Source organism: Hoplias malabaricus, chromosome 15 (genome assembly GCF_029633855.1).
Source record: "Hoplias malabaricus isolate fHopMal1 chromosome 15, fHopMal1.hap1, whole genome shotgun sequence".
Classification (NCBI taxonomy): Eukaryota; Metazoa; Chordata; class Actinopteri; order Characiformes; family Erythrinidae; genus Hoplias; species Hoplias malabaricus.
Genome location: NC_089814.1, coordinates 2444411 through 2579830, shown reverse-complemented (window position 1 = coordinate 2579830; position 135420 = coordinate 2444411). Strand labels below are relative to the sequence as shown.

Below are 135420 nucleotides of genomic sequence, written 5' to 3'. Positions count from 1 at the left end.
TCAGCCTCAGCTCCTCACTACAGTCTCACTAACCCCTCACTACAGTATCACTAACACCTAACTACAGTATCACTAACACCCCACTACAGTATCACTAACCCCTCACTACAGTATCACTAACACCCCACTACAGTATCACTAACACCCCACTACAGTATCACTAAAACCTCACCACAGTATCACTAACCCCTCACTACAGTATCACTAACACCTCACTACAGTATCACTAACACCTCACTACAGTATCACTAAGACCCCACTACAGTATCACTAACACCTAACTACAGTATCACTAACACCCCACTACAGTATCACTAACCCTCTCACTACAGTATCACTAACACCTCACTACAGTATCACTAACACCTCACTACAGTATCACTAAGACCCCACTACAGTATCACTAACACCTAACTACAGTATCACTAACACCCCACTACAGTATCACTAACCCCTCACTACAGTATCACTAACACCTCACTACAGTATCACTAACACCTCACTACAGTATCACTAAGACCCCACTACAGTATCACTAACACCTAACTACAGTATCACTAACACCCCACTACAGTATCACTAACCCCTCACTACAGTATCACTAACACCTCACTACAGTATCACTAACACCCCACTACAGTATCACTGACAACCCACTACAGTATCACTAACACCCCACTACAGTATCACTAACACCCCACTACAGTATCACTAACACCTCACTACAGTATCACTAACAGCTCACTACAGTATCACTGACAACCCACTACAGTATTACTGACACCTCACTACAGTATCACTAACACCCCATTACAGTATCACTAACACCCCACTACAGTATCACTAAAACCTCACCACAGTATCACTAACACCTCACTACAGTATCACTAAAACCTCACCACAGTATCACTAACACCTCACTACAGTATCACTAATACACCACTACAGTATCACTAACCCCTCACTACAGTATCACTAACACCCCACTACAGTATCACTAACCCCTCACTACAGTATCACTAACCCCTCACTACAGTATCACTAAAACCTCACCACAGTATCACTAACCCCTCACTACAGTATCACTAATACACCACTACAGTATCACTAACACACCACTACAGTATCACTAACACCTCACTACAGTATCACTAACACCTCACTACAGTATCACTAACAAGACTTGATGTATATATATATATATATATATATATATATATATATATATATATATATATATATATATATATATACCCAAATTATAAAGCATATAAACAATGTAAAAATAAGTATAAAATATATGATGGATAATACACTGTATTGTACCTGTATATAGAGAATTTAACATAATAAATTGTGTATCTATGTAATCAATACTGAATACAGAATACTGAATACAAAGTACTGTAAATAATGTATTTTATCAGTGAGAATAACTGGTTTATGTATTTGTCTGAATGAATTAAAATTAATATGTGATATTAATTTTATTTATTATTTTTCTTATGTTTAATGTGTCTGATTTCTTATTAAAAGAAATTACAATTTTAAATCAGAACAAACTCTACTGGCCACTGGGAGACTACACTTTCACTGAAGATAAACCACTTAAACGTGGTGTGAATAAAAATGTGTAAAAATAACCTGAATTCTTCTGACGACGAGTTTTGTCCACTTTTCTTTCTCGGTGTGTGACAGGGGCAGGTTTCAGGAACGCTGTTCCTTTTACAGTATTCCCACTGGGATCTTGGAGAGAGGGATTCACTGGAGCGCGGTGGTCAGTGTCCGGCCCGAGTGCTGCAGTGCTGCAGTTTGATGGGGGGAGGGGGAGGACTGTCTTGGGCCTGTTGCTAGGAAACACTTGTGGCTTCTCTTCCTCTCTTTTCTCCACACTTCCTGCGCTCTCCCTTTATTTTTCTATCATTTCTCTCTCTCTCTCTTTCTCTGCCACTCCGTTTCTCTCAGCACTCTCTGCATCTGTATGTACTCTGTCTCCTTCACACATCTATATTCTCTCTCTCTCTCTCTCTCTCTCTCTCTCTCTCTCTCTCTCTCTCTGTGCGCATGCGCGAGCGTGAGCGTTGGAGTGAGCGGAGCGTTGTGATTGAGAGCGGTTGGCGTTTTTTTGCCAATTTTTTTGTGCGTGTGCGTTTATTTCAGATTTTTCTGAAGTTTGTGTGAGTGTGAGTGTGTGAGGTGTGTTTGGTAGTGTGTTTGTGGAGCTAGGGCCTGTGGGGGAGTCTGCTGTCGGCATTTGGCGGAAGCATGGCGTCCTCCCACACCCTGTTGTGTGAGAGTCTGACCCGCCGGCACGCGGTGAAGGTGGAGTGCCGGGCGAGTATGGAAGAGTGTGGTACGGCGGCGGTAGATGTCGTCGGCCACGAGAACATGGTTTCCATCTCGAAAATGAGCAACGCGTTTGTTTTGTTTTTGGTTAATGAGCATTTCGCGGCTGTTTTGGTGGAAAAAGGGTTAATTATTAATGACCAGTTCACGCCTGTGCTGCCCCTGAGTACCCCGTCCAAAAGGATTATTTTGTCCATCGTCCCTCCCTTCATTAAAGATGAACACATCGCTCAGGAGCTTTCCCGCTTTGGGAAGCTCGTCTCCCCGATCAAGAAGATCCTCATAACTTGTAAGTCGCCCTTACTTAAACACTTGGTGTCTTTCAGAAGATCTGTTTTCATGGTGTTGAATGGAGGAGCTGAAAGTTTGGACTTAGTCCTGAAGTTTAAAGTTGATGGTTATGTTTATACAGTGTTTGCTTCGACTGAAAATAGTATGAAGTGTTTTGGGTGTAAACAGGTCGGACATCTTATTCGTGACTGCCCTGGACGAGTTAATACAGGTACTGAGGGGACAGGGGGTACTGAGCGGTCGGGGCCTGTAGTGGCTGTGCCTGCGGTGGTCGTCCCCCCTGCGACTGCTGCTTGGCCGGCTGCACGGACCCCGAACAGTAAAATGTCACCACCGGGGGGGTCCGCTGTTGGGGTGGCTGCCGGGGACGTGCTGGCCACGGTGGAGCCTTTTTCAGGGGGGCCCTCTGTTGGGGTGGCTGCCGGGGCCGCGTTGGCCGCAGCGAAGCGCTCTTCGGCGGGGACCTCTGTTAGGGGGGCTGCCGGGGCTGCGTTGGCCGTGGTGGAGCCCTCTTCGGTGGGGTCCGCTGTTGTGGTGGAGCACTCATCAGCGGGGCCTGCTGTTGGGGGGGCTGCCGGGGCCCCGTTGGCCGTGGTGGAGACCTCTTCCGTAGGGTCCGACGTTGCTGGGGTGGCTGCTGGGGCCGCGCTGGCGGTGGTGGAGCCCTCTTCAGTAGGGCCCTCTGTTGGGGTGGCTGCCGGGGCCGTGGTGGAGCCATCTTTGGCGGAGCCCTCTGTGGGGGTGGCTGCCGGGGTCGGGTCGGCCGTGGTGGGGCCCTCTTCGGCGGAGCCTGCTGTTGGGGTGGAAGCTGGGGCCGCGTCGGCCGTGGTGGAGCCCTCTTCGGCGGGGCCTGCTGATGGGGTGTCTCCCGGGGCCGCGGTGGCCGCGGTGGAGACCTCTTCGGCGGGGCCTGCGGTTGGGGTGACTGCCGGGGCCGCGTCGGACGCGGTGGAGCCCTCTTCGGCGGGGCCTGCTGCTGGGGTGGCTGCTGGGGCCGCGTCGGCTGTGGTAGGGTCATCTTCGGTGGGGCCTGCTGTTAGGGTGGCTGCCGAGGCCGTGTCGGCCGAGGTGGGGCCCTCTTCGGCGGGGCCTTGTGGGGGGGGCTCTGGTGGTGTTTACGTGGAGGAGAGGGACGGAGGGGTGCAGCACAGCTGTTCTGAACTGGCTCCAGCCCGAGAAGCAGAACAAGAGGCTGGAGGAGTAAACCTGATGGAGGTTGAGTCCGTTTTTAAAATTCCTCATAAGAGGAAGAAGAGGGGCCAGGGAAAGGGAAAAAAACAGGCCAAACAAGATGTGACGGCAGTGGACGACAGAGACTCGGACAGTGAGGGCTCTCTCTCTGACTCGGGATGGTCTGTGTGCTCTCAGGAAGAGAACAGGCCTCAACTGTACACTGTTGAAGAAATTAGAAAGTTTTTACGGGTTACTAAAGGACAGAAGGGTGTGAGGGTGGAGGAACACTTCCCAGACAGTGTACAGTTTATACGGGACGTCAAACACTTGCGGAGGGAGGGGGTTTTTACGGAGCAGGAGACGTTTAGACTAAAAAAGTTACTGACCAAACTGAACAAAGTGCAGTGTGAAGACGACTCCTGAACGGACTTTTATCTCTGATTGTTTTTTGTCCCCTCTTTTTTTTTTACCTTTTTTAATGGAAGGTTTTCAAATCGCCACCTTAAATATTAATGGGGCAAGGGACTGTGAGAAAAGGGCAAAGTTTTATGAGCTGGTTAAGCACAAACGTATTGATGTTGTCTTTGTGCAGGAAACCCACAGTGATGTGGAAAATGATGCTGAGTGGGCGAAGGAGTGGAGTGGACTCGCTGTTCTAAGCCACAACTCATCCCTTAGCGGTGGGGTGGCACTCCTTTTCTCACAGTCTTTTATTCCGGTCTCTTATACAGTGGAGGAAGTTTTAAAGGGACGACTTTTAAAAGTGAGGGCTGTCTTTGAAGAAGACACTTTTGTTTTTATCTGCGTCTATGCTCCAACACTAGGAGCTGAGAGGTTACTGTTTTTAGACGCACTGAGCTCTCTTTTAAAAAGTTGTGACTCCACAGAGTTTTTAGTCTTGGGTGGAGATTTTAACTGTACAGCACACAGAACAGACCGGAATCATGGCGAACCTCACGCGGCTTCACGGAAGCGTCTTTGCGAGATGCTGGAGGCCCATGAGTTATGTGATGTCTGGAGAAGTTTCCATGATGAACAAAGACAGTACACATGGGCCCACAGTAAAGATAACATGCTCTCGCTGGCCAGACTGGACCGCTTTTATTGTTTTAGACACCAACGATCTCTTTTTACACAGTGTTTTATTGCCCCGGTAGGAATCTCTGACCACTCTATGGTCCAGGGAACTATCTTAAAAACAAAGGTGAAGCCGCGGAGTGCGTACTGGCATTTTAATACCACGCTTTTAGAAGATGCCAATTTTAAAGAGTCTTTTACCTTTTTCTGGGGTGTTTTTAGAGCAAAGAGAAATGATTTTACCTCTGTTCAGCAATGGTGGGACGTAGCCAAAGCTAATGTTAAATTATTCTGTCAACAGTACACTCTCAATGTCACGAGGGACATTACTAGGTCACTTAAAGCTCTGGAGATTGGAATAGTGGGGCTCCAGGGTCTTGCGGAGACCACAGGAGATTTAGGGCATATTAGAGCTCTCAACAAAAAGAAGGCTGCTCTGGCTGATTTACTGGGTATAACAGCACAGGGGGCGCTGGTCCGCTCACGCTTTCAGTGCGTGAATGAACTGGATGCTCCTTCTAAGTTCTTCTTTAGTCTTGAGCGTAGAAATGGACAGAAGCGGTACATGCACGCTGTGCGATCAGAATCAGGGGATCTCCTTAATGATCCTGCTGACATTCGCAAGCGAACAGTCAGCTTTTTCTCAAAGCTGTATGAGAGCGAGCGCACGGCGACGCAGGAGGTGGAGGACAGGTTCCTCAGGAATATGACCAGACTGTCGCAATCGGCAGCGGTGCAGCTGGATGCTGAACTCTCATTGGAAGAGCTGCATGAGGCCCTCAATGGTATGGAGAATGGTCGCGCTCCTGGCATTGATGGCCTACCAGTAGAGTTCTACAAGACTTTCTGGTCGGTCATCGGCCAGGATGTGCTGGAGGTCCTCGGGTGCAGCATACGTGATGGAAAGCTTCCTTTGAGTTGCAGGAGGGCGGTGCTGACGCTGCTGCCAAAAAAGGGGGACCTGTCCGAACTGAAGAACTGGCGCCCCGTGTCTCTGCTGTGCGCCGATTGTAAACTGCTCTCGAAAGCATTGGCCTCGAGACTGGCGAAGGTGATGGAGCAGGTGGTTCACTTTGACCAGTCGTACTGTGTACCCGGTAGGTCTGTCTTTGACAACGTTTTTTTAATTCGTGATGTTTTGGACGTCTCCAGGCTATTGGGGTTAAAGACTGGTCTCATATTTCTAGACCAGGAAAAGGCTTTTGACCGGGTTGAACACGGGTATCTCTGGAAGGTTCTGGAGAGCTTTGGGTTCAACCCTGGTTTTATTGCCATGATCAAGGTTCTGTACGGTGACATTGAGAGTGTGCTGAAAGTTAACGGTGGTTTATGTGCTCCTTTTAAAGTTTTTAGAGGGATCCGACAGGGCTGTTCACTGTCGGGTATGTTGTACTCACTCTCCATTGAGCCCCTGCTCTGTAAGCTGAGGGAGGGACTGGAGGGTTTTTATGTTCCAGATTGTACTGCCCCATTACATGTCTCTGCTTATGCAGACGACCTTGTTGTTCTTATCAGTGCTCAAGATGATGTAAATGTTTTAGTTGATGTTTTACATGATTTTAACATTTTATCCTCTGCAAAGGTAAACTGGGCAAAGAGCGAAGCAGTTTTACTCGGGGACTGGGAAGGTGAAGAACCCAGACTCCCTGATGGACTGGCCTGGGGGACGGGCGGGTTTAAATACCTCGGTGTGCATTTGGGGGACAGTGTTATTGAAGAAAGGAACTGGGATGGTGTGCTGGAAAAGGTGAAGGGGAGGCTCAACAGATGGATGTGGCTGGTCCCTCAAATGTCATACCGAGGTAGAGTTCTCATTATCAACAACCTGGCTGCGTCCTCCCTATGGCACAAACTGGCGTGTGTCGATCCCCCACCAGGCCTGCTGGCCAATCTTCAAGCTATGCTGGTGGATTTTTTTTGGGATCGACTTCACTGGGTTCCTCAGGGAGTTCTTCATCTTCCCAAGGATGAGGGAGGGCAGGGGCTCATTCATTTAGCCAGCAGGGTGGCTGCCTTCCGCCTCCAGTTTGCACAAAGACTGTTTACTGGCCCTAAGGAACTGGTTTGGAGGGAGGTAGCCTGCAGGATCCTGCACACAGTGGGAGGCCTGGGGATGGACAGGACCCTGTTTTTAATGAACCCAAAGTTACTGGACACTGCTGGTTTACCTGCATTTTATCGTGGGCTTTTTAAAATATGGAGTTTTTTTAAAGTCAAAGGACCAGAGAGTACAACGCTGCACTGGCTGCTGGAGGAACCTCTGCTTCACGGCGCCCGGATGGACATTTCAGGCCTGTCGACTCCTGCACTGACCAGAGTCTTGGTTTCTTCGGGGGTCACCACACTGCGTCAACTGGTGGACACTGCGGGACCTGATCTTTCCGGTACAGAGAGACTGACTGCACGGTTAGGCCTGAGGTCTCTGCGCGTGGTATCTCGGTCTCTGTGCAAGTGGAGGACAGCGTTGACCCCTGAGGAACTTAGGATGTTGATAGACTACGGTGCAGGGGTGACTAGGCCTGCAGAGGACGACCCCTTTCCTGCTCTCATCCTGGCCCCTGACCTGGAGGACTGCGAGGGGCCCCTGCTGGAGTGTAAGGGGGAGTCCTGTATGAAGTTGGACAGTGCATCCGGGAAGCTGCTGTACAGAGCATGCGTGAAAGCGCTAAACAAAAAGAGACTGAATGGGAGGGTGGACACGCCGTGGAGGGAGGTTCTATCTCTGGGTGATAATGTAAAGCCTGAGTGGAGAGCGTTGTACAAGCCACCGTTAACAAAAAGAGCTGCTGACCTCCAGTGGAGGGTTTTACATGGGATTTTACCTGTCAACTCTTTTATCTCTGTTTTAAACCCTGAGGTTGCACCAGTTTGCCCTTTTTGCACACAGAGGGAAACTGTCTTTCACGCTTTTATGAGATGTTTTAGGCTACGTCCCCTTTTTGATTTTTTACAGACAGTTTTTATGGCTTTTAATGTGATTTTTACCGTGCACACTTTTATCCTGGGTTTTAAATACAACAAGAAGGAGAGGGCCAAGTGCCAATTGTTGAATTTTATCCTTGGTCAAGCGAAACTGGCCATTTACATCAGTCGAAAAAACAAGGTGGAACAGGACACTGACAGTGAGGTCATAAGGGTTTTTATCAGACTGGTGAGATCAAGGATTTTTATTGATTTTAATTTTTATAAGTGCATGAAAACTCTGGAGGTGTTTGAGGAGGTGTGGTGCTGTGGGGGAGGGGTGTGTTCTGTATGTGATGGTGAACTAATTTTTAATCCAGTTTTCATTTAAATGCACTTTTTTATATATACCCAGGTTTTATAGTGTGAGTGTTGTTTACAAGTAGTTTTTATGTTTCAAAATTGAACTTGGACGAATATTGAGTCCAACTGTTGATAATAAAGGACCCTAAAAGTCAAAAAAAGTCTCTCTCTCTCTCTCTCTCTCTCTCTCTCTCTCTCTCTCTCTCTCTCTCGCTCTCTCTCTTTCACACATCTATATCTCTCTCTCTCTCTCTCTCTCTCTCTCTCTCTCTCTCTCTCTCTCTCTCTCTCTCTCATTCTCTTTCACACATCTGGAGGTGGTGGATTCTCCCTGTGTCTGCGTGGGTTTCCTCCGGGTGACTGTCTGTGAGGAGTGTGGTGTGTTCTCCCTGTGTCTGCGTGGGTTTCCTCCGGGTGACTGTCTGTGAGGAGTGTGGTGTGTTCTCCCTGTGTCTGCGTGGGTTTCCTCCGGGTGACTGTCTGTGAAGAGTGTGGTGTGTTCTCCCTGTGTCTGCGTGGGTTTCCTCCAGGTGACTGTCTGTGAAGAGTGTGGTGTGTTCTCTTTGTGTCTCCGTGGGTTTCCTCCGCGTGACTGTCTGTGAGGAGTGTGGTGTGTTCTCCCTGTGTCTGAGTGGGTTTCCTCCGGGTGACTGTCTGTGAGGAGTGTGGTGTGTTCTCTCTGTGTCTGCGTGGGTTTCCTTCGGGTGACTGTCTGTGAGGAGTGTGGTGTGTTCTCTCTGTGTCTGCGTGGGTTTCCTCCGGGTGACTGTCTGTGAGGAATGTGGTGTGTTCTCCCTGTGTCTGCGTGGGTTTCCTCCGGGTGACTGTCTGTGAGGAGTGTGGTGTGTTCTCTTTGTGTCTCCGTGGGTTTCCTCCGGGTGACTGTCTGTGAGGAGTGTGGTGTGTTCTCTCTGTGTCTGCGTGGGTTTCCTCTGGGTGACTGTCTGTGAGGAGTGTGGTGTGTTCTCTCTGTGTCTGCGTGGGTTTCCTCCGGGTGACTGTCTGTGAAGAGTGTGGTGTGTTCTCTTTGTGTTTCCGTGGGTTTCCTCTGGGTGCTCAGGTTTCCTCCCACAGTCCAAAAACACACATTGGTAGGAGGTTTGGCGACTCAAAAGTATCCGTAGGTGTGAGTGTGTGTCTGTGTTGCCCTGTGAAGGACTGGCGCCCCCTCCAGGGTGTATTCCCGTCTTGCGCCCAATGATTCCAGGTAGGCTCTGGACCCACCGCAACCCTGAACTGGATAAGGGTTACAGATAATGAATGAATGAATATGAAATATGTTATTGAATATTAATGTTGTTGTAGTTGATTTTTCTTGCTACTAATATTTACATATTAATTAATATTCCCACATTGTTTTTTTTTTTTACATGAGTAAAATATTACAGTATAATACTGTATACATGTCTCTGCTTTGTCAGGATTAATGCCTTGGTGTTAGATTTTATTTATTGTTCTATTATTATTTACTGCTGTGTTCTCTACCTGTGGTGCCCCCTGGTGGCCATTCCACCAAAATATTGTTAGCCTATTATTTCCCATTAGCTGTAATCACGACAAGGTCACGGTGGGGACTGGGTTGAGTTGCTAGAGAGCAATGAGGGGGTAAATATAACATATGTAGAGACTTTAAAGAAGAGAGGGAGAAAGAGAGAGAGAGACATTAATTCCTGTTATTGATCAGCTGTCTGCTGCCTCTGAAGCTAATGACCTCATAAAGAGACGCCAGGCTAACGCTTTAGTGCAGCGAAGCAGGAAAAATCATTTTTATTTTTGAGAGGAGAGAGAGAGAGAGAGAGAGAGAGAGGTAAAAAATAAAGGAGGGATATAAATCAAATGTTTTTGTGTCAGTGTGTTTCAAGCTAATTCTAGTCTTCCTTCTCTCTCTCTCTCTCTCTCTCTCTCTCTCTCTCTCTCTCTCTCTCTCTCTCTCTTTCTCTCTCTCTCCTTTAAGTCCAGGGGGACTCCTCTGTGTCCCCACCCCCAGTCGTCATGGTAGACTGTATTACTATATTTTACTGCTGTTAGCATTTGCTAATTAATGCTAATCATTTGACAAACACTAGCATTTTTCTGTGTTTCTACAGAAACAGCTGTAATCCAGCACTGAAAACGGCTCAAACATGTCTCAGACACGTCTAAACTGTGCTGCATTTGAAATTTGAGCTTATGTTCACAGGCTAAAGTTGTTACTGTGCGTTTTTTACTGTGTGTTTTTTTTATTTTTATTTCTGAAACCCAGGAAACTGTCACCTGGAGGAAACGCACACAGACACAGAGAACACACCACACTCTCACAGACAGTCACCCGGAGGAAACCCACGCAGACACAGGGAGAACACACCACACTCCTCACAGACAGTCACCCGGAGGAAACCCATGCAGACACAGGGAGAACACACCACACTCCTCACAGACAGTCACTCTTCGAGTCGAGTAGGGACTAAACCGTGGTGTGTAAACCTTGCAGAGCGCTGATTGTCCAGAGAGAGTTATCACTCTACGCCACGCAACGCAGACGACCAGCACCAACTCTCCATCTGTAAAATCTCCAGCTGCAGCAGAGATCACGTTTGTTTTTATCCGACTCACGACGGCAGCTCGTAAAATGACGCCGTGGTCTTTTGAAGAGGTTCAAACGCTCCTTGGATCGGTGGCCGACGAAAGAATCCAGCGAGAGCTGGACGCTGCAACAAGGAAGGAACAAACTCTACTGATCTGTCTGAACTGATGACGGAGCTGTGTTCAGTCCCAAACAACAACAACACGCCAATACACCATGAGTAAACACCGCTTAACGTTACCGCCGCCGTTGTTGTGGTTTCCAAAGACCACTGTTCCCCTTAGAGACGGGGTTAGAGACGACACCAGATACATTTCAGGGGGGAGCTGTGGGAAACCAACAAGGGACCAATCAGAAAGTAGAATGGGTACCATGCTGTAGAAAATTGGTACAACATTGAAGCATGCATAAGAGTAGTGTGGGTGTGAGAGTTAAGACACAGTCTCTGTCTCTTTCACTGTCTCACAGCCTTCCACTGTCTCTCACTGTCCCCCACTGTCTGAACAAAACGGTCTTAAACGGTCTCCTGTGTGTCTCTGTCCCAGGGGACTGCACTAAGGGGGATGTGGTGGTGCTCTGATGTATTTTTCTTTTTCTTTGTCTCAGTTTTGTCTTCTGTGTCTCACAGGATGGTCTCTGGACCGTAACCCTGTCTGCGTTTGTGCAGAGGAGAGCACTACTGTAAGCCGCTCTGGATAAAAGCTGCTGCTAAATACAGTAAATGTAAATGTAAAACCCTAAGTGTTTTTTTGCCACAGCTCAAATAAGTCTTAGATTATTATGAATTGCTGAATATTTATGAAGAGGAAGAGGAAGAAGTGTTTTTGGAGAGAAACTCATAATGACCCCAGCAGAGCACTTTCATGTGAGTGGCTGTAATTCAGTCCGGAAAAATAACTAATTTTAAAAAAGAAAAAACCTCTCAGTGTCTTTGTGTCGGCAGCGAGACTTACCTCGGGGTTCACAGGGAGAGAGAGGAACAATCTCCTGGAAATAACTGCGAAGAGGAGACACATCTAAAGCTTTACTTCAAGAGCTTTTTATACTTTAAATTCTATTTTAAAATATTATTTAAAATAAAAGCATGTGCATGTTTGGGTGTATTCTGAAATGTATCACTGAAGAAACTTTAAAACGAACCTTAATTACACCACCGTTATCACAGCCTTGGTTCCCATCAGAGCTGGTGTAAACATGGCCTGCTCTGGAGAGAACCAAGGCTCAAAATCTTGAACAAAACCAGTTCAAGATCCAGAGTTCATCAAAAAATTCAATAAAGGAATGTGTGAACGGAACTATTTTACCTCGTGGAAGGCTGATAAATCTTTTTTTCCTGTCGTCTTTATCTTAAAACCTAAAGAGAAATGGTGATAAGGAACTGTGGTGTAAACGCAGTGACACACTGGAGGCTGCTGAGGTGCCGCTGCTGGGGGATGATCTTCGAGACTCTGCCTGTGGCCTACGACCCCACAGTGTATTATTGCTTAAATAATCAAGCTGGACTTTTATTATGATATTCCAAGTGGTGGCTTAGCTCTTAGGATACTACCTGGTTATGAGTGTGTGAAACTGTCTACAAGTGTATGTGTGTGTATGTGTGACTGGGTGATTGTGTGAATGAGTGAGTGTGTGAAATTATCTACAGGTGCGTGTGTGTGTGTGTGACTGGGTGAGTGTGTGAACAAGTGAGTGCGTGAAAATGGCTACAGGTGTGTGCGAGTGAATGGGTGTGTGAGTGACTGTGTGAATGTGTGAGTGTATGAATGAGTGAGTGTGTGAAACTGGCTACAGGTGTGTCTGTGAGTGTGTGAATGAGTGAGTGTGTGAAACTGTCTACAGGTGTGTGTGTGTGTGTGACTGGTTGAGTGTGTGAATGAGTGAGTGTATAAAAATGTCTACAGGTGTGTGTGAGTGACTGGGTGAGTGTGTGAATGAGAGAATGTGTGAAACTGTCTACAGGTGTTTATGTGTGAGAGTGTGAATGAGTGTGTGAAACTGTCTACAGGTGTGTGTGTGTGTGTGTGTGTGTGTGTGTGTGTGTGACTGGGTGAGTGTGTGAACAAGTGAGTGTGTGAAAATGGCTACAGGTGTGTGTGAGTGAATGGGTGAGTTTGTGAATGGGTGTGTGAGTGACTGGGTGAATATGTGAGTGTGAAACTGGCTACAGGTGTGTGTGACTGGGTGAGTGTGTGAATGAGTGAGTGTGTGAAACTGCCTACAGGTGTGTGTGTGTGTGTGACTGGGTGAGTGTGTGAATGAGTGAGTGTATAAAACTGTCTACAGGTGTGTGTGTGAGTGACTGGGTGAGTGTGTGAATGAGTGAGTGTGTGAAATTGTCTACAGGTGTGTGTGTGACTGGGTGAGTATGTGAATGAGTGAATGTGAATGTGAATCCTTTTTTTGATGAAGTGATGAATGAGTGAATGTTCAATAATCCATGTAGAGTACAAATGTTAAAAATGTTTTTTACTTCTTCGTTTTGGAGATAAAAGGTTTTGTTCTGACAATAAAGCTCTGCACAAGAAGGTTCTGAAAAACAGCTGATGATTTTCTCTGTTTTGCAGCTGAGCAACAATCTTAGCCAACGTTAGCATTAAAGCCTCATTAGCGAAGTAGCGAGGGATGACTGTGGAGGATTATGGGAAGAAAAGGAGAAGAGAACGGGAGCCAAGTGAACTGCATTTTGCCTTTGACTCGGAGGAACCTCTGATCTTTCAGAAATCTCATTAAATGCAGAGCATGCTAATTACCGCTGTGTAATGGCAGCTATTAAAAGCAGGCGCTAGCTTCTTTATTAGCATCAACAAGAGGGAAGTAGCAAAGCGCCGTTAGCTTGGTCGACAGATTTTCAATAAACTCGTCGTGACCTGGGATCTGTTCCAGAGAAAATGAAGATGTTGAAATGAATTCCCTTTATTGGTGAACTTAGCTCGTTAGCAACATTAGCGTGTCGTTAAGAGCTGCCCTGTCTCCGCTAACGCTCTGAGATTAGCTCAAAAAGAGATTTCATCTTTTCATCTCGCATCTGTTTGATGTTACATCTCACTGAAGTGTTTTGTTAGCCGTAAAAAATTAACTAGAATTACCCCTTAAAGCATTTAACCTCGACCTGGCCGAGACCACCACAGTAACTGTGTGTGTGTGTGTGTGTGTGTGAGTGAGAGAGAGAGATCACAGTGAAAGGAGGAAAGGGGAAGAGAGAGAGAGAGAGAGAGAGAGAGAGAGAGAGAGAGAGAGAGAGAGATGTAAGTGAACGGAAAAAAGAGGGAGAGCAGACAAGACACAGAAATGACTGAACAGGAAGAGAAAAGAATCAATCGAGAATCAATCATTCATTAATTAATTGTGGGTCCGGAGTCTGAGTTTAAATCACTTCTCAAAACTCATCTTTTCAGATCTGCTTTTAATATATGAGCTGAGTTCACGGGGTTTATTTCCAAACACTGTCTTTTCAGTTCTGCTGTGGTTCATGAGTCTGTTTTATTTGAGTTTAATTCCTTATCTGAACTGCAGCTTATTGCCTTTTAATGTTCCAGTGGACTTTGTTCCTCTGTTTTTTTATTGATGTAAAGTGAGTGTTTCTGAAAAGTGCTCTCTGTGTAAAATGTATTGTTATTATTATCATCATGAGACTGGAAATGTACACAGAGGAAGGCAGCCAGTCTTTGGTAAAAAACACTAATGTTAATTTACTCCTAACGTTACAGACCTGGCTCTGAACTGCCCCCATCTCGCAGACAGGAGCTGAATCAGGTGTTTATCATTCATTCATTCTTTTTCTGTAGCCCTTGTCCAGCTCAGGGCAGAGGTGGGTCCGGAGTCTACCCAGAATCACTGAGCGCAAGGCAGGAACACACCCTGGAGGGAGCGCCAGTCCTTAAAAGGGTGACACACACACTCACCTACAGACACTTTCGGAGCATGGGAGAAAACCGGAGCACCTGGAGGAAACCCACACAGACACAAGGAGAACACACCACACTTCTCACAGACAGTCAACCGGAGGAAACCCACGCAGACACAGAGAGAACACACCACACTCCTCACAGACAGTCACCCGGAGGAAACCCACGCAGACACAGAGAGAACACACCACACTCCTCACAGACAGTCACCCGGAGGAAACCCACACAGACACAAGGAGAACACACCACACTTCTCACAGACAGTCAACCGGAGGAAACCCACGCAGACACAGAGAGAACACACCACACTCTTCACAGACAGTCACCCGGAGGAAACCCACACAGACACAGGGAGAACACACCACACTCCTCACAGACAGTCACCCGGAGGAAACCCACGCAGACACAGGGAGAACACACCACACTTCTCACAGACAGTCAACCGGAGGAAACCCACGCAGACACAGAGAGAACACACCACACTCCTCACAGATAGTCAACCGGAGGAAGCCCACGCAGAAACAGAGAGAACACACCACACGCCTCACAGACAGTCACCCGGAGGAAACCCACGCAGACACAGAGAGAACACACCACACTCCTCACAGACAGTCACCCGGAGGAAACTCACGCAGACACAGAGAGAACACACCACACTCCTCACAGACAGTCACCTGGAGTGGGACTAGAACCCATAACCTCCAGGACCCTGGAGCTGTGACAGAGACACTACCTGCTGCTACACTGTGAGGCCCCAATCAAGAATGAATGAATGAATGATCAAATGAATGAATGCATGAAAAGAGATCAGCAGAGAGGGAGATAAAACCGAAAAAGGCTGGTGAGAGAACGATAATCGATTACAGAAAATTAATGAGGATAAATAATGAGAGAGAGAGAGAGAGAGAGAGAGAGAGAGAGAGAGAGAGAGAGAGAGGTGGGTTCTTAAAGCAGATTTTTTTATGTGTACTACTCAATTTAGGCCACAGGGCGGCAGCACGAACCACTATAATGCAGAACGCAGAGAGAGAGAGAGAGAGAGAGAGAGAGAGAGAGAGAGAGAGAGAGAGAGAGAGAGAGAGATGTTGAATCTGCTGCGAAATGCTGTGATTATATGTAGTGGTCACACGGGGGCAGCATTAACCCACATCATTATCACTCCATATAGCGCCAAGGAGACGGTGGGGGTCTCTGGTGGTTAACTTTGTTAATGATTTCATCCCTAACTATTTTACTTCCATTCATTCATCCTCATGTTAATGAGTCTGTTTCACACACTCACCCAGTCACTCACACACACTCACCCAGTCACTCACACCTGTGTTTATGTCTCACAAGTTAGATTATGGGAACTATACTTGAAAGCTTAGTGGGATACCTCTCTGTTTCCTCCCGGGTGTGTGTGTGTGTGTTTTCTTCTTGTCTTTTATTTCCTCAGGTCAGGTGTTCAGTTACAGAAAGAATGTGCCACCTCTCAGAGAGGAGGAGCTCCCTCAAACACACACAAACACACAGTCTCATTTCCTGAAGTGTTCACTGTCAGTAGCTCACACAGACTCCTCTGTCTCAGAGCGAGGGATCTGCACTTGTCTTCAGAATGGTAAGATCTAAGAAATGCTTGAGTATGTCTCTGCTTCTCTTTCTTTCTTTATCTCTCTCTCTCTCTCTCTCTCTCTCTCTCTCTCTCTCTCTCTCAGGTTTGCTTTAGGACTTGGACTTTTACCCTGAGGTGTGTGGGTGTGTATGTGTTACCTGTGTGAAACTCTGGCGATTTACACACACACACACACACACACACACACACACACACACACACTATAAAATTGGCTTATTCCAGACTTTGGGCTTAAGTTATCTGGTTAAGTTTGCTTAAGGCTGATTTATAAGGGTTTTGAGTTGGACCTGTGTGTGTGTGTGTGTCTGTCTGTGTGTGTGTGTGTGTGTCTGTCTGTGTGTGTGTGTGTGTGTGTGTGTGTGTGTGTGTGTCTTTCTGTGTCTGTCTGTGTGTGTGTGTGTGTCTGTGTCTGTCTGTCTGTGTGTGTGTGTGTGTGTGTGTGTCTGTGTCTGTCTGTGTCTGTCTGTGTGTGTGTGTGTGTGTGTGTGTGTGTGTGTGTGGATTTGCATAAACTGCCACTGGATTTGTTTTGATTTGGTTTGGCTCTTAATCCCAGATTCATTTGGATATTTCTTTAAATTTGTGTTTATTTTATCTGCTTTTTCACAAATTATGATTATCTGGGATTTTAATTCACCAGCTCAGTTAAAGGCACTGTACACGATTCTGGAGAACTTTGGGTTTCACAACAACACAAACTCCCCCCTCCAGTTTGGGTCCATTCAGAAGCTCTGTATCTTTTAAGGTGGAGCGGTGTGTGTGAGTAAGAAGCTCTGTATCTTTTAAGGTGGAGCGGTGTGTGTGAGTAAGAAGCGACTGTATCTTTTAAGGTGGAGCGGTGCGTGTGAGTAAGAAGCGACTGTATCTTTTAACGTGGAGCAGTGTGTGTGAGTAAGAAGCGACTGTATCTTTTAAGGTGGAGCGGTGCGTGTGAGTAAGAAGCGACTGTATCTTTTAATGTGGAGCGGTGTGTGTGAGTAAGAAGCGACTGTATCTTTTAACGTGGAGCAGTGTGTGTGAGTAAGAAGCGACTGTATCTTTTAACGTGGAGCAGTGTGTGTGAGTAAGAAGCGACTGTATCTTTTAAGGTGGAGCGGTGCGTGTGAGTAAGAAGCGACTGTATCTTTTAATGTGGAGCGGTGTGTGTGAGTAAGAAGCGACTGTATCTTTTAAGGTGGAGCAGTGTGTGTGAGTAAGAAGCGACTGTATCTTTTAAGGTGGAGCGGTGTGTGTGAGTAAGAAGCGACTGTATCTTTTAAGGTGGAGCGGTGCGTGTGAGTAAGAAGCGACTGTATCTTTTAAGGTGGAGCGGTGTGTGTGAGTAAGTAGTGACTGTATCTTGTTGGTGTCTGAAGTGTAAATTATCTGTAAGTGTTTATTCACTGTTTGAATTCCCACAGAAACTCATGTGTAACTCGAGCTGTTTAGTTTTGTAGCACTTTCACTCTGTGTTTACTTTCATGCAGTTAGCGCTCTCCTGAATTTAGAGTCAGTTCCACCTTAAGTAATGTAACTGTAACAGCAAAAATAAGTCAGTGTGACCCCCTATGGAGCAGGAATAGAGCAACATCCTCATCTCGGTTGGTGCTTTTCAGCATTCTGAGATTAAAGAGGGAACTCTTGGGCAGATTAAGATTTTCTGGACTTTCTCAGTTAGCCAGATAACTTAATCCCAGACTCATGCTTGTCCAATCAGACGAGGAGCTGAGGGACAGTGGAGATCTGCTGTACACTCTTAAAAATAATTGTTCTACAAGGGTTCTTTAGTAAAGGAATGTTTCTATATAGAGCCCTGAACACTTGAAGAACCTTGTGTCTGATTAAAGGGTTCTGCATCGTGAAGGGGTTCTTCAGACGCATGGAGACTGTGCTGTAGATGGTTCTATAAGGCACAATTTCCTTTAATATAAAACCCTTATAGAACCATCATTTTCCACTCTGCACTGTGTGTGTGTGTGTGTGTGTGTGTGTGTGTGTGTGTGTTTGGGGAATGCGGGGGCAGCTTCCTGCCACAGGTCTTTTCTTTTTCTTACTTTCTCTTTCTCTCTTCGTTTGTCTCTCTTCTTTCTCCACCTTCTTTCTCTTCTTTATTTCTCTTGTCTGTCACTCTTGCTTTTCTTTGTCTCTAACCCTTTTCTCCATTACCTTTTTCTCTTTCTCTTTTATTTCTGTCTCAGTTTGTTTTATTTCCTTTTCTCATCCTTTCCTATTTCTTGTTTCTCTTTTCATTCTCATTCTTTTTCTCTTATTTTCTCTCTTTTCCTTCTGTAGCTCTTAATTCTCTCTCCTTTCACTCTCTCTGTGCGCATGGTCGAGTGTTAGCAGTTGAGTGAATGGAGCATGGTGAGCATGAGTGCGAGCAGTTGGCATTTTGCATTTGGCAGTGTGTGTGTGTGAAGTGTGTTTGTTGGTGTGTGTGAGATGTTTGGTGGTGTGTGTGTGGGGCTGGGGCCCGTGGGGGAGTCTGCCCCCCCCGTCTCCCCGATCAAGAAGATCCCTTTACCCTGTAAGTCGCCTCTGATTAAACACTTGGTGTCCTTTAGGAGTGTGGTTTACATGGTGCTGAATGGAGGAGCTGAAATGTTAAACTTGGTGTTGCAGTTTAGAGTTGATTGTTTGTGTACTCAGTGTTTGTGTCTACTGACAGTAATTTGAGGTGTGTTGGGTGTGGACAGGTCGGACATCATGTTCGTGCCTGCCCTGACCGAGTTAATACGGGCACTGAGGGGACGGGGAGTGCTGAGCGGTCGGGGCCTGTAGCGGCAGTGCCTGCTGCAGTCGTTCCCCCTGCGACTACTGGTCGGCCGGCTGCACGGACCCCGAACAACACAATGTCACCATCAGCGGGGCCCTCTGCCGAGGCCGCGTCGGTGGGGCCCTCTTTGGCGGGACCCTCTGTTGGGGTGTCTGCCGGGGCTGTGGTGGATCTTTCTTCCGCAGGGCCCTCTTTTGGGCCCTCTGTTGGCTGTTGGGGTGGCTGCCGGCACCGCGTTGTCTGCGGTGGAGGCTTCTTCAACCGGGCTTTCTGTTAGGGTGTCTGCTGGGGATGTGGTGGAGCCCTCTTCAGCCAGGCTCTCTGTTGGGGTGGCTGCCGGGGCCATGGTGGAGCCCTCTTCAGCAGGGCCCTATGTTAGGATGGCTGCTGGGGCCGTGGTGAAGCCTTCTTTGGCCGGGCCCTCTGTTGGTGTGGCTGCTGGGGCCGTGGTGGATCTTTCTTCAGCAGGGCCCTCTTTTGGGGTGTCTGCCTGGGCTGTGGTGGAGCTCTCTTCAGAGGGGCCCTCTGTTGGGGTGTCTGCCGGGGCTGTGGTGGATCTTTATTCAGCAGGGCCTTCTTTTGGGGTGTCTGCCGGGGCTGTGGTGGAGCCCTCTTCAGCAGGGCCCTCTTTTGGGGTAGAAGCCCTCCAGGGAATGGAGAATGGCCGCATTCCTGACATTGATGGCCTACCAGTGGAGTCTTATTATACTTTCTGGTCAGTCCTGGGTCAGGATGTGCTGGAGGTCCTTCAGTGCAGTGTACAGGATGGTAAGCTTCCACTCAGTTGCAGGAGGGCCTTGCTGACCCTGTTTTTAATGAACTCGAAGTTACTGGACACTGTAGGTTTACCTTCATTTTATTGTGGGCTTTTTAAAAGAGGAGTCTTTTTAATGTTGAAGGACCAGAGACTACAACGCTGCACTGGCTGCTGGAGGAGCTTCTGCTTCACGGCACTTGGCTGGACGTATCAGGCGTGTCGACTCCTGCACTGAACAGAGTCCTGGTTTCTTCAGGGGTCACTACACTGCGTCCCCTGGTGGACATTGCGGGACCTGACCTTGTCTGTGCAGAGAGCCTGTCTGCTGATGTGGAGGGAGGCGCTGTCTCTCGGCGATGATGTGGAGGGAGGCGCTGTCTCTCGGCGATGATGTGGAGGGAGGCGCTGTCTCTCGGCGATGATGTGGAGGGAGGCGCTGTCTCTCGGCGATGATGTGGAGGGAGGCGCTGTCTCTCGGCGATGATGTGGAGGGAGGCGCTGTCTCTCGGCGATGATGTGGAGGGAGGCGCTGTCTCTCGGCGATGATGTGGAGGGAGGCGCTGTCTCTCGGCGATGATGTGGAGGGAGGCGCTGTCTCTCGGCGATGATGTGGAGGGAGGTTCTGTCTCTCAGTGATGATGTGAAGCCAGAGTGGAGAGCGTTGTACAAACCACTGTTTCTTCTTCCTCCCTCTCTCTCTCTCTCTCTCTCTCTGTCAATTCAATTCATTTCAGATGTGCTTTATTGGCATGACAATTATTGACACTTGTTTTGCCAAAGCTATGTTCAATGTCAGTGGAACACAAAAGAACATTTAAAGTAAATACACTGTAAATGTAACAGGTACGAACCAGATACTAATAACAACAGACACATTAATACACACAGTAATAACAGTACTGAATAAACAGGTGTGTGGGGTCAGGGCGGGGGTCACTCACTGTCCCTCAGACCATGGCAGGCATGGACGTACTGCGCTGCCAGGGTGCAGCACTCTTTATTCTCCGAGTCGGGGAGGTGTGTAAAGGCTGGGATTCTGAGGGAGATTTTGGTGAAGAACTCTGCTCTGATCTGGTGGTATTTAGTGCACTCAGTGAGGAAGTGCAGCTCTGTCTTGGATCGGTTCAGAGGGCAGTGCTGACACACTCTCCGCTCTCTGGGCAGCCAGGTCTTCTTGTGTCTGCCCGTCTCTATGGCCAGGCCGTGGGCACTGAGTCTGTATGTGGTCAGGGTGGATCTCAGTTTGGGGTCAGTCAGCGTGGTCAGGTGATCTGCCACTTTGTACTGACGGGTCAGGGCCGAATAGCACTGCCGTTTACTCTGGGATCTGCACTGAGTCTCCCAGTAGAGAATGTAGTTCTGCTGAAGCTGCTTTTTACTGCTTTTTACTGGCCCTAAGCATGTGGGGTGTTAGTGTGTGTTAGGGGGTGTTAGTGTTACTGTCTCTCTCTCTCTGGGCTGACTCTGTTTGATAATGAGTGTGTCACTTGGCAGAAAGCACTTTGCTTAATCAAACACAGCTGCTCGGTCACTCGGCCCAAGGGTGTGCTGTGGAGCTGTGTTCCTGTGTTCTTTAGAGAGATGGAGCTTCAGCCAGTTGTTCAACCCCAGCCCCTGACCCTCTGAAGATTCTGAGGCTGAACACCATCAGATCCTCACAGCAATGTTCCAGAATCTAAACCCTTCTCAGGAGAGTAGGGACTCCTTTTTACGGCGGTTCAGTACTGAACCAGGAGACGTCAACCAATAGCATCACTGAGAAAAATGCCCCTAACACCACCCCCAAACTGACAAGCCCCTCCCCCTTCAGAAGTCGAGTGCGGAGAGAGCGGCATTTGAGAATGAAACAAGAGGAAACGCGAGATGTTGCGCCGCTGAAACACCCGTCCCTCAATCTGCGTCTTTCCCGCTTAAAGTGAGGCTGTCTATATGGTAAACACATGGGTCCCTAGGTGATGCTATGGTGAAGGAGTTGACTGCTAAGCTGTTGGTAGTGGGATGTTAAGAGAGCACTCTCCCACAGCAGTTTACATTGGACTCTATGGAGCTCTGTAGGCTGTGGATGAAAAACGATACATTTAGAATTCCACCTTTAAAAACAATTCCACCTTAAGAAACCCAGAATGGTATTGAGATGTCCACGTTTAAAAATCACCACTGTAAATAAAGGTAAAAATGTTGAAAACAGCCAGTATGTTTTGAACAAGGTATTTTTTTAAAAAAATCCACCTTAAGAAACCCTGGATAATCAAGACGTTCACCTTAAAAATGACCTTAAAAGTCTTAGAGACTGCCTATGTATTTCTGTGTCCTTCACACCTCTCCCTCTCCATCTCTCCCTCTGCCCCCTTCCCCTCCCCCTCACCACTCTCCCTCTCACACACACACACACTCACAGAACACAACTGACAGACTCACGATTCAATGAACTTTGACCAGGGGGGGGACCCTCCAAAAAATCACCCGTAGATCGAAAACTTTTCCAGGTCCAAAAATGAATTAAACATACCATAGCGACAATGAAAGTCTGGCGCTCGAGATGGTGTAAAATTTTTGCACTTTGAGCAAGAATTGATGGTGTAATTGTGAGTTAAATACAGACAACATTTTGAAAATCTGCGTGCCGACCCGCTCTTAAAATACATTGAGCTCTATCGGAGCTGAAACCCTCACAAGTGTCGAACAAAAATTCATAACTCAAAAACAATATTCTCAAACAGTCTGAAAGGGGAAATTTCTCTACCACTTGAAATTTAAATGAAGTCTGTAGGTGAAAGTATAAGGAAGTTATCATTGATAAAAATTTATTTCAATGCATTCCTATGGGAGCATACCCACCCTCCGAACAAATGCTTATAGCTCGGAAAGATTTTCCCAAATCACTTAACTGTATATACCGTTGCGGCAAGGAGACTCTGGGGATCGATCTGGTATAAAAAATCTGCAAATTGAGTGTGAATTGAGCATGTTATGAAGAGTTAAATACAGGAGAAAAATTTAGAAACTGCACTCTTAGCCGCTCTAAAAATACATTGAACTCTATGGGAGCTGAAACCCTCCCTAGTGCCGAAAAAAAATTCATAACTCACAAACCGTATTTTCAATGATGTTCAAATTTACAGGTGCTAGAAAGGACAAGTTCCCCTGCCATTTTAAATGAAGTTTCTAGGTGAAACTATAAGGAAGTTATGGTGAATTGTTCAGCTGAAAAGTGACAAAACGGTTTTCGGGCAGAGAAGCTAGAGTGTGGTGACATCACCCACTCTAACTGCCACCCATTGAAATGAATGGAGAGATTTTGAAGGAGGGATAGAAAGGGAAGGATGAGAGCAAGAAGTCCAAAAACGGATGTGACGGGTCCTGGTGCGCCCGGGTCCGACCATCTGAAATCTCGTGTCCGTAGCTTGAAAATTGACTGAGTTGGAGCACTTTGAAAATTAATTCCATAGAAATGACTGAGGAAAAGTGGAGTGAAAAACGAGTGTAGCGGGCAAACGAGTGCAGGTATCGGAAAGCTGTATACAAGCCCACATTGTCTCTATAAGACGCACAATTTCCAGGTGGAACGGAGTTGATAGCTTGAAAACTGCAGGACGAGTTAAGTGGACAAGGAAACGCGGAATAATAAGAATACTGAAAAATAGAAGAACAATATATTGCGCCGCTGCTTAAAGCAGCAGGCACAACATAATAAAGACAGTGAGAGAGAGAGAGAGAGAGAGAGAGAGAGAGAGAGAGCTCGTCAACACGCTTGGCGGAGAGCAGTAAACTCCTAATCCTGTGTGTAAGGGGACAGAGGGGACAGTGAAGACGTGCTGGACACCGACTGAGGGGTGGCTGTGGCAGCTTCTCCTTAAGAAATGGTCAGCAGTAAAATATTTACAGTTTAATTAAACTAAAAGAGCACCTGTAAAGTGGAGAGAGAGAGAGAGAGAGAGAGAGAGAGAGAGAGAGAGAGAGAGTGTGTGTGTGTGGGAGGGAAGACAGGAAATGTGGTGTGTGTGGTTAGGCCGGGGAAACCAGTCCTCCCATGACTTTACCTCAAACAGAAACTGAGCTCTTTCTAAACAGAAACTGAACTGAGATCACTCTCTGAACTTTATCTTCTGCTCCTCTCTTGATTTGGTTGATCTTCTTTTATTTGATGCTTTATCTTTTGTTTCACTAGGTTTTGTTTGTAAAGAGCTTCTGATTTAGTTGTTGTTTAGAAATAAACATTAATTATGTACTTCACTGTGCCCCTCCCCTCACTGTGTTCACCGCTTGAACAGGCCCTGTTTGCTGTGTAATGTTGTGTATTGGTCTTTGATGTTGTTTTGGTTGTGTTTCATTTGTTTACATGTGACATTCACAACACAGAACAATGACTATGGCCCAGAATGACCTTTACATTCATTCATTCATTATCTGTAACCACTTCATCCTGATCAGGGTTGTGGTACATGCAGAGACTGCCCAGAAAACAGGAACACACCCCAAAGAGGGCATTACACACTCACCCAGTCACTTTCACACAATCACCCAGTCACTCTCACACACTCACCCAGTCACTTTCACACAATCACCCAGTCTCTCACACCCTCACCCAATCACTCACACCCTCACCCAGTCACGCTTACACACTCACCCAGTCACCCACACACTCACCCAGTCACTCTCACACATTCAGCCAGTCCCTCACATACTAACCCAGTCCCTCACACACTCAGCCAGTCACTCTCACACACTCACCCAGTCACTCTCATCCTAACACAGTCACTCTCACCCTTACCCAGTCAATCTCACCCTCACCCAGTCACTCACACCCTCACCCAGTCACTCTCACCCAGTCACTCTCACACACTCACCCAGTCACTCTCACACACTCACCCAGTCACTCTCACACCCTCACCCAGTCACTCTCACACACTCACCCAGTCACTCTCACACACACACCCAGTCACCCTCACACTCACCCAGTCTCTCATCCACACACTCTTCTTTTCTTTCTGTGTCTCTGCAGACTCGCTGGGTGCCCCTGCGCTGGTGTGTGTTAGCCATGATGCTGTTCCTGTTCACATTACACAGAGGTAAGGCCTTATAGAGCTATGTGTTCTTTAAATAAATATATGTGGGAGCTGATAAAGCACAGTGGAGCAGCAGGTAATGCCTCTGTCACAGCTGTGGAGGTTGTGGGTTCGAGTCCCGCTCCGAGTGACTGTCTGTGAGGAGTGTGGTGTGTTCTCTCTGTGTCTGCGTGGGTTTCCTCCGGGTGACTGTCTGTGAAGAGTGTGGTGTGTTTTCCCTGTGTCTGCGTGGGTTTCCTCCGGGTGACTGTCTGTGACGAGTGTGGTGTGTTCTCTCTGTGTCTGCATGGGTTTCCTCCGGTTGACTGTCTGTGAGAAGTGTGGTGTGTTCTCCTTGTGTCTGTGTGGGTTTCCCCAAGGTGCTCTGGTTTCCTCCCATGCTCCGAAAGTGTCTGTAGGTGAGTGTGTGTGTGTCACCCTTTTAAGGACTGGCGCTCCCTCCAGGGTGTGTTCCTGCCTTGCGCTCAGTGATTCTGGGTAGACTCCGGACCCACCTCTGCCCTGAGCTGGACAAGGGCTAGAGAAAATGAATGAATGAATGATAAATACCTGATTCAGCTCCTGTCTGAGAGATGGGGGCAGTTCAGAGCCAGGTCTGTAACGTTAGGAGTAAATTAACATTAGTGTTTTTTACCAAAGACTGGCTGCCTTCCTCTGTGTACATTTCCAGTCTCATGATGATAATAATAACAATACATTTTACACAGAGAGCACTTTTCAGAAACACTCAGAGTCACTTTACATCAATAAAAAAACAGAGGAACAAAGTCCACTGGAACATTAAAAGGCAATAAGCTGCAGTTCAGATAAGGAATTAAACTCAAATAAAACAGACTCATGAACCACAGCAGAACTGAAAAGACAGTGTTTGGAAATAAACCCGTGAACTCAGCTCATATATTAAAAGCAGATCTGAAAAGATGAGTTTTGAGAAGTGATTTAAACTCAGACAGTTGGCACAGACTCTGTGTCTCTGGGGAGAGAGAGAGAGAGAGAAAGGGAGAGGAGGTCTTTGTGAGTGAAGAGAAGAATTTTTAATAGAATCTGGTGTGACATAGTCATGGGTTGCAGTGCGGTGTGTGTGTGTTGGGGGGGTGGTATATTGGGGAGCGATTGACGGATAAATTAATAATTTAAAGTTTAATAAAGCAGTTTATATCGGTCTACACCTTCTGCAGTGCACAGTGTCAGTCATAAAATCTGTTTGTGTAAACACTTGGTGTGGAATGTGTGTCTAATTACTATCTGGGTGCAGTATTATTAGTTTATTATCTGTGATGTGCACTATGTAGGGAGTATGGAGTTATTTGGGACATGGCCTGAGCTCCTCTACTGACTGACACAGATGAACAGAGCTCTGTTTACAAACGTGATGTGGATAAATGAGTCAGGGATCCACACTTATATTTCTGTCATTTTAACGTCTACATGAGACTAAAAGTGTCAATAGAAACAATAAAACTATTTAAATATCACAGTTTTATTTGAGTAATGAGGTGGCTACTGTGTACTGTGACGAAAGCTGAGGAGACAGTATAGAGATATTAATGAGAAAGTGTAGATATATTAAAGAGAAACTACAGAAATATTAAGGAGACACTACAGAGATATTAATGAGAAAGTGTAGATATATTAAGGAGACACTACAGAGATTTTAATGAGAAACTAGGTTTATTAAGAAGACAGAGCAGAGAAAGAAATGAGAAACTACACAGATATTAAGGACACAGAGGACTGTAGTGAAAGTGTGAGACAGGGAGAGATGGGAGACTTACTTATAAGAGAAACTTACTGTAAACCTTAGGACAAAAGTGTGATGTCACAACCACAGAACCAGAAATTGTGATTTTCTGGAAGCACACACCCGCTGGAGAAACACTGGAAAAGCGTTTCTCATCATTTACTTAGGATGAGAAATGAGTGGGTGATTCATCTGCACTGGAAACACTTTGTGTCCAACATTACCTCATTTACACACCACCTTACACAGCAATGACTGCATTTACACCCATCAGCCAAAATATTACAACCACCTCCTTGTTTCTGCACTCATTGTCCACTATTGTCTCTCTGTAGCTCTACACTTACACACTGTAGTAAATATGTTGCTCTTCATACCCTACTGTCCCCCACTTTTCCCCTGTTCCTCAGCGCTCAGGAAAGAAAGAATCCAGTGAGAGCTGGACGCTGCAACAAGGAAGGAACAAACTCTACTGATCTGTCTGAACTGATGACGGAGCTGTGTTCAGTCCCAAACAACAACAACACGCCAATACACCATGAGTAAACAACACTTAACGTTACCGCCACCGTTGTTGTGGTTTGCCCTTAGAGATGGGGTTAGAGACGACACCAGATACATTCCAGGGAGGAGATGTGGGAAACCAACCAGGGACTAATCAGAGAGTAGAGTCCAGTAGAGATCAGTAGAGTCCAGTAGTTGGTACCATGCAGCAGAAAAGAACATTTAATTTGTGCTGTGCCAGTGGATCAGACATATACACCATAGGTAGCTGCTTTGTGGTGGTCCCTTTGGGGTTCTGAACCTGTTATACACCCACACACACACACCCACACATTTATATGGGTGTTTCCAATAAAGTGGCCAGTGAGTGAAAGCTCTCAGTAAATATTATACTTATTTAAGTAAAATTCTCTCTCTCTCTCTCTCTCTCTCTCTCTCTCTCTCTCTCTCTCTCTCTCTCTCTCTGTAGTTCAGGCCTGTGAGAAGATCACAGATCTGAATGTGAAACACTCTCTGGCTGGTCCAGCTCTGAAAGTGCGCCTCCTGCTGTTCACTCGCGCTAGCAGCAGTTGTGGAGAGCTCCTGGACCTGGAGAATCCCTTTGATAATGTCCGTCTCAACGCCTCCCGTCCCACCACCTTCCTCATCCATGGATACCGGCCCACCGGCTCGCCCCCCAAGTGGATGGAGGACCTAACTGAGGCCATGCTCAAGAGGGATGACCTCAACATCATCGTTGTGGACTGGAACCGAGGAGCCACCAACATCAACTACTGGAAGGTGGTGGATAACACGAGGCCAACAGCCACAGTCATCACAAACTTCATCACTAAACTACAGGTAGAACATTCACCCTCTCACTCACACACTCACCCTCTCACGCCCAAGCTCAGCCAGACACTCACGCACTCACCCTCTCACACACAAGCTCAGCCTTTCACTCACACACTCACCCTCTCACACACAAGCTCAGCCAGTCACTCACACACTCACCCTCTCACACACAAGCTCAACCAGTCACTCACACACTCACCCTCTCACACACAAGCTCAACCAGTCACTCACACACTCACCCTCTCACACACAAGCTCAGCCAGTCACTCACACACTCACCCTCTCACACACAAGCTCAGCCTGTCACTCAAACACTCACCCTCTCACACACAAGCTCAACCTGTCACTCACCCTCTCACACACAAGCTCAACCTGTCACTCACACACTCACCCTGTCACACACAAGCTCAGCCTGTCACTCACACACTCACCCTCTCACACACAAGCTCACTCAGACACTCACAGACTCACCCTCTCACTCACACACTCACCCTCTCACACACGAGCTCAGCCAGTCATTCACACACTCACCCTCTCACACACAAGCTCAGTCAAACACTCACAGACTCACCCTCTCACTCACACACTCACCCTCTCACACACAAGTTCAGCCAGACACTCACAAACTCACCCACTCACTCACACACCCACCCTGTCAAACACAAGCTCAGCCAGACACTCAAACACTCACACTCTCATGCACAAGCTCAGCCAGTCACTCAAACACTCACCCTCTCACACATAAGCTCAGCCAGACACTCACACACTCACCCTCTCACACACAAACTCAGCCTTTCACTCTCACACTCACCCTCTCACACACAAGCTCAGCCAGTCACTCACACACTCACCCTCTCACACACAAGCTCAACCAGTCACTCACACATTCACCCTCTCACACACAAGCTCAGCCAGTCACTCACACATTCACCCTCTCACACACAAGCTCAGCCAGTCACTCACACATTCACCCTCTCACACACAAGCTCAGCCAGTCACTCACACATTCACCCTCTCACACACAAGCTCAGCCAGCCACTCACACACTCACCCTCTCACACACAAGCTCAGCCAGCCACTCACACACTCACCCTCTCACACACAAGCTCAGCCAGCCACTCACACACTCACCCTCTCACACACAAGCTCAGCCAGCCACTCACACACTCACCCTCTCACACACAATCTCAGCCAGTCACGCACACACTCACCCTCTCACACACAAGCTCAGCCTGTCACTCACACACCCACCCTCTCACACACAAGCTCAACCTGTCACTCACACACTCAACCTCTCACACACAAGCTCAGCCAGTCACTCACACACCCACACTATCACACACAAGCTCAGCCTGTCACTCACACACTCACCCTCTCACACACAAGCTCAGCCTGTCACTCACACACTCACCCTGTCACACACAAGCTCAGTCAGACACTCACAGACTCAGCTTGTCACTCACACACTCACCCTGTCACTAACACACTCACCCTGTCACACATAAGCTCAGCCAGACGCTCACAAACTCACCCTCTCATGCCCAAGCTCAGCCAGATACTCACAAACTCACCCACTCACCCTCTCACACACAAGCTCAGCCAGACACTCACAAACTCACCCACTCACTCACACACCCACCCTGTCACACACAAGCTCAGTCAGACACTCTCAGACTCACCCACTCACTCACACACCCACCCTGTCACACACAAACTCACCCACTCACCCTCTCACACACAAGCTCAGCCAGACACTCACAAACTCACCCACTCACTCACACACCCACCCTGTCACACACAAACTCAGCCTTTCACTCACACACTCACCCTCTCACACACAAGCTCAGCCAGTCACTCACACACTCACCCTCTCACACACAAGCTCAGCCAGATGCTCACAAACTCACCCTCTCATGCCCAAGCTCAGTCAGATACTCACAAACTCACTCACTCACACTCACCCTCTCACACACAAGCTCAGCCAGACACTCACAAACTCACCCACTCACTCACCCTCTCACACCCAAGCTCAGCCATCACTCACACACTCAATCTCTCACACCCTGTCACACACAAGCTCAGCCAGACGCTCACACACTCACCCTCTCACACACAAGCTCAGCCAGACACTCACACACTCACCCTCTCACACCCAAGCTCAGCCATCACTCACACACTCACCCATTCACTCACACACTCAATCTCTCACACACAAGTTCAGCCAGTCACTCACACACCCACCCTGTCACACACAAGCTCAGCCAGTCACTCACACACTCACCCTCTCATGCACAAACTCAGCCAGTCACTCACACACATACCCTCTCACTCACACACTCAGCCAGAGAGAGGAGCCTCTCCAGACGGCGAGTGTCTCTGAGTGTGGGAATCGCCGCACTGTAGAAACCGAAACACACAGGAGTCGCCAGACATTGGGCGGCGAAGGCACATACCTCAGCTGAAGTTCCCCTCGTGGTTTTGTGGTTTTCTCCGGTTCTCTCTGGAGAGAAGATGGAAAATACCCTCATATTTTTAGACTTCACACACTGCAGATTATTCTTAGATCCTTAAACAGAACTCAGAACCAGAACTCAGCCACCATTTCAGGGTCTCAGGGTCCTGGGGAACTCCTCTCCTTGGGTGACTGTCTGTGAGGAGTGTGGTGTGTTCTCTCTGTGTCTGTGTGGGTTTCCTCCGGGTGACTGTCTGTGAGGAGTGTGGTGTGTTCTCCCTGTGTCTGTGGGGGATTCCTCCAGGTGCTCTGAAGGTGTGTGTGTGTGTGTGTGTGTGTGTGTGAGAGAGAGAGAGAGAGAGAGAGAGAGAGAGAGGCTGCTTTTAAAAGAAAGAGTGAAAAAGACCTTGTATTCCACTCTCCACTTACCACTGCTGTGTCTGATCCACTCGCACCAGCACAACACACATTAACACACGAGTGGAACTGTGTTCTCTGGAGTGATGGGGTTCCTCTGGTGTGTGGAACAGTGGAACTGTGTTCTCTGGAGTGATGGGGTTCCTCTGGTGTGTGGAACAGTGGAACTGTGTTCTCTGGAGTGACGGGGGTTCCTCTGGTGTGTGGAACAGTGGAACTGTGTTCTCTGGAGTGATGGAGTTCCTCTGGTGTGTGGAACAGTGGAACTGTGTTCTCTGGAGTGATGGAGTTCCTCTGGTGTGTGGAACAGTGGAACTGTGTTCTCTGGAGTGATGGAGTTCCTCTGGTGTGTGGAACAGTGGAACTGTGTTCTCTAGAGTGATGGAGTGTGTTATAATGCCAGAATAAATTACTTAACGTAAGTACCTTCATTATTGTTCTCAAGGCGTCCATCAAGTCCTCACAGCAATGTGGTGGTATCTATTGTATAGATGTAATAGAAGAATAGAGACCGTTAATGTTAATCAGGAAAACCCTCCTGATTAATGCCTTACATTACACAAGAGATTCTGCACAAGAAGAATTCCAGTAAAGTACATGCACTAACTGAAATGTGTGTGTTTGTGTGTGTGTGTGTGTTTGTGTGTGTGTGTGTGTGTGTGTGTGTGTGTGTGTGTGTGTGTGTGTGTGTATGTTTCAGGACCAAGGTGCGACCCTCAGCTCCATCCATATGATCGGTGTTAGTCTGGGGGCTCATATCTCAGGATTCACAGGAGCCAACTTTCAAGGACAGATCGGCCGAATCACAGGTAAAACACACACCAGAACTTTAATGTGACTTAAAGGTCACAGGCTGAGGTTAAAGTGTTTATCTGGAGCCCACCAACCCACACACTGTGAAACAAGACCCCAGTCAGTTTACTGTGCGCTGCCTGAGTCTGAAAACACAGGATAAAACGAGTCCTACTGATTCTGCTCCGCTTCTGACGTCAAGTGCAGAGACTTTAGAATGGCCCCGCCCCCTCAGCTGTAGTTCAGCTGTGGCTCTGCATACTTTGTTACCCCCTTTCCCCCTGTTCCTCAGCCCTCAGGACCCCCACAGAGCAGGTGTGATGTGGTGGTGGATCATTCTCAGCGCTGCAGTGACACTGACGTGGTGGTGGTGTGTTAGTGTGTGTTGTGCTGGTGTAGAGTGGATCAGACACAGCAGTGCTGCTGGAGTTTTTAAACCCCTCAGTGTCTGGACTGAGAACAGTCCACCGACCAAAAACATCCAGTTGCAGAAATTGCCTCAGGCGCCACCTGGTGGACAACCTCACTCAAAAACAGACTTGTTTAGTTGCAGCTCTAATAATAATAATAATAATAATAATAATAATAATAATAATAATACATTTAGAATGATTACAGAGTAGAATACAAAAAGCAACATAAAAAAAGCTTTAAATGAGATTGACAGCATTTTTATAAGGGTTTGTAACAGAGTTTATCTCTTTATTTTGATATTTGTTTGTTATTGTCCTCAGCTCTGGACCCAGCTGGTCCTATGTTTAGGGGGAAATCTCCAGAAGACCGTCTGGATCCATTAGATGCTCAGTTTGTGGACGCCCTGCACACAGACATGGACGGTGAGTTATTCACAGGGAAATTACTTTATCATTCATTCATTATCTGTAACCCTTATCTAGTTCAGGGCAGTAGTGTGTCCTACCCGGAATCACTGGGCGTAAGGTGGGAACACACCCTGGAGGGGGCGCCAGTCCTTTACAGGGCGACACACACTCACACATTCACTCACACACTCACACCTACGGACACTTTTGAGTCTCCAATCCACCTACCGACGTGTGTTTTTGGAGCGTGGGAGGAGTTGTTCTCTAACTTGGTCTGTCTCTCTGTTTGTTTTTTCAGCGTTTGGTTACCGGGACACCCTCGGACACATTGATTTCTACGCCAACGGAGGAGCGGATCAGCCGGGGTGTCCCAAGAGCATCTTCTCAGGTCTGTTACTAATCGATATTGATCAATAATCAATACATCGTTATCGGTTCCTCTTGATCCTTCTCTGCGCCATGGCTCGACTCAGTGAATCGTATCCTGCTCTTTCCATTGGTCTGAAAACGATCTTCATCCTAGCGCTCGGGCCCAGATCGGGTCGATCCTCCCGGTCCCCGTGAACGTGATAGATCACTGTCTATTTACTAATCTTCAGTTTCTAACTTAACCCCATATTGTCTCCGACTCAGAAACTAGTTTTTAAATGTGTTCAGGACGAGTTCTGTTGGGTGTCACCTGCTCTGACTGAGGGTAGTTTCCTTTAGAGCTGTAATGTGAATTATGGTGAGGGTGTTATTGTCATAAGCGACTGAAACCTAATCACATCCCTCTGAGCGATCCGTGAGCTGAATCAGTGATGTATTCAAATCTGAATATGTCCCCACCTCAAAAGTGCCATTCAAATATAATTCAAATACTCAACATTCAGATTCATACTGACCACTACCTGTCTGCTGCATGGCTGACTTTCATTTACACTTTTACTCATGTCCATTACTAAAATAAAAATAAAAGCTCTGACTGAGAGCATTAGCTGCTCTAGTGTCTGGAAAGACACTGGTGCATTATGGGAAATGTAGTGTCTGTAGTGAATGTGTGGCTGTCTGTAGTTCTGCAGCACTCCAGGACTTTTTATTGCCGTGATTTTAGCATTTTTTACTGAGATACGTTCCAATAAATTGGGTCTAATGTTGCTTCCTGGTGCCAGAGCCCCCACCCTCCAGTCAGAGTCAGAGCCCCCGCCCCACAGTCAGAGCCCCCACCCTCCAGTCAGAGCCCCCGCCCTCCAGTCAGAGCCCCCGCCCTCCAGTCAGAGTCAGAGCCCCCGCCCCACAGTCAGAGCCCCCGCCCTCCAGTCAGAGTCAGAGCCCCCACCCTCCAGTCAGAGCCCCCGCCCTCCAGTCAGAGTCGGAGCCCCCGCCCTCCAGTCAGAGTCAGAGCCCCCGCCCCACAGTCAGAGCCCCCGCCCTCCAGTCAGAGTCAGAGCCCCCACCCCCCAGTCAGAGTCAGAGCCCCCACCCCCCAGTCAGAGTCAGAGCCCCCACCCTCCAGTCAGAGTCGGAGCCCCCGCCCTCCAGTCAGAGTCAGAGCCCCCGCCCCACAGTCAGAGCCCCCGCCCTCCAGTCAGAGTCAGAGCCCCCGCCCCACAGTCAGAGCCCCCGCCCTCCAGTCAGAGTCAGAGCCCCCACCCTCGAGTCAGAGCCCCCACCCCCCAGTCAGAGTCAGAGCCCCCACCCCCCAGTCAGAGTCAGAGCCCCCACCCTCCAGTCAGAGTTAGAGCCCCCACCCTCCAGTCAGAGTCAGAGCCCCCACCCTCCAGTCAGAGTCAGAGCCCCCACCCTCCAGTCAGAGTCAGAGCCCCCGCCCTCCAGTCAGTGCCCTTGCCCCAAGTCTGAGCCCACACCCTATATTCAATGGGTACTGCACATCAGCTCAACTCTTATTTAATAAACAACTTTTGCTAAAGAGATGAAAAAGTACTGAGATATTGTCTCTCTCTCCCCAGGTTCTCAGTATTTTAAATGTGACCACCAGAGGTCAGTGTACTTGTATCTCAGCTCTCTGAACAAATCGTGTCCGATCACCACTTATCCGTGCTCCAGTTATTCCGACTATTTGGACGGAAGGTGTGTGGACTGTTCCCGGTTCGGAGAGGCCGGGTGTCCGGTCTTAGGTGAGTCTCAGCTGTTTCCTGTAGTTCTACTGTGTACAGGTTTATAGCATCCTTCAGTGTAAGACCAGGGTTGAGCTTTAGTAGATACTCCAAGGTGTGAACATGTCCACCTTAAAATTCTAGTGTTCCAAACACAGACTCAGACAAACAGGGTTTCTGACCTCACACACCTCAGAACCAATCCCCATTCATTTACTTTTTAATTGATTCATTTATTTGATTTACTTGATTTGTTAATTTAGTTCTTTATTTTGATTAATTTCATTCATTATTTCTCATATTTAAATTGTATTGATTTGATTGATAATCTTTCAATGTTCACAGGTCACGATGTGATTCGTTGGAAGGAGACTCTTTTGAACCTGAATCAGACCACGACCTACTTCACAACGGGGAAAGCCTCTCCATTCTGCAGTGAGTCACACACTCTCTCTCTCTCTCTCTCTCACACACACACACACACACCTGAACCAGCAGCATTCAGACTGTAAGGATTTGATGGGACTCAGCCTTCACAGGAGCATTACTGGGGTCAGGAGCTGGTGTTGATGATTAATCCTGGCACTAGAGCTTTCAAATTTCTTTTCAAATTTAAAATTTCTCTAAAGTTTGATAATATAATAATCTGTGTTTGTGCAGAGTTTGGTTACAGTGTGGATATTGTAACCTGGAACACAGACGAAATGTGGGGCTACATCACTATCACCTTACGGGACCAAGACCAGGAAACAACGGCTAAAATAAACCAGTGAGTCTCTCTTAAACTCACAGTAAAGGTGCTTAAAGCAGACACCACAGCAACCACACGGGATACCATAGCAACCACCGGGATACCATAGCAACCATGCGGGATACCATAGCATCCACCCGGGATACCATAGCAACCACCCGGGATACCATAGCAACCACCCGGGATACCATAGCATCGACCCGGGATATCATAGCATCCACCCGGGATACCATAGCATCCACCCGGGATACCATAGCAGCCAACACAGATACCATAGCAACGGTGTAACAACACACTCGCAACCACCTGGGATACAACTGCCATTGTCTAGCAGCCAGACAGCTATTAAACCAGTTAGCAACATACATGCAACCACCTGGGATTACATAGCAATAGCCTAGCAGTCACATAAATGCCATAGCAACTGCCTAGCAATGCATAGCAGTCTCCTGTTCTCTTTGGGAAATGCTTTTCTCCAGTTTTCCTCTTTCTCTCTGTTGCAGTAAGTCGATTAAGTTCGAGAAGTTCACCGAGCGCCGGCTCCTGGCTCAGTTCGATCGAGATATTTATCCTGAATCCATCACCATCAAATACAGCACAGGGAATGTGTTAAAACCTCGGTACAAGCTCCGCCTCCTCAGGATACGCCTCACACCCCTCCCCATGGAGCGCAAACTCAGGTACGAAGACACTGCCTTTACTGGTTATTAGTGTGCCATCCACAGGAGGAAGTGATGGCTCTTATTTGTGTTTCTGTGTGATTCATGTTCACGGTGTTAGCTCTAGACCAGAGCTAAGAGCAGTGAGAGTTCTCAAAATACCACACTGACAGAAACACTCAACCACATCCTCGTTCAGAGGGAGGAGGACATGAAGAAGTGGTCAGACATAACACACACACACACACACACACACACACACACACACACACAAACAGCAGTTTAAGTCTTTAGTGTCGTCTCTGTGAGTGAGGGACACCACTGTCCAGCTCCTAGAGCAGAGGCTCATTCCCTCTCATTAATATATACATCTAAATTAATACATGCAGAAACATAAATACATGTAAAATTAACACTAGTAAAAATATAGCAATGATATTCCTTGTTTATTAAAAGAAATCAGTGTTAATATTAATTATTATCTGTATAAATCACAAGCACATTTGAAAGACAACAGTAAGACTGTAGAACAGCTAAAAACAACTGATCTGAAGAACCGTGATCGAGAAGAGGAATGAACACAGATCATGTTTTAGCAGTGTTTTGAGCTAATTGCAGTCGTGCCACACTGAACTGACTGAGACCAGAGTCCAGCGAGTCACAATAATCAAGACGAAAGGAAACGAACGCATGACAATTTCCAGATCTTTTGTATAAAGAATAATGCTTAAGTTTGCAGGGTTTCTCAGGTGATAAAAAGTGCTACGTACCACACTTTTTGCTTCTCAAATGTAAGGGCAACATTTACAGAGAACTGCCCCAAAAATAACAGTGTCAGTTATAAAGTGCTTTGACATGCAGCAGTTCATGTCCCTTAAACAGCCGTTATCCCATCGTCTAAGTGGATGATATATTTGGGTATCATCAGCATAGCAGTGGTAAGGGATATTCTGATAGATGGACCCAAGTGGGAGCAGGTATAATGAAAACAGAATGGGGTAATATTTGCTACAGAGAATAGAATAGCTTTATTGTCGCTGGGAAAACATTGCTCAAGTACAGTGTTAAAACAGTGAAATGCAGTTTCTCAGGCAGGAGTTAAAAGACAAAATCAGGGCATGTGCAAAACAACACATGATTATTCAGAAATATATTAACACTAAATAATCTCAAGCCTGTACATATTTTTTAAAGTGCTGTGTGCAGTTGGTTGGGGGGGGGGGTCTGTGATTGTCCGTTAGGAATGGGTGATTGACCATTGATTCCACTGATTATCAGTCGGGATGGATTGGTTAAGGATGATTAAGGTTGGGGCGGCACGGTGGTGCAGCAGGTAGTGTTGCAGTCACACAGCTCCAGGGGCCTGGAGGTTGTGGGTTCGATTCCCGCTCCGGGTGACTGTCTGTGAGGAGTTGGTGTGTTCTCCCCGTGTCCGCGTGGGTTTCCTCCGGGTGCTCCGGTTTCCTCCCACAGTCTAAAAACACACGTTGCAGGTGGATTGGCGACTCGAAAGTGTCCGTAGGTGTGAGTGTGTGTGTGTCTGTGTTGCCCTGTGAAGGACTGGCGCCCCCTCCAGGGTGTATTCCCGCCTTGCGCCCGATGATTCCAGGTAGGCTCTGGACCCCCCGCGACCCTAAATTGGATAAGCGGTTACAGATAATGGATGGATGGATGAATGATTAAGGTTGTTGGGGGGTGGGGTTTGATGGCTTTCACAGCCTGAGGAAAGAAGCCCTGTTTCAGCCAGTTGGTCTTTATCTGTAATTGTCTGGATCACTTTTTAAAGGGGAGGGGGAAAACAGAGTGTGTCCAGGGTGAGAAGTGTCCATTGAAATGCAGAAAGCCTTTTTCTGGAGTTGGCTGTTGTAGATCTTCATCTAGATCTTCACATCTTTACGCAGAAGGTTCTGTTTTCCAAATAAAAAGCGAACCACTTCAATGCAGAACCCTGGATGCCAACACAGTACTTTAAATGGCCCCACAGCACAGTGTCGTCATCAGTATCAAAGGCTGCACTAAGATCTAAAGGAATTCTAAAGGAAGTCCATTTGTTCCAGACCTGGGTTTTTTAGAAGAGGCTCAACAGTTACATGTTTGAAACAAGACGGATCAGTGTCATTGAAGAGGCTGCTTTTTAATATGGAAACAATGCCAGGGACAGGAGACTCCAGCACATCTCTGAGAAATTTTGTGGGGAGTACTTCCAGTGAAAAAGTGGTGGGCCTCAGGTGCAAAATGAAGTCAGTCGGTTTGGTCATGGACACCGCCTCAAACTGAGTAAAAACGGCAGCGTGACTCAACTGTTCAGATCAATCACAACTAGAGAATACTATGAGATTGTCAGAGATCTCTATAGAGGCCTCAGGAAAGGCCACGGCAGCTGGGGGCAATACTGTGTTTAATGTTTTAAACAGAGCTTTGGGACTGTGAGGGTAGTTGGGGACTGTATTGACTGGTATTTGGCCAGACATTCTCCGAGAATCTGGTAAGAGACTTGGAGCTTGTCTTTTTTAACTAAGCACCAGGGTGTCGTTATTAAGCCGGGGCCGAGTTAACTGTGGGCTTTCTGGGTTTAAAGGGAGCAACTGTGTTCATAATTCTGCCACAGGTGCGGTTAGAAAGGTGGATCAAATCATCTGTGGTAGTGTCTTAGGGAAGTGTGGGCTTGTGGTCAGACCTCAAACATCCGTTATATCAGCACTACACACAGACAATGATAATATAACAATAATATAATAACAGACAGAGAGGGGCTCTGTCAATCCGCTGCTGCTTTAAATTCACAGATTTTAACCAAAGCTTAAGTGATTCTTCACTGTTGTGGTGTGGTTGTGGAGCTCTGAGTTCAGACTTTAATCTGAGGTGCGTTATCAGACGAGGGCTGAGTGAAGTGAGAAACAGTAGACCTTTAACCTGTGATTTCCCTCAGATGAAGTGAGAGACAGAGAGAGAGTGAGAGACAGAGAAAGAGTGAGAGACAGAGAGAGACAATGAGAAAAAGAGAGAGAGACAGACAGACAGATAGAGAGAGACAATGACAGAGTGAGAGAGAGAGACAATGAGAGAGAGAGAGAGAGAGAGAGAGAGAGAGAGAGAGAGAGACGATGAGAGAGTGAGAGAGACAGATAGAGAGAAAGAAAGAGAAAGAGAGAGAGAGAGAGAGAGAGAGGGTGAGAGAGAGAGACTGAGAGAGCGGGAGAGAGACAGAGACAGACATAAAGAGTGAGAGAGAGAGACAGATAGAGAGAGAAAGCGAGAGAAAGAAAGACAGGGAGAGAGACAGATAGAGAGAGAGAAATAGAGAGAAAGAAAGACAGGGAGAGTGAGAGAGAGAGACAGATAGAGAGAGAGAAAGTGAGAGAGAGAAAGACAGGGAGAGAGAGTGAGAGAGAGACAGATAGAGAGAGAGAAATAGAGAGAAAGAAAGACAGGGAGAGAGAGAGTGAGAGAGAGAGAGAGACAGATAGAGAGAGAGAAAGAGAGAGAAAGAAAGACAGGGAGAGAGAGACTGAGAGAGAGATGGTGAGAGAGAGGCAGAGAGAGAGAGACAGTGAGAGAGACATGAAGAGGGAGAGAGACAGACAGACACAGAGTGAGAATGACAGAGTGAGAGAGAGAGACAATGAGAGAGAGAGAGAAAGAGAAATAAAGAAAAACAGAGAGAGAGAGAGAGAGACAGTGAGAGAGACATGAAGAGAGAGAGAGGGAGAGAGACAGACAGTGATATGGACGGAAATAAAACACAGATTAACCATAGGATATTTAATTCCGGACAAATTGGGAATTCTCCTTTTTACCGCAGATTTACTGTGAAAGGTGAAACACAGATGCTGCAGCTGTTAAAAATAACAGGAAGTGGTGAACGGGAACAGGAAGTGTAACACAGAAATCTCTTGAATTCTCTCTTGTTTTGTGGTGACTGTTGTGTAATAATAAAAATAATGGAAGTCCGTTTCCACCACAAACAATAAGAACAGGAGTCGGTATCTCATTCTTTTTAATACTGTCTCAAGATATTGACTTAGTATCTTAAATTAATGAGATACTGAGATACCGACTTACATATGAATGAGAAAATAGAATGGTGCCTTCTGTTATTATTGTTTGTGTTGGAACAGGTTTTTATTATTTTTCTCACCACAGAGCGACAGAAGAGTGGAGAGTGTCTGAATGTGGAGTCACAGCTCTGCTCCACACAGACTCACTGCACTGAACTGTGGGCGGGAGGTGTGTCACGTTGTTGTTTCTGTTGTCCACCTCCTCACTGCTGTAATCACACGTGTCTGTGTCTCACGTCTCAGGCCGCTGTGTCGCTATGATCTTCTGCTGCTGGAGAATCAAGAAGTGAACTTCAGACCCATTCCCTGCGACAACTCCAACTTTTAACCCTTTAAACCCCAAAGCGGACCCCGAACCCGGACCCTTGGGCTGTCCTCGTTTCCCTGGCGACCGTCGGTGGTGGTGGTCCGCGGGACGACTTCACAAAGCCTCCTGAGTTCTGGAGGAATGCAGAGAGGTTTACTTTTGTTCCCCTGAGGTTTGGAGACGGATCCAGAGCCCTCTCTGCTTTTTTTCACTCCATCATTTGTTACATACTGTAAATAAATGTTTAGATTTCTATTTTATCTGTATTTTGGGCAGAAGCCTAACTCAGGGAACATGGAGTGTACACTCCATTTTTAGATGTGTTTTTCAGAGACGTTGGTGCAGAGAAATGAAGAGAAACAAATATAAACATTTCCTTTTTTATAACCATTAAATCGCAGATATTTTATTTATTTTATACATTATTCAGTGGTGTACAAATGTAATTCTCACATTCTTAATGCATTTTGTAAAATAAATCTGTTTCATTTCAGTCTCTTCAAGGAGAAGAGAATACATTTTAGAATTTGTAAATAAAATCATCTCAAATCTCACACACTGTTACTCTGTACATTGTGCCTTAACTGTTTAACAGCCCTGTTCAGAACGCCCGCTTTCAGCACCTGTTCCTTTAAAGGATAATGAGCCGCTCGCTGTTCACCCCGACCCCGAGCGCACAGCAGTGAGGAGCGAGGAGCAGAAGCTCTGGTTTTTAGCCGTTTTCACTCTGTTCTCTTTCTTCTCCGTTTTTACTCAGTGCTCTTATTTCTCCGCGCTCGTTGTGTCTGTTTTGCTGAGTTTAACCTCGTCTTTGTGCTCTCACATAAACACGGGTCCAGCGCTGTGATTGGACACACTCAGATGAAGGGGCGGGGCCATTCTAAAGTCTCTACACTTGACGTTAAAAACGGAGCAGAATCAGAACGGCTCGTTTTATCCTGTGTTTCTGACTCAGGCAGCGCACAGAAAACTGACTGTGGGATTAGTACATGACACATACAGTGTTTAAAATCAAAACTAAATTACTATTAAGGCTTAAACTCTGTAGATTTTTTGATGAAAAATATTAAATAGACGTTTTTTTCATTTCCAGGACAAATATCTGATGATATTTCGGGTCTGAAAAGTTATTTACAACATAACTAATATCAAGAGCTAATTCACCCGTCCTCATGGACTCTCAGAAAACTGGCATTTTCAGCAGTTAGGGGGCGCTATAATAACCGTCTTAAATGGAAGGTGTTCTCAGAGTAGTCGTTAAAATCTCCATCCGTGACCTAACGCTGGAGAAGCTCCTCGGACCTCGGCTCTGTTCTGAGTGTGAGATGAGACCCATCGTTTTGTTCTGAACGCAGTTTCACAATAGGTTTATGTGGCTGAATTCCATCAGATCTTCACAGCTATGTTCAGGCATGTAGTGTAAAGCCTTCCCAGAGGCTTTGAGACACTGGGTCATTATTTGGACATGTGTTTCTTAAGACGCTCCACCTCCACCTGAGGAACAGAGGAGAGTTTATTCAGTTTCTGAATTTAAAAGAGTTTACATTGCTTTGTTTGCTGTTTACTGAAGATGCAGTCAGTCATTTTCTGCACTGGTTCATCACCATGTTCTGAAACAGCAGTTACACTGACACCTAGTGGCTGCTGCTCTGTAGAAACTCTACTCTGTGGAAACCCATGCAGACACAGGGAGAACACACCACACTCCTCACAGACAGTCACCCGGAGGAAACCCACACAGACACAGGAAGAACACACCACACTCCACACAGACAGTCACCCGGAGGAAACCCACACAGACACAGGGAGAACACACCACACTCCTCACAGACAGTCACCCGGTGGAAACCCACACAGACACAGGGAGAACACACCACACTCCACACAGACAGTCACCCGGAGGAAACCCACACAGACACAGGGAGAACACACCACACTCCTCACAGACAGTCACCCCGAGGAAACCCACGCAGACACAGAGAGAACACACCACACTCCTCACAGACAGTCACCCGGAGGAAACCCACGCAGACACAGGGAGGGGGCCAATCCTTCACACACTCACCCAGTCACTCACAGACTCACCCAGTCACTCACACACTCACCCAGTCACTTACACACTCACCCAGTCACTCAAACACTCACTCAGTCACTCACACATTCACCCAGTCACTGACAAACACACCAGTGGACAGTTTCACTCACCAATGTGTGTGTGTTTGGACTGTGGGAGGAAAGTGGGGCACCCGGAGGAAACCCACGCAGACAAAGAAAGAACACACCACACTCCTCACAAACAGTCACCCGGAGGAAACCCACGCAGACGCAGAGAGAACACACCACACTCCTCACAGACAGTCACCTGGAGGAAACCCACGCAGACACAGGGAGAACACACCACACTCCTCACAGACAGTGACCTGAGCAGCCCCTGCAGCGGTGGCAGAATGAACTACCTGAACTGACTGTACCTTTAAGAGAGAGCTGTGTCTTTTACCTGGAGAGACAAACGTTGCTTCTTCTCTTCATCTAGTTCATTCATCATCAGTTTAATCTCCCTCCTGTAACAGAAAGAGAGACAGAGAGAGAGAGAGAGAGAGAGAGAGAGGGATATATTCCCTACATAGATTCATGTGCAGCTGCTCAAGAACCTCCCATTTCACTGCATTTGTTTCTATAGAGATTTTAAAATGAGAGCAGCTTACAGCAACTGAACACAACTCTGCACCCCCCCCCCCCCACACACACACACACACTCACTTGTGTTGGCTCCTCAGCTGTTCCAGTTCTCCTCTCATGTCCTGTATCTCCTCTCGGAGATGCTCTAGAGAAGAGGGATGCAGAGCTTTTTGTCTCCGCCTTAAATCTGCTCCAGAAGGGTCAGGAGACCCAGTCGTTGCCATAGCAACAGGCTCCTGTAAACAAACAACCACATACACTTCTGTAAACATACTATACTTATACGTCTCTATAAATAAATTATATATATTACTGTAAACAATAATGACATAGCAATAAACATCTCCATAAACAATTATCTCTGTCAATAAACAACAATAAACATCTAACAGTAAACACCTCTATAAACAAGTATATATCTCTGTAAACAATAATTTGCATCTGTAAAAACAATAAACAAATGAGTATACAAACAATAAACATCAGTGTAAACAAGTATATATCTATGTAAACAAGCAAAATAAACATAACTGCAAATAAAAAAAATAGTATTAATAAAAACAAATAAGAACATACACTTCTGTAACTTTAACTATACACCTGTAAATAAATAATAGTATACATCTCTATAAACAAATTCTATATATATAACAATAATACACCCCAATACATAAACAATATTATCCTTCATAAATAAACATAAATATACACTTCTGTCAATAAAAATAATATAGAATCGGTTTTAATATTTGGCTCCTGAGTTTAAATAATACAATAATACAACAATATAATTATATAAACTGATCAGCCATAACATTAAAGCCACCTCCCTGGCGCCCTCTCCAGGCCTCAGCTCTCACTGTGTTGATCACAGAAGGGGTGTTCTCTGGCGCCCTCTCCAGGTCCTTACTGCAGCCTTCAGGACAGGGCTTTAGTATCTGCTCCTCAAACAGGAAGCAGGACTTTTAATTTGAAGACAGGGCCTGGCTGGAAGAGGAAAAGGTGGAGGTGTCCATGTTGGACAGATGCAGGAGGGAAGTCTGTGTGGAGTCGGCTCCTTAGGAATCTCCTCTGTCTGGGGCCTGGAGCGACTGGATTATTGTGGAGTTCAGGTTCAAGCCGAGGACCGAGGTGAGAGCGGACTCTTTATCTCTGAGCTTTGGGGAGAACTCTGTGTTTGTTTTGTTTAAAAATTTTCATCTGATTTAGTTTTTCTTTGTTGATTTTTTATTTAATGAAGCAAATGGACTTAGATTTGATGCATTACTTTATTAATGAACTGATGGATGGAGCTGGTCACCACATGGTGATCATTCAAAAGAGAACAATTACAAACTTTACAGTTCGCTGTTCAGACATTTGGTGAATTTACTGCAGTGTGGAATATACACATTCACTGTTTAAGGCTCTGTAGTGCCTCCCAGAGGGGAGTAATAGAAAGCAGATGTGATAAGGTGAATCTGAAACTTTGGTCTTTACTTAAAATACACTGAGTCTGAATGGAATCGGCTGATGAACTTGAACCTGTTCTGATCACACAGGGCCTCCATATCTCTGCACAACTGCTCCGCTCTTTAACAACCCTAACTTTTAGTGTCTGAGTTCTTTTTTTTGTCTATTGGTGTGTGTGTGTGAGAGGTGTGTGTGTGAGAGAGAGAGTCCTACTGTGTTTTCTCTGGATGGTCCTGGGACACTGTGCAAGAATTTAAGGGCAGAAATATCCGGTTCATTTTGACCCCAGTCTCCTGTCGCTTCAGCACCACCTACAGGACACAGAGAGAATTTCAGGAAAGTTAAAGATCCGACCAGTCAGATTAGATGTCTTTTGATTGACAGATATACAATCAATATGTTAATTTGCACTGAGGAGACGTGTCCCAGCTGGTATCCAGAAGTGGACCGCACCTGTCCACTCTCCCGTCTTCCCTGGGATTGTCCAGTTTTTTAGCCTTTAGTTTCTGTCTGGCTCTCATCTCGTTTATATTTTTTCTAATAAAATGCCAGTACCACTGATGGTGCACAGGTGGCAGTGTACATTCATTCTCAGAATCACAGCTGAATACTGTGTAACAGATGTGTGCATATCCTCACTGAACCAACACATAAATAAATAACAAGTACGAGCACTAAATATTGTTATTCTCTTTGTGTTTCCATTAACACAGTGCAGTTATCTGTCAGTTATTGAACTCTAACGCCACTGATATATTAAAGCAAGTGTTTGTCTGAGTGACATTGGGTTACATAGTAGATCTGCCCCAAACCCTGAGCTCCTTAAGACAAAGGGAAAATGTCCCTTATTTTCAAATCCCAGTGCTGAGAGGTCTGTAGTGGACCCTGGATGGATGTGGTTTGCTGGACACTGGTGTAAACCATGAAGCAGTGGGAGTGGTTTAAAGTGTAGTGTCAGACACTGGCACCTTTCAGTCCCCAGACACCCAGCTTCTCCGCTTATCAGCCACAATGTTTGACCACTACCTGCTCGCCCGAGGTCAGCTGCTCACTCTACCCCTCTCTTTGTTCTCTCTATCTCTCTCTCTCTCTCTGCACATGGCTCAATCATACGAGAGCATCCTAATCTTTATAAACCTCGCTTCTCTCTTCTTTCATGGAATATGCCTCTCCCTTATCCATCAATGCCATCACCCCATTCCCCGTCGTCCTGTAGATGTAGGACACATACATATCCTATAGATGTAGGACTTTGCTTTCTTCAATAAAGTTCTTGATGCACTTCCTTTGTCAGTATCTCTTTATTTCCCTGAATCCGGCTCCAGATGACGGAGGCCTGAGGGTAAGTTAGAGGAGATCCAACCTGAGAGTCTTGGTCAATTTGGACCCATCTCTAACAGTGTCTCATCTGTAAACTTAGTGTCCATTTTGAGAAACGGCGCCCACATGAGGCTAAACACAGCAAAAACCTCCCACTACTCAGTCTCCACTGAATTTAAATGCCTGGCCTAACGACCACTAACCAACACCTTCGCTACATCCTAGCAATGGGAAGCCATAGGAACTGCTTAGTGAAACCCTCTGAGTTACTATAGCAACAAGCAGGGACCAAATAGCAACCCTAACTAGCCACCAGCCACTAGTACTAGCAACCACTTAGAATACCATAACAACAGCTTAGTATCCCCTTACCAACTAGCTACCAACACCCATGCAACCACCTGGGATTCCCTAGGAACCAGTTACCAACAACCTAGCAACCAGCTGGTGTACTATAGCAACTGCTTAGTAACCCCCTATTAACAAACTACCAATACCCTAGCAACCATCTGGAATATCCTAGCAACTGCTTAGTAATCCCCTAGCAATTTGTTACCAACACCATAGCAACCAACTGGAATACTGGAATAGTCACTGCTTGATAACCCCTTAGCAACCACCTACCAACATCCTAGCAACCAGCTAGTATGACAGACACAGTAAGAGTTAGCGCAGTGTCAGGTCTGTGATCTGCCGAGTGACACTCTTGGTGTTGTGTGTGTGGGGAGCAGCTGTAGTTAATCATTGTGAAATGCTTGTGTCTGAGACGTCCTTGAGTTAAATTTAACTCTTCAGTGTTAACCTGTGGAAAAGTGTATACACACACACACACACACACACACACACACAGCAGAATAGTAGAGAGGTTCCTGTAGCTCAGGAGAAATGCTGGATGAGCAGGAGTCCACAAACCCATCCTAATAATGTGACAACAGACTGTAGTGAATGATGGAGACACTTACTGACGTTATTATTGTTTAAGGTGGAGTTCTCCATTGTGTGACCATCAGGTGAGCAGTGCTCAAGGGAGGAAAGGATCGCCTTAAAATCTTCGACATCTGTGTGGTGAAAGAAGGAAAAATAGTTAGCGACATACAATCTGCATGAACATTAATAAATACCACCTTAAAATAGTGTTGGGTCCAGAGGCGACGCTATGGTGAAGGAGTTGACTGCAAAGCTGTTGGTAGTGGGATGTTAAGAGAGCACTCTCTCACAGGCCGTTTACATTGTACTCTCCGTAGGCCGTGAATGGAAAACGATACATTTTGAATTCCACTTTAAAAACAATTCCACCTTAAGAAACCCACAATTGTATTGAGACGTCCATCTTTAAAAATGACCACTGTAAATAAAGGTTAAAATGTTGAAAGGCTGCTAATATATTTTGAAGACGGTATTCTAAAAAAATTCCACCTTAAGAAACCCACAGTTGTATTGAGACGTCCACCTTTAAAAATGACAACTTGAAATAAAGGTTAAAATGTTGAAAAGACTGTCAGTATATTGTGAATGAGGTATTGTAAAAAAAAATCCCACCTTAAGAAACCCTGGATAATTAAGACGTCCCCCTTAAAAATGACCTTTCTATGTCCCTCACACCTTTCCCCCTCCTTCTCTGCCTCTGCCCCTCCCCCTCCCCCCTCTCTCTCTCTCTCACACACGCTCACAGAACACAACTGACAGGATCACGAGTCAATGAATTTTGACCGGGGGGGTGAACCCTCCCTCCCAAAAATCACCCGTAGCTCGAAAACTTTTCCAGGTCCAAAAATGAATGAAACATACCGTAGCGACAAGGAAAGTCTGGCGCTTTGAGTGAGAAATTATGGTGTAATGGCGAGTTAAAAACAGGCAAAATTTTGAAAATCTGCGTGCCGACCCGCTCTAAAAATACATTGAGCTCTATGGTAGCTGAAACCCTCCCAAGTGTCGAACAAAAATTCATAACTCAAAAACAATATTTTATTAAATGGTCTGAAACTGAAGGTGAAAGTATAAGGAAGTTATGGTGAAATGTTCGGCAGAAAATTGAAAAAAATAAAATAAATAATAATAATAATTTCAGTGCATTCCTATGGGAGCGTACCCACCCTCCGAACAAATGATTATAGCTCGGAAAGATTTTCCCAAATCACTTAACTGTATATACTGTTGCGACAAGGAAACTCTGGGGATCAATCTGGTATAAACAAATCTGCAGATTGAGTGTGAATTGAGCATGTTATGACGAGTTAAAAACAGGAGAAAAATTTAAAAACCACACTCTGAGCCGCTCTAAAAATACATTGAACTCTATGGGAGTCGAAACCCTCCCTAGTGCTGAACCAAAATTCATAACTCAAAAAACATATTTTCAATAATATTCATATTTACAGGTGCTGGAAAGGAGGTTTCTCTACCATTTATAATCTAAATAAGGTTTCTAGGTGAAACTATAAGGAAGTTATGGTGAATTGTTTGGCTGAAAAGTGAAAAAAACGTTTTTTGGGCAGAGAAGCTAGAGTGCGGTGACATCACTCACTCTAACTGCCACCCATTGAAATGAATGGAGGGATAGAAAGGGAACGATGAAGTGCAAGAGGTCCGAAAATGGATGTGACGGGTCCCGATGCACCTGGGTCCGACTGTCTGGAATCTCGTGTCCGTAGCTTGAAAATTGACCGTTAGAGCACTTTGAAAATTAATTCCATAGAAATGACTGGGGAAAAACAAGTGTAGCGGGCTAACGAGTGCGGGTATCGGAAAACTGTATACAAGCCCACATTGTCGCTATAAGATGCACAATTTCCAGGTGGAACAGAGTCGATAGCTCGAAAACATAAGCAGCAGGCGCAACATAATAATAATTGTAGCAATATACCAGCAGCCACCTTATTTCATCCTAGCCATAATGTAGGGAATAGGATAACATTGGCTTAAAAAATACCATAGCAACCAGTTCTGCTTCCATAGCAGCAACCTGCTACACCATAATATCTCAGTAACATCCCTGTAATCACCAGAAATACCATAGGAATTGGTTAACAACACCCTAACAACTAACTATCAATGCCATAGCAACCAATTTTAAAACCATAGCAACCACCCAGGAACTGCTCAAGATGCTGCATCACTCTGTTGTCTGGTTCTGGTTCTGTGTGAGATTTTGTTTTAACAGATTTCTTCTAAAGTGAGTTCAGGAGATGGTGTGATCTCTGAATGAAATAAAGTGATAAAAAGGGAAGGAAACAAAGGAAATTCCTCACCAGCGTGGAAAGCAGAGGTGTAGTTCCCCATCATACCCAAAGGGAAAACTCCAACTCCCTAAACTACAACAACAACAACCAGAAGACAATAATGACACTGTTAATCACGACAAAGCTGTTAACAATGATAAAACAACACAACTACAACAGTGTTGTTTTTATCAGTTTATTGTAGTTAATGGTAATGACTGTGATTGTAGGGAAACAGTTCTCTTTGGTTGAGTAAGAAGAGACTTCTTTTAAGGTGGAGTGGTGTGCGTGTGTAAGAAGTGACTGTATCTTTTAAGGTGGAGCGGTGTGCATGAGTAAGAAGCGACTGTATCTTAAGGTGGAGCAGTGTGTGTGAGTAAGAAGCAACTGTATTTTTTAAATGTGAAGTGGTGCGCGTGAGTAAGAAGTGACTGTATCTTGTACGTGTCTGAAGTGTAAATTGTCTGTGTTTATTCACTTTTGAATTCCCACAGAAACTCATGTGTAACTCGAGCTGTTTAGTTTTGTAGCACCTGTTTACTTTCATGCAGTTAGCGCTCTCCTGAATTTAGAGTCAGTTCCACCTTAAGTAATGTAACTGTAACAGCAAAAATAAGTCAGTGTTAGTCAGTATTGTTTACTGTGGTTAACTACAACAAAGATGTTAATCACAAATAAGAAGTGCAGGGATGACACAGTGAGTCATGTTTACAGTCTGTGGTAGTTGTTAGTTGTTGTTAAAGCGTCTGAGTCAGATCCTCAAAACTTTGGTGAATAAAACAACACAGAGGAACACAATCAATCTTGGACTGTTTTTAAGTTGTCTGTTTCTTTTGACTGTACATGAGAGTGAAGTGTAAACCAGGCTTGTGTATGTGAGAGAGGGGCTGGGTCAGCGTTATTCTCAGACATTTTGCTCGGGGTCCGATGGCCTTCACCTCTCAGCTGTAAATAGTTCGGGGGTCTGTTCTAATCCCGCAGCACCGCGGCTGGACCATTGTCTGCAGCTAAATTTAACTCTGGAACCCACTGTGCTCCACGGCATGCACCGTACACTCTGCTGCTCTCACACTCTATAACAGCTGACCATTTAACCTTTTCCTGACACCCCACTCCGTTTACGTCTTTATATTCTGTACTTGTGGAGTATATAGTTATTTATTCATGTTCTGAATGTATCTCAGTAACAACAGAAGCACAAAAACCTGACCGGAGTCACAGCTGATTCTCTATAACAGCTTCCAGTGGCAGGTTCTTTGGAGAGTTACTCTTGTACGACGTGTAGCAGCCTTTTAAAGAAACTTATTTTAGTAAAAGAATACAAAAAAACACACATCAAAGCCAAGAAACACTTGTGAAGAATGCACCTGAAAAAGCACTTAAATTATTTTTGTTATTTTGATGCTCACCACTGTGATCTCCATAAAAAAAAAAGGCCAAGTGAAAACAAAAGTCCCAAAAAACAAACAGTGGAATTTAGACAGAGCCAAATGGGAACGCCCACTTCTTTTTAGAAGGGTACAGAATAAATCCACAATTCCAGCTCCTTAATCCACGCCACTGTCTCTTCTCTTCTTTTCTCATTCTCTTCTTCTGTCTTCTGTCACTTCACTCAAGGAAATGATATACTCTTCTATAGTTCCGCCATCTCTCTCTCTCTCTCTCTCTCTCTCTCTCTCTCTCTCTCTGCTGAGAGTAAATCAGACTCCACCTTCTCTGTCCTTTAAAGGAGTACCAAAGTCTGTTTTGTCCGTCAGAAGCTTCCACTCTTAAAATGTTTCTAAACCTCTGAAAGAGAATCAAACAGCTGAAAGAGAACATTTCTCAGAGTGAGATCTCACTGTCTCACATCCACAGCACTGGAGAAGACTCAATAACTCCAGAGAAATCTCAGTCCATGTCAGACAAGGTCGGACACCACTGCTGAATGAGCCTGACCTTCCAGCCCTCAGACGGCTCTGCAGGAGAATCCCTCATCACACTGTGATTAACACAGTTGTATTCTATTTTACAAAGTATAACCTACACCTAGTACTTTACAGCACTGTATTAAAATCAATGAGGGGGAAGGATTGGTTTCCTACTCTCCTCCAAAGATTACATAGTGCAGTTTCTGCAGTGCTGAGCCCGGAGTGGCAGCGACAGGGGCTCTGTTCTCCCTGTTACAGCTCAGTGGAGCTGGAATTTTAAAGTGAAAATATTACCTAGAGTTACTTTAAATAAATTGTCACAGACATCTGAGGTCATGTGTTTCTGTGGCAGGTGTCAGGTCCGTTTAAGTACCGGCTGGTTTAGGGACAGTTGCTGTACACAGGCCATGGCCAGTACTCACCAGGACAGTCCATCCTCGTCATACACCAATCAGCCATAACATTATGACTGCCTCCTGTATCTACACTTTCCTCTCTTGGCTCCACTGTCCCCTCACCGTCCTCTCTCTCAGCTCCACTATCCCCTCACTGTCCCCTCTCTCAGCTCCACTATCCCCTCACTGTCCCCTCTCTCGGCTCCACTGTCTCCTCTCTCGGCTCCACTGTCTCCTCTCTCGGCTCCACTGTCTCCTCTCTCGGCTCCACTGTCCCCTCTCTCGGCTCCACTGTCCCCTCACTGTCTCCTCTCTCGGCTCCACTGTCCCCTCTCTCGGCTCCACTGTCCCCTCACTGTCCCCCCTCTCGGCTCCACTGTCCCCTCACTGTCCCCCCTCTCGGCTCCACTGTCCCCTCACTGTCCCCCCTCTCGGCTCCACTGTCCCCTCACTGTCCCCCCTCTCGGCTCCACTGTCCCCTCACTGTCCCCCCTCTCGGCTCCACTGTCCCTTCACTGTCCCCCCTCTCGGCTCCACTGTCCCCTCACTGTCCCCCCTCTCGGCTCCACTGTCCCCTCACTGTCCCCCCTCTCGGCTCCACTGTCCCCTCACTGTCCCCCCTCTCGGCTCCACTGCTCCCTCACTGTCCTCTCTCTGTCGGCTCCACTGTCCCCTCACTGTCCTCTCTTTTGGCTCCACTGTCCTCTCTCTGTCGGCTCCACTGTCCCCTCACTGTCTGCTCTTTGAATGTTTTGGTGGATCAGTGTGTACATAACACACCCAGTGTATATTTGCCACCAAAAAAACAAAAGCAAGAATCTTTGATGTATTATTTCTGTTGGAGCTTTATTTGTATTAAGAGAAAAAAAAAAAAAAAAAAAAATTACAATTATTTAAAAATCATTGAACACCTCTAAAAATCCCTAGTATTTGTTACAAAAATAGTCACTGTCTGATTTTAAAATATTAATCTAAATTGATCGTTTCTGTTCTTAATAAACATTTATCACACAGACGTCACTGAAGAGACTCAGCTCTGGTGTCTGCACACCTCCGTCAGCACTGGGACATGGCCTCCTGCTGAGCCTTTACCGCCTTAAAACTGTGTGACGGGCGTCCCACTCCACACCTGAAAACAACAGAGAAAAACAGAGACACACACAGGGTTCACTGCTGTGTACTGATTTCTCTAAACCACAGGGGCCCACACATTTAATCTCCACAGCACAGAGAAGACCATGTCACACTAACACAGGAGAACTCCAACTTCCAGAATTCCCCTGCAGATCATGTTCCAGACTGACAGATCATTGTCCAATCAGAACACTGTTCAGCATTGTTCGCCAGATTACTGACCCGCTCCCACTGGGCTTTAACTTTTATCCTAGGTTTTCTGTGGAGTGTTGTGTCTCTCGATGCACAATGAGCGCTGCTGTATTCTGTTTACTCTTCTGTGCTCTGTGAAATCCCTGAACGTTAAATAATGCCATAAATAAGCTTTGAGAGACCATCGTCTGAGGTGCGCTGGAGTGTAGGCGGAGTACATTTGTACTTATTTACAAAATCATTCATAATAAACTCTTATTCCACCACACAGTGTAGTCCATTAACGGTGAGTGTTGTTGCTGAACAACAGGAGAGTGAAGGTTTAACTGCAGTAATGTGGCGTACCTTCTCCATAAAAAACAAACTCTGTTGGAGAGTGTTCTAGGTTTTTTAATCGAGTAGAAAACACAGAAGTCTGTTGTCTTTCTGAAGGGACTCTTATTCTATAGGGAATATTGTAGGAAGTGTCTAACTGAGGTTAGGCTATGTTTATAAACCTCGTTTTTTTTTTTCAGAACGGATAGTTCTGAGGTCTCACACAGGACAGCGGACACATTTCACATCGGTCAGTCACACTGACCAATCCACCACCAGGGGGCGTAAGAGATATATAGTGAGGTGTGATCGACCGGTAATCAAGGCATCGGTCACCTCTGCTCTAAATTATCGCACAACCGAATATGACCCATGGTTCTGTTTTATTTTAATTTATTAGATCTCTGTTCCTGTTGGGTCTTTTACACCTCTTTCCTGTAAATGTTTACATTAGTTTTTATCATGATCATATTATTAATGCTTCTGAATCTGTTTTGTTTTGTAACCCTGTACACACTCCAATGAAAACCCTGTATCTGTGTGTGTGTATTTAGTTACTACATCATCTGAACACAGCATCTGTCCTTCACACTGTGTGTAAATCTCATGACGAATGACCAATAGAAACTACAAGTTTTGAAGTTTTTCTATTTATTTCTATATTCTATTTTTTCGATTTATCTTATAGACTCCTAGTTTATAGTGATTTCTTTTTCATGGAAGAAGTGGTCATCAAAGCATATCACTGCTAGTCGTACCATGTATGAATCTGTATTTGACAAAAACTTTCATTTGGTTTCATTTGATTTGAAATACTCCCGAGTCGTTCACTGTTCAGAAGTTTCATCAAATCCCTTGCATCAGGAAACAATAACATTCTGGAGGGACAAGGCTCACCCAGTGATGGTCTGCATGTGATCGATGGTCTCTGGCAGTGGCATTCCTAGGCTCTCTGGAAGCAGGAGGCTCAGCAACCCCGAGAGGACATTCAGACAGCCCATTAGGATGTAGGGCAGGGCTTTATAATAGCCTCCTGCAACCATGAAAGAACAACTGTGTGATTAGCTTGGTCAGTTTGTGTCTTACATACAAATGTATACAAATGTGGAGAAGTGGGACAGTGTTAAACCCGCAGTAAAACGGGACTCTGTGCTGTGTTCACTCTCCTGAATCGTTATTTAACGACAAACATCCATAACAACCATTTCCAAAGTTGTCTCTGAACTGAACTCATCTGTACTCTGTAAATATAAACACATTTAGAATCTGATGCCTGCAGCTCCCTCCAAAAAAAAAAAAAGTGGTCACAGAGGTGAGTTTCCTTGTCCTCACAATGACCACTGGAGACAGATCTGAGCACAGACCACTCACGTATGAAGACAAGCTCTTGGAGCACACGCAGAATGAAACCTGGCACGGCCCTGCTGAAACAACCATGGACTTCCTGAAAAAGACGCCATCTTGATGGCGGTGTGAGTTCAGTGACAGTGGTTCTCTGAAGTCTTCCTGAGCCCATGTGTCTGTATTAATCACAGTGTGACGAGGGTTTCTCCTGCAGAGCTGTCTGAGGGCTGGAAGGTCAGGCTCATTCAGCAGTGGTGTGCGACACTGAAACTGAGATTTCTCCAGCGTTCCTGAGTCTTCCGCAGTGTTGTGGACGGGAGACTGTGAGAGACCTGAACTCTGTGTCTTGTTCTTTTTACAGTAGAGCTATAGACACAGGAACCAGGAACGTTCTTGGTGGTCAGAAGTGCACATGCTGCCACAATCATTACAGTTTTGAAGAACTTTCGGAGCTTATCAGAGTTTAATTTGTATTCTTGTGCTGTTTTGAGGACATTTGGCAACAGCTTTAATCTGTCCCCACTAATGGAGATACATCAGCACCAGCGCACAAGCACCCTGACGTCACTCCGTCCCCCGTCCCCCATCCCCAGCTCATCATCACCACACACAGACATCCCACCGACAGTGAAGGAGCTGGGCTCTGCAGGGACAAGGCTGTCATGGTCAGTCTCCTCAGGCAGAGTGAAAAATCAGCCCCACTTTACTCTACTCTCGCCAATAAAGGAGTCAGTTAACCACCGTGAGAAATCAGGGATACTGAAATATTTTAGTTGCCTGCTGCTACTGTGATGTCAGTAGCCTTTGGTTAAAAAAGCAAGCTCTGACCCTGTGTCTGTAATATCTCCCAGTCCAGCGTAGGGAGAAACGGGTGTGTGTTTCTACTGTAGGGCTCTGGATTCTGGTCCTGATTCTCAAAATAATTATTATACATTCATCTCTAAATATTATGCTGTTATTGTTGAGGTCTTGTATTTTATTTAAAAAGTTGCTCTAAAATGTCTTTGTGTAAACGTGTGTTGGTTCAAATGTGGATTGTCACTGACCAAGTGGAAAAAAAAGTGAAATAAAAAAAAAGTTGTCTTTAATGTGACTTAATGAATGTGCCACATGCTGCTGACAAAAACCTCCCCGCAGCTAGAGGAAACCTGACTAGAACACACCAACAGAGCTGCTGTTCCTCTCTGGGTCCCATTCTACCCCAAGCTGCTCATAGTAAGCTGTTCTTCGGGGTTTAGTTGTTATATAACGCTTCAGGAGAATGACCAGAGCACAGAGCCCTGTTTCACTGCAGTTTACACAGCGCCGTGGCTTTTCTGGAGGAGGAGAGTGCAGACGTTTTAAAGAAACACATGAAAGTATACAACTAAATGTCAATGAAGACTGATAACAAAGGCTGTTAAAGCTTTAGCAGAGTTTCCTGACCTAAGTAGATGAAATAAGGAGCGCAGACGCTGCCCGCTCTGGAGGCCATGGAGCAGGCGCCCATAGCCGTGTTCCTCAGGATGGTGGGGTACAGCTCCGCAGTGAAAGCATACACTATCGCAAACGCTGTGGTGACTCCGAACTTGCCGAGCATCTCCAAAACAATGGAGACGTAAATCAGGTCTGTGACAAACAGGAGAACAAGGCCTTCACTCTGTGTCATAACAAACACAAGCCCTGACTGTGAATGTGACACAGACCACCCAGGGGACACCCAGGGTAAATATGAATTACAGCTAAATCAAATCTCCTTACTGAATTATCTGTGGCAGAAATAAAATGTGAGAATCCCCTGCTGAAGAGAATTAGATTATTAAATTAATAACCTGCTAAAACAACTATTTAGATTGGATTACACTAGTCTAGAGAACCAGAGAACTGTGACAGCAACACAGTTAAACTGTGCTGTGAAATTGTGCCAAAGAAATGTCACGAGTAAAATAACACTAATAATACAAAGTTTGTCATGGCACAATATACAACGAAATGTGCCTTCCACATTGAACCCATCTGTGGCACTGAAAGCACACACACAAACACACACTAGTGCACTAGGGGCAGTGAACACACACACACACTAGTGCACTAGGGGCAGTGAACACACACTAGTGCACTAGGGGCAGTGAACACACACACACACTAGTGCACTAGGGGCAGTGAACACACACTAGTGCACTAGGGGCAGTGAACACACACACACACACTAGTGCACTAGGGGCAGTGAACACACACACACACACTAGTGCACTAGGGGCAGTGAACACACACACACACACTAGTGCACTAGGGGCAGTGAACACACACACACACTAGTGCACTAGGGGCAGTGAACACACACACACACTAGTGCACTAGGGGCAGTGAACACACACACACACTAGTGCACTAGGGGCAGTGAACACACACACACACTAGTGCACTAGGGGCAGTGAACACACACACACACACACACTAGTGCACTAGGGGCAGTGAACACACACACACACACTAGTGCACTAGGGGCAGTGAACACACACACACACACTAGTGCACTAGGGGCAGTGAACACACACACACACACACTAGTGCACTAGGGGCAGTGAACACACACACACACACACTAGTGCACTAGGGGCAGTGAACACACACACACACACACTAGTGCACTAGGGGCAGTGAACACACACACACACACACTAGTGCACTAGGGGCAGTGAACACACACACACACACACTAGTGCACTAGGGGCAGTGAACACACACACACACACACACACTAGTGCACTAGGGGCAGTGAACACACACACACACACACTAGTGCACTAGGGGCAGTGAACACACACACACACTAGTGCACTAGGGGCAGTGAACACACACACACTAGTGCACTAGGGGCAGTGAACACACACACACACACTAGTGCACTAGGGGCAGTGAACACACACACACACACTAGTGCACTAGGGGCAGTGAACACACACACACACTAGTGCACTAGGGGCAGTGAACACACACACACACACTAGTGCACTAGGGGCAGTGAACACACACACGCACTAGGGGCAGTGAACACACACACGCACTAGGGGCAGTGAACACACACACGCACTAGGGGCAGTGAACACACACACACACACACACACACTAGTGCACTAGGGGCAGTGAACACACACACACACACTAGTGCACTAGGGGCAGTGAACACACACACACTAGTGCACTAGGGGCAGTGAACACACACACACACACACACACTAGTGCACTAGGGGCAGTGAACACACACACACACACACACACACTAGTGCACTAGGGGCAGTGAACACACACACACACACTAGTGCACTAGGGGCAGTGAACACACACACAAACACTAGTGCACTAGGGGCAGTGAACACACACACACACACACACTAGTGCACTAGGGGCAGTGAACACACACACACACACTAGTGCACTAGGGGCAGTGAACACACACACACACACTAGTGCACTAGGGGCAGTGAACACACACACACACACTAGTGCACTAGGGGCAGTGAACACACACACACACACTAGTGCACTAGGGGCAGTGAACACACACACACACACTAGTGCACTAGGGGCAGTGAACACACACACACACTAGTGCACTAGGGGCAGTGAACACACACACACACACTAGTGCACTAGGGGCAGTGAACACACACACGCACTAGGGGCAGTGAACACACACACGCACTAGGGGCAGTGAACACACACACGCACTAGGGGCAGTGAACACACACACACACACTAGTGCACTAGGGGCAGTGAACACACACACACACACTAGTGCACTAGGGGCAGTGAACACACACACACTAGTGCACTAGGGGCAGTGAACACACACACACACACACACACTAGTGCACTAGGGGCAGTGAACACACACACACACACACACACACTAGTGCACTAGGGGCAGTGAACACACACACACACACTAGTGCACTAGGGGCAGTGAACACACACACAAACACTAGTGCACTAGGGGCAGTGAACACACACACACACACACACACTAGTGCACTAGGGGCAGTGAACACACACACACACACACACACTAGTGCACTAGGGGCAGTGAACACACACACACACACACACACACTAGTGCACTAGGGGCAGTGAACACACACACACACTAGTGCACTAGGGGCAGTGAACACACACACACACACTAGTGCACTAGGGGCAGTGAACACACACACACACACTAGTGCACTAGGGGCAGTGAACACACACACACACACTAGTGCACTAGGGGCAGTGAACACACACACACACACTAGTGCACTAGGGGCAGTGAACACACACACACACACTAGTGCACTAGGGGCAGTGAACACACACACACACACTAGTGCACTAGGGGCAGTGAACACACACACACACACTAGTGCACTAGGGGCAGTGAACACACACACACACACTAGTGCACTAGGGGCAGTGAACACACACACACACTAGTGCACTAGGGGCAGTGAACACACACACACACACTAGTGCACTAGGGGCAGTGAACACACACACGCACTAGGGGCAGTGAACACACACACGCACTAGGGGCAGTGAACACACACACACACACACACACACTAGTGCACTAGGGGCAGTGAACACACACACACACACTAGTGCACTAGGGGCAGTGAACACACACACACTAGTGCACTAGGGGCAGTGAACACACACACACACACACACACTAGTGCACTAGGGGCAGTGAACACACACACACACACACACACACTAGTGCACTAGGGGCAGTGAACACACACACACACACTAGTGCACTAGGGGCAGTGAACACACACACAAACACTAGTGCACTAGGGGCAGTGAACACACACACACACACACACTAGTGCACTAGGGGCAGTGAACACACACACACACACACACACTAGTGCACTAGGGGCAGTGAACACACACACACACACACACTAGTGCACTAGGGGCAGTGAACACACACACACACTAGTGCACTAGGGGCAGTGAACACACACACACACACACTAGTGCACTAGGGGCAGTGAACACACACACACACACACACACTAGTGCACTAGGGGCAGTGAACACACACACACACACACACTAGTGCACTAGGGGCAGTGAACACACACACACACACACTAGTGCACTAGGGGCAGTGAACACACACACACACACACACTAGTGCACTAGGGGCAGTGAACACACACACACACACACACACTAGTGCACTAGGGGCAGTGAACACACACACACACACACACACACACTAGTGCACTAGGGGCAGTGAACACACACACACACACACACACACTAGTGCACTAGGGGCAGTGAACACACACACACACTAGTGCACTAGGGGCAGTGAACACACACACACACACACTAGTGCACTAGGGGCAGTGAACACACACACACACACACTAGTGCACTAGGGGCAGTGAACACACTCCCAGAGTGGGGAGCTGTTGTGGGTTCAGTGCCTTGCTCAGCCTTGGATTGAGGAGGAGGAGAGTACTGTTCCTTCACTCTCACTTTCACCAGTTTTCCTGCTGTTCGTGGGAATCAAACCAATGACCTTTCAGTCCTCAGCCCTCTGCTCTAACCTTTAGGCCACAGCTGCCTGTAATTATTCAAATATCGGGCAATAAAAATATAACTAAGTGACAAATAATAAACTATTGATAAAAACCAGTGCAAACTAACAATCGGATTGTATTTCACTGTTGGTGTACAGTGCTTGTACAGGTGTGTGTGTGGGGGGGTGCTGATCAGAAGTGGAAAAGTGAGACCTCTGATGTATGTTTGTGTTGTGTAACGGTGTGTATCAGTGTTGTAGTTACTCCATGAAAAGGGGATTAATAAAGTATGTAGAGCAACAGAAAGACCACAGCCTGTGAGCTCAGTGCAGCTGAGAGAGTAGAAGAGGAAGGAGGTGGCTTTAATGTTTGGGCTGATCAGTGTAAACCAGGCTTTCCCTCAGCTCACATTGGGGCAGGAGGTGTATGAAGAGCAGCACCACACCCCCTAGAGCCAGGGAGAAGAACAGACACAGCCGACGGGGCCAGTAGCGAAACATGATCCAGGAAAAGACGTAAGCCGGCACCTCCACAGCGGCGGAGAAGAAGCAGTTCAGGTAGGCGTTCCCGTACAGGTTGGACGTGTTCAGAGACAAGCCAAAGTACCCGATAGACAGAGTGGTCCTAGGAGATGGGGAACAAAAGGAACAAGCAAGGGACAGACCTAGGGGTCAGACATGAGGAGAGGGTCCTGCTGTGTTTGTGTGGTCCGCTGTAGGTAATGTTTTTTACAACCATTACTTTATCAAAAGATAATAACATCACTAATAATCAAATAATCAAGCCCTGAAACAATTATGGTAATTACATTGTAAAAATATTTAAATGGTGTGGCAATGGTATAGCAATCACATGGTAATTATATGACAGTAATACGATTAATAGATGGCAGTATACTAATACATGTAATAATGTGATAGCATGGTATTAATAAGGTAATGAAATGGCACTTATAGGTTAATAAAGTGCAAAAGAAAGGTCCTTTTGTTTTGAAGTTGACGCTGAGGAGAGGAGCAGTAATGTAATGTGGGTCAGAGCTGAAGTCGTGTTTGTTTGAGGTGCAGTGAACAGCTGGACACTCACCAGACCAGGCACAGCAGGATGGTGACAGCACGGATGTTGCTGGATCTCACCAGATCACAGAGGTTATGAGACTGCGCCCGTCCAGCTTTTTCCCCGGACTATGTGTGATAACAAGTGTGTTTAAAAACAACAGTGAGCCCCCTCCCGAGACCACATCAAACAAACACACACTCCACTACAAACAAGCCCAGCACCACAGCTAAAATAACACCACCATCCACTGGACACAACACCGCCGTCCTCATCGTCCCTTTACAGACATGCTTTACCCCTCCCTCCCTCCGGGTCGCGGGGCTTTACCCCTCCCTCCCTCCGGGTCGCGGGGCTTTACCCCTCCCTCCCTCCGGGTCGCGGGGCTTTAGCCCTCCCTCCCTCCGGGTCGCGGGGCTTTACCCCTGCCTCCCTCCGGGTCGCGGGGCTTTAGACCTCTCTCCCTCCGGGTCGCTGGGCTTTAGCCCTCCCTCCCTCCGGGTCTCGGGGCTTTACCCCTCCCTCCCTCCGGGTCTCGGGGCTTTACCCCTCCCTCCCTCCGGGTCGCGGGGCTTTAGCCCTCCCTCCCTCCGGGTCGCGGGGCTTTAGCCCTCCCTCCCTCCGGGTCGCGGGGCTTTAGCCCTCCCTCCCTCCGGGTCGCGGGGCTTTAGCCCTCCCTCCCTCCGGGTCGCGGGGCTTTAGCCCTCCCTCCCTCCGGGTCGCGGGGCTTTAGCCCTCCCTCCCTCCGGGTCGCGGGGCTTTACCCCTCCCTCCCTCCGGGTCGCGGGGCTTTACCCCTCCCTCCCTCCGGGTCTCGGGGCTTTACCCCTCCCTCCCTCCGGGTCGCGGGGCTTTACCCCTCCCTCCCTCCGGGTCGCGGGGCTTTAGCCCTCCCTCCGGGTCGCGGGGCTTTAGCCCTCCCTCCCTCCGGGTCGCGGGGCTTTACCCCTCCCTCCCTCCGGGTCGCGGGGCTTTAGCCCTCCCTCCCTCTGGGTCTCTGGGCTTTACCTCTCCTTCCCTCTGGGTCTCGGGACGTTTACCCCTCTGGGTCTCAGGGCTTTACACCTCCCTTCCTCTGGTTGTTAGGGCTTTACCCCTCCAGGGTCTGAGGGCATTAACCCTTCTGTCCCTGTCCCGTGCTCTTACCTGTGGAGGTGGAAAAATTACTTCTGGTGCTGTGATCCTGTTCCTCCGGGCTGCGTCCCTCAATATGGCCTCTGCGTCTTTTACTCGACCCTGAGACACCAACCACCTCGGAGACTCCGGGATCATCCTGTGGGGCCAAAGACCTTGGGGTGAGCTGCATTACTTGCTGTTTTCAGAGTTACCCTTTACAGTAAACTGCAGAGTTTGTGTGAATATATTAATAATGACATCTTCCAAACCAGTAAATTATATCATCTACACTTGGCCACATGGGTCAGCACCTTATTTCACCAGCACCTACCACCACAGTGGGATGTAGAGGAAGCCGGGTAGTGTGAGCGCCAAGAGTAGCATTCTCCAGTCTCTGATGAAGTAGGCCACTAGGGGAAGTATCATATAACCAATGGAAAAGAAGATGCACACCCCCACCGTGGAGAAGACGATGCGGACCGGTCGGCTCAAGATCTCCATCCCTGGAGATAAAGAACTACATCAACAGCTAATCCTGGGATCCCCACTGTTAACATTTACTTGTGGTAACATTTTCCCACAGAAGAACACAGTTCTGTTTCTTAATGAAACGTCTGTGACCTGCTTTGGTCCAAACCCCACGAGCCCCACAGCAGTGTTCTCCCCCTGTGTAAACAGCCCTGTTCAGAACGCCCGCTTTCAGCACCTGTTCCTTTAAACGATAATGAGCCGCTCGCTGTTCACCCCGACCCCGAGCGCACAGCAGTGAGGAGCGAGGAGCAGAAGCTCTGGTTTTTAGCCGTTTTCACTCTGTTCTCTTTCTTCTCCGTTTTTACTCAGTGCTCTTATTTCTCCGCGCTCGTTGTGTCTGTTTCGCTGAGTTTAACCTCGTCTTTGCGCTCTCACATAAACACGGGTCCAGCGCTGTGATTGGACAGACTCAAACGAGGGGGCGGGGGCAGCATCAGAGCAGCTCGTTTTATTCTGTGTTTTCTGAGTGGTGAAGAGATAAATGTGTGATGGTGGGGTTTGTGTGTGTGTGTTTGTGTGTGTGTGTGTACACCTAAAACAAATGCAGCCACATAGTTGGAAATTTGTCCCATCCCCACGATGATGAAGAGTGAGCAGAACACGACCCACGATGGAGAGAAGACCTGAATGAGGGTGAATACGGTCTGAATTCCCATCGTCAGAAACAGCACAATTTTCCTCCCAAACCTGCAACAGAGAACTAACAGAAATATAATAAACAGAAGATTTAAGTGGAAAACTTTTAATTAAATATGAAACATTTCACCACACTCTCAGAAAAACAAACTGAAAAACTCTGTGGTGGTCCCTGTGAAGGCACACACTGGTCAGTTTAATTTGGGAATATAACTGTGCCATATATTATTTTAAATGTATTTAATTAACAGAAATAATTTAATTTGTTTTCATTGTAAATCCAGACATTTATTTAGTTTTTCTGTTCATAACGTTTTATTTTGTAAAGATACAGATAAAGAAGAGAATGCAGTGTAGGTTTAAGCTCCACAACTGGACTTTGATACACAGACCCAACCCGAGTTCCAGCTGGAAACAAGCGTTTCGTGAACCAATTTTATGTCGGTGTAAACGCGCCGATCTGATCCTGATTAAGTTCACAAAGGGAAACTAGTTTGGTTCCTCTTTGGTGAAGAAGCACTGATTTAACAGTTCATTCACTAACAGTGATAGGAGGAGATGAAGTCACCTGTCGGACAGCTGTCCTGAGACAAAGGAGCCGATGAAGACCCCACAGAAGAAAAGTGACGAGGTCAAAGGAACTTTCCAGTCATCTGTACACACCAGGTCCCACTGTCAACACCAAACAACACAGCAACGTTTCAGTGTCTCAGTCCAGCTCTCAGCTCACCTTCACCTCCACCAGCCCACCTTCACTTGCACCAGCTCACCTTCACTTGCACAGCTCACCTTCACTTATACCAGCCCACCTTCACCTGCACCAGCTCACTTTCACCTGCCTACCTTCACTTGCACCAGTCCACCTTCACCAGCCCACCTTCATCTGGACCAGCCCACCTTCACCTGCACCAGCCCACTTTCACCTGCCTACCTTCACTTGCACCAGCTCACCTTCACCTGCCTAGCTTCACTTGCACCAGCTCACCTTCACCTGCCTACCTTCACTTGCACCAGCTCACCTTCACCTGTACCAGCTCACCTTCACCTGCAACAGCCCACCTGCACTTGCACAGCTCACCTTCACTTGTACCAGCCCACCTTCATCTGCACCAGTTCACCTTCACCTGCACATCTCACTTTCACCTGGCACATCTCACTTTCACCTGGACCAGCCCACCTCCTCCTGTACCAGCCCACCTCCTCCTGTACCAGCCCACCTCCTCCTGTACCAGCCCACCTTCACCTGCACATCTCACCTTCTCCTGCACCCGCCCACCTCCTCCTCCACCAGCTCACCTTCAGCTGCAAGAGCCCACCTGCACCAGCTCACCTTCAGCTGCAAGAGCCCACCTGCACCAGCTCACCTTCAGCTGCAACAGCCCACCTGCACCAGCCCACCTTCTCCTGCACAGCTCACCTTCACTTGTACTAGCCCACCTTCACTTGTACCAGCCCACCTCCTCCTGCACCAGCTCACCTTCACTTGTACCAGCCCACCTCCTCCTGCACCAGCTCACATTCACTTGTACCAGCCCACCTTCACCTGCACATCTCACCTTCTCCTGCACCCGCCCACCTCCTCCTCCACCAGCTCACCTTCAGCTGCAACAGCCCACCTGCACCAGCTCACCTTCAGCTGCAACAGCCCACCTGCACCAGCTCACCTTCAGCTGCAACAGCCCACCTGCACCAGCCCACCTTCTCCTGCACAGCTCACCTTCACTTGTACCAGCCCGTATTCACCTGCACATCTCACCTTCACCTGCACCAGCCCACCTCCTCCCGACCAGCCCACCTTCACCTGCACCAGCTCACCTCCTGCACCAGCCCACCTTCACTGCTCAAACAGGAATGTTTTAATCTTGATTTTAAAAAAGTCGGGGCCCTAAACACTGCTTCTCCATGTTTACTCTTCACCTGAGACAGGACTAGTTCCTAACGATATGAGAACTCTGCTCGGCTCATGTCTCTGTATCAGATCTGATCATGGTGTAGGACCAGCGTATTTAAGACATTTTATAACCAGCAATAACACCTTAAAGTCTATTCTGTAACCTACTGGTCTCCAGTGTAAGGACCTGAGAACAGGGGGGAGGGTCTCTCCTTTTGCTCCGAGTGAGAGTCTGGCGGCTGAGATTTGAATCGGCTGAAGCTCTTTAATAGTCTTTTGTGGAAGTCCAGTTAAGAGACCATTACAGTAATCAATGCTAGAAATAAAAGCATGAATAAGTTTCTCCAGCTCTGGTTTCATTAGAAAATCTCTGATCTTACTGATGTTCTTAAGATGGTAAAATTCTGATCTAGTAACCGCTTTAATATGAGACTAAAACTGATCTGAGTCCATTAATACACCAAGGTTGTGAGTCAGTTCTTTAGATTTGAAGGCCCTCGAGTCCAGATACGCAGCCAATCTGTGTCTCACTGCTGTTCCCAAATAATATAATCTCAGTTTTATCTTTATTCAGCTGCAGAAAATTCTGTCCCGTCCAATTAGTGATGTGTTCAAGGCACTTACACAATGAGTCAAGACCAGAGTCGTTTGGAGACAGCACTATGTAAATCTGAGTATCATCTGCACAGCTGTGATAGGAACAGCCCATAGTCCTGTAGAATCTGGCCAAGAGGAAGCATGAACATATTAAATAGTAGTGGACAAAGAATAGAACCCTGGGGGACTCCACGGGTCACTGGCGTGTTCTTTAAAATATTATTTTCTATTTCCATAAATAGAAAGTAGTTCCTGCCTTCCAGGTATGAACTGAACCACTTTAGAGCTGTTCCTGAGAGTCCAACCCAAGAATCTTATGGTCAGTGGTATCAAAGGCAGCACTAAGGTCAAAAAGTAATAGAAGAGATACTTTTCCATCCTCTGAATTTAAGCAAATGTCATTAATGACCTTGATTAGAGCGGTCTCAGTGCTGTGATTAGAACGGAACCCAGACTGGAATATGTCTAGGCTGATTTGACTGAAAACTATTTTCTCAATGATTTTGCCAATGAACGGTCAATTAGAAATTGGTCTGTAGTTATTTATCAGAGATGATTCTAAATTTTCCTTTTTTAGAAGAGGATTTACAGCTGTGGGGTGGCACGGTGGCGCAGCAGGTAGGGGTCGCAGTCACACAGCTCCAGGGACCTGGAGGTTGTGGGTTCGATACCCGCTCCGGGTGACTGTCTGTGAGGAGTTCTCCCCGTGTCCGTGTGGGTTTCCTCCGGGTGCTCCGGTTTCCTCCCACAGTGATTGGCGACTCAAAAGTGACCGTAGGTGTGAATGTGTGAGTGTGTGTGTTGCCCTGTGAAGGACTGGCACCCCCTTCAGGGTGTATTCCCACCTTGCGCCCATTGATTCCAGGTAGGCTCTGGACCCACCGCGACCCTGAATTGGGTAAGCGCTTACAGATAATGAATGAATGTTTTTGGATTTTAGTGTTAAAAAAGAATGCAAACTCATTACATCTCTCAGTTGTTACTAATTCAGGGGCCATTGGTGTGTGTGAATTAGTGAGTGTGTGGACCACGGTGAAGAGGATGTTGGTGTTGTTGTAGATTCTTTGTTGATTTCTTTGTGAATATGAAGACTTGTTTGACGCCATCTGCGTTCTGCCTTGCGACATTCCCTCTTTTGAATTTGAACAACAGAAGCGTTTCTCCAATGTGCTTTCTGTTTGTAAGATGTAGCTTTCACTTTAACTGGTGAAATCTCATCCATAACACTGATGATTGAGTTAAAACTCCAGCAGATCATCCACAGAGTTGGATCGTTCACATGGTGTAGTGCACATTTTACTCATGAAAAGTTTAGCTGTGCAGTCCTTTATAATCCTTTTCTTGACACAAACTCTTCTGTCTCTGATGACTGGTGAGGCCCACATATCAAAGGACACACAGTAGTGATCTGACAATGTAGTTCCTCGGTAAGACTGTTCTTTTGTTTGTTAATATGTTAGTCACCAGCAAAAACAAAATGGTCAAAGTCGGTAGAAATAAAAGACAGCATCTCTGTAAATTCATCAGTAAAATTAGCGCTGTACTTCGGAGGCCTGTAGACAGTTACTAGTAATATCTGTGGTGTCCCTTTCAGAACTACACAGAGATTCTCAAATGTTGTGAAGTCACCAAATGAAAACTGCTTGCACTGAAAAGAACCATGGAACAGAGCAGCTCTACCTCCACCTTTTCTACTGGCATGAGATACACTTAAGAAATGAAAATCTGGAGGAGCCGACTCCATTAAAACAGTTGCAGCACTACATTCATTTAGCCAAGTCTCAGTTAAAAGTATAAAATCAAGCCCATGTGCTGTAATTAGATCATTAATTAAGTGTGATTTGTTTGTGAGAGATCTGATATTTAGAGCTAACTCAGTAACTCATGCACTTTGCCACATAATCTCTGTCTCACATTTTATTTGCTGTAGATTGGCTTCATTCACAGAATCTGACCTGAACTCTCTGTTCTTTCTCTCTCTGATAAGTACTGGAATGAGAGAGATTACTCGCAAAAACCATACTGTAGACATCAATCACTGCAGCAGCCAGGACCTGAGAAACATCATTTTTCCTCGCCGCTATCATCTGATGGAGAGGTTTGGAGCACCTGCTGGCGATGGGGCCATGAGCGAAGCTGCCTTTCTGGGGGTCGAGGAGCTTGTCTCTTCCGTTGAGGTGCTCTAGGTGGTGACGGAGCGTGATTTTTCTTAGGGGACAGTATGGGGGACTGCAGTGAGGAAGTGGCAGTTCTTCTCTGTACCTGAGGGCTGGGGCTGACAGGGAAAGTGATACCAGCTTCTCTGTGGCTGTGGGAAGTTCAGGTGGACTGATGGACATGGAGGATTCCTCTTGGGGTTTTGGTGTCTCCGGCACCTGAGGGTCGTAGTCCGTGGGAATCTTTGCATTAGGTTCAGGGCTGTGATATTCGGCTCACGGCGCACTGAGTTTTGGGTTTGTCCCCCCATTGAAGCCCAATTTATACGTCTGCATTCACTCGACGCAGAGCCTACGCTGTTGTGAGCGTTTATACTTCGGCTTCACTCTGCAATTACACTGACACACCACTAGGGCTGAATCTCAGACATCTTCCTCTACACTCTGCAGTACACAACGTAGTGTTATCCCCAAAGAGCAGGGGTCTGCTGTGAGTTTGCTGGATGTGTTTTTAAGAGGTCATTAAAGTCTCTTTTTAAAACTTCAGTCTCCTGCTTGACAGTGTTATTCTTTCCAATGTGTAAATAATACTCTTCACTCTTGTGTACGCAGTTCAGCTGGAAGTTTTGCATTACATTCAGGGACTGTGATGTTACCCCCAAAGAGCAGGGGTCTGCTGTGAGTTTGCTGGGTGCTGTGACTGACATTTCTGGCTCTTTGTGTGCTGTGTTCACTGTGTTTGTGGTTCTCACTGAGGACGTGCAGTGGTTCAGATCTGTTTTTCAGGTGAAGTGAGTGAGAGTGATATTCTAGTCTGGTTCTGGGATGTGATCTCTCAGCAGCAGTGTGAGGTTTAACAGTTGAATGTTCTGGTCCAGCTGTGGTACCAGGAGAAGACGAGACTACAGAGCTACACACAGCACAGTGTTTAGAGAATGTGAGATTTAAAGAGTTTATTTACTCAAACAAACAAACCAAAGATCTCTAATATCAGAGTAAACCCAACCCTGTGTGTGTGTGTGTGTGTGAGAGAGAGAGACAGAGAGATTGGGTTGGGATGTGTGTGTGTGTGTGTGTGTGAGAGAGAGAGAGAGAGAGAGAGAGAGAGAGAGAGAGAGAGCATGTGAAAGCATGTGTTGCCATTAGGGTTTTTGCATCCAAAAAAAAAATAAAATCACTTAAGTAAAATAGATTTTTCTTCACTCCCCACCCTCCCCCGAGGAGATGGTGTCCCCGCATCCCCTGTGAACTTGCCCCCGTCCTGCCCTGGTCCCCTGTGAACCTGCCCCTGCCCTACACCTAAAGCACTGAAATGTCCCGCAGATGAAAATCAAACTGACAGACAAATACAAATCAAAAGTCCCTCTCCCACTGTGTTCAACCAATACCAGCTCATTAGCACCTCATTATTACACATGCACACACACACACACACACAATCCAACCCACTCTCTCTCACACACACACACCGGAGACTATTTCCATCAGAGAGCTGTGTTTCAGGTCACTGCTCAGCCATAGCCTTAAACTCCACTTTTCTCCAGTCACTGTCCCGCGCTCGCTCTGTAGTTCTACACTTACACACTGCAGTCTACCTGTTGCTCTGCATACTTCGTTCCCCTCTTTCGCCGTGTTGTACTGCTGCGAATGGAGGAGTGTCTCACAGAGTGGACACAGTTTCACTGCTGTGTCTGATCCACTTTGTGTGTGTGTGTGTGTGTCTGTGTGTATGTTTTGGGTCCTGATCATTGAAGAACAGGGGCAAACCTGTGTGGACAGTGAGGGCACAAGTCTGTAGTTCTCATGGGTAAATATCTAATTCACACGCGTTAAGTCCGTGAAATAAATCACGCAGCGCGTGAACGCACCCTGCGCAGAATGTGACTCTGAACTCTCCCCAGCGCACGCGCTCTACCGTAACACTATCCTCCGCCTACCTCGGTCACGATGGTGGAGACGTACATGTCCCGGTCGTACTCCCAGCCGTCCTCGCATCGCTCCTGCTCTATACTCGACACGTTCACGTCCACCCAGGGCTCCAAGCCCCTGTGGGAGTACTCCTCCAGCGCTTCCAGCCTATACCTGGAGCAGCGGCTGGGGCTGCCGTCCGCCTCCACGGGGATGGAAACGTTCCTCCACGCCGCGGTGATGCTCGCCCCAGCGGGAACGTGGCAGCGGTGAGGCGGCGTGTCTCCGATGAACACCATGGTCAGCCCCGTGAAGGCGTTCGGGATGACGCTGGAGCAGAGCAGGAAGAACACCGTCCTCTGGAACCTGCCCCAGTCTCCGAGGAACGCCGTTCTTTCGTCGTAGTCTGAGGAGGACATCGCCGACATAAGCGGAGGCGAGGAATGAGGGTCCGGTACAAAGTTCGGGGGTTTGTGATAAGGAGGAGGAGGAGGGTGGACTGTGTGTGTGTGTGTGTGGAGGGGTGGGGGATGTGGTCAAGGTGAATCGTTTGATCTGATGTATATCACACTAAACCTAAGTGTAAACAGTAATGCACATCCTAACTCTGCAATTAAAGCAACAGTAGGTAATATTTTACCTAAAGTTACATCTTAACAACCATTGTGATGCTCCACTGAGCTGTAACTGGGAAAATTGAGCCTTTTATGTTGCTTCTCCAGGCTCAGAACTGCAGAAACTGCACTATGGAACTCCCCCTCCTTCCTTCTACTCGCCCATTGATTTCAGGACATGCTAAGTCTTATGTACCGTTGCTTTAATTGTGTTTATAAACTGTGCTCTTTTGAAAGTAGAGCATTGACTAACAGGTACGATTAAAGGAACTCTGGGTCAGATTTGGTATTTGTGCTCCTGGGTTCCCCCTGCTGTCAGAGTGTAATTATGTTACAGCACTGTCCTGAAATCAAGGTGGAAGAAGGGGGACATTTCCTACCTTCTTCAAAAATTACACAGTGCGCTTTCTGCAGTGCTGAGCCTGGTGTAGTGACAACAGAGTCTCTATTCTCTCTGTTACAGCTCAGTGGAGCATTGCAATGATGTTGAAGCTGTGAAAATATGACTTAGTGTTGCATTATGACGGGTGGCCGGTCTGCAAGGGGCCGGTGTGGTGGCTGTTTTCTGTTCCAACCAACAATGAGGTCACATGGTCAGTAGTTGTGTCTAACTAATTAAAGAAGTGAAATCAGGTGAGCTCTGGCCTGAATGAACTAAAATCCAGCAGCCACTGTGTGTATAAGATTGCCCACCTCTGCTTTATGATAAAATACGTTCTTCACGGTGTGATGAGAGATTCTCCTACAGAGCCGTCTGAGGGCTGGAAGGTCAGGCTCATTCAGCAGTGGTGTCTGACCTTGTCGCATGCTGAGAAATGTTCTTTTTTCAACTGTTTGATTTTCTCAAGGGCGTCACAGTGGAGCAGCAGCTAGTGTCTCTATCACAGCTCCAGGGTCATGGGTTTGAGTCCTGCTCCAGGTGACTGTCTGTGAGGAGTGAGGCGTGTTCTCTCTGTGTCTGCGTGGGTTTCCTCCGGGTGACTGTCTGTGAGGAGTGTGGTGTGTTCTCCCTGAGTCTGCGTGGGTTTCCTCCGGGTGACTGTCTGTGAGGAGTGTGGTGTGTTCTCTCTGTGTCTGCGTGGGTTTCCTCCGGGTGACTGTCTGTGAGGAGTGTGGTGTGTTCTCTCTGCGTCTGCGTGGGTTTCCTCTGGGTGACTGTCTGTGAGGAGTGTGGTGTGTTCTCCCTGCGTCTGCGTGGGTTTCCTCCGGGTGACTGTCTGTGAGGAGTGTGGTGTGTTCTCCCTGCGTCTGCGTGGGTTTCCTCCGGGTGACTGTCTGTGAGGAGTGTGGTGTGTTCTCCCTGCGTCTGTGTGGGTTTCCTCCGGGTGACTGTCTGTGAGGAGTGTGGTGTGTTCTCCCTGCGTCTGTGTGGGTTTCCTCCGGGTGACTGTCTGTGAGGAGTGTGGTGTGTTCTCTCTGTGTCTGCGTGGGTTTCCTCCGGGTGACTGTCTGTGAGGAGTGTGGTGTGTTCTCTCTGCGTCTGCGTGGGTTTCCTCTGGGTGACTGTCTGTGAGGAGTGTGGTGTGTTCTCCCTGCGTCTGCGTGGGTTTCCTCCGGGTGACTGTCTGTGAGGAGTGTGGTGTGTTCTCCCTGCGTCTGCGTGGGTTTCCTCCGGGTGACTGTCTGTGAGGAGTGTGGTGTGTTCTCCCTGCGTCTGTGTGGGTTTCCTCCGGGTGACTGTCTGTGAGGAGTGTGGTGTGTTCTCCCTGCGTCTGTGTGGGTTTCCTCCGGGTGACTGTCTGTGAGGAGTGTGGTGTGTTCTCCCTTTGTCTGAGTGGGTTTCCTCCAGGTGCTCCGGTTTCCTTCCACACTCCAAAAACAGTTGTAGGTTGTAGGTGGATTGGAGACTCAAAAATGTCTGTAGGTGTGTGTGTTTCACCCTGTAAAGGACTGGCGCCCCCCACCAGGGCTTGTCCCCGCCTTGCACCCAGTGATTCCAGGTAGGCTCTGGACCCACTGCTGCCCTGAACTGGATAAGGGTTACAGACAATGAATGTTTGAATTAATCATTTTCTCAAGAAGGCCCAAAGTGCAGACCACGCCCCCTCTCTGAGCAGTGACCACGCCTCTTCCTTTCTGCAGAGACTGACTCTTTGGTGGATACTCCTTTTATCTCTTTGATATTCTCCTGTTTATAGTGGACTCTTCTAAACGGAGGAACTGGAACATTCTATAAACTCTTCGCTCTGATTTCACCACTTTTCTGGAGCGAGTCACAGGCGTCAGACTCTAACTGTATTTATATTTACAGAGTACAGTCCGGTTCAGAGACAACTTTACAAATCTGTTCTTTGTGTTTGTCTTTAAATAAAGGTTCAGGAGAATCACACAGAACAGAGTCCTGATTTAATGCAGTTCACAGGATGCTCCTCGTCTGTGGGGCTGGGTTTACACTTTGGTCCCTGTGCAGTGTTCAGTAATACACTGTTTGTTAAACAGTTCCCAGTGTGTGAACTATTAACCCTTTTTTATGAGATATGACCCTGATCCTCGCTCTGTTTCTCCACAGTAACACGTTTTATAGTTTGTAGAACATTCTCTTACACTTTTCTTTGTTGTAACAGATGAGCTGTGGCTGGATTAGCGCAGGCAGCTTGTGACTGACCCACAGTTTATTGTAGAGCAGTGACCGATGTGGGGGCCCTTGTTTAAGGCGATATAGTGACCCTTTACTTGTGAAGTTTGAGAAGCAGGTGTTGGAGTTTAAAGTTTGATGTCATTTTGGTTCACACTAGTGTTAGCTGTAGCCTTTAGCACGTAGCATTACTGATGCGGCTGGAGAAATAAGCACAACACAAACAGATCTGCTTTGATTTCACTTATTTTTTTTTTTATTTTTTTTTATGCCATAATGATAAACATGAACTGATTTTTTTTTAAATGTCAGGAAAGAGCAAATAAACACGAAAGTAATTAAATCTTTAGTATAAATTTAGTAAGAAAAATGTTTTTTAGCAATCACACCATAAAATAACCATATCCCTTCCCACTGGATGTTTAGTTGTTTATTAAATCAATTATTTAAAAAAACACAAATGAACGTGCAGTAAACTGAATAAACAAGCTTCTGCAATGTCCAAGAGTGTCTGTGAGTGTAGCTCATCACTGCCCCCCTGTGGTCAGTCCTCCGCTCTACAGGGCCACACTGTTGTCCACATTCACTGGTCGGAGGTAAACGTAGGGAAGACCCAGGCCTTCGTTTCTGGCGGCGATTGTTTTATCCATATTCTTCAGAGATGTTTTAAACGTATCAAGATGACAAGAGCCAGCATCTCCAAACAGCTCCTCCTTGTAAACTCCCAGTGGATACTTCAGAGAGAGAGAGAGAGAGAGAACAGAGAGCACATAGTGAGAGAGAGAGAGAGAGAGAGAAGGAAGAGTGTTTTGCTGAATGTCTCTTTATTGTGTTTATTGCACATTTCATATGAAACCAACGCAGTTTGACCAGGAGAGTTTATAACATTTTTCACGTCCATGTCAGACCTATATAAGGAGGTGTGAAGTCTGTACATGGTGGTGAATGGATGATGGTGATTGTGTGATGGGACTCACGTGGTCGGAGGACTTGGTGCTGAGGAGCTTGAGGACAGCGAGGCCATGGATGGTGGTGGAGACGTTGGGTAACGTCTGGAAGATGGTCGTCTTTGTGGACTGTCCTTTGGTTTTGGGCGGAGGGAGTCGGAGGGTAGTCGGCAGGTTGGGCATCCACCCTCCAAACTCAAACTACACACACACACACACACACCACAGAGGAGTATGCATTATACACTGTATTCCATGAATGGTTATTGCACTAGGAACAGGAATGTATTTGGAGTGTATCTACATCCGTTGTCTATTTTATCAGCTCCACTGACCACACAGCAGCACCTTAACCGTGGACAACGGGTGTAGAGATAAGGTAGGTGTTCCTAATGCAGTGATCACTGTGTGTGTGTGTGTGTGTGTTGTAACCTGTCCGTTGTTGACGGAGGCGTGTTGGCCGGATACAGTGAAGGTCACCATGGTAACAAACTTCACCACCTCCTCCACGGATTTGAAGGACTCAGGAATTTCTAAATAAACAGGAGCCAGGGAAGAGGGTCTTTACTGAGGGGAGGGGCCTAAACATCTCTAACTCTGATTGGTTTCCCTCACAACCAGATCACATAAGCACAGCTTACTTCCACCTACTAAAATATAACAGAAGGAAAATTGTAGGACAATTATTTTATTTTAATTTTAAAAATTCTCAAAAGATACTAAACAGACATTCCCCACCACACAGACACAGCACGAGGAGGGGGAGGAGGAGGGAGGACAAGAGATACAGGAGGAGGGGAGCACAGGAGGAGGAGGAGGAGGAGGAGTAACATCAGTAAAAACAGGACGCACTGCTCTTTTTGTTCTTCAGGAACCCGTGCTGGAAGATCTCACTGATCCATTCCTGTAGCTCAGTGTCCTTCTCCACGTCCTCATCGTTTTTATAATAACATTTCAACACTCCTTCCACAAACCTGCAACACACACAGCAGCTCATCACACTGAAGAGAAACGGACTGTTCACACAGTGGGGAGTATTTTACTTTCTGCTACAGATTTCCTAATGAAATATAATCCGTCAGTAGAGTGTGCAGTTCCTGCAGAAACTGGGTGTGATTTCAGCGCCGCAGCAGAAGTGCAGTGATTCCACCCACTACAAGCTGCTGCTAGGCTGTTGTTAATGTGTTGCTATGGTCTAGATGTTTGTTGCTAAGGTGTTGCTATGGTACAGCTGTTGGTCGATAAGGTGCTGCTAAGAGGTGGCTAAGAAGTTGCTGTGGTATAAATGTTGGATGCTGGTGGTTGTGTTGCTGGGTGGTTGGTGTTGCTATGGTATATGGTTTGGTTGTTATGGCATTCCTAAGGTGTTGCTATGGTGTATGGTTTGGTTGTTATGCTATTCCTAAGGTGTTACTATGGTATACGGTTTGGTTGTTATGGTATTCCTAAGGTGTTGCTATGGTATATGTTTTGGTTGCTAAGGTGCTGCTGGGTGTGTGATGTTTGAGTGTGTGTGTGTGTGTGTGTGTGTGTGTGTGTGACAGACCGTGTGTGTGTGTGTGTGTCAGTGACAGTGTGAGAGTTAAATATGAAGATGCTGGAACATTCTGCCAGTCATTTCCTTTGGGAAACAATTTCTTTTTTGACTGAATGCTGTTTGAAATCCCAACCCGTATCACTGAGGGACACTGATGTATTTAGAGGTTGTTCTACTGTTCTACACACTGTTTCTACCTTAAAAAGTGAATGAGGAGGAAATGTTTACACTTTTAAGGAGGAGGACCACTGGCTTGTCGTTGAAATGAATGAAAACAAAAGTCAAAACCAGTCAGTCATCCTCACTTCAAACAAATGCTCCAAGTTTGGAGAATATTTCCCCTATGACATTGGTGAGGACACTTTACCGGTTTGTTGTAAGAACTGTGCATATTGCGAAGAAACTGGTCATTTTCTAGCAGTTTAAAAGACAAGTACATTTTGCAAATGCGACTTCTCACAGGTGAAAATGTAACTTTCCTGTCTATGGAGCCATCTTTTCTCCCTAGTGCCCAACAAACGCTCATGACTCAAAAATGTGTTTCAAATTCAGAAGGAATTCATTGGTAGGTTTCTAATCTAGATTTAAAGCCTGCGAGTGTGTCTGAGCCCCGAAGAGTAACAGGAGGCTATTTCAGAGCTGAGGAGCTTTGTGAGAAAAGGCTCTTCCTCCTGCAGTGTTTTTCTTAATGGCAGGAACTAAGAGTATTTAGGCCCCCTGTGACTGAAGAGTGCCTGACAGATGATAGGGTATGAGATAGGGTACTGCGCTCTGCAGTAGTTTTGCAATTACAAACAGGATCGTGTGCTCTTCATTTGTTTTCCTTGAATAAATTTGACACAAATAATATCTGTTCAATTCCACTTTAATGTCCTTCTAGTTCTGTTTCCTCTTCTTTTCTTATGGGTCCAAGCACCGAAAGTGCTGGAGCCCTATTTTTTTTTTTCTTTTGTTTCCTCTTCTTCTTCATTTGTCTTCTTTTTTGGCAATAAAATGCGATGTGCAGCCCCTGGTAGTAGACCCTGAATGCGTTGGTGTCTGTATCTCCTACCCCTTGTGGTGAACAGACGAAATTCTAATTCCTGATTCTTTAGGTCAGACCCTACAAAAAAGCCTCAAGAACCCATAAGCTCCGCCCACTTAGATGTTGAGCTAATTTGCATATTATGCTAAATCACACAAATTTTTGAGCACAAATAGTCCCTGGAAATGTACCCAATATGGACATATGTGGTATCAGCACAATCCTAAGAACCTGATCTTTAATAATTATCAACAAAAAAAAGTTGGAATTTCATCACTGCTTGGTTTCCAGACTCAAAAATCAGACAAATATAGTTATAACTCTCAAACAATTTCCCCGAAAGTTATGATACTTCACATGCTTGATCCCTATAAGGGTTGGAAGATATGATTAAATAGTTCTGCAACTGCAAGCCTAGGGGGCGCTATAATAGTAAAAAAAATTCTTACGCTTCACAGGATTGTCTGATTACCATGCCGATTGGTATGCATGTAGTGGGTGATATCCTGAATCAGATTCTATGACGATGATGTCATATTTGAAAAAACATGGCTGCCATCAGCCAATCAGATTTTAGCAGCTGTTTGACAACCTTAACAAGATCCAATCATCATGAGACTTGAATGGTATGTCCATGGCCGCACTTCCTAATGTAGTGTGATAAGATGAATGTGTAGTAATGTCTAATAAGAAATGTGAATTTCTGAGACTTGATTTTAAATACCCAAACTTTAGCTGGTTTCAGAGACATCTCCAAGCCACACAAGCCCAGATGGGAATTTCAGATAACACAGAGCTGGCTTGTAAACCACTCTCCAGGGACCTTTTTTATGACCCAAGGCCATGCAGGGTCAAGATAAGAATCTTTTGGGAGACACTCCTGAGTTTATGCTCTGTATAAAACTGCCTAATGAAGAACTTCTCAAACTATAGAATTAAACCTTAATTCCCATTGGTTTAAAACAATTTGAAGTTACATAAGTGCACAACGGTTTGTAATTAATTCCATTTGGACAATCAAAATAGGTGGGATTAATTTACATGTGTTTAAAGTCATTTTTGTTTTATATGAATTTATGTAGAACCAAGGTAGCCACATACTGTGTGTGTAGTTAATAATTATGTAAAACACAGTTGTCTTAATGATATTACTTTGTGTTAACATATAACCTTTTATATTGCAATGTATGATTCAGAATCCTGGGACATTCATTGAAAAGGGATGGTCTTCAAGCCTTTGTCTTGTCAAGGGTCATAGATTTTATGTGATGTCACTACCAAGGTACAGGAAGCCAATCAGGAGCAAGAGAGGCTCCAATTCTCAGTCCCTTAGGACCAACCGAGTCTTTAAGGCGGGTCTTATAAATTTTGGTAAAAGCCAGTGACGCCAAATGAGATTCTTTCAGAAAACTTCAAGGCTTCAGACACTTTAGGCTTCTTCTTTCCCCACACCTTTGCTTCACTTCACACTTTTTCTCTTTTCGCCTTTTTCAAGGCTAAAGAGGAAAATGATTCAGGTTTTGAAATGACTCTGCAGGCTCCTCTGCAGAAATTGGACTCTCATAGCTTTCTTAAATAGTCTTGGAACCCTCAAGCATGGTCCAGGTAGAACAAAAGTTCTATTTTAATTTTATCTCTTGTAGAAAACTATAGGTGAAGAAAAGCTATAGTTTAACACCAGCAAAAATTCAATGCCACAGCCAGACCATGAGAAGACCTCAGACCTCTGACCTTCAAAGTGATGACAAACCTTCTGGACCAGAAATGAAGAAGACGGCACCCGCACCCTCAGAATGACCTTCTGAGATGAGGCCCAGGAGAGACCTGCTTGGACTGTCTCTCACAAGGCGGCAGATCAGCGATGACGGAGAATCCCCACAGAGAACTTCGGAATGCAGAGGGGTCGCCATGTCTGAAAAGGGGGAGAAAAGGAACGCCCACGACTGCAACGCTACAAGGCCCACGGCGGAAAGCCCGCACCGGAAAGCACAGTGCATCAGCGACATGATCCCAGCTATGTCCAGTCTCCAGTATCTCCCGGGATACGTAAGGTCACATGGTTTCATTCCTTCATTCCTCAGGATGTGGGTGCTGAATGCTTGCTGGGATGAACAATAGCCTTTCTAGAATTTAGGGTAATTATCATACAGAAATTCCCTCATATATTATTCTCCCTGTTCCCTCATGTTTCACTGTAATCCATTTCATTATATGAATGTATAATCAATATTCATTATTTGATATTATTATTAATAAACCAGTTGTGTGAAAAATAACAATCCTTGGTTATTTGTGTGTGCACTTTTCTTGTACGGAATTATTCCTTCTAGTTCAGCTTCAATTGCAGAGCCAAGAACCTACAGCTAGTCAATGAGCATAATTCATTAATAATAATTAATTCGAGCTAATCTTGCTGTATAATATGACCAAGCTAAAATTGGACAGGTAAAAACACTACATATTATTTAATGACTCCCAAACATGGAGCTTATCAAAATGAATTAAATAATTCATTATTAATTAAATAATAATTAATTATCATTTACTCCGTTATGTAGTGCTTATGCCACCGCAGCTTGTGCATGCTATTTCCACTATGCACATAAAAAAATTCATACCGATAGCCAGTAGGGGGCTAAAATAAAAATTTTAAACATGGAAGTATGGAATATCTCAGCTAAAATTAAGCTTATCGACAAGCAATTTGTTTTACAGAATACTCTGCATAGTGTCTTACAACTTTACAATTACAAAATTGCAAAAAGTATTTTCAAAAAATGCATGGTTTATCCACAATAGGTATGTGAAAATGGAGCTTTTCGAAGTCAATTTTTGAAATCTGTATAGACTGTAGGTAAATAATTATCAAAAAAAAGTTTGAAATTTTGTCACGCTTTTGCGGCAGTTATTCAACAAATATGCGTGGGCAGAGCTCAATGCACTCTTTGAGCTATAACTCAAACAAATTTAGTCCAAATCAAGCAAAACTTGGTACACATATGTAAGTCATTACTCTAAAGTAGTGTGCCAAATGTGACCACATTGCTCAGAAAGGGGGTGCTACAATTGGACAGAAACTGGTTGCATAGGTTATTAATTGATTACACCACCACCTAGAGATGCAGTACTAGCAAGATGAGATATGTTCTGAAGACCATGGGAAAGGAGCTTGTGCATTTTCATAACATACGACTAAAGCACTTTTGAGTTACAGTTACAGCTGTTTTTGTTTTCAACCAGCCTAAAAAAGCACATGTCACGCCCCTATTAGTTGAGCTGTATTGGCTACCCTTAGCTGCTCGCAACAAATTTAAATCACTAATGATGGCCTTCAGAGTATTCACTGGTTCTGCTCCCATCTTCCTCAATAAACTCTTAAAACCATATGTAAGCGCCTGCCCTCTCCGTTCCTCAAAGGAGCGCCAACTAACACGACCAACCCCCCGTACAGGTCAGTCGAGGCTATTCTCATCTCTGGTACCACGCTGGTAGAACGAGCTTCCAAGCACCATCAGAGCAACAGGAACCCTCTCTGCATTCAATAAATCATTGAAAACCCAGCTCTTCCGAGAGTATCTCTTGCACTGAAAGTCTTTCTTTAATGCACTTATTACTTCCTGCATATTGCACTTAATGTAAGGTATTTTGTATAAATTGTGCTGTAGTTCGAATGTTAGATCTTCTTTTGTAAGTCACTTTGGATAAAAGCGTCTGCCAAATGCATAAATGTAAATGTAAATGAAGGCAAGCTGCACAGCAGATTTTAAGTAGAGGCTGCAATCACACAGCAATGAAAGTTCCACATTTCTCAATGAATCTGTAGTGTCTCTTTAATATCTCTGTACTGTCTCTTTAATGTCTCTGTAGTGTCCCCTTAATGAGTCTGTAGTGTCTCTTTAATATCTCTGTACTGTCTCTTTAATGTCTCTGTAGTGTCCCCTTAATGAGTCTGTACTGTTTCTTTAATGTCTCTGTATTGTCCCCTTAATGAGTCTGTAGTGTCTCTTTGATGTCTCTGTGGTGTCTCTTTAATGTCTCTGTAGTGTCTCTTTAATATCTCTGTAGTGTCCCTTTAATGAGTCTGTAGTGTCTCTTTAGTATCTCTGTAGTGTCTCCCATTAATGAGTCTGTAGTGTCTCTTTAATTTCTCTGTAGTGTCCCTTAATGAGTCTATAGTGTAGCCCCTGAGCAATTTTAGAAGAATCTCATTAAAGAAACAGAGTGGAGGATGTGTCTGATATTCTGTGTTTTACTCATGAATGGTGTTCCAGAGCTGGAGCCCATCCTCTCTGTAGTAGTAGTTGGGGATGTTCTCCAGTCCCCTCTCTTTGATGTTGTCAGGTAAACAGAGGGAGCTGTAGGTGAGGGAGGATGTGCCTCTCTGTAAAAACTCCTGGATGGCATCCTGATCACCGATAGCTGTGAGCTGAGGGGTTAAAAATGAGAGAATGGGAGAATGTGCAAGAGGGTGGGAGGAAGTGAGTGAAAGATGGAGAGTGAGAAATAAGAGAGAGCGAGCATGTGAAAGAGAGACATAATCAAAGCTTTATATTGTCATATGGTTTGCAGCAGTTTTCTGTTATAAAGAGAGTGTGCTTTTTGTTATAAAGAGGCCCAGCTCCTTCTCTCCCTTCCTGCAGCCACATCATTTCTGTAATCATCTATCACAGTTAAATCCTACTTCTAATGCCTAAGGTTACTCATTCAGCCCATGGTGTACCCAACACACCCCCCACATCTAGATCTTAACAGGTAGGCACCTTCCCTTATCTGTTTTTCACTGAATTTATCCATGACACCTCCGGAAAGCTCAACAGTAAAATTGTCTAGACCCACCCCCTTAACAGCCCTCTTAACCGTAACTCCACTCTGGCCTCCCTGGTGACTGTACAGACTGTACCAAGCCCCACTGGCACTGTTAATGCATGCTCAGTGCCACCAGTTCCATGTGAGCACCCCACTCCTCTGCCCTGTCCTCCACATACCTAAAACACACCAAATCCATTCCACATCTACAGTGTATTTCCCTAAATACTCTGTGCTCTCCTCATAGACAACCACTGACTAGACCTTTCAGCTACTTCCAATAACTCCTTCATAGTTGCCCTTAATTTTCTGCCATATTGCCGAACGGCACAAGCAAGGATGTAGTAGACTTGATTACAGATCTCTGTACATTACTATGTCTGGCCTCAGCGTAGTTAACGTAATGCACTCTGGGACAGGTGGTTTTATACCTACAGCCACCAGCAATATTCAGTCTCGCGCTTTACCCCATTTATCAATGTTTATAGCCTAGGCATGCTCTCCAATATGCCCCCCCTCCCACTGCACAAGTCTAACCACTTTATTATTACCACCACTTAGCAATGAATTAACCTCTATGCATTTACTTCCAAATAAATCCACTGTATACCAGTCCTGTGACAAGCTGATCTTACATGCTGATGAAATATGCCAAAATATGCCAACCACTGCACATAGTTTACATATAGCATCTTCACCTGCCCACTGTCCATGATTTTATGGAATTTGAAGGAAATTTAAATTGCTCCCTCTGAAAAAAATATTACCACTCACCTTCATTATTTACAACTCTTCCCAAGTGATATTCTGCTTCTCTAGAGTCTCCCAATGAAGTCACTGGCCTTGTTTTGTTTGTGTTGCTGCTGTTGCATACCTTGCCAGGTGTTTTTCCTGCTCTTGCATAAAACTAGTCATCATTTGCCTTTTTTTCTGGCAATGAGGCCTTATTAAATGCTTCCCAGGGATCATAGGACCCAAGGCCTGCTCTTCCACATTGCAGTTGGCCAATCACATTCCTTAGCTCCAGTGTGCTCCTGGATACCTGCACTTTCCTTCCTGCTTTTTTGACTGGTAATGCTGCTTTACCACTGCATCCTTAGATCATGTCATAACTCACCTTAGCTCATGTATACTCCTTAACTAAATTTGAGTGGTAGTTTCAGCACCCCTCTTAATTCCTATGTCACACTGCATACTACTATCCACTTTTTTATAGCTTTGTGAATCACCCTATTTAATCTCTCTACTTCTGTAATAGGAACATCAGAAACGTCTTTGGCAATCTGATACAAGGCATCAAACAAACCTGAAGACACCACTTTCAAATGTAAATATAATAAATATGTAATAATTATTTCGGACTCTGTTGGATCTGTACCTTTTTAAAAACGCCGTCAGGAGAGATCAGTAAGTCCCTGGCCATCATGTTGATCTGCAGAGTGTAGCGAGTGTGAGGCATCAGAACCTGAAAGTTAAAAAACGTTAAAGTTACAACACAGGAATATTTATGTTCATTAAATCCATGCAGAACCACCACACATGGTTAAAAACCATGGTTATCAAAGCCAACAAATAATTCAGACTCAGAGAACTCTGTGATGTTTCTGTTGATGGTGGTGTCTCTGTGTAACTCAGTCTCTGTTTCTGTTTCTTGATGCAGTGGTGGACTGTGATGAGGGACTGCAGTTTCCTGAAGTCCTCCAGAGCCCATGTGTCTGTGTTAATCACAGTGTGATGAAGGATTCTCCTGCAGAGCCGTCTGAGGGCTGAAAGGTCAGGCTCATATAGCAGTGGTGTCCGACTTTGTCCGACACGGACTGAGATTTCTCTGGAGTTCCTAAATCTCCTGCAGTGTGAATCTTCTGTTGTGGACGAGAGTGGGTGAGAAACCTAAACCCTGTGAGATCTCACTCTGAGAAATGTTGTAAATTGTTTGAGTCTCTCACAAAGTTCAGCTGAAAGTGTTGACCTTGCAGAGACTGACCCTTTGGTGGATGCTCCTTTTATCCATTTGTGAAGAGCCAAGAAATTCTCCTCCCTCTTTCTGCTCTAGAACATGACACCTGCCACTGCCAATTGCTACTAAGTACTGAAGTGGCTGCCACTCCTACAGTGTTTGGGTGTGTACACTGCCCTACATTTTAGTGTGTTTGAGCAATGGGTTAAATTTGGAGTCCCTGTTATGTCAGGTGCTGCTGTGCACTGATGATAAAAGCATGTATCGTGTTCATGTTTCGCATTAGAAGCCAAGCTCAACATCTGGACGGAGCAGAGAACTGACCTTGAAGAGTGGGTGAGCCGAAGGCAGGTTGCGGAGAGTTGAGATGGTGAAAACCTCAGCAAGGAGGTGAGTTCTCAGCAGGTGGAAGTTCAGCTCGTGTTCCTGGAACTCAGCACTTCGTACGAAGATCTTCGCCAGAAGCCAGTCATGTTCTGAGTCGGAGGGAAGGAAGATGGGGTTCTCTTCTCTGGGCTCTTGAAACAACTGTGGGGAACATGTGAACAGTCCAGTGTCTAAAAATGTACTTGGAGGACATTCTTTAATCTGAGAATTTGAAAGGTTAGTTAGGTTTGAGTTTGGACTCCCACTAGAACACCTCAGAGAGCGTCTGAGTCTGTCATTTTGGTTCCTAAGTGTCCTCCAGGTTCTTAAAGCAGTTTACTAACAGAGTAACCACACCAGACAGGACCCCCCTGCTCTGTGTGAACAGTGTTTGAGTCTCACCTGGATAGCGATGGGTTTCAGTTTTTTATCCGGAGTACTGTAGAGTAAACAGAGAGGAGCTGCCAAACTCTGCTCCCTGTTATGGATCACGTTGTTCTTCAAATCCTTGAGATTTTGATAATCGCAGAGGAAGATGTTCCCATTCTGGAACAAAAGAGAAAAGATGATCACAACATATCTGTAAAAACAGTGAGTGTGTTTACACGTACATCCTGCACAAAGACACTCATCCATTGGACACAGACAAGCTGTGTAATTCTATAACACACAACTGATCTCGCTCTGTCATCTGTCACTTGTAGCTTGCCACTTGTCACTGACCCTTTCCTAACCTGCCTGCTATCATAGGAAATGACTGGTCACCTTTCTCTCTGTCTCCCTCTAGTGTGTAGAGAGGGTCACAATACTCACCGGAGTCGATACTGACTCTTATTTTGCAGCTCATGACTCTATCAGAAATTTGGGGAATCAGACAGTGATGGTGTTTTTATTTTTTATTTTGTGTGTGTGTGTGTGTGTGTGTGTGTGTGGACGCTCCACGGCTGTGGCTTTACCTGCAGCTCATCCTCTAAACAGCTTTTTCCCAAAAACTGCTTCACCATCTCATCTGTGACCGGGAAGTTCTGGGGCAGCTGTGAGCAGCACTTTATCATCATGGGGTTCAGTCCGTTCAGAAACTGATCCCCGAAAAACTCATCGCTCTCCCAGTGCTTCAGGACATAATCTACGAGGAGACGAGAGGAGCCTCAAACACTTACAGCAGATAAAAACAGTGGATCATAGCAGAGTCAGCAGAGAATGTGGTCACTCGGTGTCAGTGTCATGCCCATATTAAGAGCTGTGGGTGTGGCTGAGTGCCCATATAAGGAGCTGTGGGTGTGGCTGAGTGCCCATATAAGGAGGTGTGGGTGTGGCAGGATTTCTTCGTAACAGCAGTAAATGTTTAGTTTGAGAGTTTCTGATGCTCTGTGCTGTGGGGAAACAACAATCTTTTCAAACCATGTTCAAACCTGTTCTACGTCCATGCCCATGAACAACTGATATAGGCATGATTCACAGGTTCAGATATTTCATTAAAGATCATAACTGGTCCTACTTTAATTGCATCTAATCATTGTACGTAGAGTTTCTGAGAGTAGATTTTGGACAGAAAATTGTGTGAGAGTTTTGTTAGCTTTCAAAAAATATCTTGTTTTTGCAGTAAATACCATTAACTTTAGGGTGGTGCACATGAGAATGCATTTCCTCAAAGGAGCTCCATGACTCTGTGGAGCTGAACAGGCTTGTAAACCATAACTTGAAAGACGTGACTTTGAAAAGCTGCCATATTTTTCTTAACAGATTTTCAGCCTCCAACTCCAGTATTCTGAGGATCAGAGAGTTAAGATTTAACAATTAATCAATAATGTTATGAACACAGGTGAGTAGTACCACATTTACTTATATTTAAAGAGAACGTGTTATGATCAATTACATGTTCAGTGCATATCGGCATTAATGTGCGTTTCCCACACACTGTGAAACAAGACCCACCCAGTGCTGCCTAAGTATGAAAACATGGGATAAAAATGGGAATAAAGCCATGTCCTCCCATTCAGTTTGCCCCCTCAAATCACGTTTTCAGCAGCTCAGAGCAAAAGCAGAAAGGAGGCTAAACACTGAACCAAACTGAGCTCAAAATTCTCACAACCTCATTATACCAGTGAATCACTTTCATATTTTCTTTCATATTCACCACAGCTCTTCATTATTTTTTATTATGCCTAATTTATCCCTATTGTGTTATTCATTGTGCTCTTCAGTGTTGTTCAGAGAAAAATAGGTTCCCTGTTTTGAGTCTTGGTTCCTCTCAAGTTATTTCTATGAGCTTTGAGGGAGTTTTTTCTGCCACTGAAGCCCTTGGCTTTCTCAGAAGAGGCTTGGACACAAATCGCTGTAACGCTGCTTTGTGATGACATTCGTTACTAAAAACAGGCAACTGAGATACAAATAAAAATGAAATTGAAAACTCACATTTTAATGCCATTGTACTTAAATTCCAGGTCCTTGATGAAAGAGAATCTGACCTCATTCGGTAAATCTGTTGGGGTGTTAGCATCGATGCAGCTTGGCAGTTTGTCTTGCTTCTTCCATCTGCAGAGAATGATCATATCATCATGTCAGATCACAAGCCCTATAGGGCTAGAAGTTTGTGAGGACTTCCTCATGCAGACATTGTTCTGAATCAGTGGTTTGATGAGGTGTAATTGTCATGGCACTTATCCTTCCATTTGTCTACTAATGCCACCTTGTGGTGGTTTGTTGTAAAATAATTTAGCTCCAACTATTTTCTTATTGGTTATTTTAGACCATGTGACTCTAAGGTTACTAGCTAACCAGGAAACTTCTGCAGTAGTCCGAAATCTCTCTGTGTGGTTAGACAGAGAGCTTCTTCCTTTTGTTGTGCCTTGGAAAGCCTATGCTTATAAGTGAATTATTTCATAGTTTCTGTAATAAGTAAATACATATGGTGTATATATTATTTTGGAGCAAAAGTATGTAGTAAAAGCTAAAATGCTAAGATAAACTAAATGCAAACTATCTGTAACCACCTGAAATTCTTATGTACTTTATGTTGAGAGTAGTCTGTAATCAAAGCAATTTATATTTGTTCTCCTTTAAGTTTACACAAATGAACAAATAAATATATCATAAAGAAGAGAAAAGAACTCAGTAAAGTACTTTAATAACATCCCTGTGTTCAACTTTCTCTGGATTCTGTGATCACACATTGGGGACAGAATAGAAATGCTCCTAGTACCTTTTACAGTTGATGCAGATAATGTTATGGGATCAGCCGTGTCCGTCTTTGTTACTGTATGTTGTTTTTACAGGTCACTTATAGCACTGGCACGTGTTGTGTGCAGGACGTGTCAAATGTTGATTTGGCCCAGATTTGTTCCACAACTCACCTGATGTCTGGGCCGTATAAAGTGGAGCTGTGGCTGTGCTGAGACACCCAGACCCTCCCTGAGCAAATGGCATCATTTAAGGCCAAATGTGGGTCATGAGAGAACTGCAGATGGGCCACATTCGGACCAACCACTTATTGCTAACTCGGATGTATCTTGAGGATATCAACCTGGGGTGTTCTATACCGCTCTATTGCATCAAACACTTGAGAGAAAGAAGTGTTGCCATTAGGCGAAAGAAACCTGTCAGCAGATGTTAATGGTGTCTGAATGCAGGACACACTCTCGATCTAAAACCTTCTGTTTGCACTAAAACCTTCTGTCTTCATCAGCGGTACTAAGACTGCTAGCTAAGAGGAACACTAAACCACAGAAGGAACCGAGTCCGACACCAATGTGTAAACAGAGGATACCTTCCCTCACCTGAAGTCTTTTTGTCTGGCCTCCAACTCCTGATGTCGTTGTTTGAGCAAAATTTCGTTGGTCTCCTTGTTTACGAGCGTGGCTGCACAGGAACATCATATAAATATTAGTACTTTGTTGTTTTAATCAGAGATCAGCAGGATAAGGTGTTATAAGACAAAACATTATATGTACCCTAAAGAAATAGTAACTTAAAAGACATTTCTCGACCACTAAAGTCATCTAAAATGACTGGTTTTATTCCCATACATCACTGACTTCCTTCTTTACTCTGATGGAGTCTTACATTGTGGTCAGTTTTGGTGCTTAGAGCAGATTAATAATGCAGTGGTGCTGCGGAACTTCAGCTCCTTTAATGTAGCTCCCTTCAGTGGAACATCTGGGATTAAAAGTTGTAACTACACTGGAGCTAACATCATTAAAATAAATCACACCAACCTTTATCATCTCTGAGATGCACAATGTTTTTTTTATGGTTCAGCCACTGGTAACAGGGGAACTGCACCTTCTGTCCCTCAGGAGTGGTCACGACCACTTTAGAGCAGAACCACTCATTCAGCAGGAACCCGAACATCCAGGGTTTGGCCTCCAGATCCACCAGCAACAACGTCCCAATACTTTCAGAGCAGGTGATTTTGCATATGTGAACCTGTGGACACAAAAGCATTGGTCATTTTTATATTCAGAGCAAGGGAATGGCAATAGAGATGGAAAACAAACAAACACACACACACACACACAGAGCTCATGCAACAACAACATAACACACTGTACACTTAAACATGATTTGGGCAGCTCAGTGGGTAAGTGGTTAGTATATTCGCCTCTCAGTGCTGGGATCTTTGGTTTAAATCCCATCCAGGTGGAGTTTCCATGTTCTCCCTGTGTCTGTGGATTTCCTCTGGGGTCTCTGTATTTATTATTATTGTCATTATTATTAATAATAGTAATAATAATAATAATGGATTGAATGAATTAAGCCATTATCAATGACCCACAATGCTGTTATAATGGGAATGAACAAGTAAAAGAAAAACACATCAGACAATTAAATTAACATATAACACAGGAGTAATAGCATGGGTCAGACTGTTATAGGCTTTAATGGTATATTAATGTAAGTTATTACAAATTGTACTAAATTAACCTTGGAAAAAAATGATTAAAAGAATGTAAATTGTGAACAGCTGTTTGAGTTTATTGACAGATAATCAGATAATTGATGATATTGGATTATTAAGATTTTTTTTTTACTTATATTTCTTATATTACTTCCCCCCCCCACACTGTCTCTCTCTTCCTCTATTTCTACTAAATGTAAAGGCATACAGTGTAAGAATGGGCTTTTTTTTGTCTCCTGAGCACCCCTATCTGCTGCTGAGATTAATTCATGTTTACAATACTGTCGTAAAATCAAGTCTCACACCCAAATACTCTCTCATTCTTACTTTCTCTCTCTCTCTCACTTAAAAACAAACAGCTAAGTGATGTTTACATAATTCTCAAATGGGCTCTGGCTGACCAGTGTGTATTCTGGCAACCAACAGAAAAGCACGTTACCAGATTTTTTTTTTACAGAACTTGTAGTGTGTTTATATTGGTCTTACAGTTCCCCCTTTGATGCTTTTGATACTGAAGCATCACATCAACTACTTACTATGCATACATTTTCTGAGTGGTACCCAGTGGTCGACACCCTCCTGCCTTAGATTGCCCCTCACTGGTTTGAAAAATCTTACCCTGTCATTGGAGAAGTGCCCCAAAACATGCTGGTACCCACTTGCTTTACTAGCAAACCATTGTAACAGTTCCTCTACAAGGATAATTTGAGAAAAAAAGGGAACCTGTAACAAGCAAACAAATCTTTATCAAATCTTTGGAGTCTTGTTCAGTGACCATCACATTCTGTGGAACTGTCAAAATGAAGTGTTTGAGGAAATTGTGAACACTAACCACACACACACACCACATTATTCATTAGACACCAACTTCAGCTTTGAAGATCTTTTCCCAAAAGGTTGTAAATTGAGAATGTGAAATGAAAAGTATATAAAAGTAAAATAAATAAATAAATAAAATAATAAATTCTAAAATCCCTCCATTTTGAAACCACTTTTTGTTTTTATTTGAATTCATTAAAACAGTAGGAGAGATGAATGCTTTAAGTGTTGCATCATCTGTTGTCATCTGTATTTCAGTTGGTTTCAGGTTGCTGAGTAGAATAAGGTCTTGTCAGCTATCATCTCTTTATCCACCATAGCTTCAGAAAATCCTCCAACACTCACTCAAGTTTCCTGAAATGCATAAACAAAGCAACAGCAGTATCTTGTTCTGATGGCATCTGTTATTAAAATAATAACTGTGGACTTCCACATATTAAATAGTGCTAACTCTGCCCCTACCTAACCATGGGAGTTCTAGACTCTAAGCGAGGAAACCCTAACCGATTTGTTGGGGAACAGAGAGTCTTCACATTGAGTTTAATCCCCACATTATAAATATTGTGTTTCTGCTCAAAGCCCTTCTTTAGAGTCACTCATGTTTTCCCTAATATTATTTGTAGCACTAAATAATTAAGTGTTTATAAATTTAGGATTGTAGGGTGGTAGTCTCTCCTGAGTCCTTCTACCGGCCAGTCATTAATCAAGAAAACAATTTTTGAGCTGTATTCTGATTGGAAGCTTTGTGATTAATAGCTGCTATGGGAGTGGATTTCCTGGTATCCTGGCATTTCTGTTGTAAAACTTAGTCAATTTAGTAATGATTTCATCGTATGTAGATGTATGGGTCACATACATTGCTAGGGCAGCATGGGTAAAACTGTCACTCTGGCCAATCAGAGCGGACTTTAATCTCTGATCTTGCATACTAATGTCACTAATACCACTATAGGTTACAAAAGCATCCATGAGTCTCTACGAGAAAGCAAATGGGTGCTCTCCTTTTTGCATGGTAACCCCTGTGATCCTTTAAACTGTGTTTAGCAATGTATGCAACCACTAGTTCCTCCACTGTAAGCCCTTATCCAGTGTAATAGTTTAAAAACTAAGAATTATCCCTGTGCTTAATTTTTCTAGATCTTTTTAAAAAGGTGATAACCTAAAACCAGTAGTGTAAAGACATATAATTGTTTTTACTTACCAATTTTCTTCCTCACTTTTTGTTTTGGAAAATCCCTTGAGTGGATGGCTTGACAGTTGTAGGAAAAATGGGATGTCTCCCAAAAATTGATGATAAATGGAAAACCTTTATTACAGCAAGCAGTAGCAAGATACAATTGTAGTGGAGGATGGATCCAGATCAAGAAATGAAAAAACGCTAAGACTCAAACTTTGACTTTCTTTTATCAAGACCTCACATTCCACAGAATGTGTGTGTGCTAGCAGCCACGTACACACCTAGTCGGTCGAAAATTGAAAGACTATAAAACCCCCTTCTTCAGTGACTCTGAGATGCTCAAAGAAGAATCCAGACCGACACTAAATTTTATGACTCCATTAAGCATAAAAGATCAATCAAAGCCTTGGAGACTGGATTATAGAACTCACCCGGGAAGGGAGAGGACCCCGGAACCCCCAGCGTTTTATTAGCCTCCAGCGTCGGACTGTCGAACGCTTATCTTATCGCAAGATCGGCAGATGGCCCAGAGGACTGTGCTAATAGTGACCTCTCCACCTGAGTTCAAACCAGACGAACAGCATGGACTAACAGTGCCCCCAAGTGGACATTTGCAAAAATCATATGCCACATGTTTCTGTTGAATCTAAGCATGTATTATGCAATGTGTTATTAATGTTATCCTCTGTTATTCTCAGGTGACTGTCTACTAACTAATCGAGTGACGTGAATTAATGTTTTAAACACAAAGAAAGATTCCTGTCTCAATTTAGAAGAATGTTAATTAATCTCTAATAACTAAAATAGTTGATAATATACTCCATATATATATATATATATATATATATATATATATATATATATATATATATATATATAGCTGGTAATATACTCCAGTATTCTCCACATGTTATATTCAAGTATATATGAAGTATTGATTGTAGGATGTTCGATTTTTGCCAAACCATAAGTGATTTTTATTTCTCTGGAACTTGAGACGGTCACGTGTACTCCCCAAACCCAGGAACCAATCAGAGAACGGCGACCTCCCAAGTGGGCATGACCGTGCCACCTATGAAAAAGGAGTTTGCTCGGAAGGACACTCTCTCTGCTTCTGCTCACTTCCTTTTCTGAAGCTGATGGAGCCGACTCTCAAGAAGACTCTTAAAAGACCGATCTTCATGCGAACTAACAGGGGACGCCTTGGGTCAGTTAGCATTGTAATATAGGAGTTAAAACAGCAAAAAGTCTATTATCTCTGTTAGTAACTTTCAACCTATCTTATTTTGTGTTCGTTTTTGTAGCCTAATCAAAGTTTAATTTTATGACTGATCAAAGCAGGTGAAACGTATTTTTGGCCAGAATAAGATACCACCTCTGAGATTAGTTGATAGCTGATATGTTATACTGCATTATATTCTGACTTCTGAGGGCGTAGCTTCTGAGAAATTGAGGAAACAGTGAGCTTCCTTTCGACGCCCCCCCCCCTCTCACTCCGGACTCTGGACTATCCAGCCAGGCCAGCAGTTCTCTATGAAGGGAATCCCAGACTGATGTCACACCGTCTAAGGGACGCCAAAAGTGGCTTTCTCATCCTGGAGGGAATCTTCTCCCCAGCAAGCCTACCTTCAGCCGTGACACGGGGAGAACAGAAAGCCAAGAACCGGAGAACGGAGATTAAATCTGCTGGACCCGTTGGCTTGGTTATAACAGCGACAAGAGTAAGCAATTATAAATTCCTCATTTTCAGAAGCTGATGCCTAATTAAGTCTCTTGATAAATGTACACCTTAATTAAATCTCATTTAGCAACACATATTAGTCACAAGTCATATAGCCTAGCCAATTATTAAAATTGTGATGGATTCCCCTGCGTTGATCCCATTGAGATTTTGATGATTATGCTATGTTTATCAGCTTATTATCATTCCTCTTAATAAAGTATTCCTTTTATTTGAAATAATACAGTGTGTGGAGTCTATTTCTAAGAGTCTGAAAATCCTGAAACTCACCCCTAGTGTTGACAGTATTTCAATCTCTGACAAATTATTAATATTGTTGTTATCTAAATTCAGTAATAATAATAATAATATATACTTATAATAATAATAATAATAATAATAATAATAATAATAATAATAATAATTATTATTATTATTATTATAAGCGATAATCACTATTAAGCATAACTAATTCAAATACCGTTACTATGCTACAGAATGATGTACCATTCATCGGAGCAGGACTGAACATTGAGTAGTAGAAAAGCACAGCATATATCGATTGACAATACCGCCTTCCCCTAAGATCCTCCTGAAGGATGTAATGTCAGTTGTGTCTGAATACAGTATATGTGCAAATACCACTCAAGTTCTAACTCAGTGGAAATTGAGTTCTGTCACTTAATATAGCCTGTGGGATGTTGGGTCCCCGTTTGAGAGGGAATCATAGGACACTAGGACCCAGTAGGAAAAGCACATTTCGGAGTTGAGAACTAAACGTGAATATATTGAGTCTCTTTTCGAGATTGGTAGTGTGCCGCCATTGATGAAAGGCATGTTCAGAACGCCACGGTAGTCTGGAGTGCTCTGACTGTTTCCCTGTTAGTGTACAAGAAAAAGGTATTTGGTTGTTTGAAAAAAGGTATGTGGTATATATATATATATATATATATATATATATATATATATATATATATATATATAATAAAGCACAGCAGTAGTGTATTTCCACGTGGAGGCTAACTGGGTTGTTTGTTTACTCTATAGTACTATGGTTTATATAGCCGGCACTGCCAGTATAATTGGAGATAGACGGTGGAATTACAGGTAATAACTTTCCCTTGTAATGCTAAACATACCCTGGAAAGCGTTTTTGAATGTGTTATACCGTGGAATGGGTTAGAATTGTTTAGCTTGAATGTTATTATGTGAGCTGTGCTTATTATTGAATATCTATCATGTTTAGCTAACTGGGGAGGCTGGTGACAGAGGGAGAGCCCTGGGAGGGCGACAACAGATTCTATGGCTGCAGTACAGATAGGTAATATGTGTATTTAGGGCGGCACTGTGACGCAGCAGGTAGTGTCGCAGTCACACAGCTCCACGAACCTGGAGGTTGTGGGTTCGATTCCCGCTCCGGGTGACTGTCTGTGAGGAGTTGGTTGTGTTCTCCCCGTGTCCGCGTAGGTTTCCTCCGGGTGCTCCGGTTTCCTCCCACAGTCCAAAAACACACGTTGGTAGGTGGATTGGCAACTCCAAAGTGTCCATAGGTGTGAGTGAATGTGTGTGTGTGTGTCTGTGTTGCCCTGTGAAGGATTGGCACCCCCTCCAGGGTGTATTCCCGCCTTGCGCCCAATGATTCCAGGTAGGCTCTGGAGTGTCTGGAGACAAGGGCAGACATTTATGCAGCCACTGTTTTTTTTCCATGCTTATTTTTCTTTTTTGTTTGTTTGTTTGTTTGTTTGTTTGTTTTGGTATTTGATTGTAATATTTGACCTAATTGTACTCTCTTTGTATTACTACGCTTGAAGTGGGACCTATTTAGGGGGATGTTTTTATTCTCTTAAAATTCCCTAACATTTTTTGTGGTCCATAAACAATATTTCCTATTGAAGATTTTAGTTAGTTGTTTGCTTATTTGGAATTGTGGTAGCGGTGGAGGGGCAGCTAAGCACACTTTAGCCCTGCCCAGTGCTTAGTGTGATTGAGTGGTTGGGTGAATCATATGTACTTTTTAAGTTTGAGAATTTGGAGTGGACTTTCACATCTGGTCATGTCGATCCAAATCCATGGGTGTACTGAGTGCAGTGACATTGGTATATTGGGCAGTGTGACTTATTTGCACCCATCCATAGGTTTCCCACAGGGATAATATCGTTTAATAATCTTTTATTATTTCAAACAGTATTTTTAAAGGGGTGCATATAGGGTATTGTATAAGTGATCTGCCTTTTGTGACCTGTTTCTAATATTTTTTTTTAATCAACAGCTGTGTGATCCGTGTATATTTAAATGCGCCTGGGCTTGAAAAATTATTGATAAGTAGGGTTCTCCCACCCTTTAAAATTAGGGAGTGGCGTAGTCTGTAATTGATTAGGTAATAAGGGCCATATTCGTGTTTAGACTAGTTCCCTTTGTCTGTGACTGTTGTTGATACTCAGTAATAAAACTCATTTAATATTGATTAAGTCTTCTGGTCCCACAGTGAGAGCTGTTGTGGCCCTTCCTGCTTTGCCTGTTCATGTGCTAAATAAATCAAATGGTCACCCTAAGTCAAGGATTCAAGGAGATTTTATTGTCATTCGTAGCACATGTGGTACATGAGGTGGAACAAAATTGTGATCTCAAAGACCCAGTTTCACCCTAAGAGCAAAATATTTTTGTATAAAAAGAAAGAAGTATCTGTATGTACATTTCAAATATGGAATATAGAAGGTACAAATAATTAGGAAATGTGGGAAGTAAGGAAATTGAATAACAGAATAAGTAGCAGCGATATGATTACAGAAAAGCAGCAGTGATATGATCATAAGTAGCATGAATGGATGTACAGCAGTAACAAAGTGTCCTAAGTGTAGATAAAGTGTCAAGTGAGAGTAAAGTGACTAAATGTCCTCAAAAAGCGTTTACGAGTCATACGGCTTCTGGAATGAAGCTGTTTCTCAGTCTGTCTACACTTAATGCTCCACAGCCTCCTGTTCCAAGTCCCTCTGGTTTGGAACTTTTATTATAATATTAATATTTTTGATTGCAGCGAGGTAAGCAGGTCACATTTGAGTCCATGCTGTAATTTCTTACAGTCTATTTATCATGAAGTTTTAACTCAGATGGGAAGTGGACAGTTTCAAACTATGCTAAAAATGCATTTAATGACCTATATGGAGAAAAGAGGTTTTTAAATAGGAACAACACCATAGTGTTTCAGTGCTTAGGCTGATGTAAGTGTGAACTGAAATGGAATGAAGCACAGTGCCATCTTCTGCTTGTCTTGGACACAGACTGAGACTCACTAAGATAATATAACTGGAATAATATCCATGATATAATTATAATTTAAACTTTATTTATATCACTTTCCATGCTTTTAAACACAGATTTACAGCAGGTCCAGAGATGTAGGTTTTAAAAGCTTACAGACTCACATTTGAGGGAAAGAGTGTGTGGAGGAGCTGGGATTCGCTGTGAGATTTGGAGCCGATCAGTTTGATGTAAATGTTCTCCAGAGTGAAAACGGTGTTACTGTGAACCTCCACTGTGTAGTGCTCCATGGTCATGCTGCGGGAAATAATATTACACTGTGAGAACATTTTAAACACTACTATAATTAGGCTGCTATTAGTAATAAAATATTAATAATGAATAGGGCCCGAGAAAATATGTTTATTATCATTTTTATTCTATTTTGAACATATTCACATTTGTCAAGCATTTCCTCGGAACTTTGGCATAGACATCAAGCACATGAAGAATATGAGAACATATAGCATAGAGCACAGTCTTGAGCATGTTTCAGGATCTCCATAGCACCCACAAACACAGATAATTATAGGGAACATGGTTAAATAAGAACCAGATTTGGAAAGGTTACAGGTCACATAGGTTTTATCACAAAAGAGGAGGATCACTTTTTTTTGTGACTCTCTTAAAATTTCACATGGCTTTCTGAGGGTCTTTCTCAGATCTTCACACGTTTTGATGAGAACATGCTGTACATATTGATATTGGCTGGTATTAGCTCTGCCCAACAGGAAGTCGACCAATTCATTTTTCACCAACTCGTTCTAACTCCTTTTTAGATTCAGAATCAGATTTCCTCAAAGTGTGGTCAGAGTCAACTCCAGACTGGCAAGCAACTAATTTACTTGAGATTTTCTTTATTTTATTTTGTTGCTGACCCAGTCACTCACTCACTCACATGCGCGCACACACACATCCTTGTGTACAGTTTCACAAACACACACACACCGGTCAAATTAACATTAGAAAGGCTGATTTTTAATGTCCTGAAGACATTACCCCTCCTTCTTGCAGCCCATTAGTGGACTATTAGCTACCCTTTCCCATGCAAATAGCAGAGAAGCACACTCCAAAGGACATAAGTTCTTAGAAAGAGAAAAAGTGTGATATAAATATATAATTTTTTTTTATTATTTGGATCTAGGTTCATCTGTTAATTCCTCTGCCCAAGATTCTGCAAATATTTCTTTTCTTATTGCACACATATATACTTTTACACATTCATATCAGAAATAGATATCTACCATATCACTTATATAGTGCCTTTCTAGATACAATCCACACAGATCAGAACGCTCAATACACACACACTGGCGAGAAGTGGCAGCCAAACACACACAGCGTACTCTCGACCGAGAATGACCGTCCATCTGGAGGACTGCATCGGGCACTAGGGTTTCACCCAGGACAGAGCACCAATCAATATCTGGGCTCACACATTCACTCACACACACACAAGGACAGTTATTAGAGAAGCCAATTCACCCACCCTCCATGTTTTTGGACTGTGGGAGGAAACCGGAGCCCTCGGAGGAAACCCACACAGACACGGGGAGAACATGGAAACTCCACCCAGATGGGACTTGAACTCAAGATCCCAGCGCTGGGAGGCGAACGTGCTCACCACTAAGCCACCATGCATATATACATAAAGACAGTGGGGGTGGACTGTCTTTGGCAGGTTTCTGGTTTTGTTATTATTCAATATAAAAATTAGGGGTGGAACTTGATTAAAAAAAATAATCGAATAAATTCGAAACTTTGTAATTAATTAATCGATATTAATCACATTTCAATATTTAGCACGAGAAATATTAATTTATGTTTGGTTGATGAATGAATCAACGAACATAAGCTTAAATTCAAAATCTTGTTTATTTTCCCGTCATTCTACTACCAGTGAATTGGTCAGTTTGTCTGACATGGACTTTGACATTTTGTTTCTGAATGTGAACCCTGACATGTGGTCGAGTGTTGATTGGCAACACTGTTTACATTACAGTAATCCCTCGCTACTTTGCGGTTCATCTTTCATGGATTTGCTACTTTGCGGGTTTTTACAAGGGGGCTTTTTATTATTTACATGTATTAGACTAGGTCTGTAGGTGACAGAATATACCATTTACAAGTATTTCTTACGTACAGTACATGTATTGTTCATGTCCACATCTGAGTGAAATTTACATATGCTAAATCACAGCTTAGGAATTACTCTATTAAAGAAACTGGATATCACATGTAGTTCCAGCTGAAAAACATTATAGAATGACTGTTTAATGCAAAGGGTGGGTTGTTCACAGTGCAGGGAGGGGTTTAAAAGTCCAAATACTCGTTAAATAGTGATACATAAAAAAATATCTTTCCTCTACTTGGTGGTCTTGGAACGCATCCCCCACAAAAAACGATGGATCACTGTACTGTTAACATTACTGACCTGCGCACTAGCCCCTAACAGCATTTTTGTTTGAACATCCATCTGGAAGTTTCTTGTATTTAAATTTCCCATCCACCAGCTGTTATAATTTGTATGCCTGGAACTCATGCACTGAGAAACTTTCCATGGTGCAAATTGCAATTAAAATGCGTTCAATTTTTTAATTCGTTATTTTCCTCGTAATTAATTAATTGAAATTAACGTGTTAAAGTCCCACCCCTAATAAAAATATATTGCAAACAGTTACTATGTCTTCTCTTTTGCACATTAGCAATATATTTATGAGGTAAACACTTATGAATTCAACATGCTCCAGCTGTGTTTTACTTATGAAATAGTTTGCAGTGTTTAGGCACAGTTTGTATTTTAGTTGGCGTTTGTATTTTAGTTAGTGTGAGATTTGTTTAACATAAAATTATAAAAACGGGACAAGCAATAAGGCAAAAAAACCCACAGTGTAAATACTATAAAAACTATCATCGAACAAATAACAAAATTGTAGCTTATGATGAGTTCTGGAAATGTAGTATTTAGCGTATTAAACTTAGCTTAAAGAAATAGTGAATCAATAAATAAAAAAAAATGTCTCAAGCATAAAATAAATGCGTTATATATAAGTACAAAAAAAAAACAAAAAAATGAATGACAAAATACCAGCTTCAGATGAGTGTTTAAAAAGTCTATTATACGACATGATTTAGTGTTTGGGTGCTGTTTATATTTAGATGGCATACTGAGTTGTATCATTTCATCCAAAGCACAGACTGTCGCTCCTCACCCCATCCCCCGCTGAACGCTCCTACTTAGAAGAACAATAGCATTAAATGCTTCACAGCAGGGGTCGTTGATCTTTGCTTTATGAAAATTAAATGTGCTTTTTGTGCTTCTAGTGTTAAACACGTGCATGTGTGGCTTGGTGATTAGCACGTTCGCCTCCCAGCGCTGGGATCTTGGGTTCAAGTCCCATCTGGGTGGAGTTTCCATGTTCTCCCCGTGTCTGCGTGGGTTTCCTCCGGGGGCTCCGGTTTCCTCCCACAGTCCAAAAATATGGAGGGTAGGTGAATTGGCTTCTCTAATAACTGTCCTGGTGTGTGAATGAATGTCTGTATGTGTGAGCCCAGATATGGATTGGCGCTCTGTCCTGGGTTAAACCCTAGTGCCCGATGCAGTCCTCCAGGTGGACGGTCGTTTCTGGTTGAGAGTACGCTGTGCGCGTTTGGCTGCCGCTTCTCGCCAGTGTGTGTGTGTGTGTGTGTGTGTGTGTGAATTGAGCGTTCTGAGCAGTGTAGATTGTAAAGCGTCCTAGGGTGTCTAGAAAGGCGCTATATAAGTGTAACGATAATAATAATAATAATAATAATAATAATATTGAACTTTGTGCCAGAACAAAGTTTATCAGCTGTATAGCACACAGTGACCACCAGAGTATGGAGGGTGACTTTTAAAATGAATTCGCCTACAGAATACAAAATACATGCCCTTGTCATTTGTAACATATTCCACTAGATACTAGAAAAGTATTCTGAAATATATTAACATTTTCTTATGTTTTATTTCAGCCATCACACCATGATTTTAGTTTTCCTGAATTTATGCATCATTTACTTTAGAGAAATAAAGACTATAAGAGTATGTAAACAAAGGTAAGAAAGATAACCCAATATACCCTTCACTATTTCCTGTATTAACTGTTAAAAGTGAAAAATGTGCTAGTACGGAACATGTCCATAAAAGCTGAGACAGGGAGGACGGAAATTTTTGGGCAAGAGTTCAGGGCAGATTCAGAATGCATATGAAGCCAAACCCCTGTTGGATAGATGAATACAAGGAAAGGAATGGAGGCCAGGTAGAGGTGGGGAGCTGGTGGTCAGGACCGCAGGAACAGCGAGACAGAGAGAAAGTGAGACAGAATCCGAATTGTACTGAGGAGCTCGAGTTTGGTGGCAGGTTCGAAAGGTGACACAAGGATGGCAGAGATGCCTAGATGGTGAAAAGCAGATGACGGAGGAGAGGCAGCATGAGAGAGGGTGAATCAAATTTGAGGAAGTCATCCAGGAAATAGGTGGTTTCAGGTGATTGGGGTGCCAGGCAAAGGGCTGGTCCATAGCATTGCCTGAGGAAAGAGCACAAGCTGGAAGTTAGGGTCTGGGAGCCTTGTGGCTGCAAAGGGTAGATGCCAAGTTGAAGGCCCACAGCAGCCAGAGAAGAGAGTACTATAGGAGGCAGGGTGTGGTGTGGTCACTAGGGGAGAGATAGAGACAAGGGACTAGTGGCACTAACTGGAAAGTTAGAGGCTGGTAGCAGTACTGGGACCAAGGACCACAGCAGTACCTGAGGAGAGAGCATGGGCTGTAAAAGTAGAGGCTGGGAGTGACTCAGCCCCAAAGAAGAGAGGTTGGCTGAAGGTGTGGGGTAGGAGAAAGCTTAAATCTAGGGCTAAGAGCAGCATAGCTGCGAAGTGGAGAAGCAGGAACAGAGATCCAAACAGAAGAGAGCGTAAGCTGTAGAGTAGACAGGGTGCTGCATAGTCGTGAAAGGGAGGGCCTCAAGAAGAAGCAGCTTTTGGAGGCAGGGACCAGTGTGGATGCAACGTGATGGGTCGGGATGAAGGTCTGAAGCATGAGAGAGGATGGGCTGTAAAGGAAGAGGCAGGGTGCAGTGCGACTGGGAATGGGATGAAGGTCCACATCAGGAGAGAGGATGGGCTGTAAAGGGCACAGGGCAGCCACAAAAGGGAAGGGATTGGGACCGAGGTCTGCAGCAGTACCTGAAAAGAGGATGAACTGGAAAGTCAGAGACTGGGAGTAGCACAACAGCAAAGTGGAGGGGTTGGGACAAAGGTCCATGAGAGCACACACGCTATCGAACTAGAGGATGGGAGTGATGCAGTGGCAAAAGGAGGGGTATGATGAAGGTAGGCGGGGGGGGGGGGGGTGATGCAGGAAGGGGTGGGAGGATGAGAAGACAGTGAATCGATAACAAGGAAGCTGTGCAGCCAGGAGACGGTGTTGAGCACCTAGAGCACTAGGCAGGAGGCAGGCCACCAGCAGCACCTGTGGAGGAGGAGCAGGCTGGAAGCTTGAATGGAGTGGGTGGGATGTTAAAGGGAGGGGTTGGGATGATAAGAGGTGGGGTTTGATTATAAAGGGAGGGGTTAGGATGATAACGGGACTTTTAGATACAGAGCTACAATACCTCAAATAGAAAAATGTGTAAAAAAAAAAGTGAAGTATGTTAATAACTACATAAAGAGTATGAAAGCATTGGAGATCAATAATATTAATTGGTGCAAATTGAGTCATAGCACAAAAGCCAATAGAGGTAACAGTTCAGTACCAACCAACTCACACTGATAATTTGAACCTCTCAATAAAACAGGAAAATATATTTTAACTACCAATGCAACTGTACAACTATTATTTAATTTAGCTCTACGTGCGCAGGTTTGATGTTGGGTTTTATAAGCTGCTATTTCTTTGTTGTCAAACACAACTCACACTGCATTGAAAAGACACCACCTTTCTTGCACTTGAAACCAAAGTGGTCCCTTAAATATGGCCAGGGTTTCATTTCCTTCAAGAACAACACAGAATTTGATGGGGTTTCGCACTCAGCTGGGTCTACACCGGTGAAGGACTTGTCTGACTCTAGCAGTAGGTTGCTCTGCAGTGCATCATTCGCTCCGGTAGTTTCCAGTGCACAATTTTTTTTCTTGCATTTTTATTTAACTTTTTGCTCGGCAACGGATGTGATTTAAAATGTAGTGAAGTACAATACATCAAGTAAAATGTTCTTAAGTAAAAGTAAATGTAGAGATTAAAAAAAAAAAATCTTAAAAAGTAAACTCACCTGAAGTGTGGATGAAATTTGCTGAGAGTAAAGGCTGTGACTCTGCTGAGCTCCAGAGAAGGAGAAACAGAAAATGTAGAGTTTGTACTTAATTTATATTCAGGATCTAAACAGAGTCATGTCCAAGAATGAGGAACCTGTCAAAGATGCTATCCCCATTTCCCCATTTCCCCCACACCTCTGAGGCATTTCTTCAGCTCACGCACCCTACCCCCGCAGATTCTTAGAGAAGCACATCATTCATACTGGACCCCACATGACGTGTATAACATTGCATGGATGCCTGGCTCCAATAGGGCTCTGTGGGACATATGTCCAATGGCTCTATGCAAACATTACTGCAGAGATCACACACAGATCACACTACACAAACAAACAGACTGTAGAGATGTTGAGGCATTACATTGCCATTCATAAATATTTCAGTGCTGTAGTAAGATTAAATTCAATTAGAAGCCCAGCTTCCTTTACCATTATTAAAGGGGTCATATCTCCACTTCTTCAGACTTTCTCTCATATCTCCACTTCTTCAGTCTTTCTCTTATATCTCCACTTCTTTAGTCTTTCTCTCATATCTCCACTTCTTTAATCTTTCTCTCATATCTCCACTTCTTTAGTCTTTCTCTCATATCTCTGTCTTGGATTTTCGATTCAGGTCCTATTGCATTAAAGCATTTCCTTAGTAGCAATAGCAATATTTATACTTAAAATATCATGTGTGCCATAAAAGAAAAGTTAGACACTTTGTGTGTGGGTGTGTGTGTGCACGCATGTGTTACTTATTTTCCAAGATGTTTTATGATGCCAACAATGTACCATCCTGGGTCTCTAAAGGGTTAAGTACTGATCTTTAATGTACTCTTACTTTTACATTTTAACACTACATTTTGTTTCCATACCTAGGTCCACTTGCTTTGTGAGCTTGGTTTGTTTGGTCAAGTGTAAATGGCCTTCCTAAGCATGGGCGAGGCCCAGAGTCTGATTTTTGTTGCTATTAGCAGTTGCTGGATTAACCCAGGTGGTTGCTATGTAGTTGCTATGGTGTAAGGGCCATAATTTGGACTGTTCTGTGTAGTAATGTGTGTGTGTGTGTGTATGTGCCCTGCAGATCAAGCAGAGTATAATATGGAGGAGAAACTCCATTGTGGTTTGGCTGAAATGGAGGCACACTTCCTTTTGATCATATTCACCTCCATCTATTTCCTACTTTCCTATTTAAAGGAACAGGCTGGCACACAGCCCAAATTGCCATTTTAAATCCTATACAAGGAAAGTAATTTTTTTATGGTTTGTTAGTGAGACAAGCACAAGCTTTTTCAGTCATCATGGTGCCAAGACTGCATGAGCCAGTTCAAAGTGTTCCAGCTATTTCACAAGTTCAAATGCCAAGCAGTGGTCCTACTGTAAGATATCTATATCCGATGCATATACAAAGGAGTAGCATTGGACCACTTCATGTTCAAAATATTTCAGCTGAAGATCATGGCGATTTGTCAACCATTCTTCAAAGGTAAAATGAAATCTTCAAAATCTTCTATTTTGGTAAAACAGAGTCACTAGTTAACCCTTCTGTTAAAAGAAGAAAGAAATCATAATCATCAGATTATAGTTTTGCCACAAGCTTCTCAATTGTCCCAAAATTGGAAAATGAAAACTTGCCCATTTTGCCACAAAACAACACAAAGAAATGTTGACTTTTTTAAAGACAAATGTGTGTGCTTTCGCTGCCTCTGTAAAGGCCACATGAGTAGAGACTGTTGTACAGTGTGTCAGTGTGTGAATTTCATCCTACTTTCTTTCACATCAGTCAAAGCCCATATAAACTGATACAGTTCAAAAAGCTACAGAATGCTACCAGCGCTGTATTGAAATGGGGAGAAATTGAGTTTGCATCTCTGACAGGTTCCTCATTCTTGGACACAAACTTCTTTAGATCCTGATGAGGATAAACTCTATGCTTCCTGTTTCTCTCGCAAAACAGAAAGGGCAGAATGTGGGGTAATAGAACCACACCCACATTTACAGCATAGCTGCTTGTCAGTTCCGTATAACAATGTGCTTTAATTACACTTCCGCGTCCTTATAGTGTTTATATTTTCCTGAGGTGTAGAATCCATTTCAGCTTTGGAAGAGAAACTACTCACACCACCCAACCTTCCTAAGCAGAGGAATCAGGTCTCAACATTTATTTATTTTTATTTTTTTTTGGGGGGGGGTTCATGTAGTGTTATCTCTTTAAAATATTTTTTCACTCTCAAAACATCTTGAAGTAAGTTATATGTTCGGCCTGGCTAAAGTGAAGGATTGAACAGTAAGCTCTTGTAAACACAAGGTGTAATTTTTAACAACAAAGGAGACGTCTCATACAGAAAAGTATGCATTCAAGGCAGAGGCTCAGCTCCGTTCCACATTAAAGCAGTTTACATCTCTCTTAAAGGATGCTGTAATTATATTCGAGTGTTCTTTATTTCTGTAATGGAAAAATGCAGATTAACACTAATGAGTAATGATTAATAATAACTAATGACATAAATTATATGGGGTTTGATTAATCTTGGTTGATTCTTACTAAATTATGTAGGCCTTAGTGCTTGAAGGTGAAGGGACTTATTGCATTGTGTGGTTACGGTGACCTGTGCGAGGAATGCGCTGAGCAGATTAGAAGGATATTCTTACCATTTCTCCCTGGCAACTATAAAGCTGGAGATAATGAGGCACCAATAAGGGAATGTATGGGTTAAAGGAATGAGACATGTTGATGGTGTACGTGACTGAGTTCCTAGATATAGATTTATTGATTTTGTTCAATAAAATTGAGAGATTGGAGAGAATTCTTGACTCTGTGTCTTTGTTTCTCTGATTTCTCCTTGGGCCTGAGAATCGGTCTTCCTTCCTGGTTGCACTTAGACAATTGCCATAACAATTTGGGGGCTCGTCCGGGATATCTCGTGTGTCTGGTGTCTTCCGAGTGGGTAAAAAAGGCGGATTGAAAAGAGCAAATCCAGCCATCCACCAGAAGCCTCCAGAGGGAGGAGGTGGCTCCGTTTCGGGTCCACCAGCACCGCTGATATTGAACTTGGAACAGGACACCAGGAGGGAACACCGATTGAATTGTGGTAAGGTGTTGATGATTTTATGTTTCCAGAGCTGACAAGCTCCTAGAGCAGGACATTCTATTGAGTAAGGTGCCTTTAGAAAGAGTCCGCTAGAGAGGAACATACAGGTGATGTCAGGTTTGTTTCTATGGGAGAAACAAGAGCAGTTTCTTTGAGAGAAACAGAGAAAAAAAAGAGAGTTTTATCAACCTGGGGTTGGAATTATAAAAAATATATAATATTATATATGAAAGGGGTTTTTTTTTCTTTCAATTTTGATTAATTAATTCAATTAACTTGGGATTTATTTTAAAATACAATTATGGGGTGTTGTAAAAAACAACAGCAGCAGATTCCGCCAAGGGACCCTCCCATCCAGGCAGCGCGAGAGATAATGGCGAAGGAGGACGAGACTGATGAGGAAGCAGAGCCACTGTTCCCAGGCTCTCCCCCTCCAGACACGCATGAGAGCATCACAGAGCCAAGCATAAAGACCAAAGCCAGGAAAAAGGAGATTGCGCCATGAAACTCCGCTCTAGGGACAACAACGAAGAGGACGAGATTCCCGGCCTAGTCGAGGCCATGAACCAGTTTAGCATGCCAATGCTTCAGGTTCCAATGGGTGACCATCGGACAGGTGTTCAGACCATGGACTTTACAGATTACAGATCTACGCGCCTGTGTTGAAACCAACTGTTTAGATGTGGACGTGTGTCGATTGGAAGAGGTGTAAAAGTATGCAGCGCATGCAGAAAAACTCCTGAAGGCCAAGAAAGAAAAACAACGAGAAAAGGAGGAGCGCAAACTGATTGATGCACAGCTGGCATTGTGGAAGCAGGCATCGGACCACAATCAAAGAGGTGAGGGATGTCGAGGAGGACGAGGCAGGGGACGAGGATGTGGAAAAGGCCATGGCAACACTGGCGGATGTGCAGGGTGTTTTGTCTGTGGAAGCCCTGATCACTTCATAAGAGTGTCCCAACAGACATGGAGACCAGAGACAAGCCCCGCAAGCAATGGAGCCTTCCGACTGAGAGGAGGCCTTGGGGGTGGAGGAGCTGGACGGGGATGGAGTTCCTGGACGAACATCAGAAACGATAAGTGAACTTTTATTATTAACACAAACTAATGCTTACACAGCCATGCCTAGAATAACCATGACAGTGGCAGGGAGAGAGCTTAGTTTTTAGTTGATTCAGGGGCCACTACATTCACTCTTAGAGCTTCACGCTTCCCTGAAAAGCCTCAGCTTACACGGAAAGCGATAACATCAATAGGTGTATCAGGTACCAAAACCACATAATTTGTCACAGAACAGCGGTCCCCAACCTTTTTTGCGCCATGGACCGGTTTCATCTAAGACAATATTTTCACGGACCGGCCTTCATATGCTCAGCCTACATTTGCTCGATAATCGTTAATGACGTAATCTAATAATAAATCATCTGTAGTGGTCTTATGCCAAATGCAAACATAAACAGACAATAAACAACATTTGTTCATAAATTAATAATCAACAACATCTCTGTAAACGAAAATATTTATTTTAGAAAAAAAACCTTTCTAATAAGAAATAATTATAATAAAAAACTAAACTCGATTCAAGTGACAATACTGGTCATTTCTATATAAAAGGGTGAACAAGTCAATCAAATAATAATAATTTCAATTAGTGAGAGCCCTGCCCAGTAAACATTTAGCCGTTGATTCAGCGTTGACATAACGTAATGACTGCCGTCTAATCCACGTTCTCTTAAGGTTGAAAATGAAAGTTGAAAAGACGTCCAAACACAGACATTGAAAAGACGACGATTAGACGTATTTTGGACGTCCATTGACGTTATTAATTGGTCCCGAAGAAAATTACTTGTATGAAACGCATTTTGGACGTCCACTGACGTTATCGATTGGTCACCACTTAACTAACTTATTAAGATGGATTTTGGACGTCCATTGACGTTTAAAATATGTCCTTGACGGACAGACTACTTTTAGACCCATTTTTAACGTCCAGGGAATCCTTGTTTACTGGGTGAGCTTGTTTCTCTGCAACAAGCTGGTCCCATCTCGGGGTAATGGGAGACAGTGACACCCGAAGTTTTCTCTTTTCTAGGAATTCTGTGTTCTGGAGCCCCACCCTCTCACACTCACACACAGAACTAACCTCACAGGCCTCAGAGACAGAGCGTTCTGCTTGGCGCAAAGGATGGTGGTGATAAAGGATCACAGGCGTAAGCACTGGAAGAATCAATGGTGGTGGAGGCCTTTCCAAATCCTGCTCACTACTGAAACTGCAGTGAAGGTCGAGGGACAGGCACCCTGGATCCACGTGATGCACTGCAAAAAGGCACCAACCTTACAGAGGGACGACAGCGATACCGTGAAGCAAGAATGAAAGATTACCAACTGTTAATCATTTGGGTGATGTTGTTGGCACCAGCATTGGCTGGGTCATTTCCAGGTTTGGGCTATCCCAGAAAATTGAGAATACATGAGAAAATTGCATCCAGATCCATTAAAGATAGAATGCTTACTGCAGGGGAATAAAGGTAAAATGTGTAAGGATGAAGACATCCTAGATCAGTCAATAAAGAGGAGCTTTATGTGTCCTAGAGATTGTGCTCTAGCAGCTGGCTCCAAAACGTTCAACTATTCAGTTATACATCATGAATGTCCCACATGGCTTAAGTCCTTCTTAAAGTTGTCCCCTACAGGAATGATTGAAAACCCAGATGATTATGTTGACAATTTGAACGCTCCCTATGATTGTTACACTAGAAACTTGTCAAAAGATATGTGTCATAGCAAACTGCTTGCGCCCCTGCACGATAGAAGTGGGACATTTTCCAGGGCATTGCTCCATCATGTGGGTGGTTGATCAAAATCAAAGAGTGTTTCAACTGGGGTCTGATCACACAACTACATTTCAGAACATGTATACTCTCTATCCCCCACGCTACACGCTCCTGGTGACCCAATGAAGACCAAGGGCTGACATATTTTGGCGGTGTGGTAACTGACGTCATCTTAGATCGACCCTTCCTTCTAACTGGACAGATATATGTGCTCTGGTTATGTTGGCAGAACAACACATATGTTTCCAGAATCCAAATTGTCTGACCTTCTGACTAAAAAGGTGATTCACAGGGCGAAGAGAGATTTCTTGGGGGACCGTTTGAAAATCACTATTCGCCGGATGCCGTTACGTACCGCTCCCACAGATCCGGTGGGGTATGTTTTAGAGGTGGCTGCGGAATGGAGTAGCTGGCTTCAGCACGTTCACAAAGCTGTTCCTCAGCACCTTCAGGAGGAGTCGACTCATGATTGCTCCAGCGCGAGTCGAAGGAGCCAGCGAAAGAAGCGTGCTGGAGTCTCCCCCTTGCTGGAGGATTACCCCCTCAGGTCCGGGGAAATTTTTGGGGGGGTTTAAGGGTGGGGGCTGTTAGCCTCCAACCTCTTGACAACAGAGGTGAGGCTAACAGGGGCGCACCTCTGGGGTATCCATGGTTGAAGAAATGCCTCATGAGTGTGCCCATCAGACCCCCTAAACCCTCAACAGCTCCAGCACGTGCCCTGCAAGCAGCACAAGCCCCTGCCTCCTTGGACGTCGTCGCAGGGCCCCTTGCCTCCGTGGACATCGCTGAAGGATCCCCTGTCCCTGACGACGTCATTGCAGGACTGCTTACCGCTGCTGCTCCAGTGTGCGCAGTGCCTCCAGCCGCTCCTGTCCCTGTGTTGGTGGCAACCGCCACTCCTGTCCCCGTGAAGGCGGCGAACCCAGCCGCTCCTGTCCCCGTGAAGGCGGCGAACCCAGCCGCTCCTGTCCCCGAGAAGGCGGCTTCCACAGCCGCTCCTGTCCCCGAGATGTCGGCTTCCTCGGCCGCTCCTGTCCCCGAGATGGCGGCTCCCTTGGCCACTTCTGCACCCGTGACTGTGGCCCCGGCCACTTGTACACCCATGACTGTGGCCCCGGCCGCTTCAGGTCGTGTCCGTAACTCAGCCCCTAGGACTTCAGGGCCGATTCCTAAAGCTGTGCCCAGGCTGGCTTCTCAGACAGCCCCACAGATTTTTGCCAGTCCTGGGCACCCCCCAGTTGTTTTTGATACTCTGTTGGTCACTGTCCTGGTTCCTGTCTTTGTCCACGTCCCTGTGCCTGTACCTGTGTCTGCATTTGTCTCTGTCCCTGTCCCTGTCACTGTGTTTGTGTCTGTCCCCATAAATGTCCTGGTCCCTGTTCCCCTGCCAAGTCCTGTCCAGTCCCCTGTTAATAATCCAGTCCAGTCCCCATTTCAACACTCTGTCCTGTCTCAAGTCCAGTCTCCAGTACAGTCCCCGTTTCAACCTTATGTAGTGTCTCAAGTCCTGTCTCCATTCAAGTCCCCAGTCTTTAATCAAGTCCAGTCCCCTGTCCATTCCCAGTTCTCCATTCCGTCACCTGTCCCATCTCCTGTCCAGTCCCAGCACCTAGCTTCAGTTCAGTCCTCCATCCTGTCTCATGCCTCTGTCCTGTCACCTGTCCTGTCTCCATTCCAGTCCCCTGCTTATAATCCTGTCCAGTCTAAGTCCCCATCCAGTATCTGGCCCAATGTCCAGCACCCTGTCTTGTCCCCTGTCCAGTCACATGCCCCTGTCCAGTCTTCCATCTCAGGTCCTGTCCTGTCCTCAGTCTTGTCTCAGTTCCTGTCCAATGTGCGATCCCAGTCTCCTGTCAAGCCTTGTGTTTCCACTCCCGTCCTGTCTAGTCCGCTCCAGTCCCTAGTCCCATCTCCTGTTCCATTTTGTAAGTCACCTGTTCAGTCTCTTGTTCAGTCTCCTGTTGCCCCCCTTGGTCAGTCTCCTGTCATGTCCTGAGTCTAGTCTCCTATATCCGATCCTATCTTGTCCCCAGCTCCTATGTCTGTTCCTGTCTTGTCCCGAGTCCTGTCTCCCGTTGGTTAGTTGTCTTGTGCTCTCTCCTGCACCAGCTCCTGGGGGTTCTAGGTGTATGCGCCCCCGGGAGTTACACGTTCAGGAGGGGGCATCTGTCACGCCCTTGTCCTGTCGTGTCTGTTTTCCCCGCCATGTGCTTTCTTGGCACATGGCTCTGTTTGTTATTGTTCGTGTCTCCGCCCTCGTCCTCGTCAGTCTCGTTGGTAATCCGACCCCCTCGTTATCTGTTCCAGGTGTGTCTTGTCTGTGTCATGTATTTCAGTTCCCTTGAGTCACCTCCTGTTGGTTGGTCATTTGTATTGTTGCATTTCATGGTTTCCAAGTCTGTCTGTCTTCGATTCGTTTCAAGTCATTTCCACTATTGTCATCGTTTCCTTTCCGCCATCATCATAGCAAGTCTGTCTGTTTCTGTTATTCCTCGTTTCGGTTTGTTTCCTTGTCTGTTTCATCTGTTACTCGTATTGTTTTTGCCCAAGTCAGTCTGTCTCTGATTTGTTATAGTTCACTTTAATAAAGTCACTGTGTTTTAGCGAGTGCGTCCGCCTCCGTCCGTCTGCCCCGCGTTCCTGACATAAGTGCATTTTGTGTTCCAACTAATCCTCAAAACAAAAGCAGTATCAGAGAAATGATCCAGCATTTTACATTATAATCATTTTACATTATAATTAGCTATTTCACATATCTCCTAGAGCACAAAGAAAACGTATCTGAATAGAAATCATTTAATGTGGAGTTTTAGAATGTGACGAGCACAGATTACGGTGGAAAGAGGATTAGAAATTGTTTTTAGACGAGGAAATAAAGAACACTCAAATATAATTACAGCATCCTTAAAGAGAGATGTAAACTGCTTTAATGTGGAATGGAGCTGAGCCTCTGCCTTGAATGCATATATAACTTCCTTCAAGATTCCTTCAAGGTTGACAAATTTAAACTGCACAATGTTACACTTTCTTTTTCTTGCTTAAACATGAAATACTGTTTAAAATAAAATATTCTGTTTAAAATTCCAGAAAGCCAATAAACACACTTCCATTTCTCTCACAGTTGTGTTGTGCCAGCTGTTTAGGGCATGTTTACAGCGGCATGGTGGCGCAGCACTTAGGAGTCTCTGCCACATGTCCAATAATTTCACGAATGTAACTGTATTTTGAGTACTATATATAAGTGTTGCTAAGTGGTTGCTGTGTAGTTGTAGTGTAAAGGGCCATAATGTAGACTGTTGTGTGCTAATGTGTGTGTGTGCTTTTAGGATTTTACTACACAATGTTACACTCCCCTTTTTCTTAGTTATACATAAAATACTGTTTGAAATTCCAACAAAATGAATGCGCTTCTCTCCTGACTGTGTTGTGCGAGCTTAACGAGGTTGAGGGACAGACAAAGTGAATGCAACTGTAAGTGTTGCGTGTTTTATTTTAAGAGCTTTCTAGAAAATATGCATTCATTCATTGTGTTTATCCCTTATTCAGTTCAGGGTTGCGGTTTGGCTGGAGTTTCACTCACACCCTCACACCTATGGACACTTTTGTGTCTCTAATCCATCTACCCAACGTGTGCTTTTGGACTGTGGAAGGAAAACATGATTGCTCTAATTTAATTTGAGAGTAAATAAACATGTTAAACAGATAATACTTCTGATGTGATCCAATAATTTCACGAATGTAACATTCAGATTAAGCCCACTGGGAGACCTGGGTTATGTCAGATGTTTAATTTTCTGAACCCCAAATTAATCCTAAATATACATATTATATAAAACATATAATATAAACAATATAAACATCAAGAAAATATCACAAGGAAATAAGCATCTCTGAAAATACATTTTTCCTGTTTTTCCACTGCAGGATTGTGAACTGTAAATGTTGCAGGTTTTATTTCAAAGGCTTTTAGGAAATGTGGTTGCTCTCATTTAATTTGAGAGTGAACCTGTTAAACACTTAATTACCTCTATTTCTTGCTTCTTTGTCATTCAGACACTTTGCTGCTTAGCTCTGCTATCTCTTATTTCACGTGCATAGACCATGCCTGGAGATGCATTTGGGAGGGGGCGAACTCAGGAGGTTTTGGGCAGGAGGTCTGGGTGGCTTGGATGCATATGCAAAATGCTGTGCCCCACCACGCAGGGCTTGAGTGGTCAAAGTTAGAGATGGGAAATTGGTGCAGATTGAAGCTAGACCCAAACACCGTGCTGTGTGTAGCTCTGTAGTCTCATCTTTTCCTGGTACCACAGCCGGACCAGAAAATGTAACTGTTAAACCTCACACTGCTGCTTAGAGACCACAGCCCAGAACCAGAGCAGAATATCACTTTCACTCGCTTCAGCTGAAAAATAGATCTGAACCACTACACGTCCTCAGTGAGAACCACAAACGCAGTTATCACAACAAACAAAGAGCCAGAAGTGTCAGTCACAGCATCCAGCACACTCACAGCAGACCCCTGCTCTTTGGGGGTAACATCACAGTCCATGAATTTAATGCAAAGCATCCAGCTGAACTGAGTACACAAGAGTGAAGAGTATTATTTACACGTTGGAAAGAATAACACTGTCAAGCAGGTGTCTGAAGTTTTAAAAAGAGACTTTAATGACCTATTAAAAACACATCCAGCAAACTAAACATACAATTTTTCATCAGTGAACTTCTACCTGCAGGAGGCAGCAGTATGTTCTGAAGGTTACTGGATTAAACACTGGCTAAAGAACAGCTGCAGGTCAATGGACTGAACTTCATTGACAACTTTAACTAGTTTTTTGGGAAGAGAGAACTTTTTAGGAGAGATGGACTGCACACGAACAAGAGGGGTTTTAAACTTCTGACAGACAACCTCATTTTCTCAGTGTGTAATTTATCCACTCCCCCTGCTGGTATCGCATCAGCACCGACATCAAGGAATTCTACTGTACAAGCTGATGACTCCATGTCAGAGTCCTCCCCCCACTGAGTACGACCTGAGGGAGCAGCAGACACTGGACATGAGTAGAGACGGTTAATTCTATTAGAGTTATATCCATAAGGTAATTGGTCTGTAGTTATTTATCTGAGATTATTCTACATTATTCTCGTTTAGGAACTGCAGTTTTTAGTGAGCTCTGAAAACCCCCCGACATGAGTGAGGTGTTTACAATTTGAAGTATGTCTGGTGCTGTGGTGTGTAAATTTGGTAGGTAGTGTAAGGAGGCTGCAGGTGAAATGTTTGAGATGAATAACTGTGTGAGGTAAAATTTTATTGCTAACTGTACAAAACTGACAATCTAACAAAGATGTTATTGCTGTTGTTAATGTTGTTGTTGATGCTAGAGAAATAGGATTGTGTTTTACATATTATCGTGTTGTATTCACGTATATTTGTAGATTTTTTTTGTGAATATGAAGAGTAGTTTGACACCATCTGTGTTCTGCCTTGTGACATTCCCTCTTGAATTTGAACAACAGAAGTGTTCCTCCAAGGTGGATTGGCGACTCCAAAGTGTCTGTAGGTGTGAGTGTGTGAGTGAATGTGTGACTGTGTGTGTTGCCCTGTGAAGGACTGGCGCCCCCTCCAGGGTGTATTCCTGCCTTGTGCCCAATGACTCCAGGTAGGCTCTGGACCCACCGCGACCCTGAATTGGATAAGGGTTACAGATAATGAATGAATGAATGAATGTCATTTGTGTTGTCATGAAGGATTGGGGTTTTGGCTTTCATATTTAAAATGTATCTCATGCCTGTAGAAAAGGTGGAGGTCTAGCTGCTCTTTCCCATGGTCCTTTTCAAGCAGTTATCATTTAATGACTTCACATTATTCGAGTGCCTCTGTGCAGTTCAGAAAGGGACACCACAGATATCACTAGTAACTAGTAAAAGCAAAGAAATATAAAAGACTGCAGAGCTACACTTTTCATAAGTAAAATGTGCACTACACCATGTGAACAACTCAATTCTGTTGATGATCTGCTGAATAGTTTTAATTAAAAAATCCTCAGTGTTATGGATGAGATTGTACCAGTTAAAGTGAAGGCTACATCTTACAAACAGTAAGCACCTTGGAGAAACGCTTCTGTTGTTCAAATAAAGGAATAACTGTACCAGAGATGTGAAGGTGGACAAAAAGGACACAAACGGAAATACAGAATGTATAATGAATAGAATATATATTGTATATGTGATATTTACAATGACCCAAACACCAGTGAACTTCGGGATAGCCTTATGCTGACAAAAATAACAAACAAACACCCCACCTAACTGACCCACAGACAGCTCTAACTTACCTAAGTGAAAACAAAAAGGAAACAAAAGACAATATCTTACTCCCTATGTATATACAAAAACATGCACAAAACCCACTCCCAAAACAAACGACAGCCAGCCCTACTCTGGTGAAATATATACACAGTGTTTAGAATACTTTACAAACAACAGATATAACGTCAGTATTCAAAAGGGGCAAAAACAAACTCGTAGTCCAAGTAGAATATCACAAAGTCAAAACCAGGCAAACACACAGAATTCAATATACACAACACAAGTCACAGAGCACAAAACACGGCTGACTAGCAGCGTACACACAGACGTATTTATGATTCCCGCCGAGATGACGTAGAAGAAATGGTGACAGACAGAACACATGGACTGGATGGTGGACCGGACTCGGGACGATGAACAAATACATGAACTGGAATCTGAAATGAACTCTAGACGGGTGAACAAACACATGGACTGGAACAGATTGCAGAACGTAGAATTTTACAGAGAGACACAGAGAGAGAGAAAACATACACATACACAGCACAGCGTAACACCCCCTCCCACAAATACAAATCCATATTGGGAACAGACCATTAACACCTAGAAAGAGCATCTGGAAATTTAGTAGCAGCATGCATTAAAGTAAGTAAATAACTTTTCCCTGAGCGGGTTTTTGGCAAAGGGCCCACACAGGCAATCAGCAGACGTTTCAAATGGTTCACATGTTATCTGTATGGGGTGAAGTGGGGCAGGCTGAATAATCTGGTTAGGTTTCCCCATGAGCTGACATGTATGGCAGGTGCGACAGAACTGGGTAACATCAGACTTAACTGTGGGACAAAAGAAATACCTAAGGACATGCTAATACGTTTTACGAATGCCGAGATGTCCAGAACAGGGATGGTCATGAGCTAGGGACGAAACCTGAGATATAAAGGGCTGGGGAACAACTATTTGACACACATCAGCACAACCATTCAACAAAGAAGAGGGAGACCATTTTCTCATTAAGACATCATTGTCAACATAATAGGGACTAAAGGGTTTATCAGGACAAACATCAAGTGCAGAATCAAAACAGCGTTTTATTGTGGGATCTGACTTCTGAGCAGCGGCAAGCTCTGTATGTGTAATTCGTGTATCGGTGTAATTAATGTTACAAATATCTGTCCCTTTATCATCACTAGTAGGAACAGAAGCATCACAAAATGAATTGTCTTTACTTAAACAGGAGTCTGCTAACCCTACTACATCCTCAAATTTTCTTTTTTGAGCCCGAGTTAGAACACAGGATGGAAAAATAGATGAGTTCTCTACAGCAGAGAGGGGTTCAGAAACCACCGCAGGTAGTGTAAACAACTTTTCACCAGCTAGGTCATTACCTAAAATAAACGATACTCCATTTACTGGAAGTTGTGAATGAACTGCAACTTTAACTACACCTGAAAACTCAGGCGTTACCAAATAAACTCTATGGAGCGGCACACGAACAACTCCTAGCTCAATCCCTTGAATTAAAACGTCACTACCACAATAACTAGAGCCAGAAAAAGGTAAAACGCTGTCTAAAATAAGAGACTGTGCAGCACCAGTGTCTCTTAAAACCTGAATAGACTGTTTATCTCTCGTATCACTAAGAGAAACAAACCCAGAAAAAGTAAACGGTTTATACAGTGTTTCTACTGAGGGCTGTTCAGACGAACTGTCACTATCAGGGGTCTTATGTAACGAACCAACAGCATTAACTTTCTTTGGAGTCTCTTTTCTTTCATTTTAAAATGGGACAAGCAGCAATTAAATGACCAACAGCATGGCAATAGAAACATTATATCGAATTTGATCGTCACTATCGTCATTGGTGTCGTAATTTCTGGCTGACAGTTCGCACGCTCAGTTTGTTTGTTTGCTTGCTGCTGTTTATTACTGTTCCTAAGCTTTTTACTTAAAGTCTTTACTGTTAATACCTTGCTAACTTATCCTTGTTAGTTGTACTTAGTGTTAGTTGTACACTGTTAATACCACTACCATTTTATTGTTGTTTTCATATTAATAACTTCTCTAAATTAATAACTCCTTCTCTCTTGATTATGGCAACCGCAGAGGAACGATCTCTCTCCAGGCTCAGTATGGAGATCGAGCAGTTGGGCCGCCGAATTCAGCGTCTCCTGGAGAAGCAGACGGGGCTCGAGGCCGCCCGCGATGCCCCCTATGCGGCCGTTGGCACTCCAGCTCCTCCATCCCGCCAGCTCCCCAGGATGGCCATCTTCACTCCAGCTCCGAGCTGGGAGCGTCAGCGTGGGCATGGGAAGCCGAGGTCGTCTTCCCCTCTACCACAGCCAGTCTTCACCTCTACTAACCGGTTTGAGGTGCTCAGCTCCTGGCCCTCACCTGCACCGGAACTGGCACTGAGAGCTAAACAGGGCGGTGTTCTTATCATCTGCGACTCTATAGTCAGACATTTAAGAGTCTCAGGCACAAAAAGTAATGCTACTGTGTCCTGTCTTCCAGGTGCTCGTGTCCTGGATGTTGCCAGGCTACTTCCCTCGGTGCTGCGGCAGCGTGAGGACCTTGGCACCATCGTTCTCCACGTGGGGATGAACAACACTTCCGCAGCGAGATCATGAAGGAACACTACCGTTTGCTTCTGGATACCGCTCGGAAGAAGACGGATGCCAGGATCGTCGTCTCCGGCCCCCCTACCCACCTACAGACGAGGATGTGTGGCATACAGCAGGCTCTTTGCACTCAAATGTGTGGCACTGTAGGCGTGGACTACGTTGACCACTGGGAGTGTTTTCGGGAACGTCCTGCCCTCTACCGCCGGGATGGGCTTCACCCTAGTCGTCTAGGTTCTGCAGTTCTCTCTGGGAACATCGAGGATGTTCTACGCCAGGCTTGACTAACCCCACCCACCAGCAAAAACCAGGCAAGTAGATTACACAGGGAACAGGTAAGTGATTTTAAGGATACACTTACAGATAATGGCCATTTGTTTGCCCATAGTAAGGGTATATCTACAAAGCTTGCTCTAAGAAATATAAACATTTGTTACAGTATCAATCTGTAGTCATTATACATGAAATAATAATTGATCAGAAATTTGAAGCTTTATGCCTTAGTGAAACTTGGGTCAGAAATGATGAATATTTAGCACTAAATCAAGCCACTCCCACAGGCTATAAATATGTACACAGCCCCAGACTGATGGGCAAAGGGGGTGGATTATGTATAATTTACAAAAATAATTTAATTATTAGCCAAAAACATGGTTACAACTTTACTTCCTTTGAAATTATGTACATTAACATAATTAACCCAGCCACAAATAAGAACACAATCTCCTTATTAAACATTTATAGACCACCAGGGCCCTATTCAGAAGTTATAAAGGAATTTGGTGAACTAGCTGCTAATTTAGCAGTGTCCTGTGATAAGTTAATAATTGTAGTAGACTTAAACATTAATTTTGAGAAAAGTGATGATCCCCTAAAAAAGGCGTTCACATCAATCTAGATTCTGTTTCGCACAAAATGTATCAGGTCCTACTCATTATTGTAATCACACACTAGACTTGGTTTTGACCCTGGGCACGAACATAAAAAAACAAAATATTCTCTCTCAGTCTTCCACAGTCTCAGACTACTACCTAATTTCATATGAACTGAGTTTAGATATCAAAAAATGTACATGCCCACATTACTATATAAAGCGCTCACTAACCCCATCTACAGCCTCTAAATTTACTGAAAACATCACTGATTTATTGACCTCAGTCAGTAGTCCAGCAGACCCACTGGAGCTGGACAGACTAACAGACTACTTAGATAACACACTTCGATCAACTTTAGATAGTGTAGCACCACTTAAGCATAAAAAGCTACGACAGAAAAAAAAAAACTCGCTCCCTGGTATAATGAAGAAACACTCACCCTAAAACAAACCGTAAGGAAATTGGAGCGGCAATGGTGGTCGACTAAACTGGAAGTATTTCACTGTGCCTGGAAAGACAGCCTTATCGAATATAGAAGGGCACTCGTCAATGCACGTTCAGCACATCTGTCCTCACTGATTGAAAATAATAAAGACAATCCTAGAGCACTCTTTAATGTGATCTCTAAACTTACAAACAATCGGGGTTTATTGAGGTATACCACAATTTTATCAGGAAGATTGTTTTTAAAATCTTCCGGGAGCACCAACTCCTTAAGTTGCTCAAATGTTGTGACATTACTAGCCGCACACCATGTATCAAACAAGATGGACTTTTCTGTGGCAACGTCTGGCTGGGGGTTTTTGTAAGACAGCACAACAGCGACAGAAACGAACAAACCTCCCGAGCCTTGACCACTAACTTACACTGAAGCAGCAGAGACCACAAGCCTTTAGGCCAACTAAGTGTAGCCAGTGCCACTAGTATGTTCATGGAGAAAAAAACTTGCGGGAAAGGTGGGCAGTCAAGTCTCGCGATATTAGCTGAAGTATTGTTTTTTGTATTGTATTGTTCTTAATCAGAAGCATTTGTTAACCAGCTTCGACATTGTGCAACTGATCTTTTCCGTTTAGTGGATTGGTGGATGCTCTCCATTTTTAAACATTTTCTTGTAACTAAAGCCAGGGTTACTAATGTGAGATTTTTTTCGGTTGTACTGCAGTGAGCCCGGTATGCACAGTGGAGGTTGGGCTACAGGTAATGCCATGCATACTTACACTCACCTGTAGAATGGAGACTTCATTCAGCATCTAGCAGTGGCTTCTCTGTTGAGGACTAACATGATTGACTCTCTAAAGCTGTGTTGCTGTTATACAGTGAATGGACACATTAAAATAAAATAAAAGTTATCAATTTTGTACCCTCGTCTTGGCAATTCATCACATTGCTCACCAGATCCCTGAGCAGGGACCCCAGGTTAATTAGTAACGCTCCAGTTTGGAATGTGGGTGGTACTGGGATAGGTGGTAAAGGTTTGGTTGTGTGGGACTCTGGTGAAGAGGATTATTGTACACTTTGGAAAGAATGACACTGTCAAGCAGGAGTCTGAAGTTTTAAAAAGAGACTTTAATGACCTCCTTAACACACTCAGTAAGTTCAACATACAATTTTTCATCAGTGGACCTCTACCTGCAGGAGGCACCAATATGTTCTCAAGGTTACTGGGATTAAACACCTGGCTACAGAACAGCTGCAGGTCAAATGGACTGAACTTCATTGACAACTTTAACTTGTTTTTTGGGAAGAGAGAACTTTTTAGGAGAGATGGACTGCACATGAACAAGAGGGGTGTCAAACTTCTGACAGACAATCTCATTTTCTCAGTGTGCAATCTATCTACTTCTCTTGGGGGTGGCGCATCAGCATCAACGTCCAGGAACTCTCCTGTACAAGCTGATGACACCATGTCACAGCCAGAATATCCTCTCTCCACTGAGGATGTCCTGAGGGAGCGGCAGACACTGGACATGAGTGGCAATGACCAACTCTATCAGCTGCCAGAGACACCAAAACCCCAAGAGGAATCCTCCATGTCCTCTACACCCCCAACCCCCCCCCAAACATCACCCCACCTCAACCTCCCAGCAGCCATGGAGAAGCTGGTTTCGGCTGGGACAAGGCTGTCACTTTCCCTGTCAGCCAGCCCTCAGGTGCAAAGAAGAACCACCCCAGCTTCTACTCCACCATCATCTACCGCCACTTCCCCACTGCAGTCCCCCAGACTGTCCCCTAAGAAAAATCATGCTCCATCACCACCTAGAGCACCTCAACGGAAGAGACAAGCTCCTCGACCCCCGGAAAGGCAGCTTCGCTCATGGCCCCATCGCCAGCAGGAGCTTCACACAGCTTCGTCAGCTGATAAGGGTGAGGAAAAGTGATGTTTTTCGGGTCCTGGTTGCTGCAGTGATGATGTCAGCAGTACATGTTTTCAAAACAAGCTTGGACCTTTAATGCCTGTAATCTCTCCCATTCCAGTACTTCTCAGAGAGAGAAAGAACAGAGAGTTCAGGTCAGATTCTGTGAATGTAGCCAATCTAAAGCGTATAAAATGTGAGACAGAGATTCTGTGGCAAAGTGCACGAGTTACTAAGTTAGCTCTTCTAAATATCAGATCTCTCACAAACAAATCACACTTAATTAATGATCTAATTACAGCACATGGGCTTGATTTTATACTTTTAACTGAGACTTGGCTAAATGAATGTAGTGCTGCAACTGTTTTATTGGAGTCGGCTCCTCCAGATTTTCATTTTTTAAATGCATCTCGTGCCAGTCGAAAAGGTGGAGGTCTAGCTGCTCTGTTCCATGGTTCTTTTCAGTGCAAGCAGTTATCATTTGGTGACTTCACAACATTTGAGAATCTCTGTGTAGTTCTGAAAGGGACACCACAGATATTACTAGTAACTGTCTACAGGCCTCCGAAGTACAGTGCTAATTTTATTGATGAATTTACAGAGATGCTGTCTTTTATTTCTACAGACTTTAACCATTTTGTTATTGCTGGTGACTTTAACATACATATCGACAATCCCAAGGACTGTTTTGCCAAGGAACTGCACGCCATATTGGACTCTTTTGGCGTTTCATAGCATGTTACAGGGAGCACACCTTGTCATGGTCACACGCTGGATATTGTTATCTCAAAGAGTCTCAACATATCAGTGACTGTGAAGGACGTGGCGTTGTCAGATCACTACTGTGTGTTCTTTGATATGTGGGCCTCACCAGTCATCAGAGACAGAAGAGTTTGTGTCAAGAAAATGATTATAAAAGACTGCACAGCTACACTTTTCATGAGTAAAATGTGCACTACACCATGTGAAGAATCCAACTCTGTTGATGATCTGCTGAATAGTTTTAATACAAAAATTGTCAGTGGTATGGATGAGATTGCGCCAGTTAAAATGAAGGCTATGTCTTGCAAACAGAAAGCACCATGGAGAAATGCTTCTGTTGTTCAAATCCAAAAGAGAGAGTGTCGCAAGGCAGAACGCAGATGGCGTAAAACAAGTCTTCATATTCACAAAGAAATCTACAAAGATAGGCTACGTGAATACAACGCGACAATATGCAAAACACAACAATCCTATTTCTCTAGCATCATCAACAATAACACTAACAACAGCAAAATCCTCTTCACCGTGGTCGACAGACTTACTAACTCACCCACACCAATGGCCCCTGAATTAGTATCAACTGAGAGATGTAATGAGTTTGCATTATTTTTTAACACTAAAATCCAGAATATCAGACAAGCGATTAGTACATCTATATCCAACAATGAGTCTGTACCCTCTCCATCACCTCATAAAAACTTATTAGTTAAAATGTCAGAGTTCAGTACTATTGATAATAAAATTTTAATTGACACAGTTAATCATCTCAAATCATCCACTTGTAGTCTTGACACACTACCAACCAATTTTTTAAAGAGTGTGTTTCACACTATAGCACCAGACATACTCCACATTGTAAACACCTCACTCATGTCAGGGGTTTTCCCGAGCTCACTAAAAACTGCAGTTGTAAAGCCTCTTCTAAAAAAAGAAAAATTTAGAATAATCTCTGATAAGTAACTACAGGCCAATTTCTAATTTACCGTTCATTGGCAAAATCATTGAGAAAATAGTTTTTAGGCAAATCACTAGTTTCTTGTTCATTAACAGTAGCCTAGACAAATTCCAGTCCAGGTTCTGGTCTAATCACAGAACTGAGACTGCTCTAATCAAGGTAATTAATGACATTCGCTTAAATACAGAGGCTGGAAAGGTATATCTTCTATTACTTCTTGATCTTAGTGCTGCCTTTGATACCATTGACCATACGATTCTTATAGATAGACTCTCAAACTGGATTGGACTCTCAGGAACAGTCCTGAAGTGGTTCGTTTCTTACCTGGAAGGCAGGAACTACTTTGTAGAAATAGAAAATAATATTTCAGAGAACATGCCAGTAACCTGTGGTGTCCCCCAGGGCTCTATTATTGGTCCATTTTTATTTAATTTATATATGCTTCCTCTTGGACAGATTCTACAGGACTATGGGCTGTCCTATCACAGCTATGCAGATGATACTCAGATTTACATGGCCCTATCCCCAAATGACTCTGGCCCAGTTGACTCATTAAGCAAGTGCCTTGAACACATCACAAACTGGATGGGACACAATTTTCTGCAGCTGAATAAAGATAAAACTGAGATAATACTATTTGGGAATAGCACTGAGAGACGAAGATTGGCTACGTATCTAGACTTGAGAGCCCTCAAATCTAAAGAACTGGCTCGCAACCTTGCAAGAACTGGTGTATGTAATGGACTCAGATCTCAGTTTTAGTAGTCATATTAAAGCGGTTACTAGATCAGCATTTTACCATCTTAAGAACATCAGTAAGATTAGAGATTTTCTGACTACAGCAGACCTGGAGAAACTTATCCATGCCTTTATTTCTAGCAGGATTGATTACTGTAATAGTCTCTTAGCTGGACTTCCAAAAAAGACCATTAAACAGCTTCAGCTGATTCTGAGTTCTCACTAGGAGCAAAAGAACCCCTATCCTCAAATCCTTACACACTGGATACATGTCTGTTACAGAATAGATTTTAAGGTGTTATTACTGGTCTATAAATGTCTAAATGGGATAGGACCAGCGTATTTATCAGATCTGCTACAGAGATATGAGCTGAGCAGATCTCTCAGATAAAGGAACTAGTCAGTTAGTCCTGCCTCAGGTCAAAACTAAACATGGAGAGGCAGCGTTTAGCTACTATGCCACTTTTAAATGGAACCAGCTGTCTGAGAATATTAGAAGAGCCCCAACGTTAGACACTTTTAAATCAAGTGTCAGGATCATGGGGAGGCAGATTGACGGAGCGGACGCACACGCTAAAGCACAGAAAACTTTTAATTAAACAAAACAGAATACTACAAAACAGACTTCAAAAGAAAGGAAACACGATGACTGAAAAACAAATGAAAACAACGGAAACAAAGCAAGGACGTGAAAAACAATGAACTAGAAACTGCGGAGACAGACTGGATAACATAACCGACTTGACACGATACAAAGAACGAATGACCAACAAACAGGAAGTGCAGGAAGGGGACTTAAATACAAAACACAGACGAGACGCACCTGAGCCAGATAACAAGGGGGCAGGGTAATAAATGACACAGACGAGGAGGCGGAACAAAGGCGGGACTAGAACATAAACAAGCATAAAAGAGCAAATGGCCGGGGAAAACAGACATGACGAGATGAGGGCGTGACATCAAGACTTAAACCACTCCTGTTTGAGCAGGCTTACAGCTCAGTTTAAAATATTCTGCACTTTTCTATAATAGCATTTTACTTTTAATAGCATTTTATTTATTTTCATTTATTGTCATTTTAAATTGTTTTAATCATTTTTAATCATTTTGCTCTTTATATGTAATTATCTTATTGGAAATTTATGATTTTATTCTGGCTTTTAATTTAATTGTTTCTTTTTCTGTAAAGCACTTTGAATTGCTTCTGTATGAAAGGTGCTCCATAAATAAACTTGCCTTGCCTTGCCATGCCTTACAGATTTGGCGTAGTCGGCAGGATCCTGAAGGCTGAGGGTTTCCCTTTTTGATGACTTTTTGTTTTGGTGTCTTGGCACTCTAGGGGGAAAGAAAGAACAGTACCCATTATCTGAAGACTACTGGCGTGGTGGAAGAGGATTCAAAACCAGCTGCAAAGGGATTTTCTTTAAAGTTTTTTTACGTTTTTGTAAGCCTTATTTTAAGGTCAATATGTCCACAGAAGGGGATGATGTCGCAGAGCAGCTGCGGTTATTAAATGAACAAGTGCAAAAGTTACAGAGGGAGAATGATAAGCTGAGGCTTCATGAGGGTTCTGGGTCAGCTACCACGTCTACTACTCACACCTGGGAGCCCGGGATTGAGCGTTGTGTATATATATCAAGGGAAAGAAAGTGCCCAAGATTCTCTGGAAATATTTCTGAGTCATTGTCAGTTGAGGAATGGGTAGAAGAAGCTTGTAGGTGTTTGGAGGCCCAGCATATGTCTCGCCTTGAACAGGCATTGTTCTTGCTGGACCATTTAGATGGGGAAGCTAAGAATGAAATTAAGTTTCGCTCAGCAAGTGATAGGAATGACACAGATAGGATTCTGGCCATACTTTCAGACATTTATGGGTGCTCTCAGTCCTATGTTGGTGTACAAAAGTTCTTTCACCGTAAACAACTAGAGGGTGAGTCTCTTCGAGAATATTCTCATGGGTTGCTGGCACTAATGGAGGCCATTGAACAAAAAAAACCCAGGGATTTGAGGACTCAGATGCATTAGTTCGCGATCAATTTGTAGAACATGTTAGGGATAATCTACTTCGTAGAGAACTAAAGCGCCTAGTTCGTTTGGATCCTAGGCTGTCTTTTCTTGATATTTGTAGTGAAGCCATACGCTGGGTGGAGGATGGAGAGCGATTGGTGGCTCCAAGGGTAAGGGTTTATTCCTGTGATTCACAGGTCGGGGTTATGGGAAGTCCTAGGATAGGTAGTCGGGTTGTTGCGGCGCAACAGAACAGTGAATTGGTATAGTTGAAGGAGTGTTTTCAGCCCCCCGATCTTATCGTTTTCATTCTGATGCACGACCCATTTGCATGCTGTGTAATCAACCTGGTCATATTGCTAGGTTTTGTTCCGCTAGTTCGGAGCATAGTCAGTCAAACAGGAGGCGGGATGTTATACATGGTCAGGGGCAGGAAATGCGAGGCAGGTCTACTTCCACTACTCCATCGGAAAACTAGTCCCCGCTGGTGTTAGGAACCAGGCATTGGGCAGGAATAGTCAGGGCTTTAATGTTAGTTCAGTACTGAGTAAGTTTATCGGGCATTGTCCAGTTGTGGAAGTTAATATGGGAGGAGTAGCTACATGTTGCTTATTGGATACGGGGTCAATGGTTACTACTATTATGGAGGAGTTTTTTTGCCAGCATTTTCAGAACTTGGGTGATTGTAAATTGCATGCGTGCCATTGGCTGCAGCTTAAAGCAGCCAATGGGTTAGAATTCCTTACCTGGGGTATTTGGAATTGGATATTGAGGTCTTGGGTAGAGTGTTGCCAGGTATGGGGGTATTAGTGGTGAGAAATTCTACTGATTCTCAGTTCCAACAACAGAAAGTTAGTGTGCCAGGGCTGCTGGGTATGAATGTTATCCGCAATTGTTACAGTGAGTTGTTCTCCCAACACGGATCCACTTTATTTCAAAGTCCCTTGGTTCAGTCTGCAGAAGAGGTTTGAAAACAAGCCTTAACCGAATGCAATCAGCTTGAGGGCTTGCCTCCAACAGGTTGCCTGGGCCAAGTTACAGTAAGAGGCCGGGCACCTGTGCATGTTCCTGCAGGTTCAATGAAACTGGTAGGGGCGGCTTGTAATCAGAGCTTGGGATCGGCTCTGTCCTCTGCTTTGTTTGAACCTAATGCTTGTGCCCTGCCAGAAGGGTTACTTATGTCTCGAGCCTCATTCATTTGAATATATGTTAATTCTCACTGGGCTGTTCTCATTCAGGTTCTGTAGCAGTGCTCGTAGTAAACGTCGAACATCGGGATATTTGGCTTCCATCAAAGACTGTGCTGGAGCAACTGTTCATTGTTGAAGTTCAGCCATTGCTTGCATCTCCCGAAATACAGGAACAGCTTGTATCTTCTAACCATGTGGTAAACCTCCAATCTTTGGCTGCAACTAACTGTACTTTAGATCTTCAGGATACTTATTGGCCTTGTTTGTCTCTGGAGCAGGTAAAGCAAGGGAAGGCTCTCCTTCAACGTTACCATTCTGTTTTTAGTTATAGTGAGGGGCAGTTGGGTTGTACAAGGGAACAAGATGGCGCCGGTGTGTGTGGCTGGCCGTCTGTTACTCTCATTTTGCCTTGTGTTGTTAGTGTTGCTAAGCTTTGGCACTTCACATATGAAGTCTCTACTGGTGTATGATTGCCAATTTCTACTGAATCTTAGATATAATATCTGTGATGTAGGTGTTTTTAATCACAGTGGACAGAATCCTCTGCCCCTGCACCTATCGGGTATTCTGAATAACCTGTGCCGGGCCTCGGCCCAAACAATTCGGCGAAAGCGTTGCCGCCGCCGTGGTAAACGTGGCGGTCGGCTAGTGAAACTAAAGGTCTGCCTCTCACAATCGTCATCCAGTTCCCGGCCACGACGTGGATTATCCCCCCAATTCATTATGTCCTGGCATTTCCTGTAGCCCATCGGCGTCTCCCTGGTAACTGTCATTGGCCTGGATGAGGGATCCCGTCCCCGCTGCCCCTGCTTTTCCTGGCTCCGCGAGCAAGGGATGAATCCCCGCAACCTGAGGACGCTGCTTCGTGCTCCTAATTTGACTAGAGCACAGGCCTCAGCTCCTGCCAGGATCGGCCTTGTGAACGCCAGATCACTTGCAAATAAAACTTTTATCCTGAGGGACGACTTCTCTTCCCAGAGCCTGGATTTTCTTTTTGTGACATGTGGAAAATATTATTAATAATTATTATGCTTGGCAAAGTATGGACTTGACCTTAAAATAACCCTGCAAGGACAGTAGTCAAAACAGGAAGGTCAGGGGTTCATAGCAATCAATATGATCTGCATATGCAGACAGTTAATCTTGAGCAATCTTGCAAAGCTTAGGCAATATGAGTAAGAAAAGCAGCAACACACATTAGCGCACTCCTTATCAGATGGATCAGCTGAAGCCAAACAGAATGTTCAATAACACTTACATATCCAGACAGAAAAACAGTTAAACACACATAGCAACCGCCTAGCAATGCTGATGCGCACAAATTGAGGTCCAATCACAAATAGACACCTTGCTTAAGAGTCAGACAGAACATAGTATAAGAAGAGGAGTCAGAAAGCGAGATCTTTGGAGCACAGGAGGTATTAGGCTGGGTTGTATTTTATGTACTGTGCTCTCCAGAATTCTGTTTAATAAAACTGTTTTGATTGTTCACTCAAACTCTGTGTCAATCTCTTCTGTTCCAATTATTTGCATCAAAGAATGCGCAGGACGGATTTGTCCACAATTTGGTGACCCCGACGTGATGCAAAGGAGCTGAGAGTTATCAGAGGGACTGAGATACTTCAGCACTCATCCGGGGCCCCATTGAAAGGTAAGCAAAAACCTATTAAGATAAAATTCTGCAAATTGAACACAGCTAAAAAGGATGAATGCTGGGGTATGAAGGACATTCACTGAAGGACAACAACACCTCAGAAGAGGCTGATCAAGCAGGCTCAACCAACATAGGGGCAGAATAATCCCCTTTGGACTTTTTGAGTAAAATCGAATGCCTTTTGGTCTGTGCAATGCCCCTAGCACATTTCAGTGATTGATGGAGCAAATCTTTGGCGGTGAGCGGTTCCAGTCTTTTTGCTTTACCTTGATGACAATGTGATTTTCTCTTCTACTTTCGAGACTCATCTTCATAGGTTGGAAGTTGTCCTTCAGTGGTTGCAACAACACAATCTGAAGCTGAAATGGTCTAAATGTCATTTTTTCAGCCAGAAGTCAAATACCTGTGTCATGTTATTTCCTCTTCTGGTGTAGCCACTGACCCAGAGAAAGTCTGGGTAGTGTCCGAGTGGTGTCGCCCTAAAACTGTTACAGAGCTCAGGTCTTTCCTGAGTTTTGCATCATACTATCAGCAATTTGTAGAGGGGTTTTCTAAATATGCTGCCCCACTCCATCGGTTAGTTGCAAAGCTTCAAGGTGGCAAGAAACGGGTAAAGTCGAATATTTTGGAAGAACACTGGAATTAGGCTTGTAAAGAGGGGTTTGCTACACTGAAGGACAAACTTGGCTGATGTGAGAGAGTTGCAATCAGCTGATCCTGTCATTGGTGCATTCCTGCAATATTGGAGGAGAAATGTGCCTTCAACAGCCATAGAGCGGGCAAGACAAGTAAAAGGAGTGTTGGAGTTGGTATGTCAGTGGAAAAGGCTGCGAGAAAGCAAAGGTGTCTTATACCTTTTGACACGGACTCCAGATGGGGCTGAGGAGTTCCTACAAGTATTGCTACCAGAAAGTTTGCAAGTGGAGGTATTGACTGCCCTCCACAATAATCATGGGCATCCTGGGTGCGAGAGAACTCTGACCTTAGTGCGGCAATGACTCTTTTGGCCTATGATGGGGGCGAGGATCGAACAGTGGTGTAAAGAGTGTCTCAGATGTGTGGCGGAAAAGGCAGGGCAGCCTAAAATCCGAACATTTATGGGTAGCCTGTTGGCCTCCAAACCCTTGGAGATTGTAGCAGTTGATTTTATGGTGATGGAGCGTGCCAGTGATGGAAGAGAGAATGTGCTTGTGGTGACTGATGTGTTCTCCAAGTTTACACAAGCCTTTCCACCGGTTGACCAAAAAGCAAGTACAGTAGCTACTAAGGTTTTGGTAGAAAAATTGTTTTATGTGTATGGTGTGCCTCAACGCATTCACTCTGACCAGGGGTGAAATTTTGAAGGAGATCTGTTGAAACATTTGTGCAAGATTTATGGGATTGAAAAGAGTCGTACCACACCTTATGCATGGCCTTTTGCGTACACTCCCTCCTGAAAAAAAAGAGGATGGCCTAGACATTTGCCACAGCTTATCTTTGCACATAACACCACTACACACTCGTCCACCGGCTATTCCCCATATGACTTGATGTTCGGCAGATGACCACAACTACCAGTAGATTTTTTATTGGGGGTTGGTGATGATATTGTTGATGGCCCTGTAGAGGAGTGGATCCAGCAGCATAAAGAACGTCTTTGTACTGTGTATGCGAGTGCTAAGAAGCAGTTGGAAACAGCAGCTGCACAGAGAAATAAGCAGAACCAGGAAGTCGTGATCAACATCCTCCCTGTTGGGAGAGTAGTCTATCGGAAGAAACACCCACAAGGCCGTAACAAGATTCAAGATGTATGGGGAAGTACAAAATATTGTGTTATGAGCTGTCATGATAATTTTGGAAGAGTATACGGGGTGCAGCCATTAGAAGGGGATGGGCTGAGAATGAATGTCCATAGATCAGAATTGAAGGTAATACAAGGGCATCCACTTGTATGTCCTTCAGTTGAAGAAGGTGACACTCAGTCGTCAACATCTTCTCCCAGTGGGATATGTATTGAGAAGAAAGAATGTGACACCCAGTCATCAACTTCCCCTCTCAGTGGAACACGTACTGAGGAGGAAGAGGAGGCACTTGTAGGATGGTGGGTAATGTATAGAGATTCTGCACCTACTGAAGATGGGGGAAGAGAAGTATTAGTTCCCCAGTATCAGTATGCACACCAGTACCCAATTTGAGGTGAACAGCTAGGAGAATGGCAGGCCAACATTCTAATCCGCACCATCTTCCCCAAAATGCGGTTAAACAGCAGAGTGGTGTGGGTGAGGCTGCGACTCATCCGGTGTCATGCTTCAATGCTTTGAACTGTCAGCTTCAACAGTGTGCGACTGATCTTATCATTTAGTGGATTGGTGGATGCTATCCATTTTTAAACATTTTCTTGTAACTAAAGCCAGGGTTACTAAGGTGAGATTTTTTCAGTGTACTGCAGTGAGCCCGGTATGCACAGTGGAGGTTGAACTACAGGTAATGCCATGTTTAATAGGTGGGAATGAGTAGGGGGGGGGGGGGGGTTCTTTGAATATATGTTAATTCTCACTGGGCTGTTGAATAAATATTCTTACCCCCCCCCCCCCCAAAAGAAAAACAAATTGTTGTTTAGACATGATAGCCTGTTTATGGCTAATTCCAGATACTTCTGACTTACTGATGAACTGTGGGTTCATCACGTTTGTGAGTTTTGATAGGGAACTCAGTAGTCTGCCATATTTTTCCTGAGCTCTGGATTCTTATGCCAACTGGCTGGGAAATTTTCCTGGTATTGCACTGACATAAGCTGATGGTTTGAGTTATGTTGGGATTTACCTGACCATTGTGGAGACTGGAGTGATGATAACCTTTATTGGGTTGAAGGAGTTGATTATTCTCCTGATTTCTTTTTTTAAGCCAGGCGGAGCTGGGGCTGTATGCCATGACTCAGCCTTGTGGATTTTTCTAGCTCCATGGGTGGAGGCTGGGAATTAGGGCTTAAATTTTGTGATCTTTCTGCACATTTGTTTAAAGTTTACTGGGATTTTAAAAAGCTTCTGGGTGCTAAGTGTTTCCTGAGTGTTGCAGTTATGTTGCCATTCAGTAAAACTGCTAACTTCTCTGCTGGAGGTCATTCTGATCAGGTATATTCTGCCATCTACCATAGCTCCTGGGAATATTTACAAATAGAAATCAGTGTCTTTTTAGATAAGAAAAGATTTAATTTGAGCCATCCAGCTTCTGCTCAAAGTGTGTTATGAGATGCACAATTTTTCCAGCTTCCTATAGAAGGAAGTCTGCTAATGCGTTGAGTGCACATAACTAAACAGTCATGCAGCTGTTTTCTAGACAAGGTGTATGGACATCATGCAACCCCTAGATAGTAACTGGTGTTGGGATAGAGATTTAGGACAAACAGTGGTTTGCATCTCTTCTTTCATTCCTGGTTCATTTAGGGGCCTGAAATAGACTTGTCTAAGGTGGTTGCAGTTCTGTTGTGGTGACTTCTGTCGTTGTTTTATTTGCAACCGATCCTGCCTTTAACAGGTTTTTGGGGAACTCCTCCTCAAACACCACACAGAGCACATCGTATTGTTTCCTGAGATACTGCAGTTATGTTGCCATTCAGTAAAACTTCTAACTTCTCTGCTGGAGGTCATTCTGATCAGGTATATTCTGCCATCTACCATAGCCCCTGGGAATATTTACAAATAGAAATCAGTGTCTTTTAGATAAGAAAAGATTTAATTTCAGCCATCCAGCTTCTGCTCAAAGTGTGTTAATAGGTGCACAATTTTTTCCAGCTTCCTATAGAAGGAAGTCTGCTAATGCGTTGAGGGCACATAACTAAACAGAGAAAACCTTCTGTCATGTTCTGTCGTGTTTGGGGGGAAACTGTTAACAGTTTTTGTTTGTGGTGTCACAATAAACACTCAAAAGTGAGATTCACCTGCCTTCCTTTTTACATCTCCACATTTGTTGTTGTTGTAGGCAGTATTTCTGCTTCAAGCTGATACGTGGTGCTTTGCACCAGCGGGTAGTCTCATTCTTGTTATGCTGTGTGAAGGTAAGATGTCATGTGAAGCATCCAGTTAAATATAATTGTTTTATTAAGCCATCCATGGTAAATCTGTGCTTAAAAATATTGCTGAAGGGTTTGTGATGCTATATTAGAGATTGTATTGTTGATTTGGAGAGTTTTTGTATGCTTTTTTTGTCAAGGTGCGTTCAGTGTGGAGCTATGGAGTCAGTCGGATGGTTTTAATGCATTAAGCTCCATTAATCCTATTCTAAGGGTAAAATACAGTTGTATTAGTTATTTTATTTCCACTTATTAATATTTCGTGCAGTTTTCAGTGTTTTGTGAGCAGCAAGTTCCAATATTTATCTATAAACCGATCTGGATATATTTTATAATTAACCCACTGTTAAGTAGTACTGTATAACAGAGCTAGCTAAACTCATTCTTGTTATGCTGTGTGAAGGTGACTGAGAGCTGTGATGCTGTGCTGAAAATCAACTGGATTCTGTTGGGTTACTAAATAAACTGCTGCTGAGCTGGGAACAGAACGAACACTGTTGGCGTCCAGTCTCCCTCTTTTCCTCTAAATCAAAAAATACACAACGCAAGGGAAAAAAAAAGGTACCATCAGAGGTGGACCGAGTGCGCAGGTAGAAAATCACATGACACCCCGGGTTACATTGTCATAAAATTATCATACGAATTTTCCCCAAATAAATGTACGACAGAATGTTCAAATCGATGATGGCACAGTATAAAGTAAGTACTTTTCTGTCGGTTGCTGTGTGGTTGTAGTGGCTTGAGTTACACTTTATGCTTGTAAAAACATGGTCCAGTGTACATTACTTGATTAAACACATTCCCCAGGCTTACCGTTGTGAGTGTGTGTATCGCTAGATTGCTCCTGGTGTGTTTATAATTAAAAGCGCAAGAGCTGGTCATGACTGATGTGAATAACCCTTGGCTCAGAAGCTATATGGTTGTGTGTGTGTGTGTGTGTGAGAGATTTGATTTCAGGAAAGTACTGTAAATGTGAATTCTTACATAGTATTCATTTATTCAGAAGTTTATACATACTGGATAAACTGTAAAAATGCAGATAAACTCTGTATTTTAATCAGTCAGTGATTTATTTGCATGGACTATGGCATCCTTGGAATTGCTTGTTATATAAATTTAGTTCTATTTAATGACATAATTCCCTTTAAACAAAAGCAGGGCACAGACAACATAGGTCAGATTATCTGTTGTGTTCATGAGTCGATTTCAGTTCATAAAGTGTTAAAAGCAATTCCACAGACAGAGAGTAATACAAAGAAATAGGACAGGTCAGGTGCTATTTAAATGATTGAAAGCTGAAAATAGGTCTGTGTTTTAAATGGAAGGAGGGCATCTGGGACCACTGAAGTCATTGTTATGGCAATATTGACCACTGTAATCATGTCGATTCCCATCGATGAATTGGTAACCCACCTGGGTTAGGAACGTAGCATCCGATACCTTAATAAAACAAAATTAAAACAGTCCCAAGCAAAGAACAAAATTAAATAAATACATGCAGTAGAGTACTTTCTTTTATAAACATGTACATAGCCTTGAAAATGAACACATTATACCATCAAATGTTATAAGCGGAAGCATTTTAAAGATTTCTTTGTTAATTTATGCATATTTTTTCTGTCCAGAAACTTTCAGCCATGATATTTTGTGACACTTATAAAAGACATGGCACTAAATAACTCATGTTAGCAAAAATATTTTTAAAAAGCTGTGTTGGCAGCTGTAATTTAGAAGTGACATTAGAACTGACCCACATTAGGGCTGATAAGTGTTCCGTCCATTTGCTCCACATAAAACAGCCAGTAAAGTGATTAGCGTCTGCTTTCAAGCCATTCACACTCTCTAGATAAGGTTCATAATCCAGATTATCTGAAGTGGCAAACCTGTGCAATTATAAACCTCTGTTTAATGAAACGTGTTCAGTTGTGTCATCAAACTTTCAATAGAATCTGCATTTGTATACTTTGTATTTGTATTGTTTTAATGTCTGGAAAGGCGCCATAAATGCAGAGAACTATGTTCAGGTTCTAGAACAACATATGCTCCCATCTAGATGTCATCTCTTTCAGGGAAGACCCTGCATTTTTCAACAAGATAATGCCAGACCACATTCTGCAGCAATCACAACATCATGGCTACGTAGGAGAAGGATCCGGGGACTGAAATGGCAGCCTGCAGTCCAGATCTTTCACCTATAGAGAACATTTGGTGCATCATAATGAGGAAGGTGTGACAAAGAAGGTCCAAGACGATTGAACAGTTAGAGGCCTGTATTAGACATGACTGGGAGAGCATTCCTATTTCTAAACTTGAGAAACTGGTCTCCTCTGTCCCCAGACGTCTGTTTGTTGTAGTAAGTAGGGGGGGGGGGGTGCCACACAGTGGTAAAAAGTGGCCTTTTCCCTTAAAATGATACATTCTCTCAGTTTAAACTTTTGATCTGTGATTTGTGTTCTATTCTGAATAAAATATTAGATGTTGGTGCCTCCACATCATTGCATTCAGTTTTTATTCACAATTTGTTTAGTGTCCCAACTTTTTTGGAATCCGGTTTGTATACTGGAAACCTCATCAGGCATAACTTCCTCATTCCATCTGGTTTGGCATTCAATTCAACTTTTTTTTTCTGGTTTCACCTTTATGTTGAGCTTTTCACAGAATATCATTGATGTGAATCACCAATTGCTGTTTAGTGTAGTGACACTTTAAAAATATAACAAACTCAAGCTCCCAAGTACATGTTGAGTTCTGAGTGGATTTGCTGCAGGGATTAGTTTTAAGAGCAGAAAGTGGAGGTGGAATTCCAGTGAGGTTTCTAACCTAGCACTTTTTGAACTTTCTTTTAATTTGGAATCCAGTTATGTCAAACCCATCAGACAACCTGGACTGACCTGGCAAAGTCAAGGATCCCCAAGCACAGACTTTTGGAGGATTGGGTTTGTGTTGATGAGCTTTCTCCCTGAACAACCGCTGCTGCTCAGATATTTACTTGTTATATTCAAATAACAGTTTATTGAATTAAGCTGCACATTCTCCCTTTTACTCCGCCACCTAAAGCTAGTATATGTTAGCTGAAGAGAGACACAGTCCTAACCAGGGCACTGAACTCACAACTTATTAATTTGGTTTGTCAGAATGTTTCTAAAGTTCAAATCAATGATGTCACAATAGACAATAATTGCGTTCCTGTCAGTTGCTGTGTGGTTGAAGTGGCTTGTGTACCACAAAAGTTACACTTTCTGCTTGTAAAACATGGTCCAGTGTATATTATTTGGATAAACACATTCCCCAGGCTTAACACCCCTGAAACCCCTGTCCCTGAAACTTTGTGGTTGTATGTCTGTTTGCCAGTGTGAGACAGAGGGGTATGTGTGAGACTTGATTTCACAAAAGTACTTTAAATGTGAATACTTACATAGTATTTATTTAATCAAACTTTATACATACTGTATAAAAGGAGTTGTAAAAATGCAGATACATTCTACTTATTTTAATCAGCCAATGATGTATTTGCATTTACTTTGGCATAATTGGAATTGCTTGTTATATTAATTCAGTTGTATTTAATCATGTATCGGTGAAATGTCAAGGCAAAGAAAGGCAAATTTATTAATAGAGCATCTTTCATACACAAGGGCAATTGAAAGTGCTTTACAGAGTCAAAAGAAACAGTTAAAATAAGTTATATAAAGAGCAAGAATAAAAACATGTCCCCTACAGGGTGTATTCCCGCCTTGCGCCCAGTGATTCCAGGTAGGCTCTGGACCCACGCGACCCTGAACTGGATAAGGGTTACAGATAATAAATGAATGAATGAATGAATGAATAAAAACATAAACACTTAAAACAATTAGTGCAATAATAGAAAATACATAAGAAGAGTAAAATAAAACGTGATTAAAAAGATTCAAACAAATACAATGATATAAAAAAGAAAATACTAAAGTCCAGTTACAGAATAAACAGTGCAGAGTGTTTTAAACTGAGCTATAGCTGGTCAAACAGGAATGTTTTCAGTCTTGATTTAAAAAAGTCAGGGGCACAAACCACACACTCAGATCTTCTGCTCCTCCCACAAATGCATGTTTCTTACCAATGTGGCACCATTTAAAAGGGAAATACATAGGCTCCAACAGTGTAAGATTTACTGCCAAGCAACATCATTACAACAAAGAAATAATCTACAAAAACACATCTCCTTACTTTTTGTGCTATGTTAGATTACCTTTGTTATGGATTTAATGTGTATATTGTGATGGAATAAAAGGCAATTGTATGTTTTGAATCATTGCACTGTA

General features: G+C 44.4%; 4 protein-coding genes and 1 long non-coding RNA gene across 8 annotated transcripts; 2 read left to right on the top strand and 3 right to left on the bottom strand.

Annotated features, from left to right (window-relative positions):
- Positions 1 to 15980: 15980 nt before the first annotated feature.
- lipia (lipase, member Ia) lies at positions 15981 to 40724 on the top strand. Its single transcript, XM_066646513.1, has 11 exons — positions 15981 to 16219; positions 24749 to 24815; positions 27527 to 27897; positions 31461 to 31569; positions 32287 to 32388; positions 32672 to 32761; positions 34323 to 34490; positions 34815 to 34904; positions 35130 to 35238; positions 35724 to 35900; positions 40181 to 40724. The coding sequence occupies exons 1-11, from the start codon at positions 16217 to 16219 to the stop codon at positions 40263 to 40265; spliced, it is 1371 nt and encodes a 456-aa protein (XP_066502610.1). The 5' UTR covers positions 15981 to 16216; the 3' UTR covers positions 40266 to 40724.
- Positions 40725 to 40901: 177 nt separating this feature from the next.
- On the bottom strand, positions 40902 to 50471 carry si:dkey-71d15.2 (SH3 domain-containing kinase-binding protein 1). The gene is made up of 8 exons (XM_066646514.1): positions 50323 to 50471; positions 50124 to 50202; positions 48944 to 49006; positions 46658 to 46753; positions 44589 to 44686; positions 43005 to 43159; positions 42742 to 42805; positions 40902 to 41738 (listed from the first exon to the last, which is right to left on the bottom strand). Exons 3-8 carry the CDS (start codon positions 48975 to 48977, stop codon positions 41700 to 41702), a joined length of 486 nt encoding a protein of 161 aa, XP_066502611.1. The 5' UTR covers positions 48978 to 49006; positions 50124 to 50202; positions 50323 to 50471; the 3' UTR covers positions 40902 to 41699.
- On the top strand, positions 43898 to 85926 carry LOC136668806 (uncharacterized). Of its 4 annotated transcripts, XR_010795535.1 has the most exons (5): positions 43898 to 44054; positions 82411 to 82479; positions 82813 to 82925; positions 83206 to 83272; positions 83396 to 85926. It is a non-coding gene; the product is annotated as an uncharacterized lncRNA (long non-coding RNA). The 4 variants fall into 4 exon arrangements; XR_010795536.1 differs by lacking the exon at positions 83206 to 83272 and having other exon boundaries at positions 83396 to 85925; XR_010795533.1 differs by lacking the exon at positions 82411 to 82479 and having other exon boundaries at positions 83396 to 85924.
- On the bottom strand, positions 52077 to 70068 carry slc22a21 (solute carrier family 22 member 21). Its single transcript, XM_066646511.1, has 10 exons — positions 69679 to 70068; positions 63666 to 63769; positions 62994 to 63148; positions 62262 to 62433; positions 61961 to 62087; positions 60845 to 60942; positions 60171 to 60385; positions 55629 to 55811; positions 53757 to 53892; positions 52077 to 52347 (listed from the first exon to the last, which is right to left on the bottom strand). The coding sequence occupies exons 1-10, from the start codon at positions 70066 to 70068 to the stop codon at positions 52275 to 52277; spliced, it is 1653 nt and encodes a 550-aa protein (XP_066502608.1). The 3' UTR covers positions 52077 to 52274.
- On the bottom strand, positions 73115 to 86327 carry LOC136668803 (polyunsaturated fatty acid lipoxygenase ALOX15B-like). The gene is made up of 11 exons (XM_066646512.1): positions 85891 to 86327; positions 85086 to 85243; positions 84432 to 84601; positions 83878 to 84021; positions 83434 to 83637; positions 82531 to 82617; positions 80600 to 80772; positions 74638 to 74759; positions 74218 to 74318; positions 73816 to 73986; positions 73115 to 73572 (listed from the first exon to the last, which is right to left on the bottom strand). The coding sequence occupies exons 1-11, from the start codon at positions 86025 to 86027 to the stop codon at positions 73396 to 73398; spliced, it is 1644 nt and encodes a 547-aa protein (XP_066502609.1). The 5' UTR covers positions 86028 to 86327; the 3' UTR covers positions 73115 to 73395.
- Positions 86328 to 135420: the final 49093 nt, after the last annotated feature.

Coding starts and splice junctions, on each gene's coding strand:
- si:dkey-71d15.2 (XM_066646514.1), bottom strand. CDS start 48,977: ATGATGGGGAACTACACCTCTGCTTTCCACGCTG. Junction 46,754..48,943: donor CACCTCTGCTTTCCACGCTG/GTGAGGAATTTC, acceptor TTCACCACACAG/ATGTCGAAGATTTTAAGGCG. Junction 43,160..44,588: donor GACCATCCAGAGAAAACACA/GTAGGACTCTCT, acceptor GTTTGTTTACAG/GAGCCTGTTGCTATGGCAAC.
- slc22a21 (XM_066646511.1), bottom strand. CDS start 70,068: ATGTCCTCCTCAGACTACGACGAAAGAACGGCGTTCCTCGGAGACTGG. Junction 60,386..60,844: donor ATCCTGCTGTGCCTGGTCTG/GTGAGTGTCCAG, acceptor CCCATCTCCTAG/GACCACTCTGTCTATCGGGT. Junction 53,893..55,628: donor TCCTTATTTCATCTACTTAG/GTCAGGAAACTC, acceptor TCATGGTTGCAG/GAGGCTATTATAAAGCCCTG.
- LOC136668803 (XM_066646512.1), bottom strand. CDS start 86,027: ATGATCATTCTCTGCAGATGGAAGAAGCAAGACAAACTGCCAAGCTGC. Junction 82,618..83,433: donor CGGCTCACCCACTCTTCAAG/GTCAGTTCTCTG, acceptor TTTAACTTTCAG/GTTCTGATGCCTCACACTCG. Junction 74,760..80,599: donor CTCTGGAACACCATTCATGA/GTAAAACACAGA, acceptor TGTGTGTTGCAG/GTTTGTGGAAGGAGTGTTGA.
- lipia (XM_066646513.1), top strand. Junction 27,898..31,460: donor ACTTCATCACTAAACTACAG/GTAGAACATTCA, acceptor TGTATGTTTCAG/GACCAAGGTGCGACCCTCAG. Junction 34,905..35,129: donor GAAAGCCTCTCCATTCTGCA/GTGAGTCACACA, acceptor GTGTTTGTGCAG/AGTTTGGTTACAGTGTGGAT.